Here is a 144,179-nt window from a genome sequence, read left to right as displayed (position 1 = left end):
CTATGCTCCACTCATCTGCACATTTCTCTCTTCGCTTTCTCCTTTTAGTAGATTTGAATTACTTCTGAAATTTCCAGAACTAGACATGGCCTGTTAAGGTGTGCCTTTAAATACTTATTCTGCAAAATGCTTTACCTAGCCTTCTAAATACTATGAATCTTCTTTAGATCATAGTCCATGCACTACCCCATAGTCATCTGCATGCTATCCCAGAAATGTACTTTAAAATACCATCTTAAGAGAATGTATGAACTAGAAATTTATGCACCCAGACCTCATTCTCTTTATTTCATAAAATGTTTTTATATAGTTTCTGATTCTGTATTGAAAAAATCAGACAAAATGTCCTTTCTAAAAACAGGATGCTTTTTTTTACTTTAATGATAACATTCCACATACGTTGACATATTTATATGTTTCCTGGCCCTGATAATTCTAGAGAAAAATCACGAATTTTAGACTTATTCATATCCTCTTATTTGAAATCCAGAAATTGTTATTTTTTTCATATTTTCCCAATTATTTGGACCACTTTTATTCTCTAAAGATAAAAATAGAATCTTGGAAATTTTTAGAATAACAAGATAAACTATATAAGTTATTTACTTGATATGTTAATTTACTTCTCTAAAACTAGAAAAAACATGAGCTTAGATTTCAGGAATTAGACCTAGTGAGTCTAAGAAATCACAAAACTTCCTCTCTGGATCATCTTTAATTGAAGGGAACTCTTGACCTTGTTAAACCCGTGGACTATAGAAATTCTATTTTTATTCAGAAACTATTTTTTTATCATTGTAGCAAAACCTTTGAGAGTATTATGAAAATGTAAGTTGTCATAAATTAGCTAATGTAATACTGCAATGAGAGCTTCAAAGGCATTTTGTCCTCGTTATCTTTAACCAGCATCTAGGTTAGCTAAAGTCAAAAACCAAAACTTTCTTGCCCTCGTTATTGTCCTCAAAACCTAGCATCACACACACATACTCCAAGAAGATAAAAAAAAAATAGTTATTCTTATTTTTTAAGCTTCAAAGAAAATGTTACTTAAAAAATACAACAGGACATGAGTCCGGGACAGACATTCTATTAATTGTTCACTCTCAGAGTCTGTGTGTTCCCTCACTGAGACTATGTTATGAGGCCTCTCATCTCACCAGAACTGCAATATTAATCAAAAGAAATAGACATGTGCAATTAAATCAATTACAAATATTTCTTGGTGTTTTTGATTTACTTTAATAATTTGGAAGCCTCTAAAAGATAGTAGTCTGTGGACCAACCTAACCTACTAATTATAGTATGAATCATATTACTGAAGGAAAATTTTTATTGTCATATTCCTCTTTTCTGATGCCATAGAGTAGCTTCCAAATACCAGTTGAATTCAATTTAAATCCCTAATAAATCTTCATGGGCCCTCCAGAATTGAACTCCACAAAACTTATTTTCTCTGTATTCTAGCCCATATTTTGCACTCCAAGCTCAGGCAAGTTTGCTTCTCAATCATTCAGGTTGTTCCCCCCACTGAGATTACCCCCTCAACCATCCTTATCTAATCATGTCTCCAGCCATTTCGGAATGTTATTTTTGAATCTTCTTCTCTGTGGGGCACCCAAGATTAATATGCCTGCACAGCTGAAATGAAGCTATGGAGTTAGTTTTATAATCAGTGAGAAAAAAGACTAGAGGTAATTAAGCAAGAGAGTAACATAGTATGCTTATAAATTTTCAGTCTTTACTGTAAAGGGGTGGCTTAAGTAAAAGGAGACATTTTTGAGAAAAGTGATTTAAACTCTAAGCTAAAGTAAATAAATAAGAAATTGATCTAGGCAATGATTCAGACCATAAGAAAAGATTATTTAGGGAGTTCCCACTGTGGCTCAATGATAATGAACCCAACTAGTATCCATGAGTATGTGGGTTCGATTCTTGGTCCCACTCAGTGGATTAAGGATCTGGCATTGCTGTGAGCTGTGGTGTAGGTCACAGCTTTAGTTTAGATCTGGCATTGCTGTGGCTGTGGCATAGACCTGCAGCTGCAGCTCCAATTCAAGCCCTAGCCTGGGAACTTCCATATGCCACAGTTGCAGCTCTAAAAAGACAGAAAAACAAACAAACAAAAAATATTGTTTAAGCAATCTTATTGGGACTGTAAAGCAAACTTTGTATTCAAGTATATTATCAATTTTCTTATTATGATATATTATTTCTTAATGTAGTATATACTAACATTCTAGCTGCACTTAAGGTAAAGTGAAGTTTCAACTGAATCACAATGAAGTTATTGAAAGAGGAATCACCGGTATAGTATTGGAATGAGAATGTAATTTTGCTAAGTTTCCCTAGAAGAGTAATATATATCATAGGTTAGGTATGGGTTTCTGGTAGGTTTATACTCTTATAAAAAACTTTCTCTTTACCTTTTCTTGTTCCTGCTTTACTTGGGAGGTGTCGTGCTAGTCCTGATCCAGCCTCCTTTGAGGAAGTATTGGTCAGTGGAAAAGACATGACTCCAATTGTTATGGTCAGTATGTGCCTCCTTCTGATCAGTCTGGGAAGCAGGACTCAAATGTTATTTTTATCTCCTAAAGAAATAGTGATGAAAGAAAATGATGAGAGAGGGAGTAAAGGAGAAATTTTGGTCTGATGACAAAATTTGAGAGTAAGACAATAATTTTGGGTGCAGTATGCACTGAGATGTTTCCCTAAATGTCTTCTAGACAAGTGTCCCAGGGAACTTGTACCAGGTTGTTAGGTGTAACAATAAAATACCCTAAGAGACCTGCACTTTAGAGGCAATCATAGTTGTAATCTTTCACCTGAGCTCCAGACTCACCTATCTGTTTTCTCCTTGACATCTATACTTGGGTATTTTAAAGGTCATCTCCAAATTTATTGTGTCCAAAACCAAACCCTTAATTTCCACTCTCCTCAATCCCCACCAAACTGGCTCTCCTCAATTTCCTTACCTTAATAAATTTCAAATTTTATTCTTTGAGTTGCTCAAGCTAAAAAACCATGTGTTGGGATTCCCTGTGGGCATAGTGAGTTAAGGATCTGGTGCTGTCACTACTATGGCACAGGTTTAATCCCTGGCCCAGGAATTTCTGCCTGTCATGGGTGTAGCCAAAAAGAAAAATATATATGTAGATTAAAAAAAATGTCTTCCTTGATTCCATTTTTCCTCTCACATCACACAAGCAATTCATAGCAAATCTTATTATTGATTTCTAGTTTCAGACAATTGTGATCAGAAAAAAATACTTGGTATGCAATTACTCTGCTTAAATTTGCTAAGACTCGTTTTGTAATTGATCATATGATTATCCTGGCAAATGTTTCTTGTGTGCTTGATAAGAATGCGCATTCCACTGTTGTTGGATGAAATGTTCTATATATGTCTATCAGGATCATTTGGTCTCACATACGGTTCAATTTCAACATTTCTTCATTGGCTTTTCTGACTGGATCATCTATCCATTGTTTATTGTAGGGTATTGAAGGCCCTTATTATTAGTGTATTGTTGTCTATTTCTCCCTTAAAATCTGTTAGTATTTGCTTAACATATTCAAGTGTTCCTATGTTAGCTCCGTATCTGTTTATGATTGTGTATCTTCTTGATAAATTGACTCCATTATCATTATATAATGATCTTTATTTTTGGCTTAAAGTCTGACAAAATTATAGATTCCCTGCTTTCTCTTGGTTTTACTCCCATGGAATGTCTTTTTTCATCCTTTCACTTTGAACCTATGTTTGTCCTTAAAATTGACGTGAGTCTCTTGTAGGTAGCATATAGCTGGGTCTAGGTTTTTTTATCATCCAGCCACTCTTTGCCTTTTGATTGGAGAATTCAATACACTACACATTTAGAGTAATTATTTATTGATAAGGACTTCTTATGCCATCTTATTAATTATTCATTGGCTGTTCTATAGTATCCTTATTTCTTTTTTCATCTCTTGCTCCCTTCCTTTGTGAATTGATGATTTCTCATAGTGGTATGCTTTGATTCTCTTTATCTTTTGTGAATCTACTGTGATTTTTGCTCTGTGGTTACCATGAAACTTACATAAAATATCTTATAGATATAACAGTTTATCTTACACTGATAACTTAACCTCAGCCACATACAAAACTCGACCTTTTTATGCCTCCTTTTCTGTTTTTGATGTCATAGTTAACCACATTTTATATTGTGTATTCATTAACAAATCTTATGTTATTTTTAATCCTCTTGTATTCAAGCTGACCCTAAAGTTAATACACTATATTTCAATTAGAGTATTCTGAATTTGACTATATACTTACCTTTATCAGTGTGTTTTATATTTTCATATGTTTTATGAAAGCATCTTTTCATTTTAGCTTTGAAAACTCAGCACTTTTTTTTACTTCTTCCTTCTGGGTTACTGTAAGCTTTCTTCTCTTTATTTTTAAAATTTAAAAAATTTAAACATAATTGATTCACAATATATTATTTTCAGATGCACAGCATAGTGATTCAATACTTTTATAGATTTTGAGGCTTTCTCAGACCTACTGCAGTTACACTTGGTCCCTCTTGTGGCAGAATTCTTAGCTTGTATGCTTTCTCTCAATCCTACAATGTACCAGGCTGAGTGTTGACTGTGTCTTTTGTTTTTCCAAAGCTGGTTCTATGGCTTAAGTTTGTGATCTCTTCTTGGCTCAGAGATTCAGGCCTGCTTTCTGTTCATGCTCACTAGCCCTCTTTTAAAACTTGCTTTGCCCATCACCTTTGGGAGCATGCACAGGGTGTTGGCCACAGAGAGGGAAATGTATGTGGGTGAAGCACAGGAGGTACTGGGATTGCCTGTGGGCCAAATGATGGTATCCTCAAGTGGGGTTTTCTCAATATTTTGTGGGCAGGCTTCTTGTTGGAGTTCATAAGCAATTAATAGGACATATTTCAGTTTAATGCCCTCCAAACATCTTATGTTCAACTTTCCCAGACTCTTTCTGCCCCCAGTCATGGAGTTCTTCATTTAGTCTTCCTGAAAGGGTGAAAGACAAATAATCCTCCTTAGAAGAATCCACACAGCTGGAGAATATGGGTGCTCATTCGCATGCTCTCCGTTTTCCTCATGGAAGAAATCATGGGCCAAAGAAGTGTTCTCTTGACCCTAAACTGTGCTGTCTTGGGAGAGAAGTGACTTGAATAAATCAAACTGTTCCTGTTACCCACACTAATACATCCAAACTCAAAACTCACATTTTTTTTTCTTCAGTAGTGTGCCGGATCTTCTCCCTTAGAAACCTGGATTTCAGCAAAGTCTCTCTCATCCATGGGTGATAATCTAAGTCAGTGATCTCCAGGGGCTCCCAGAGTATGGTCAAGAGGAGCTAAAACTAGGTCCATAGCCAGGACCAAGGTCCCTCTGCCTGTATTACCTGATGCATGAATGTGTGAGAGTCCTCCTGGGTCCCTTGGTCCAGAGCTTTGACCCTACAGTTTCCACAAAGGCACTTTTATTCAAGTATGGACACTGAATATTTGTTTTTGAGGGGGCTGGGGGCAATAGTACATTGCACTCACAACCAATAGTTTTATAACCCATTCCTAAATTAAGCTTATATAACACATATATTTTTTCCATAAACACAGCACAGCTTTCTTGCACTTAGGAACACTTTTCTTCTCCCAAGAGCTGAAGAAATTTCTTCCCCTCACCCCATATTTCAACAGCATTATGGTGAGGGGAGAGACTCTCAGGATGTTTCCCTGTTCTCATTAAATCCTACAACCCCTGGGGTCAAACATGACTCAGGCAGATCTTGACTCAGAAACTGTCACCAGCTTTGAAGTCTAAGATAATAATAACTTCAAAGCTTTTACCAATTCAATTCTCCAATCCAACACTCTTCTCATATGAAGAAACTGGAGGGTGAAATACCAGGAGACCTCATTAAGAGAGGTGGATAAATAAGAAAATGATTTAAAATCGTACCACATTTTTTTTTAGTTGAAATAATATCACTGCCTTCAAATTGGAACAAATTAAATAACCCAAACCAGTGGCCAGAGTACAAGTCAAAGTGAAATGATGCTGCTGCTTTTTGTTGTGGGGGATAGAAATAGCTACATGGTTTATGCCTTAATTCTGGCCTGGCTTCAAAATTATTTTAACATCTGATAAAGAAAGTTAGATCTCTCTCAATTACTATTTATCTTTAGAATTTTTCTAGTTATTCTCTCTTACCTGTGGCAGATTGGGATATGGATAGGGTAAGGTTAAAAGATAAAGCATTGGGTTATAGCATAGCTATGACATGAAAATTATGGAAACAGTGATAACTATAAGGATTGTGGAGTGGCTGCAGGCTTTCGTTAACTCTTTTAAAAGTCTTGAATATTTTGGAGATTAATCCTTCTTCAGTTGCTTCATTTGCAAAGATTTTCTCCCATTCTGTGGGTTGTATTTTTGTTCTGTTTAAAGTTTCCTTTGTGTGCAAAAACTTTGGGTCCCATTTGTTTGCTTTTATTGTCATTACTCTAGGTGCTGGATCTGAGAAGATATTGCTACAGTTTATGTCAGAGAGTGTTTGGCCTATGTTTTCTTCTAAGAGTTTTATAGCAAAACTGGTCTTACATTTAGGTATTTAATCCATTTTGAGTTTATTTTTGTGTATGGTGTTAGAGAATGTTCTAATTTCATTCTTTTGCATGTGGCTATCCAAATTTACCAGAACCACTCTTTCCTCCATTGTATATTGTTCCCTCCTTTATCATAGATTAATTGACCATAGGTGCTTGGGTTTATTTCTGGCCTTTCTATCCTGTTCCATTAATCTATAGTTCTGTTCTTGTGCCAGTACCATATTGTTTTGATGACTGTATCTTTGTAGTATAGTCTGAAGTCAGGAAGCCTGATTCCTCCAGCTCCACTTTTCTTTCTTGAGATTGCTTTGGCTATTCAGGGTGGTCTGCATTTCCATACAAATTTTTAAAAATTTTGATCTATTTCTGTGAAATATGCCATTGGTAATTTGATAAGGATTGCATTGAATCTGTGGATTGTCTTGGGTAGAATACTCATTTTGATAATATTGATTATTTCAATCCATGAACATGGTATATCTTTCCATCTGTATCAACTTTGATTTCTTTCATCAGCATCTTATAGTTTCCAGAGTACAGGTCTTTTGTATCTTTAGGTAAGTTTATTCCTAGGTATTTTCTTCTTTTTGATGTGATGGAAAATGCAATTGTTTCCCTAAAAACACCTCCTGCAGCTCAATATCCAAAAAAAAATCATAAAAAAAATGGGCAGAAGATCTAAATAGAAATTTCTCCAAAGAAGGCATACAGATGGCCAAAAAACACATGAAAAGATGCTCAACATCACTAATTATTAAATGCAAATCAAAACAACTACGAGGTACCCCTTTACACTAGCCAGAATGGCCATCATCAAAAAATCTACAAATAATAAATACTGGAGAGGGTGTGGAGAAAAGGGAACTCTTTTACACTGTTGATGGGAATGTACATTGGTGCAAACACTATGGAAAACATTATGGAAGCTCCTAAAAAAAAACAACTAAAAATAGAACTACTATATGATCCAGCAATCCCATTCCTGGGCATCTATCCAGAGAAAACCATAATTCGAAAAGATACAAGCATTCCTGTACAGGCTCACTGCAACACTATTTACAATAGCCAAGACATGGAAACAACTTAAATGTCCATCAACAGAGGAATGGATAAAAAAAGATGTGGTACATATATACAAAGGAATATTACTCAGCCATAAAAAGAATGAAGTAATGCCATTTCCAGCAAAATGGATGGACCTAGAAACTATCATACTAAGTGAAATTAGCCAGGTAGTGAAAGAGAAGTATCATATGATATCACATATATGAGGAATCTTTAAAAAAGGATACAAATGAACTAATTTGCAGAACAGAAACAGACAAAGAGACTTTGAAAACTTATGGTTACCAAAGGGGACAGTTGAGGGGGTGGGAGGGATAGACTTGGGGTTGGGGCTTGGCATATGCACACTGAGGAATATGGAATGATTGGCCAATGAGGCCTGCTGTATAGCACAGAGAACTCTACCCAGTATACTGTGATAATCTATGAGGAAAAGAATCTGAGAGAGAACAGATATGTGTATATGTATGACTAGGTCATTTTGTTGTATAGCGGAAATTATCACAACCTTGTAAACTACACTTCAATAAAACTTTAAAAAAAGAAAATAACATTAAAAATAAAAATAAATAAAAGCCTTGAAGAAATAGACAAGCTTAGGTCATCCAATTCTTAATCCACACATTTTGTGATTTAATAGTAGTGTTTAAAGTAATCCTTATTTTCTGCAAGCTACATAAAAATTTGACTCAAGGTCTGTTTGTACACATGTCGTGTCATGATAAAAATCCCGGGTCTCCAATGTCAAAGACAGGAACCCTATAGGAAATGGATGGAATCTTAAGACCCATAGGCAAGCCTGAGACTAATCCCACCAGAATACTCTGAACAGCAAAACAGACCCCTGCCCCTTATTAGGAGGAAGTAGTCCTCCCTTAGTTAAAAATTTTGCATGAACCCCACTTGAATTTGTGCATGAAAGACCACGCTTGTTATCTTCATGATCTACCTTCTCCACTCCTCACTGTCTTGAACAGGGAGATGTAGATCCTGCTATAGGAGGAAATACAGTCAATCCTGACTATTCATGGATTGTGTATTTGTGAATTTGCCTACTTACTAAAAATCAATTGTAACCCCAAAATCAATATTCACAGCACTTTTGTGGTCATTTTTGGTCATACACAGAGATCAAAATCTGAGCCACTTGTTGCATGCACAGTCACCTGAAGTCAAGCAAATCCATGCCCAACTCTCACATGAAAAACGAGTGTTCTTTTTCTAGTCTATTTAGTTCCATATTTTTTCATGTTTTTGTAGGGGTGAGGTTGGGCTATTTTGTTATTTAAAATGGTCCCCAAGATTAGTTCCTAAATGCTGTCTAGCATTCCTAAGCTCAAGAAAGCTGTGATGTGCCTTATGGAAAAAATATCTGTCAGATAAACATCACTCAGGCATGAGTTATAGTCCTGTTGACTGTGAGTTCAGTGTTAATTGATAAACAATATATACTAAATTAGGTGTCTTTAAACAGAGACACACATAAAACAAGGTTGTGTATTAATTAGTTGAGGAAAGTGTTGTAATCCAAGACTAGCAGAAATCTAACACTGTATTTACCTGAGGAGCAATGGTTCATTGTTTTTATAGAACAGAAAATAACAAGAGTTACCTGTACCTTATAAAGGAATTTCAGAACCTGGCTAAGAAATACTTGCAGGAACCTGGAGTACACCTGTGGGAGTAGACTGATGGTAATAAAGGTGGGGAAACATAAGACTGGATAAGGGAAATTTTATTGGCATGGAGAGCATCCTCCCATGCCCTGTGATTCAATGTTCTGGCAAGGACTACTGGAGCCAGACTTAATATGGTTTGAGGTAGCATTTTGAAGCTTGGACATGATGATACCTATATAAACCAGGTGAGGCTATTAAAAATTCTTGAGAATAGTATTAAAGAAATTCTCAGAAGTTTTCAGATGTGAGAATTTTGAATAGATATTTAATGTGAGACTAGAGAACCTTTCCTGCAAGAGCTCAAAGGATACTTTCTTCATTAAGGCAAAGAGGAATCCACCAATGAGGGAGCTCAACAGCTAAGCAATGACAGTAGGAGATACTGCCATGGAACTTATTTTACTACTTCTTAGTAGAAAACCTCTGTTCTTGCAAACTTGTAACAGTACAACATTTGACCATATAACTGTTCATAAAATTCCTCTAAACAAATTCAACTAGTGAAATAATACAGAGAATATACTCTGACAACAATGCAATAATATAGAAGTTAATAAAATCTAAATGGAAAAATCTTTCATAGTTTTAGGTTTTGCACTTATGAAGTGATACATTTTGAGTTATTTTCTGTATAGAGTGTGACACGTATCAAAATTCTTTTTGTTATGGGTATCTAATTATTGAGGAACTCATTTATTTAAAGATTAATTTTTCCACTGAATATGAAACTTAACTTTTTTGCCTTTGTTAATCAGCTGAAAAAATATATATAGGTATTTTTCTGGATTCTCTATTCTGTTCCATTGACCTACTTGTCTATCTTTATACCAATAGAATATTCTGTTGATTACTCTATATAACAGTTAATTTTCTGCTTCAACTTTACTGAGCTAAGGGATGCCCAAATGGCTGATGAATTGGTGCATCTGTGAGAGTGTTTCCAAAAGAGAGCAGCATCTGAATCAGTACACTGAGTGAAGAACATCCACCCTCACCCATGTGGGTGGGCAACACCCAATCTGTTAAGGGCCCAAATAGAACAGAAAGGTGGAGGAAGGGTAAATTCTCTTTGGATATCCATTCTCTTCAGGTCTCAGATGACAGAGCTCCTGATTCTCAGGCCTTTGGACTCTGGACTTACACAAGCTGCTCTCCCTGACTGACCAGGCCTTCGGACTGAGACTTACACCATGGACTCACCTGGTTCTCATACCTTCAGACCGAGGTATACCACCTTTTCTTCTCCTGCTTGCAGACACCTATTGCAGGACTTCTTGCCTTCAGCCTGTGTAAACCAATTCCTATAATATATAATATATTACATATGTATTTATATATGTATATCTATTATATAATATATTACATATGTATTTATATACGTATATCTATTATATATATATATAATTACGTATATCTATTATATATGTAATTATATATATATCTATAATATATAGATATTATAATATATAATATATTATAATATATTATATATTATATATTACATATGTATTTATATACATATATATGTATACATATATATATACATATATATTACATATGTATTTATATACATATATCTATTATATATATAATTATATATATATTATATATATGTTAATTATATATAATTATATATATAATTACGTATATCTATTATATATTATAATATCTTATAATATATTATAATATAATATATTATATATAATATAATATAATAATAATATATATTATATATTATATATATATTATATATATAGATATAATTACATATATCTATTATATATATATATATATAATTAGTTCTATTTCTCTGGAGAACTTTAATGCACTAGACTTTTAAAGTAAATCATTAGGTCGAGTAGTGTAGTCTCCCAACTTGGTTCTTCAGAATTGTTTTAGGTAATCCGAATCCATGCGAATTTTAGAATCAACTTGTCTGTTTTATAAAAGACTTACTGTAATTTTTCTTGGGAGTCTATTGAATCTATAGATGAATTTTGGGGAGAACTGACATCTTAACAAAACTGAGTCTTCCTATCCATGTACATAGTAGAGATCTTTATTTATTTATTTATTTAACTTCTTGCAGCAAGTACTATAGGCCTCAGTTTATAGATCTTGCACATTTTTGTCATATATTTTTAAGTATTTCATATATTCGATGCTGCTGTAAATTATGTTTTTAAAATTTCATTTTCTAATTTTTATTACTAAAATCTAAAAATACAATTGATTTAAAAATAATGACCTGGTAGCATGCAAACTTGCTAAACTCATTTATTAGTTCTAAAAGTTTTTTTAAAATAAATTTCATTGTATTTTCCACACAATATTCTGCAAATAAAATATTACTTCTTTCTTTCCAATGGCTTTTACTTATTTTTCTTGTTTAATTGTGATGGCTAAAACCTCCAGTAAAGTGTTGAATAGAAGGGGTGAAAGCACCCATCTTTGCCAAATTTCTGACCTTTGGGAAAAAGCATTCGATTTTTCACTATTGAATGTGGTGTTAGCTGTAGGGTTTTTATAGATGTCATTTTATCTGATTGAAGAATTCCCTTGTTCTACTTTGCTTAGAAGGTTTTTGTTTCTGTTTTTTGTTTTTTCTTAATCAGAAATGGAAGTTGGATTTTGTCAAATTATTTTCTACATCTATTGAGATGATTGTATATTTTTTAAAAAAATTATTCTGCTAATATGGTGAATTACATTGACTGATTTTCAAATAGTAAGACAACCTTGCATTTCTGGGCTAAGTCCCACTCGGCCGTGATGTATATTATCCTTTTATCACTTTGGGTTTCTTTTTTTTAATTTCACTTAAAACTTTTACATATACATTTACTATTGAGATTGGTCTTCAAGTCTTTTGTCTTCTGTTTTTATTTGCTTTTGCCATGTCTCTGTCTGGTTTTGATATCAGAGTAATTAATGCTGGTCCATAGAGTGAGTTGAGAAAGTATTTCCTACTCTTTAATTTTCTGAAAGATTTTGTGTAGAATTGGCATTATTCTTTCTTTCTTAAATGCTTTGTAGAATTCAGGAAAAACTGGAAACTATTTAAATGTTGATCAGTAGATGTAAATATAGCCATATTTTAGAATACTGTTAAACAATAAAATCAACTATTGGTACATGAAACAACATAGATTACTCTAAAAATTATTTTGCTCAGTGAAAAAAGCCAGACAAATATAGTACATACTCTATGAGACCATTGCATAAAATTCTATGAAATGCAAACTAATCTATAGTGATAGAAAGAGCATAAGGCAATGCCTGAAAACGGGCAAGGATGGACAGAAGAAAAAGATTATAAAGGGGCATTTAAAACTTTTGAAGGTGATGTCTATGTTCATTACCATGATTGTGGTGATTGCCTCTTGAGTGTATGTTTATATGTATATTATATTTTTAAAAATAATTGTACATTAAATATGTACAGTTTATTATATATTAGTTATTCTTCAATAAAGGTAAATTAAATATATAAAAATACTGTAATGATAGTAAAAAGTAAAACTATAAACGGAGAGAAGATAATTGACACATATATAGATTACAAAGGATTAGGATTCAGTAAATATGCAGAGTCCCTAAAAACAATAAGAAAAAGTGTAACAGTTTAATATAAAAGTGGGTTAAAGCAATGAATGGAGGAATATCCTATGTACTGCAGCTAAGGATCCAGCATTGCTGCTACCATGGGACAGATCACAACTGCATCATGGCCTGGATTCCTGGCCTGGGAATTTCCATATGCCATGGGGTGCAGCCCCAAAAAAAGTAATGAATGGTAATTTCACATTGAAGGCTGCATAATGGCTCTCACACATGTGAAGTTATTTGATTTCTTCAGTATGAAAATTAAAAGCACTTTCCAGATTGGTAAAAATTCAAAAGTCAGAGGAAATAAGTATATATATGAGGATATAGAAAAATAGGAATTGGGTATAAACTTGTACAACCACTTTTGAAAATTTTTCCAGAAAATTACCTGGGCAAATTGAACATGCTTAAATTCTACAAGCTCCAAAATTTACAAACATGTAAAATGAATGAACTATAATACATTCATCAACATGATTATACCTCTTAAAAATGTTGAATGAAAGAAGCAAGTTACATGGGGAGTTCCCGTCGTGGCGCAGTGGTTAACGAATCCGACTAGGAACCTTGAGGTTGCGGGTTCAGTCCCTGGCCTTGCTCAGTGGGTTGACGATCCGGCGTTGCCATGAGCTGTGGTATAGGTTGCAGACGCGGCTCGGATCCCGCGTTGCTGTGGCTCTGGCGTAGGCTGGCGGCTGCGACTCCGATTCGACCCCTAGCCTGGGAACCTCCATATGCCGCGGGAGCGGCCCAGGAAATAGCAAAAAAAGACAAACAAAAAATAAAAAAAGAAGCAAGTTACAGAATTCCTATAAATTTTTATAAATTTTAAAAACAAGCAAAACTGAAAACTGATTTTAAGAGTTATATACTTAGGTAGGAAAATAAAAACAAAAACAGAAATCCCACAAAATTATAAAGGAAAGTAAGAGAATGATTAATTCAGGGTACTGCTTATCTTTGGATGGGGACAATGAATGAGGGGGTCTCAGGGTGCATTTGAAGTATGGTTACATTCTGTTTCTGGTGTGGATAAGGGTACTCAGATTTTGGTTTATTATTATTGTTAAATTTGCGCATTCATATTTTACCACATTTTTGTTAGATATGCCCTATTTAACAATTTGAGGATATTTAGTAGAAGACATAGGAGAAAATTAGGAGATGGGGGTAAAAGATTAGTTTCAAGACTAATGCAGTTATTCACACACAAAAAAATCTGAAGACCTTGGAGTTCTGTTTTATCTGGAAGTTGGGGTGGTAGATGGCTTGGATAATTATTTGGCCTTAAATGAGTTTACATAAGTGCATTGTATAGTATATAGCCCAAAGTAAGACCCAATAATTGTTAGTTTTCTGCCTTCATCCCTTTTCTCAGATTCCCCACATTGTATATGTGTGTAAATAGATAGCAAAGAATGAGTATGGTAGATACATTTTCAGTACCAATTCCAGAAGTCCAGTACCATCCTAAGGTACTCTCAAGGGTTGCCTGGACAAGTTTGTGGGGATGAAGGCATTTAAGACTGTGAATGCAACACAATGGGGTAGTGGTTTTCAAACCTAAGTGTGCATAAGGATCACAAATACATTAAGGTTACACACACATACACAGGGATCACACTGTTAAGGAGTGAGAATCAGAGCCCACACAAAATATTCATGTTTAATCAGGTTTGAATGGGTCCAGGAATCTTCAATTTTAAAACAAGCACTCCCTAATCATATTAACACAGATGGTCTAGACTAGGCTTTTAGAGATACTTATTCTACTGATCAAAGTTCTGGAATGAGAGTGATCTGGGTTCAAACGAAATACATCTAGTTTTTCATTTCCTAAGTGCAATTTCTTAGGCCAGTTACTTTACCTCTTTATGCTATGCCTCATATTCATCTTGTGAAATGGGAATATAATTGTTCCTACTTTATAGGATTTCTATATATGACTTACATGGTGGATTTGGTGAGGAGCCTGGTACATAGAGAAACTTCTATATATTTTCATTATGGTTACAATTTTTGTTTTTGTTTTAACTTTCTATAATATGTTGTTTCAAATCCCTGTTAAATGGATTTCAGTAACCAAAGCACTTTTTTATGATTTTATGCAAATTTCCTGTGGGCCTATATTGTCATGAACGCTTCTGGTTTTGATTTCCTGTCTGTGAGATATTTTTGTTCTTTGCCCTATAATAGCTTATGGCTGTTCACTTTTTGCCAGAATTTTCAGTCAGTGGTAAAACTGTCCTATATACTTTATCATTTCCTTCAGAGTGACCACAACTACAAAGCTGTTTCAGGTAGCAGAAATTTAGTTAAAGAATTGAGGACTACCTTAAGTGCTGTATAGGAAACAATTTAGAATGAATTTAGACCTTGTTGGCTGCCATTGTCTACACCACTCCATATAAAAACCCCAGTCTCTGGACATCTTGCTAATTTTTCCTATCCTATTTCTCTTCTTAACACCTTCCCTTCTGAATTACTCTGGAATTTTGAATTCTCCCTGAACTATTCACTTCTCCCCAGCAACTTGCACAGTTTTAAAATATATGTATATATACATTATACATATATAACTTTTTATTTAGCAAGATTCATTATTTCTTAAAAAATAATTGCAGTTGTAAGTAGTACCTAGTATAAACCAAAATGTTTGGAAATGCTATTGAGAAAAATAGTTGCCAGATTTAAAGGAAGGAAGGAAGGAAGGAAGGAAAGAGAGAGAGAGAAGGAAAGAAAGAAAGAAAGAGAGAGAGAGAGAGAAGAAAGAAAGAAAGAAAGAAAAAAGAAAGAAAGAAATAAAGAAGAAAAAGAAGAGAAAAAAGAGAGAAGAGATGAAGATGAGGAAAGAAAGAAAGAAAAGCAAACCCTCAGAACTATAAAGAACTCCCTCCCTCCATCCTTCTATTGCTTTGATTGCTTTTCTTTCTTTCCTTTCTTCCTTCCTCGACTGTCCGCACAGAAAATTGGAGGAAAGGAAGAAAGAATCACCTTAATTTTCAACCATGGTTCTGCCATATTCCATAGATGTTACTTGAATAATCTCCTAAACTTTCAGATCAGAAAAACTTAGAAGTTTTATTCAACTTCATTCTCTTTAATTAGACACTCAATAGTTAACAGAATAATTTAGAAGGAAATTAAACCTACATTTCCTTCTTTATCCTGTTTCCAAGATATCAGTGTTTCTGAATGATGAGTTTCAGTGGTAAGAATTTCTAATATCCCTGTGTGAAGTGCAATGGACCCTGGCTCAATCATCTAATCTAACTTTCTGTCTACTCTATTTTTAAAATGGTGTGGGGTGTATTCATTTTCTATCACTGCTGTAACAAATTACCATAAACTCAGTGCCTTAAAACAACACAAAATTGTTGTCTTACAGTTCAATAGCTCAGAACTCTGAGGCAGGTCTTACTGGGCTAATCTTGATGTTGGCAGGGCTGGATTCCTTACTGGAGACCCTAGGAGAAAATCTGTTCCCCTCTTCTTTCCATCTTCTATCGGCAGCCCATGTTCCTTGATATCTGGCCCCCTTTCCTCCATCTTCAAAATCAACAATGGTGTTGAGTCCTCGTGACATCATTCTGACATCTTCTGCTTCCCTCTTCCATTTTTTACCTTTGCGACAGCATTGGGCTCACAGGGATAGTCCAGGATAATGGGTTTTCGTGGTAAGAATTTTTTTGGAGCTAATTAGCAACCTTAATTCTGTCTGCAGCTTGAATTTCCCTTTGTCATTTGAGGTTACTTATTCAGATTCTGGGAACTAGGACATGGACATCTTTAGGGAGGGAATCATTTTGCTTATCATATTAGGTAATAGAATATTTCTGGTATATTTATATTTTTTTAGAAAATTATGATTTTATGATAAAGACCAGAACATTTTTTCATAGAGGAGAATGGGTAGTCCATTACAGCTCCTCTGAAGAGAAAATACCTGTCTTCACTAACACTGTTAAATGAATCCTACAGTGGACATTGTTGTTTTATTGAGTGCCTAACTTCTATTCCATCTTGCTTTGGTACTGGGAAATTTCTGCTTCCCCACTGATGAGTCCTATGAGACTGCTAACCAGTTACCTTGTTCTGGGGAAGAAGCGGAATCTTAATCCAAGGTAGGCCAACTGAATTCTCTTCTTAGAAACTGGGAAGAATGGGAAAAGGAAAAGAAAAACAGCTGTTTCTGTTGTTGTTCAAATAGCTATTTCAGGGGAAAGGGTCAAACAGCAACTACAATTTTGACTCCATGGAACTGTCTGGTTCTTGAGTATGTCAAGCTTGGTTCTTCAGTTTTCTTTTCCTTCCTACAAGCAGCTGTATATGCTTTCAATAAGTTTTACTTACATTATAAGTCGATTTCTAGTATGCAGTCAATCAAATCGATAGCCCACTTTCTTTCTTGACCTTTTTTTTTTTTTTTTTTTAGAGCCACACAGGCTAGGGGGTCAAATCCAAACTACAGCTACTGACCTATGCCACAGTCACAGCAATATAGGATCTAAGCCATGTCTGCGACCTACACCACAGCTCACAGCAAAGCCAGATCCTCCATCCACTGAGCGAGGCCAGGAATCGCTCCCATCCTCATGGGTACAAGTTGGATTCATTTCTCCTGTGCCACAAGGGGAACTCCCATCTTTCTCATCTTTCTTGACTTTGACAGCATTTCCTGGTTCTCTTTCAGCTTGTCTGACTACTCCAGGCACCTACCACACCAGGATGCTTTTAGCATTCCTCTTTCTTCTCTATTCTATAACTGCCTATTCCTTTCCTTTATGTTTTCTCTCTACGAGATTTCATTCAGAGCTGTGGCTTTGACTCTCATCTTTGCACTGAATTCACGACTCCCATTTGGTCTATCTCTATATCTGCCTGCTAATCATCATCCCATGGATGTTACACTACCAACTCAAGCTCAGTATGACCCAAATCATACATGTCTCATGAATTTAAAAGCTCATTTTCTCTTTCATTCCTGACATCTGTTATCCAGTCACCAGGATGGAAAATTGATTGAGAGCTTTCAGTTTTTCTTATTTTCCCTGTATTGAGCATCTCTTTTTTTCATCTACCCTATAGGACAATTTCGTCTAGAAAATTTCCCTTCTCTCATTCCATGACAATCATGGTACACTGACTCCTCTCTTCACAGGAATGATCATATGATCCATACAGAACAAGTATGTACAATATATTTATAATATGTGGATAGCGGGAAAAGGGAGGCATTGTTCCCTAAGCTGATAAACTGGAAAAATCTAAATCTGTCAGGTGGAGAGCCTATTTAGCAGAATACACTCAATATGTAAACAGAATTAGGGTGAACAGATGGAGATACATAGCCTTGAACCTAAGCCTAAAGTCCAATCTAGACTTTCAGTTCTTGACCCAATAAATTTTGCTTATTTTTTCTTAAGCTAGTTTGGATTGGGCTTCTATCATCTGTATTATGCTAAAGAACCCTAATATTTCTCAATCCTGTTGCTCTTAGGTTCAAATGTCTCATGTGCATCCTTTTTTCCCCTCTCCCATTGCTTCTACACAATCTGAAGATTTCACATCATTCCTCTATTACAACAGCTACCTTACAGGTCTGCCTGCTGTCAATATATTGTTAATTCATACTGACATTAAGTTAGCTTACTAATAAAATGTGGATTATATTACTCCTTTTAAAAATATCTTCAACATTTCTCTATTGCATAGTGAACAAAGCCCACATTTCTTAGAAAGCAGGTAAGTTTTCCCCGGATGAGCATAATCTAGTCTGAAACTATTCAACAAATATTTACTGAGCACCAACTTTTTTTTTCCAGACTTCACTCTGAATATGGTAGATACAGTGATGACAACATAGTTTACAATCCAGTGGGAAGGCTGCAACTCTTAACCACCCTTCCACGGCATCTGATCTGGTATGATCTAAGATTAGTCATACAAGCCTCTGCTATTAATTTGCTGCTCTTAGTTTTCAGTGATCTTCCCCACCTGTTTAAGAGCAAAATCCAATGCTAAATTCTCTATGTAGTTCATCATAACAGCACTTTTCTTTATGTTTCCTCAGTGATTTATTAATATTATAGTACATATTTAGTCTTATTTTACATAATTATTTACTTCCATGTCCTTCTTCCCTTGCACAAAAACTTCTGGAACACAGGCAATAGATTTTATTCATCTTAGTACCCCCAATATGATCTGCATATAGTAAGAACACATTGACTTTGTTGTCATCATATTTTTTGAATGATTGTTGTTGAAACATAAATGCAAAACATAGACTGTTAATAGGTTTTGTATATATATTTATATAACAAGTTATCTGAGGTGCTTTTCATAGATTATTTGTTTGTTTGTTTGTTTGTTTATTGCTTTTTAGGGCCACTTTCTTGGCATATGGAAATTCCCAGGCTAACCACAGCCACAGCAATGCAGGAGCCGAGCCACGTCTGTGACCTACACCATAGCTCATGACAACGCCAGGTCCTTAACCCACTAAGCAAGGCCAGGGATTGAACCCAAAACCTCAAGGTTCCTAGTCAGATTCGTTTCCACTGCACCATGACAGGAACTCCTGTCATAGATTATTTAATTTAACCCATTTAACTTTCAGTTTGGGAAACCAAGCAAAGAGAAATAATTTATGTGAAGGTCTCAGACAGTGGCCATAACCAGAACATGTACTAAGATTTCTCTGACTACAAAGCTCAAACCCTTTCCATTTAATTGCACACCACTTTGGTTTGTCCCTATCAATAATATGAATATAATCTGAATTTCATGGGCATGGTTCACCTTGTTCACAGATGGGCTTCAACAGTAAAAGCTGAGATTTCATGAAAGTTCATGCCTCATCCGTTTGGTGATTTCATAAAGAGGCTAATGTTTTGTAAATTTAAATGTTACTTTTGATCTCATTACTGTAAAAAATGCATAGTGCAAAACTTAAATAGCAGAAATTTAGTCATAGGTTTGGTAACACACACTGGTAAAATCAGAATAAACATATACTTTGAGTGTATTACATACTAAGAACGGAAAAAAGTTGTTGATTTTGTTCCCTTATTTTTTCCTATTGTTTTTGGTTTGTAGTCTAGGCCCCATCCAAGTACCATTTCACTCTGGTACTAGTTCATTTTTTGTTGATTTTGAGCAGGTTACTTAACCACAGTCAACTATTTTAGTCTCCTCATTTGTAAGGGAATACCCTAAATGTTGAATATCAAACTTAAGATAATAAATTTGTTCTTGAACAGAGGGATTAGAATTATGTTCAATTTGGAGTTCCCATTGTGGCTCAGCAGTGATGAAACTGACTAGTATCCATGAGGGTGCGAATTTGATCCCTGGCCCCTGCCCAGTGGGTTAAAGATCTGTCATTGCCATGAGCTGCTGTGTAGGTTGCAGATACGGCTTGGATACAGTGCTGCTGTGGCTATGGCATAGGCCAGGCTTTGCAGCTCTGATTCAGCCCCTAACCTGGGGTATGCCATGGGTGTGGCCCTAAAAAGAAAAAAAAAAAAAAAGAATTATGCTGAACTAGAAAATTTTGCACTTTATTAGAATGATTTGAACAATTATCATATTAGTAATTTATTAACTATAAAATTACTTCCTCATTTTGGAAGTATTATTCTGCCCTTTGCCTGACATTTAATGTGGTATCATTTGGATCAAAATGTATACTACTGTACAATAATGAAATATTAGACTATGTAGATTACTTGTCATTCAAAGTAATCATAATTTTATGATGGTTAAATAAATTCTCTTTACACTTAACTTGATATAAAATATAATACAAAACAAAATTACCTGGTCATATTTTCCAACAACTATCAATTTCAGTTTATCTGCCTGGCAATTGTAAAGGAAAAACAAGTATTTCTGACATACATAGCTCTTGAGGGTGCTTTACTTTAAAAGGACTTGGAAATCTATTTGATAATGTAATTGAAAACTACAAAATAAATAGGAATAACAACTTACTAATTTTCCCCCACTTGCTCATTCCTTTCTGAAAAAGTGACTCTAGGAAGAACAGGGCCAAAGCTCTTTGTTCCCAAACCTTAGTTTTCTTATCTACAAAACGTAGATAATAAAGCTAATCTTTTAAAAAATTTTTATTTTATTAGAGTACAGCTGATTTACAATGTTGTGTTGGTTCCATATATATAGCAAAGTGAATCAGTTATGCATATATCTATTCTTTTTCAGATCCTTTCCCCGGATAATAAAACCTAATCTTGGAGTTTCCTGGTGGTTCAATGGGTTAAAAATCTGGTATTGTCATTGCTGTGGCTTGGGTCACTGCTGTAGTATGGGTTCAGTCCCTGGCCTGAGAACTTTTGCATACTGTAGGTGCAGCCAAAACAAACAAAACTAAACCCTAATCTTAATGAGATTGAGATTGCATTTGTTTCACACAGTAATGGTATATAATCTAACACTTTAACATCCATGAGTGATGTTAGCCTAATTACTTCACTTTTTTGAACTTTTTCCCTCATATGTAAAGTGTGGTTAATATAATCTGTCTTGCTTATATAGTTTTGTTGTGGAACTCCGATAAAAAATGGCATGTGAGGTGGGTTAAGAAACTGACATAATGTTCATGAGGATGCGGGTTCCATCCTTGGCCTTGCTCAGTGGGTTAAGGATCTGATGTTGCTGTGAGCTGCGGTGTAGGTTGCAGACATGGCTAGGATCCTGTGTTACTGTGGCTGTGGTGTAGGCAGGCAGGTGTAGCTCCCATTTGACCCCTAGCCCGGGAACCTCCATATGCTGTCGGTGTGCCCCTAAAAAACAAACAAAAAACCCATAGTCTTTTGGATGCTATTTATATATAATTACAACTAGATCATTGTATTAACTGAAAACTATTCATTGAACTATACTCTTAAAGTATAATCTTCCCTGAATCAGAACAGCAGTGTAAGTTAACATAAAAAAAAATAGTATATGGAAAAAAGAACAATAACAAGAAATTTGCAATTTTTGGTAATTTTTTATTTATTAACAATTAATTTAATTTTTTAACAAATGGATGATAAAAGTTAGTTTTAAAAGAAAGGAATAAATGTGTAAAGTTGAATTGTTTCTTTATTAATTTTCCAGGATGTAGCTGTATCCTAACTGTATAATCACTCTCAACTGTCTCTTCTGCAAAGTAATGATTTACTAAACAGAAGCCTAGAATTCAAAATTATTGTAAGGACAGGGACAGTAGTTGTTATACATATAACTACCCTTTTATCATTAAAGTTGGTCTCTAAATAGGCATACATTTTAAAACTCACCCCAGTGAGGGTAGTATGAGTATTCAGGATTCTAGAAAGTCTCTCCAGAATAAAGTATATCAGAAAGTTGTCTTTAACTTGGTATATGGCTTAATGCTATTTATTGAACTTTCTATATACAGAGAAGCAGGGCAAAATACCACATCTACAACAGAAAACTAGATCTGACTGGAATGATGTGCCATTGCTGCAACATTGTTGCACAGGGACACAAACACCTCTAGCCCAAATCCTTCCTTCTCTGTAATTTTTATACTACTTGGATTAATGGAAACCCAGAAAATAATATAATGAATTTCCCTTGGAAATAAGCTCACTATGCATGCATCTTTTTAAGTCAATGGATTTTAAATGGAGAGAAAGCAACATCTACATAACATTATGGACAAAAAGTCAGATTTTGGTACCCTAAATCGTGCTTCCACCAGATGATAGATGTGTAATTCAGGGTAAATTGCTTAACTTCTCTGTGTCTCAGTTTGTTCATAAGTGAAATAATGATAATAAAACTACATATCTCATAGGGTTCTTAAAGAACACATGACTTGCTATTTGCATGGTCCTATTTGGAATACAGTATATATGATATACACCTCTGTTAAATTAATTTAACGGAATTGGTAATAAGAAATAGCAGGAAGAACTTACTGGGTAACTTCAGTTTCCACTCCGTTTTTTTTTTTTTTTTTTTCAGTAATAGAACATACTTAAAAAATTCTGAGAGATTTGCTCTGCTTACTTTCAAGTCAACAAGTATCCATTAAAGAAATACTGGGCCTGGTGACTTGGGGACACAAAATAAATTTATGTTGTCTATGCCCTTTGGGGAATTACAATCTTTCTACACTAAATTTGGAATAAATGCTCAGAGCAAAGTTCAAAGGATCATGCAACAACAACAACAAAAATACTAGAGTGCCACATAAAGTAAAGGTATTCACAAATTCAAGCGCTCCAAGACGAATGCTAATAAAAATGCAACTAGCAAATGGGGAATGTATTTATTTTGACACATACACAGAGCTGCTAAATACAATGACACACATCAATAAACATTCTGCAGAAACAGTGATACTTTCCTTTCTCTCCGCCTGGGATATCTGACAAAACCTGGGGCGATCACGCAAAACCACAGGGAATGAAAATTGGACTGGAAACATTGAAGGGTTTGTGACTGGTGCCCAAGAGGCAGGAAAACGTGGTGGGCTCGGCGAATACCTGGATCTGCTACGCAAAGAAGCTCGGAACCACGGTCGGGACAACGGACGAGGTTATTCCTGTGGCTGATACTGACCAGTCCACGAGGCCCAGTGGCGAGAACGGCCCGGGTCCCCCGGAACGACCTCCTACCCGACAGCGCAGTCCTCTCCCGCCTGCAGGTTGGTGGCTACAAAGCATCCTCTGATGGAGGAGGCACTGCGAAGCCTGCCACAAAGAATGCAACCAGAACCCCGGCACTGCTTCCAGCAGCCCAGCTCCAGGGCATGGGGGACGCCAATGCAGAGAGACGACTGGTTCCTCCAAGCTAACGGTCTCGTGTTGCCTCCCTTATCCTGGGGATCAGCTTCCTAAAGAAAGGGCGGACCTGCACTTCCCAGTTGGGTGGGCCGTGGAGGTACTGGCAGGGGTTACCCCAACCCTCCGCTCGCGCCCGGGGCGCACGTCACTTCCGGCGCGCGCGCCCGCCCGCCGAGGGGGACAGGGTCTAGAGCCCGGGGGCGCGCGGCTGCCCGGGGGCGCGCTGGGAGGGCGGGGAGGGGGAAGGGGGAGTGTCTGCCGGTCGCCGCCGCCGCTGCTGCCAGCTCCGGGGCAGAGGAGTACCCTGCAGCCCTGGCCTCAGAACCGGCCCAGTCTTCCCGCCCGCACTCCGGGCGCCAGAAGCACTGACCGGTCTAACTGGTGCCGAAGCGGGAGTTGGCTCAGCCTGCGAAGCGGCGGGGACGGCTTCAGTCCCCCCTCCCCTCCCCGACCCCTTCCTTCCATCGCCCTGGTCATGGGGAACGCGGCTACTGCCAAGAAAGGCGGCGAGGTGGAGAGCGGTGAGTCAAGAGCCGGGTCTAGGGGCCGGCTAGGCGGGCGGGCGGACGCGGGGTACCGAGCGTCCCCCAGGGTGGGAACCCGCAGGCCGCGGGCACGGTCCAGGCCTCGCAGCAGCCGCGGGCAGCCGTTCGAGGGGGCCCTGGGGACCAGCCGCCTTCCTCCTCCGCCTCCTCCCCCAGCTCCGGCTGGAGGGCTGAGCGCCGAGGGCCGGATGGAGAGGGCGAGGGAGGAGAGCGGTCCCCGCGATTGCCTTTTTTACTGGGGCGAGGGGGACTCACTTTCTTAGACACTTCCCCAAATTTGGTCCGGCTAAAGAAGTCTCTTGGACCACCCCAACCCTCTCTTCCTCGCCCCCCGACCCTCTCTCGGGAGCCACAGGTAGTGTTGTGAACAGAGTTGTCTCTTTTCCCTCCATCACTCGAGTCCACCCCAACCTTATCACCAGGTGAAGGGCTGCTAAATCTGGCCCTCCGCAGGTGAGGTTAATCCTGAGCGGGTAACTATGTTTTAGAGATCCTCCATCTTTTCGGATTAAGAGTGGAAAATATCGTAAGAGTAAACAGCAACTTTATCCGTTAGAGAAGAAAAGCAAGGCAGGTTTGCCTTTTCTTGAGACATTCAGGAATCTGCTACAGTGTCTGTAAAACTTAAAGGTCACTGCTTTGAAGTACTTCCAGTAGATTTCTTCTGAGAGCTGAAAGTGCAGGCGCTCTACTCTTTACACCAAACAGTAAAAAATCATGAATTTCTGTATGGCAATATGGTTTTATTTGTCTTTTAGTCAATCAGCATGGTTTTTTGCCTTTGCCAAGTTCAGCTCAGATTTTATAATTCAGAATGACCAGAAAACAAATAGTATTTGTTATATCCCCAGGAGTAAATGACATCTTAGCACTTGAGAGAATAATGTCTGATGACTTATTCCAGTTTGTGTAAATACTGTCTTTTAATGTTTCTATGTTTGTAACATGTTCTAGGTTAATTGCGAATTTTTTTCAGTATCAATAAAGCAGAATCGATTTCGAAAGATTTAGTCATTCATTTTGTTTAATGTGAATAGATAGATCGGATTATATGGTTTTGTTTCACCAATAAGGATTTGGTGTTAATTTTCAGGACCTCCAAAAAAGTTTGATGTCTTTAATATGTGATATGGAGCTTTTCAAAAGCCAATGAAGAGGTAGAACTTAGTAGTCTTTATTTTTTAATTGCACAAATGTAGTAACTAACTGTACTAGAAAGTATTAAAAAGGTAGAAAGTGTAAAAAATTATTTTTGCCTTTTATAATTTTCCCTTTTAACTTAAAGCTTTATTAACTTAGAGATAAAACGTGTGCCAATTATATTAGAGTATGTTGATTATTGAATTATATCAATGGTTTTCATTTACAAGTGTTTGCCTGTGTAGTGCTTATTTTTCAACAATGATAGGAGACTCTTCTGTGATCTATATATTTCCATTATTAGGTTACCAAACTAATTCTTCCCTAGACAGTTTTAATTTGAAGCTCATAGCTATGGGGTAATCTTGGAATATTTACAGAAAACACAATGGAAACTTTAAAATATTTATCTAAATGTATTGAAATTATTCCTGTGAATAAATTCTTTCCTAAACTTTCCTAGTTCTTAAGTATGTTAGCCAGCTGTTTATGTTAGTTTATTTATGGAAACTGAAGGTCATTATAGTAGTTGAATAAATGTTAGGGAGAGATTAAAAAATAGCAAGTGATGTCTCATTGGGGCAATCATTAAAATGTCACATGTTGATCAGTTTGTAGTTTCATTTGGAGCAATGTTATCAGGTGAGTGTTGCTGCTCTTCTGTGGAGAACAAAGAAATTTTATTGATGTATTTAAAAGCTTAATGAAAGGACGACTTTTACCATTATATGCCTAACTGTCCTGTATATTTTTTAAAAATTGCTCTTGAAAATATATTCAAAATTTGAATGTAGTTATTTAAACTTCAGCTGATAAATAAGAGCATAAACTTTTAGAAATGTAAGTGAACTTAGCGATCAGCCCGTGTAATCATTCTGTGTCAAAGCCAAAGAATCTGACCTCTGAAGAAGCTGGAGTTGAGAGCAGATAGTTGGTGATATCAGAGTAAGGTGCCCTGACTCCATTCTGCATCACTAAATAATCAATTAATACATATATTTTCAAAGTGTCTATAAATTGTGGATACACCAGGTGGTATAGAGAGAAAAAATCTGGGATTGTTCCCTCCAGATTTAAAAAATCTGGGATTGTTCCCTCCAGATTTAAAAAATCTGGGATTGTTCACTCCAGATTTAAAACACTAGAACTTATGGGCTATTCCTCAAAATTTATAAAAACTGGTTATAGAGCAAATAAAAGGAAGTACAGTAAAGCCTTCATAAACTCGGCTTAGAGAAGTTAATATATTTGATTATTTATGTTTAAATGTAAAAATATCTGTGCTTGTAACTTCAGCTAGTATTTTAGCAACTTAAAAATTGCTAGAGGGAGTTCCGTCATGGCTCTGTGGTTAATGAACCCGACTAGTATCCATGAGGACGCAGGTTCGATCCCTAGCCTCGCTCAGTGGGTTAAGGATCCAGCGTTGCTGTGAGCTGTGGGGTAGGTTGCAGATGTGGCTTGGATCTCGCATGGCTGTGGCGCAGGCGGGAAGCTACAGCTCCGATTACACCCCTAGCCTGGGAACCTCCATATGCCATGGATGCAGCCCTCAAAAGACAAAAAAAAAATTTTTTTTTACTCTTTTTATAGATTTTTTTTTAACCTTTCAGACCCTTATAGTTTCAAAAAGAGTTATCGGTATTAACAAATAGGCCTTATTCTTGCTAATATTGTGGCTCATTGCCATAGTGCAAATAATTGTTTCCCCTGATAGGGAGGTATAGCTTAAATTGCTTAAATAGATATAGAGGTATAGCTTAAATTTTTATATTTTAATATGTTATAATTCATCCATTCATTTATTTTTTATTTCTAAGGGATGGGAGATGAAGAGTTGCCTTCATGTAGCTCATAGTCAAAGAGGTAGATAAGTAAAAGCACAGTCACAAGAATTTTGTAGAAAGTATACGGTAGAATGTTTCATATAGCATCAATTTGGTTTTTCACTTTGGTCGGTTATAATGTAAATCAGACTCAGTAATGTTCTGTATCTGTGTGGTAATTTTCTGAATCAAATTTTTGACCCTTTTAAAGAGAGAAATGAACTAATTGACAGTTCACAATAATGGATGATGTACTAGCACATTTGACCTTAGGGCTGCCTTACGGAGTCCAGTGGAAATGCCGTATCTTTAGCTGACTTACTTTTACAAGGTATAAAGTCCCAGCTTTTTGGCCATGGTTTAAGGTTGTATTCCCTGTTGCCTATGATTCATGTAATGTTAACTTTTCAGTAACTTCTGAAACTTTTGTTTTCTAGTAAAATTGTTGTATCTAAAACTTTAAGTCCTTGTCAATTCTGTATTCTCTATCTGGACTTTGACTTAAAAAATTAAAGACACTGAAGTAAGTCAGAAAGAGAAAGACAAATACCAAATAATATCACTTATATCTGGAATCTAATATATGGCACAAATGAACCTTTCCACAGAAAAGAAAATCATGGACTTAGAGATTAGATTTGTGGTTGCCAAGGGGGAGGGGGAAGGAGGGGGATGGATTGGGAGCTTGGGGTTGATAGATGCAGACTATTGCCTTTGGAGTGGATAAGCAATGACGTTCTGCTGTGTAGCACTGGGAACTATGTCTAGTCCCTTATGATGGAGCATGATAATGTGAGAAAATAGAATGTATACTTGTATTGTGGCTGGGTCAGCATGCTGTGCAGTAGAAAACTGACAGAACACTAAATTAGATGTAATGAAAAAAATAATCATTATATAAAAAGTTAAAAAAAATTAAAGATACTGTCTTGAGATCTCATTATTTTAAGGTCCTACTTAATAAAATGAGTATTCAGTTTCTATACCATTTATTCAAGTAGAAGACCATATATCATCAGCAGACCATTGTGGTTTGTGAGCCACAAATTTGAGAGAATGTATTTATACAGATATTACTTAGCTTCTTTTGTAAGAGCCAGTTCTGCTGCTAATGTAGCTCCTCCAATCCTAGCTCAGCTCCCTAGAGAAGCCATGAAAGGTTAAATTAGGAAAGAATATGAATCCCTCTGTAGGCTGTAGTTTGTTTTTTCTTTTTACCGCCTCACCTGTGGCATATGGAAGTTCCCGGGCTAGGGGTCAAATCTGAGCTGCAGCTGCCAGCCTACACTACAGCCACGGCTGCACCGAATCTGAGCCGCATCTGTGACCTTTGCCACTGCTTGTGGCAACACTGGATCCTTAACCCACTGAGCAAGGCCAGGGATTGAATCTGCATCCTCATGGATACTGTGTTGTGTTCTTAATACAGCCACAGTGGGAACTCCTCGACTGTAGTTTGGAGGTTACTAAATAAACTGTAGTTCAACTGTAGAATGATAGAGACAGAAAAGTCATTTGTCATTCAATCCTTTAGTTATTCTCAGTCAATACTAAATAAGTGCCTGCCTTGTACCAAGTATTGTGGTAGTCCATAAAGGCAAATATGAGAATAAAAGTAAGATTTAGTTCCTGTTCTTAAGCTGGGAGAAAAATATATACAGATATTTATGATAAAATGTGCAGTGATATATAGGTGCCTGAGATGATACTAGGATGAAAACACAACATAGGACTTTATATAGGAATAAGTATGGAATTTCTGAGATCATCTTGGGAAATAGACTGTAACTGACTGAAATAGACACTGATTTTTGAGTCTGTTTTGGGGATATTTACATCTGTAACTGTAGCACCTACACTAACATTGATTTCTCAGCTGTTTCTCCTGCTACACGTTGTGACCTATAAGGGCAGAGGCAGTATCTACCATGTACAGTGTTTCAATCCCTAAAATTTGGCACAGTTCCTAGCTCATAGTGGAAGCTAAAATTGTGGATAATTAAATGGATAAAAAATTTAAAGACTCTTTTGGAAGTGTTTTTATCCCCTTTCCTCCCTCCCCAGTTATTGGGTACTTTCTCTGTAATACATTGGCTATTTGGGCCTAGTAGTTAATTTACTTTACAAGAGGATACTTCTTCCCCTTTCTTCTTAGCACATAGTACTTTATTCGACATTTTATGTCAAAATCACATCACTTTTAATTGGTAGGAGAAATTGGTCTCAGACTTCAGTTAGGAAGACATTAGATTAGGAAAAACTGTTATGTTCCCAACCTCTTGGAAAAAAATCCTGCTTATTCAAGGCCAGAATGTTTGGGTCTCCCCCAAATTCACGTGTTGAAATCCTAACTCCCAAGTTGATAATACTAGAAGGTGGGCTCTTTGGGAGGTGATTAGGTCATGAAGGCAGAGCCTCATGAATGGGATTAAAAAAAAGGTTGAGCGAGTTCCCTTGCCCCTTCCCCTATATGAAGTTAATAGTGAAAAGATGGCTATCATTGAGGAAGTTGGCTGTTACCAGATACCAAATCTGCTGGCACCAGTCCTTGAATTTCCACACTTCAGAGTTGTGAAAAATATATTTCTTTTGTTCATACCCACCCAATCTATGGTATATTGCTATAGCAGCCCAGACCAAGACAAGGCCTACACCATTTAGCTGTACCACCATCCTTGTTGCTGTCATTTACCAATCTCTTGCTCAGTTACCTTCAGTCATCAAAACCTTTGGTACCTGGCTCTATACTCTAGCCCTGTATTCATCCTGGGTAACTTTAAATTCTCTGTGGATGACCCCCGCACCTCCCATTACCATTGCATTTCAATTCCTTGATCATGTTTTTTCTTATCCCCTTCACTTCATTTCAGATAGCTGGCCTCACCAAGAAGCTTGCTATTGTCATTAATGCTCAAGAATCCCTGATGTAGGCATGTCATTCTCCAATTCAATGTCCTTTCCTTGTTGTTTTTAAAATTTTCCCGTCATGATCATTCTTTATCAGAACCTTTTATCCATTCATCCATTAGCACTCACTTCATTTTCATTCTTAACCAATCTTTTGCATGTTTGTCTTCACATCTTTCTGACAAAAATCTGACAGACTCAACTGTCTGCTTTCTCAGTGCTTTCAGCCAAGAGCTAAGCACTTCTGGAGAAAGCCACATGGAAGGCGCACTTAAATTCAACCTCAAATGGGCTGTCAATATAACTTAACAGTTGTACTGTTTTTCTCTGGTTAACTGTTTCCCAGTCACCACGATTTCTATTTCATTCTCTTCTCTACACTTCTGAAATCTCCTTGATCTTCTCATTCTCAACAGTGATATTTCTTTGTATTTCACAAAGAAAATAAGATACGACAAGAACCCCTTTAACTTCTTTATATCATCCAAATCTCCTGTATTTTAACTGAATCTGTTTTGTTAGTCTGTTATAATGGAGGCGTTATCTATTCCATTTATCTATTGTTATCTGAAATCTCTCTCCTACATTTAGTGGCTTAAAACAATGGACATTTTATATCTGCTCTTTTTCACAGCATCTAGCTCAGCTCAAAGGCTGGGGCCTAGAATCCCCTGAAGACTTGCTCATTCACTCTCCACCCTCACCAAAAAAAGACTTGCTCATTCTCAGGTCTCCTTGTTGTTCGGGCTATTGGAGGTTAGAACCTTAGCTGGGATTTTTTTAGCTGAATTACCTACATGTGGCCTTTACATGTAGCTTGGGCTTTCTCATAACATGGTGGTTGAGTTCCGAGGGAGCAGGAAAGAGCCAGGTGGAAGCTGTTTCCCCTTTTATGATCCAATTTCAGAGGTCAAGTAGTGTTACTTCTGCATTATGTTCATTAGAAGTGAGTCATTTAGATGAGTCCATAATTGAAGAGGTGTATTAGATTCCACTTTTGATGGAAGGAGTTCAAAGAATTTTTGTTTGTTTGTTTGTCTTTTTTTGCCTTTTCTAGGGCCGCTCCTGTGGCATATGGAGGTTCCCAGGCTAGGGGTCTAATCGGAGTTGCAGCCGCCGGCCTACGCCAGAGCCACAGCAACGCGGGATCCGAGCCATGTCTGCTACCTACACCACAGCTCACGGCAGTGCTGGATCCTTAACCCACTGAGCAAGGCCAGGGATCGAACCTGCAACCTCATGGTTCCTAGTTGGATTCGTTAACCACTGAGCCACGAAGGGAACTCCCAGAGAATTTTTGACATATTTTTAAAAACTACCATGTTGCACATCTTTCTCTTCCAGGCCAATCTCTCTATCATTACTTTGGATCCATCCCTTCTTGCTTTTCTAGGAAATTTATGCTGTTGTATATAATTCTCTTTTATATTCAACTTGTCTTCTCATTTGTTTTTAAAATGTGTGCCCATTTTTCTTAATCTTTCTATTTTGCTTTTTGATTGCATTCCCTTCCCTTTTTCATCTCTCACCTAATAGAGTAAATTGGCCGGTGATTTATAGTACCTGTGGTCATTTCAGTTGCTTTTCATGGCCAGAAGGTAATTAAAATGTGTGTTGGGTAAAACCTGAGGCCAGGATTTTTTTTTTTTTTTAAAGGAGAAGTGTTCTTTTTTTTCTCTTCTTGTTGTATTATAGCAATAATGATGCAGCCACTGTAGCCTACACTTAATATGTTTCAGCTGTTAGAACCCAACGTGTTTGAAAGTTTGGTCTGCCCAAGTACTTCAGTATGTAACAACATAAAAACATGAATCTTAAAATGAGAGAGAAAGAGATAAGTGGCTAAAAGTGTGCAAGGAGGTGATCGTAATGTTGGCCTTTATGATTCAGTGATCCATAAATTTTTATGGATTTATGCTTTTTAAGGAGGAAAAAGGATATTAGGGTATCAAGCATAATGAGAAGGATTGGAGACTTTAGTAAGCTCTGAAGATTGTTGGAATTGAGATATCAGAGTGAGCTAAAAAGATAGATAAATGGTTATCAGAGGATAGAATGAAATGAGTCTAAGTTATCTTTCAAGGGAGTGTCTAAGGTAGGGTTGGGAGGGAGTATATTTAAATGAACTGCATACTAAATAAATTTGCATAGTTAAATGGGAATGTATTCTTATTCTCTGGAAATACAGCTTTTATTAGCAACTAGTTTAAATATATCTAATTGAGAAGGGAATTATTTCCCCTCCTCCTTTTTAAAAACAACTGAAAATTCTTTGAAAACTTAGAGCTAGCTACTTAGGTGACCAGAGGTTATTTACCTGGGCACATAATACTGTTGTAAATGATGTGTTTCTTTTTGCACATAGAGGATGATCAATCAGTAGTTACAGTTTTTATGGGAAATCCTTAACCACTGTATGTATAGATTGGGAACATTTTAAACAAGTTGTCTGAATAGCAAGTTAATGGACAACTAGAAACAGAAAATTTATCTGCTGAAGTAATGTTATGTTAGATTACAAGGAGCTGACTTATATTCATAACCTCAGAATTGTCAAGAATAAAAAGAAAAATTCAATGGGAGATTTTAGTATCAAACTTTAAAAGTTACATAAAGCAGTTTATATCATTTATTTATTTCTCACCATAACCTGATATAGTAGACACTACTATTACCACCATTTCTTCTGGTAAGAAAATTAAGGCTTTAATTTTAAAGTTTAAATAAAGTCACACATTTAAAGGGCAAACTATGTGCAGTGCAAACTTAGTCTGTTCTGGGCCTTCTACTTCTAATCACTAGTTATTCTCCTTCCCTAACATGGTAATGATAATTTTCTTTTAAAAGATGTACATTTGAAACTGTCCTAGACTCCATAGGGCCCTTAGAAGATCTATCTCTACCATGTGACTTTCTAATACTATTACTTAGCTTTTCCTGTGTGTCAGTGCTACATGTATAATAACCCACTCAATCTTCACAACCCTTTGAAGCAGGAACCATGATCACTCTTATTTTATACAAGAAGAAATTTAGGCATAGGTAGGTTAGTAATTTCTCCAAGGCCATATGATTGGTACCAAGTGGTCAAGCTGGAATTTGAACCCTAGCAGTGTGACTCTAGAGTCTGTTCTTAACCACCATTCTACTTTCCTAAAAAATTACTAATGTCTGGAGTTCCCGTCGTGGCGCAGAGGTTAACGAGTCTGACTAGGAACCATGAGGTTGCGGGTTCGGTCCCTGCCCTTGCTCAGTGGGTTAAGGATCCGGCATTGCCATGAGCTGTGGTGTAGGTTGCAGACGTGGCTCGGATCCTGCATTGCTGTGGCTCTGGTGTAGGCCAGGGGCTACAGTTCCGATTCGACGCCTAGCCTGGGAACCTCCGTATGCCGCGGGAGCGGCCCAAGAAATAGCAAAAAGACAAAAAAAAAAAAAACTAATGTTTTACTTTATTTACTTACCTCTTTCATAATAAATGCCAGTGATAGAAAACTCATTACTTGGCACTGTATCAACCAGGGTTACACCAGAGAATCAGAATCAAGAGGATATATGTTGAGATATATTGCATAGAATTGACTATTGATTATGGGGGCTGGCTAGGCTAGTCCACAATCCAAAGGGCAGGCTGTCCAAAAGAGCAGAGCCTTTCAATTGATTGAAGCAGACCCATCTAGATTATCTAGGATAATCTTCTTTACTTGAAGTGACCTGATTATGGACTTTAATCACATCTGCAAAATACCTACACAGTAACACCTAGATTAGTGTTTGAATAACTGGAAACTATACCCAAGTTAAACTGATCATCATAGACATCTTTTTTTCTTTTTTAACACTGGGGTGAGGAGAGGAGCTTTTCATTTCCTAACTAAGAATGAAACTTTCTATTTTCTTTTCAACCGTCATTTATTTATCCATCATTCCTGCCACCTCCTATCCACCTCATTACCACAACCAAAAAAGATTTCAAATGTTTTGTAATAGAAGCCATATACAAAGACCATATTTTCTTTAAGCAAAATTTTAAAAATAAACAAGGGCCTCAAAAAAAAAGGTAGAGAAATGATTAAACCATAAAGCCTATGCTAAGAGTAGTTACTGTATTTGAGCATAAAATTTAGCACTTTTTACATGGCAAGGGAGTTATGCAGTACAGCACCTCTTTTGGAATTCACTGAAATTCTAACAGAATTTTTTTCTTTCTGTATAAATACTAGATGCATTAGCCTACAAAATTTTCAAAGTAACTATTGTTTAATAAAAGAGAGAATTTTTCTCTCTAGATTCCTAAGTGTAAGAAGGAGGGTTTCAGAAAACTGTAGTTATTATTATTATTTTTGGTAATTCATATTTATATCCTGACTTTTTATCCTCTTTTGATAAGTACAATTTAAAATGCTCTAAGATCCTTTAGTAGAATGTAGAAAATTTAGAGTGATCCCTCATAGACCTTCAACTAGACTGAAAAGGCTTATGAGAATCTTAAGTATGTGTCTCACACACCCTCTCAATTAGACTGTTGATTTTCTGAAAACGAGGACATTGAGGACATTGGACATCGTCCTATAGCAGCCTTACATGAGGCCCAAGGTAGAAAGGGCTCTTGGAAAGAAATGTGAACATAACTTTTGTCTATTGGAGTTGATTATAATTTGATAATAAGAAATCCATGGTTTGCATCACTTAGATTGAAAGAGGCAAAGAGAATTCATAATGGAAAGAAGCCTCTGGGTTCTCAACCTCCTGTGGAAAGAAGCTACTCAGGTCTAAACATAGGCCATTTCTTACGGAAAATAAAGGGTGACTCAGAGGGTGCAACCAAAAAGCTAGAGAGTAGAGCTAAGAGATGTGGAGAGTCACTCCTGGGAGTAGTAAGGAACTGGAGACGTGTGCCCAATTGGGTTTCAGACTGATTAATGCTGAATGACCATTATGTGACTTTTGTTTTCTCCTTTGTTGAATGGGAGTGCCCATTGCAATTTTCCTGTTCCTCGCTTTACCATTGTATGTTGGATCTGTACTGGGCAGATAACCTACATCTTTAGTTCACAGGTCTTCAGATTAGAGGATCGTATCTGAGGAGCTGCAGCCAAGAAACTGGATCTCCATCTATACTTGACTTAGGCTAGATCCTGGACTTTGAGCTGATGTAATGGAAAGAGACTTTGGGAGGATGTTTTGAAAATGGAGAAGTGTGAATAATATGTGGCCAGGGGATACTGTGACGGACTGCTTACTGATGGCTGCAAATTTATAACCACTCTTTCCATCTAGAGGCATATATGATTTCTTCACCCCTTTGGAACTGGGCTAGACTTGTGATTGTTTGACCAATAAAATATGGTAGATGTAATGCTAAGTCAGTTCCAGGCTTATGCCTTAGAGAGGACTGACAGCCTCTGCTATTGTATGAGCCAGCTGCCATGTAAGAGTTCTGACTATTTTGAGACCAGTATGCTGTTAAAAGCCTAAGAGAGGAGAGTGAGAGTAAGGAATAGAGAGAGAGACAGAGGAAGATAGAAATAGGCTATATGGAGTAGCAGCTAGACACTAGACAAGTGAGGGAAGCTTTCTTAGACCTGTCAGTCTGCCCAGCCTTCATCTGAAGGCCGATGAATGAGTGACTCAGCCAGCAGTGAGAAGTGAGGTGCCAGGTGGATGACCTCAGTTGGGCTGTTGCAGCCCTCTTCCAGCTCTTTGAGTCAGTTAGCTCAGACCCCAGACCTTGTGGAATAAAGATGAGCAGTTCCTACTGTACCTTGTCCAAAAACTTGAACCAAAGAATTGTGAGCAAAATACGGCTAGTGTCTTAACACTGAGTTTTGGTGTCTGTTGCATAGCCATAGACAAATGAAACACAAACGAAGGAACTGACATACAGAAAAACTCTGTTGCCTGCCTGTTCATCTTAAATTACATTTTAAACTGCATATGTCCTCGTTCTTTTCACAGAACTCTCTGGAACCCCTTTTCCATTATTACCAAACCTCTGCACCTACAAATTTTACACATGATGCAGTTTTTTTCCCCTTGCATCTAATAGTTGGAAAGTTATGGTTAGAATACTACTTTGGCTTAATTCTAGAGTAACAGTATAATCTGAGATAGAGCTGGTTTAAAAAAATCTCAAGTGAGATCTTCTCTGAATGTTTGGTAATCTCAAGTGGGATCTTCTCCTCTGAATGTTTGATAAAAGAAATCCCTCATACATTTACAAATGTGTAAATGTGTACTTTGTACATGCAAATTAAAACTGACTGAAAATTTCTTAAAGGGAATTCAGGATAATTTATATAATATACCAAGAAGGAAACAATTTGTCCTCATGAGACATTAAAGTTTTTCTCAAATGTCCTTCTGCTTGTACTTGTGATTAGATGTCTTCTTTCTTGACATTTTGCTAGAACAGAATTTTGCCCTGGTCACTTCTCCCTTCTGGATTTTCTTCTGAAACATCCAGTTCCTTTCCACCTCCTTAGTATGCAGAGAAACTTCTCTGTCACAGAAAACCAAGTCTAACATTGAGGAACTGACACCTGCTTTGTTTTTTTTAAACCTAGTATGAGTTTATCAAACCATTTCTCTCAACAAATGAATTTTCATAATAATGATTAGGGTGAAAATTTCTTCTCATCATTACTTTATATATAAGAAAAAGAGAAGAAAAATCTCAGCCAGAATCCCACCATTCAAAAATAACTAGTTAGCATTTTTTCTTCAATATATCCTTTTCAAAATATATGGGTGACTTTTAACCAAAAATGGAATTATAATAATAGTATAGTGCTAATTATGGGCCAGGGCACTATTATAAGTGCTTTAATCCAGTTTATTTTATTTGATCCACTTCACAGCTAGTGAGGTTTGTACTTTTATTAGCCCCATTTGCAGGTGAAGAAACTGAAGCAGTTAAGTAATTTGCCCAAGAGCGCATAATTGGAATTCAATGCTAGGTAATCTTGATTTTAGAGCCTACACTTTAACCATTATCCTAATCTGCCATCCACATTAAATATACTTTGTTTTGTTTTGTTTTCATGTTGATGTCATGAATTTTTCCATGCAGTCAGATGTTATTCTATAGGGATTCTTTTTTTACATTCAGTGTGTTAAATTTTTCAAAATAATAACTTATATAGAACTAATTTTTTAACTCTCCACTTCGATAGTAACCATTATCTCTAATTCCAATAGCATTGATTAATTTTGCTTATTTTATAATTATAATCACATAGTAGGTACTCTTGTGTCTGATTCATCCCTGTTGTTGAGTATAGTTGAAAATTGTCCATTCTCTTTGCTGTATAGTTTTCTATTGTTTGAGTAGATTTTAATTTACCTCTGTTGTTGATATGTGTTAAGTTTCAGTTTGGGAGGTATTATAAATGGTGCTACAATACATAAACATTCTGGTACATGTATTCTGGTGAACATATGTATGCATTTTTATTGAATATATACCCAGTCGTAGGCATTCAGCTTTAATAGATGTGGTCAGTAGTTTTCTCAAGTGATTATATGAGTTTGCACTACTATCTGTGTTGTTTGAAAGTCCTCATTGTTCCACGTTCTCAACAACTTTTGGTTTTTCCTTTCTCGTTTTGCTTTAGCCATTCTGATAGGGTATTACAGTAACATTTTTGTGAATACTAGTGTTCCATTGTATGGATAACTATCTTTTTTAAAAGGCAGCTCCTATTGTTGGGCACTAAAGTTGTTTTTATTCTTTTTTTTTTTTAAAGTGTTGAGACTAATCTTGTAGATTTATTTTTAAGACTTTGATACATATTTCCCATGCACATAATTGTACAAATAATGTGTTTGTTTCACTGAAACAGTGTAAGAATAAGTTATTGTAACTTCTACAGTAACTAGTTACTCGCCATGAAATAGCACCTCATTTTAAATTTAATTTTATTTATAGCAAAAGTTGAACATTATGTTTATTGGTAATTTCTTATATTTTTAATAAATAACCTGTTCTCTTCAGGTGCTAATATTTCAGTTGAAATATTTGTGAATGTCTTTATTATCATTATTAACCCTTTTCTGGCTATATGTTACGAACTTTTCCTTTTTATCTTTAAATTTTATAAAAATTTAAGTTTTTATGAAATCAAATGTATATTTTACAGTTTTTGTCTTTTGTATCAGGCTTTAAAATGCCTACTCATGTTTTCAGCTATTCCATTCCACTCTCCCCCCTTGTGTGTATATGTCTATATGTGTACATATGTACATACATGTGTACTGTATTCATACACATGTATATTCAAGTTTTTACCATTTGGAAAATAATATGAAAACGTAAACTTTCTCCCTCTATGCTACATCATCCTCTTTTTCTCAAATCTTCTTCAAAACCAAACTTACTAATTAATAGGCTGATTTCACAGCTTCTACTTTTTTTCTGTTTATACTTCAAATCCTAAAGTTGATCTCTGTTTCTTCCTGCTTTGGCAAGTGTTACCAATAATCCTGTTTATGACCTTTTTTCTTTAGTTTCTCTAGTCTATAGTGTTTCCCAAAGTGAGTCATCCACTCAATTTCTTCAAGCTCTGCCCCTTCCTGTTACTTCTTATCTTGTGACCGACACATACTCTTTTCAGTTCTTCAGGCATATTTAGTTTTTACCAGATGTGTTTCCTGAAAAGTCAAGTTGAGGAAATTATCTTTTCCCTAAATTTATATCCCCTATTTTGGTGAAAATGGGATCTTTTCTAGTCATATGAGCCAGAAACCTGGAAGTCATTCTAGATTCTTTCATTTTCCTTACCTCCTACCTCTCACTGGTGACTGGGTCTTATCAGTGATTTCTCTCATTTCCACTTTCACTGCTTCTGTCTTAATTCAGCTTTTATCATCCCTTTCCAGGATATCTAAAGTATTTGCTTAGGAGTTCCCATTGTAGCTTAGAAGATTAAGACCCCACATTGTCTTTGTGAGGTTGGAGGTTTGATCCTTCGCCTTGTTTCGTGGGCTGTGGATCCCGCGTTGCCTCAAAGCTGTAGCATAGGCCACAGGTGCTGCTTGGACCTGGTGTTGCTGTGGTTGTGGGGTAGGTCTCAACTGCAGCTCCACTTCCACCGTTGGCGCAGGAACTCATATGTGCACAGGTGTGGCCATAAAAAGAAAAAAATCATAATAAAATATTTGCTTAATCAATCTCCCTACCTTTGGCTTTCTTAGCTGTCTCCCAAATCTGATCCGTTTACTCCCTGCTTAAAATCGTTTTTACTGTGCTCCATTGCATACAGAATAGAGTCTATTCTTAGCATGGCCTGTTATGCTTTGATCCCAGAATTTTGATTGCCTTCCCATCAGTCCTTGTAGTGCGTTTTAAGATACAGTAAAACATTGTTCTTACTATGATTGCTCTGGCATTGTTACTGTCTTTAACACCCAAAGTTGAGGAATTCAGAAGCATGCCCCAGACACAACACAGTTCTTTCTGTACTGCTAGGTTATGTTTATTACGATATTATAAATCAATTCTTAATTAGTTTTAGCAAAACTAATCAATCCACTATAGGAAAAATGTATTGGGGGCTTAAGTCAAAATGCAATCAAAATTATTTTGTCTGCTGTTTCCTATTTGAGATTGTCTGTATTAATATCTCCCATTAGTATGGATTATGGAAGATTTACTGTACCTTGATCTCTTTTTCCATTATTTGATTTTATATAAACTTTGAAGAAAAGGAATTAATTAAGGATGTAAACAGTATGCATACATAATTACTGATTTATTGATAATTTAAAAAATTGTTAAGTATGCCTTTTTTTAAGCTTTCATTTACAAAATTCACCTGGATGCTGTTCTTTCATAGGGGCATTATCCTTATTCTTTCTTCTCTGGAAGACTATTTATCTCTTTCCCTTTCACCTAATTAACCCTTTATCACATTCTTCATATTTCATTTCAATTATCAGTCTTTCAGGAAGGTGTTTTATGATCATCTCACACTAGATTAAGGTCTCCTGTTACATATTTTCATAGAATCATGACACTTTTTTTCATAGTTCATTCTTTCCCCCTGAATTATAATGTCTGTTTTTGTTCAGTATTGGTATCTAGCACATAGTACTATACTTGACACATAGTAGAGACTCAGGAAATGCTTGATGAATAAATGAATACAGTTTCTTGATAGACAAAAGAGGATAAATCTGAAATAGTTTTGAGAAATGCTTGTTTTAACTATAGCCATAACTTTGATATATCTAAAATTTACTGTAAAAAAAAAATCTTACTCTATAGAATGATATGGCAACTAGTGCTTGTAAATTGTATTTTGTACTTATTTCTAATATAAGATTGAAAAGGTAGCCATCAGAATATTTCTGCTTGGTAGTAGAGAGGATTAATTATGTTCTTGGATATAATTACAACTGTGTACTTCAACTTAAAAGCCAGGGTTTACTTGCTATATAGAAAGCAGTGTCTTAACGAGAAACTAATATTGCACAAGTGAATCTTGTGAACTTGACTCAAAGACAGAAGATCAAATGGAGATTGTCTTGCAGAATTGAGAATATCCATTGGTGGCATTGCCGTCAGCATTGGAAGTGTGTCCATTTCACAGCAGACAATGTCTTAAGTGCATTCCTTCTCAGTTGTGGTTACCTCCTTTGGTTCCTGCTTTACCTGGTTTTCTAGTCTTCCTAACCATTCTATAATATACCCACATGAGGAATTAATTTTCTGCTTAAAATAACTAACATCCATTTTTTTGTTGTTGTTTTTGTTTTTTTAACAACTAACAACCTGACTAGTACATTCCTAAAGGGGAATCTAATTCACTGGTCCTCCCAGGAAGGGCTACTAGAGGTTTTATTTGTATGCATATTTCATAGGGCTGCCAGGAAAACAATGAAAATATGCTTAGGAAGGATAGTTAAGCTCTTAGGTCTAGGAATGAAGGAGCCTAAGACTCTCATTGATAGTTCAGAGAAGGGTTTTTGCATAGAGGAACTCTGAAAGACTGTACTCCAAATCATTAAGAGATCAATAGCAATTATTGTTAATGTATATTATCCAGAATAAAAAACATTTTGTAAGTCAACAAAAAGGTGAAAACTCAGAATGGAAAGAAAAACAGTAAAATATATGAATAGGTAAATTACTGAAGATGAAATTCAGATGATCAGTTAACATATGAAAAGATACTTGACCTCACTAGTAATCAGTAAAATGTGATTTTAAAATGAGATGTCTTTTTTCATTCACCAGATTAGCAGAGATGAACAAATCACACAGTATCATGTATGACAAGCATGTTGGATATAAATTGGGATAGCCACTCCTAAGATGATTTGATTATATCTATTAAAACTGGAAATGGATATAAACAGTGGCCCAGAAATTCCCCTTTTAGGTTTCTTCTGAATAGAAACACTTATACATATGCAAAAATAAGTATGTATTTAAAAAGAAATATTGGTGCGGGAAAGAAGAAATTGGACCCTCATACATTGCTGGTGGAAATGTAAAATGGTACAGCCACTTTGGAACTAATTTGTCAGTTTCTCAAAAATGTTAAGCATCAAATTACCATACCCAGCAGTTTTTACTGCTGGAAATCTATCGAAGAGAATTAAAAACATATGTCCACACAGCAACTTGTACATGAATGTTTCTAGAAACATTATTCTTTTTTTTTTTTTTCTTTTTAGGGCTGCACCTGTGGCATATGGAAGTTCCCAGGCTAGGGGTTGAATTGGAGCTGCAGCTGCCAGCCATAGCCACAGCCACAGCAAATCCAAGCCATGTCCACGACCTGTACTGCAGCTCGCGGCAAAGCAAGGTCATTAACCCACTGAGCAGGCTAGGGATTGAACATGAATCCTTATGGATACTTCAGGTTCTTAACCCGTGGAGCTACAGTGGGACCTCCCTAGCAGCATTATTCTAGCCATAAAGTAGAAACAGCTCAACTGGTGAAACAGAATGTGGTGTATCCATGCAGTGGAATACCAGCAATAAAAAGTAGCAAAGTATTGATACTTACTACAGCATAAATGAACCTCAAAAACTTTATGCCCATAAATGGAAGAAGTGAGATTTAAAAGACCACATATTATATGGAAGAAGTGAGACACAAAAGACCACATATTATATGATTTAATTTATATGAAAATGACAGAATCTGTAGAAACAAAGTAGAATAGTGATTGCCCAGGGCTAGTGGTGGGAATGGAAAGTGACTGCAGATGGTCATGAGGTTCCTTTTGGAGTGAAGGATATTCTGAAATTAGAGATAATTGTACAATTCTTTCAATTTAAAAGCCCCCTGAATTGTACACTTAAAACTGGTTAATTTATGATATATAAATTAAAATAAAATTATTAAAATGATTAATGGGGGACTTTATAAACATTGTAACCTAAGATGGTAGGCCAACACTTACATGAAGGATAGCTGGAAAAAATTACCAGTGGAGGCCTAGCATGCTTTTTATTAGGAGGAATAAAATGGGAAACAGAGAGAGAGGGAAGAGAGAAGGGGGGAGAGAGAGGATTATTATTTCTTTGTAATAATGGAAACTGTAGTAACCTAAAGGCGCATCAGAGAAACAGCTAAGTAAAAATGGTACAATTGAAATAAAAGCAACTTGCAAAAAGGTATGTAGAGCGTGATACCATTCAGGTATATTTTAAAAATTACTTTATATATATATATAAGTGTGTGTGTGTGTAAAAGAAAATTTAAGGCCACAAGCAAATTTAGAATAAAGGTTACTTCTAGGGAGTAGAGCAGGGGAATTAGGATGAGGGTAGAAATCAGGAGGGCCTTTAATATTGTAAATAATCTGATTTCTAAATAGACACTACATTCACAGTTATATAATTTTTAAGAATATAAACAGAAAAATGAACTTGAAACAAATATTCTGAAATATAAGTAGTGACATTTCTAGGTGGTGGAAATAAGAGAAAATGAACCAAATTTAAACAAGATAAAAGAGCATATTTCTCTTTGATTACCTAATATAAAGCTGTAAAAAAATTGTTTTAATGTAAAAAAAAGTCTGAAAAGTAGCAGCGATAATCCTGTGAACCCAAAGAAGACCCGAGGAGCAGGAAGAACAGAACAGTTTACCACCCAGGTTGCTAACTTACATATTGTAGTGTGTATATGTTAATCCCATCCTCCTAATTTATCCCTCTTACTGCCCACCTTTCCCCTTACCTATTTTTTAACCATAAGTTTGCTTTCTATATCTGTGAGTCTCTTTCTGATTTGGAAAAAAGTTCGTGTGTGTGTGTGTACACATATATGTATATATTAGATTGAACATATAAGCGATATCCTATGACATTTGTCTTTCTCTGTCTAGCTTACTTGGTATGATATTCTCTAGGTCCATCCATGTTGCCGCTGATGGCATTATTCTTTTTTATGGTTGAGTAATATTGCAGCTATACACATCTTTATCCATCCGACTGTTGAGGGACATTTAGGTTGCTTCTGTGTCCTGGGTATAGTAAATAGTGCTGCATGAATATTGGGGTTCGTGTATCTTTTCAGATTATGGTTTTCTCTGGATATGTACCCAAGAGTGGGATTGCAGTATCGTATGGTTACTGTATTTTTAGTTTTTTAAAGAACCTCCATACTGTTCTCCATAGTGGTTGTACTAATTTTCCATCAACAGTATAGGAGGGTTCCTTTTTCTACACACCCTGTCCAGCATTTATTATTTGTAGATTTTTTTCATGATGGTCATTCTGAACTGTGTGAGGTGATACCCCATTGTAGTTTTGACTTGCATTTTTCTAATAAATAACAGTGCTTAACATCTTTTTATGTGCCTCTTGGCCATCTGTATGTCTTCTTTGGTGAAATGTCTCTTTAGATCTGCCCATTTTTTGATTGGGTTGTTAGTTTTTTGTTGTTGTTTTTTCCATTTTTATGGCTGCACCTGCAGCATATGGAAGTTCACACTCTAGGAGTTGAATTGGAACTGTGGCTGACAGCCTATGCCACAGCCACAGCAACTCAGGAACCAAGCCTCATGTGCAACCTACACCATGGCTCACAGCAATGCCAGATCCTTGACCCACTGAGCAAGGCCAGGGGTCAAACCCACATCCTCATGGATACTAGCTGGATTCATTTTCACTGTGCCACAACAGGAACTCCATGAATATTCTAATTTCACTCTTGTGTTTGTGGCTGTACTTTTTTCCCTGCACCACTTATTGAAGAGACCGTCTTTTCTCTTTTATATATTCTTGCCTTCCTCGGTTGCAGATTAATTGACCATAGGTGCGTGTGTTTATTTCTGGGCTTTCTATCCTGTTTCATTGATTTATATTTCTGTCTTTGTGTAAATACAATACTGTTTTAATCAAAACAAAAAATTGTAATCAAAACAAATTGTAATCAAATTGTAATCAAAACAAAAAATTGTAAGCTTTGTAGTACAGTCTAAAATCAGGGAGCCTGATTCTTCCATTTTACTTTCTCAAGATTGCTTTAGCTATTTGGAGTCTGTTGTGTTTGATACAAATTAAAAAAATTTTTGTTCTAGTTCTGTGAAAAATGCCATTGGCAACTTGATAGGGGTTGCATTCAATCTCTAGATTGCCTTAGGTAGTATGTCATTTTGACAATATCGATTCTTCCAATCCAAGAACATGGTATAACTTTCCATATGTTTCTGTCATCTTTGATTTCTTTTCATCGTTGTCTTAAAGTTTTCAGAGTACAGGTCTTTTGTCTCTTTAGGTAAGTTTACTCCCAAGTATTTTATTCTTTTTGATGCAATGGTAAATGGAATTGTTTCCTTAATTTCTCTTTCTGATCTTTCCTTATTAGTATTTAGAGATGCAACAGGTTCCTCTGTATTAATTTTGTATCCTGCTGAGTTCATTGATGAACTCTAGTAATTTTCCAGTAGCCTCTTTAGGATTTTCTACGTATAGTATAATGTCATCTACAAACACAGTTTTACTTCTTCTTTTCCAGTTTAGATCCCTGTTATTTCTTTTTTTATCTTATTACATGGCTATGACTTGTAAAACTGTGCTAAATAAAAGTGGCAGGAGTGGCTATCCTTGTCTTATTCCTGATCGCCTTTTCACCATTGAGTATGATGTTAGTGGCAATGGTTTGCTGTATAGGTTGAGGTAGGTTCCCTGTATGCCCACTTTCTGAGTTTTTTTTTTTTAAATCATAAATGGATGTTGAATTTTATCAAAAGATTTTTCTGCATATATTGAGATGATCGTATGGTTTTTATTCTTCAATTTGTTAATGTGGTGTATCATACTGATTGATTTGTGAATATTGAAAAATTCTTGCATCCCTGGGTTAAATCCTATTTAATCATAGTAATATAATCCTTTTAAAGTGTTGTTAGATTTTGTTGAGGATTTTTGTGTCTATGTTCATAAATGATATTGGCCTATAGTTTTCCCTTTTTTGTGATATCTTTGTCTGATTTTGGTCAGGGTAATGATGACCTTGTAGAATGAGTTCTGAAGCTTTCTTTGCAGTATTTTGGAAGTTTCAAAAGAAGGTATATTCACTCTTCTCTAAATGTTTCATAGAGTTTGTTTGTGAAGCCATCTGGTTCTAGACTTTTGTTTGTTGAGAGCTTTTTAATCCCTTCAGTGCTTGTAATTGGTCTGTTCGTATTTTCACTTTCTTCCTGGCTCAGTTTTGGGAGATTGTACTTTTTTAAGAATTTGTTCATTCCTTATAGGTTGTCCATTTTATTAGCATAGTTGGCTGTAATAGTTTCTTATGGTCCTTTGTATTTCTGTGGTGCCATTTCTAACTTCTCATTTTTTCATTTATAATTTTATTGATTTGGGCTCTCTCTAATTTTTTTTAATAAGCCCGGCTAAAGGTTTATCAGTTTTGTTGATCTTTTCAAAGAACTAGCTTTTAGTTTTGTTAATCTTTTCTATTGTTTGGTTAGTCTCTATTTCACTTATTATATATATATATATATATAATTTCTTTCCTTCTACTGACTTTGGGTTTTGCTTGTTCTCTCTCTAGTTGCTTTAGGTGTAAAGTTACATTGTTTATTTGAGATTTTTCTCATTTCCTGAGATAAGATTGTATTGCTATAAACTTCCCTCTTAGAACTGCTTTTGCTGTGTCCCATAGGTTTTGGATCCTTATACTCTTGTTTTCATTTGTCTCTAGGTATTTTTTGATTTCCTCTTTGATTTCTTCAGTGATCCATTGCTTGTTTAGTAGCATATTGTTTAGCCTCCTCATGTTTGTGTTTTTTACATTTTTTTTCTTTTAGTTGATTTCTAATCTCAGCATTATGGTTGGAAAAGTTACTTGATATGAGTTTCAATTTTCTTAAATTTACTAAGGCTTGCTTTGTGGTCCAGAATGTGATCTGCCCTGGAAAATGTTCCATGTGTATGCCCACTTGTATTCTGCTGCTTCCAGATGGGATCCTCTGTTAAGTATCAATTAAGTCCATCTGGTCTAATATGTCACTGAAGGTCTGTGATTTCTCATTAATTTTCTGTTCAGATGATCTGTCTATTGATGTAAGTGGGGTGTTTAAGTCCCCTACTATTACTATGTTACTGTCAGTTTCGCCTTCTCTGTCTGTTTACTTTTGCTTTATAAACTGAGGTGCTCCTGTATTCAGTGTGCATATATTTACAATTGTTGTATCTTCTTGTGTTGATCCTTTGATCATCATGTAGTATCCTTTATTTGCTTGGAATAACTTTTCCCATACCCTCACTTTTAGTCTATATGTGTCTCTAGATCTGAAGTGGGTCTCTTGTAGACAACATATATACAGGTCTTGTTTTTGTATCCATTCAACCAGTATTTGTCTTTTTGTTGGAGCATTAATCTGTTTATATTTAAGGGAATTATTTGTATGTATGTTCTCATTGCCATTTTGTTAATTATTTTGGATTTGTTTTTGTAGGTCTTTTTTTCTTCCTTTCCTCTTTTGTTCTCTTCTCATGTATTTGAAGACTATCTTTAGTGTTGTGTTTGGAATCTTTTTTCTTTTTTGTATATATGTCTATTATAGATTTTTTATTTATAAGAACCATGAGCTTTTGACATGGCAGCATATATGATTGCTTTAAGTTGCTGGTCTCTTAATTTCAAATGCATTTGAAATATCCTGAATTTGCACTTTTCACCTCTCACAGTTACTAGTTTTGATATTAATTGTATGGATGATTTCCCACCTTACTGAATGTTTGTCTTCGCTCTTAAGTTTTCTCATTTTATAATTTTCTTGTTTCTAGTTGTGGCATTTTCTTTTCCACCTAGTTCTTTTAGCATTTGTTGTGAAGCTGGCTTGGTGGTGCTGTGTTCCCTTAGCTTTTGCTTGTCTCTAAGACTTCTGATTCCTCCATCAATTCTGAACAAGAGCCTCACTGAGTAGAGTATTCTTGGTTGTAGTTTTTTCCTTTCAAATATATTGTGCCAGTCCCTTCTGGTCTGAAGTGTTTCTGCTGAAAAAAATCAGCTGATAGACTTATGGGGCTTTCCTTGTTTGTTATTTGCTACTTTTCCCCTGTTGCTTTTAATATTTTCTCTTTAATTTTTGTCAGTTTGATTAATATGTATCTTGATGTGTTCCTCCTTGGGTTTATCCTGTGCTTCCTGGACTTGGGTGGCTGCTTCCTTTCTCATATTAGGGATGTTTTTGGTTACTATCTCTTCAAATATTTTCTTAGGTCCTCTCTCTCCCTCCTCTCCTTTTGGGACCACTGTAATTTGAGTGTTGGTGCCTTTGACATTGTTCCAAAGGTCTCTTCACCTGTCCTCATTTATTTTCATTCTTTTTTCTTTTTTCTGTTTTATGGCAGTGATATCCACCAATGTGTCTTCCAGCTCACTGATTCATTCTTCTGCCTCATTTATTCTGCTATTGATTCCTTCTAGTCATTGTATTATTTCTTTTTGTTTGTTCTTTAAAGTCTTTTAGCTCTTTGTTAAATATTTCTTTTATCTTGTCAGTTCATGCTTCCATTTTGTTTTCCTGAGATCTTGGATCATCTTTTCTGTCATTACTCTGAATTCTTTCACAGGTAGATTGCCTTTCTCCACTTCATGTAGTTGTTCACCTGGGGTTTTATCTTATTCTTTCCTCTGGAACTTACTTCTCTACCATTATCATTTTGTCTAACTTTCTGTGTTTGGGGCCTCTGTTCTATAGGGTACAGGAATGTAGTTCCTCTTGCTTCTGGTGTCTTCTTCCTTATGAATGTTTGGTCCGAGGGCTAGAACAGTCTTACTGGTAGAAGGGACTGGCACCAGCCCACTGGTGTGTGGAGCTGGGTCTTGTTCCTGTGGTCAGCTGGGCTTTGTCAAGAGCCGTGTTTGGAGGTGGCTCTGAGCTCAGAGCAACTTTAGGCAGACTATCTACTGATGGGTAGGGCTGTGTTCCTACTATGTTGTTGTTTGGCCTGGGGTGTCCCAGAACAGTAGCCTGTAGGTTGTTGGGTAGGGCAGATCTCTGCAAATTAGCAGTCTTGAGGAGACGTATTGATTACTCCCTGGCACATATGTGACCAATGTCCTTGCCCTCACAGTGAGCCACATCCATCCCATGCCTTCTTGGGATACCCTCTTATACATGCAAGTAGATCTGGCCCTGGCTTCTATGGCGTCACTGCTTTGCCCTGGTCCTCACAGGACCCTCCAAGCGTGGAGTCTCTGTTTCTTCAAGTCCTGTGGAGCTCCTTCACAGTCAGGTGCTCTGGGGGCTCCTTCTACCAATTTCAGATACCCAGCCAGGGGACCCTGATATGGGGCTCAGACCTCACATTCTTGTGGGAGGACCTCTGTAATATAATTATTTTCTAGTTTGTGAATTGCCTAACCTTTTGGTATGGGATTTGATTATATCACAAAAGAGACCCTCCTACCATCATGTTTTGGCTTCTTCTTTGTCTTAGGATTTAAAATATCTTTTTGGAAGGCTCTAGTCTTTTTCTTTGATGGTTATCCTGCAGTTAGTCATGATTTGGTTATTTTCATGAGAGAAGGTAAGCTCAAATCCGCTGCTGTCTTGTCCTGATTCCCTGTACATTTTTTTATTGTGAAAAGGAGAGTAAATTGGGAGAACGAGAATGTCGTGTTTATTCTTACATATAAACTTTATTCTTGTAGTTTTATCTTCTTTTTCTTTTTCTACTTTTTAGGGCTACGCCTGTGGCATATGGAAGTTCCCAGGCTGGGGGTCTAATCAGAGCTACAGCTGACAGCCTATGCCACAGACACAGCAATGTAGATCCAAGCCATGTCTGTGACCTAAGTGTTTTTTGAAATATATATATATATATATATATATATACACACACACACATATATATATATATATACACACACACACATATATATGTATGTATGTATGTATATGTATATGTTTTGTTTTTTAGGGCTGCACATGCATATGGAAGTTTCCAGGCAAGGGGTCTAATTTGAGCTGCAGCTGCTGGCCTATGCCACAGACACAGCAGTGTAGATCTGAGCCATGTCTGTTACCTACACCACAGCTCACAGCAACACCAGATATTTAATCCACTGAGGGAGGCCAGGGATCAAACCTGCAACCTCATGGATACTAGTTGGGTTCATTACCACTGAGCCACAACAGGACCTCCTGGAATTAGTTTTAAAACAATTCCCTAGATAGGAAATTAGTCAATACAGATAATTCTATGTGTTATTAAAATAACTGTTCAAAAGTCAGAGTCCAAAAGGGAACAGAACTAAATTTGCTGTATGCAGCTATCAAATATTAGAAAAAAAACACAAAATTTTCATTTATACCATGGTCAGACACAGTAAACTAGTTCAGTAATATACTAGGAATAATTAAACATTTATAGCAAACAATTACTTGTTCTTGAAGAATTTTTAACAAAATAACCCTACTGATACCCTAACCCCAAACACATTTGTGAAATACTTCTCACATACCAACAAACTCCAGCCACCTGACCATTATGGAAGGCACCACAGCAAATACAAAAGTAAAGTGTGCCTATTTTAGAACTCTAACATCCTCGACTACTAGTATGCTCAGCTTAAGGGACTTTAGAAGACTAAGAAAACACCAAAAGACTATAAAGAATAGAAAGGGGAATTCAGTGTGTACTAGGTATTGAGGAAAGTGGAATGGAATATGTGAAATCTGATAATAGGAAGAACTGTGATAGATGAGAAAAAGTAAAAAGGGTAACTCAAGAAGATAAAACTGTGGAGTTCCCATAGTAGTGCAACAGATATTAATCCGACTAGTATCCATGAGGATGTGGGTTCAATCCCTGGCCTTGCTCAGTGGGTTGGTGATCTGGCATTGCCATGAGCTGTGGTGTATGTAGAAAAATTTCCTATTTTCTCAAAGTTATATTAAGAACAAATGTATGTTCGATGGGAATTTTTTATATAAAGAACGCTGATTTGGAGATTTTTTTTTTTTTCCCCACTGTACAGCAAGGGGATCAAGTTATCCTTACATGTATACATTACAATTACATTTTTTTCCCCACCCTTTGTTCTTTGCAACATGAATGTCTGGACATAGTTCTCAATGCTATTCAGCAGGATCTCCTTGTAAATCTATTCTAAGTTGTGTCTGATAAGCCCAAGTTCCCGATCCCTCCCACTCCCTCCCCCTCCCATCATGCAGCCACAAGTCTCTTCTCCAAGTCCATGATTTTCTTTTCTGAGGAGATGTTCATTTGTGCTGGATATTAGATTCCAGTTATAAGTGATATCATATGGTATTTGTCTTTGTCTTTCTGGTTCATTTCGCTCAGTATGAGATTCTCTAGTTCCATCCATGTTGCTGCAAATGGCATTATGTCATTCTTTTTTATGGCTGAGTAGTATTCCATTGTGTATATATACAACATCTTCCGAATCCAATCATCTGTTGATGGACATTTGGGTTGTTTCCATGTCCTGGCTATTGTGAATAGTGCTGCGATGAACATGCGGGTGCATGTGTCTCTTTTAAGTAGCGTTTTGTCTGGATAGATGCCCAAGAGTGGGATTGCGGGGTCATGTGGAAGTTCTATGTATAGATTTCTAAGGTATCTCCAAACTGTTCTCCATAGTGGCTGTACCAGTTTACATTCCCACCAGCAGTGCAGGAGGGTTCCCTTTTTGGAGGTTTTTTTTCATTATGCAAATAAATAAGGCTTTGCCTAGGACTGTTCACAATCAAATCTAGTTTTCATTAAAATTATTCTCATAGGTACCTTACTTTCTAAAAAGCACAATTTTGAAAAGGATGGTTTGGTATATACAATATATGTTAGACAGTGTAGGACATGGAGAACTGATAGCTTTCATATTTTAACAGCAGTTATTGCCTCAATGTCACTGGAATTGTCCAGTCAGATCTATAGCATTCTGTCCAAACTATATAAATTGACAAACCCATCACTTTCTCATAGACACACTTCATTGTTAAAACACAATAGTTAAAAAAAATCTTACTTGAACAGTTTGACTATGTAAATACTCCCAGTATTTGAGTATTAAAAAAATAAAGGTTAAGTATGCATTGACCTTCCTTAATATGACTTAAATAAATAATAGCCATATAGTTTTTAATCAAATGTGTTAATATATCAGTTTGCATTTTTATAACACTTAATAATTTACAAAGCAGTTTCACTTATATCTTAAGTGAGTGACACATAAAAGTAGTGATAGTCAGGAAAGTTATTCATGATCTTGTTTTGAATAAGAGGAAACCAAGGATTATAGAGATAACTGATTAATTAAAGGGTATCTTAAACCCATCTACTAGCAAGCATAACAAATCTTAGATTCTTTAAAATACTCAGTTTGTAAGGAGACAGTTAATTCATATAACTAACCTGACTCCCAGTCTCCATAGTTCTTCCCATCTATATTTTCTCTTCAGATCTTCTATTCAGAACTGTTTTAAGAACTATCAGCACTTTTGTTTAATATTATCACTATACCTATCATTATTTACCGTTTAAGTGGATAACACAACCAAAATAACACAACCTTCAACATCTTTTCTCTTGTTATCTCTTGATCCTGGGTATTTATCAAACAAGTTTCTGTCATGTTCATTTTTTTGTTAATACAGATAGTCCCTGATTTGTGATCGTTTGGCTTACGATGTCTCAACTTTATGATGGTGCCAAAGTGACTTGCATTCAGTAGAAGTTGTACTTCAAATTTATAATTTTGGTTTTTTCCCCAGCCTAGTGATATGTGAGTGTAATACTCTGTTGTGATGCTAGCCAGCAGCAGTGAGCTGTACCTTCCAGTCAGCCACACCATCATGACTAAAAACAGCTGATACACTAACAACCATTCTGTACCCATACAACCATTCTGTTTTTCACTTTCTGTACAGTATTCAGAAAATTGCATGATATATTCAACACTTTATTATACATTAGATTTTGTGTTAGATGATTTTGTCCAGCTTTTAAGTGGACAGCTGTTAAGTGTTCTAGGCATGTTTAAGTTAGGCTAAAGTAAGGTATACTGTTCTATATATTAAGTGTATTAAATGCATTTTCAATTTATAGTGGTTTATTGGACATAATCCCATAAAATTAAGTTAATGACTTAATTTTAAAGTTATTTTATCTCTTCAGTAATCCCTGAGTCAAATATATGGCTTGATGAAATTACAGGTTTGAATAAATAATAACATACAGTAACTCCTAAACTGGGAACTGGGAAATTTAAAATAAGTTCATTTTTTTTGAAACCACAATAATTTGAAATTCTTTTCACTGTAAGCATCAACTAAAAAGGGCTAACACAGTTCTGTTCTATAGATGTTTCAAGAACTACGAATCTATAAAATTTTAGATGTTTGTTTTGCCCATTCTGTCCAATAGAAGTTTCTGTGATGATGGCAGAGTTCTGTATCTACACTGTCTAAAAGCCACAGCTATGTGTAGCTGTTGAGCACTTTATGTCTAGCCAGTGTGATTGAGAAATGGAATTCAATATTTTTGAAATTTAAATAACCATGGGTCACTATAACTACCATATTGGACAGTGAATTCCAGACAACCCTCAAAATACAGCAATTTAAAATCTTGAAAGAGCAAATTCCTGTGTGGCACAGTGAGTTAAGGATCTGGTGTTGCCGCAGCTGTGGCACAGGTTGTAACCATGGTGTGGGTTCAGTCCCTGGCCTGGGAACTTGTACGTGCTGTGGGTATGGCCAAAAATAAATAAAATCTTGAAAAATTACAGAATATTTTTCTTGCGATTGTGGAACATAGGTTATGAGTAATTATTCTTATGCTTATATTTTAAGATTCAGATAAACTTCAATTTCTCTTTTAATATGGAATAGTAATATACCATCTTTACATCTTGTACTAATTTATTTTATTTAATATTTAGCAAGATTATAAGCTTCTTTAGATTATTATACATTGAGAGTTATCTATTATCATAGGCATTATAGATAGCCTAAGAATGAAAAAGCATGTATAATTATTTGGTACAATATTATTTTGTTATAATAAAAAGTATTTTTGTGAATTTTTGTTTATATATTTGAAAATATTTCACTTTACCAAGTGAAGTCAATTCCATGTTAATGATGGCACAATCCTTGTTGTTAGTAGTAATTATTAAATTTTATATAAAAATTCGTGGCGCAGTGGTTAATGAATCTGACTAGGAACCATGAGGTTGCGGGTTCGGTCCCTGCCCTTGCTCAGTGGGTTAATGATCCGGCATTGCCGTGAGCTGTGGTGTAGGTTGCAGACGCTGCTGGGATCCTGCTTTGCTGTGGCTCTGGCGTAGACCGGAAACCACAGCTCCGATTCGACCCCTAGCCTGGGAACCTCCGTATGCCGTGGGAGCGGCCCAAGAAATAGCAAAAAGACCAAAAAAAAAAAAAATCTATTTTTCAAAGAAATGTGTGCATTTAGTTTTTTGTCACATAAAGTACAGTAACAGACGTATTACAGCATTTCTGTGAGTTTATTTATAGGGCATACTTATTAATTTTACACTGAGATCAAGGTGGAGCATAAAGTCAAGTTGTATTTAAAACTTTATTTATAAATTGCTTAAATTGTTAAAATGAAAAGTGCTGCAGTTGGCTTCTAGTTCTAGTAAAGATGAAATAAGCACACATCACCCTATCTCTCCTACTGATTACACTCAAAATCCTTGGACAGAACACATAATGTAATTATGTGAGGACTTTGAAAAGTAAATAATAGGAAGCAGATTGAATTTTCTATTTCCTCCCACATCTTCCAGCTTAGACTCAAGGCAGTCCGAATGCCAGAAATGAGGCTTCTTCAGGGAGGAAAAAAGTGAGCAAGATTCTGTTTGGGTATGTGCGTTTCCTGTTCTTACCTCTGGGTAAGAGACAGTTCTAAAACTGCACTCCTATGTGGCAGTGGTGGGAGCAAGTGATTGTACCTGTGCCTAAAACTTTGAGAGAATAAGGTGACAGAGAAAAGATTGAATTAGTATAGGAGATCAGAAGAAAATTTCTAATGTAAACAACAGAAAAATAATCAAAAAATAACAGCTCTAGGAAGCTGTGGGACAATATAAAAACCTTTAATATACATGTCTTTGAAATTATTGTAGGAAGGAGATTAATGCAGCAAAAATTAGGCATATTGCAGAAAACTCCCCCAATTTGGCAAAATACATAAATTTACAAATTCAAGAACTCAGCACAAAGAAAACCATACCCAAATACATCATAATTAAATTACTAAAACCAAAGATAATTTTTCACCAGCTGTCCTGTTCTAAAAGAACTCCTAAAAGAAGTTAGTTATGCAGGCAGAAGAGAAATGATACCAGAGAGAAATTTAGAACTTCATGAAAGGAAGATGAGCAACAGAAATGGTAAATATCTAGATAAATGTGACAGTCTGTTTTTCTCTTGGGTTGATTAAATTATGTATGATGGTTGAAATAAAAAATTATAACATTGTCTTATGGCGTTTCTGGTGTATGTAGATGTACACGACAACTTTAGTATAAACGGGGAAGAGTTTAAAGGGAACCAAATGTTTATAAGGTTTATAAATTTCACTTGAAGTGGTAAAATTTTAATTCTTAAATAGACTGTGAAAGGTAAATTATGTATATTGTAATTAAGTAAATTATGTAATCTCTTGAGCAACACCAAAAATGGAAAGAAAAAAAAAAAAACAGCTATACAAATACGCAGATATTCAGGTAATCCAAAAGAACATAGGAATTAAGAAACAGAAGTGAAAAAAAGAAGGAAAGAGACTTCTGGTTTCAGCTCTGACGTATGACAAACATAGAAATCATCACTCCTGTTCTTACAAGAGCAACCACCAACCTAAAATCTGGAGAAAGGCAAATCCAGAGAGTTGCAGCAGAGACCTGCTTACCAATAGAGCAGAAGACATTGGAGTCATAAATTGTTAGGAATCTTTAAATGATACTTTTGACAAGTTGCGATAGGTTGAGTATGGACTTGCATGAGAGTGTGAAACTCCTGGGAGCAGCAGTCTTAGGGAGGCCCTCATACTCTCATGAGTTTTACTTACAGGAACCCCATCAGGTTCTCAAGATGAAGATTTACAGCAGGAGAGAAGAGTAGTCATCGTGAAATATGCCCAGAGCATTCTCCACAAAAGGTCTACTCTCTGGTCTAAAAGATATTACTAGAGCCATATTCTAGTTTAAGGAGAGTATTCTTCCTGCTCCAGCTCCCTCTAGCTTTTCTATCTCAATTTAAGTGGAGGAAAAGCTGTACCACTGGAGAAACACCTATGGAGGTCACATCCCAGAGAAGTAGATTAAGTAAAACTTTGAGATTTAATCCTAAAATTATAGAATGCTTTTCCTCCCCTACACCTTATTCTCATACCAACACCAAAAACAACAACAACAAAAACCCTCGGCTATTTGTTCAAATATGCAGATATATAACAGGATTCCAGAATAAGAACAGTGGATTACAGCTGAATAGGTGCAAGGCATGGACTCTCTCTGAAGAATACTGAGGGAAGCCTTGAGTCAAAACAAGGACACTAGAGGAACTTGAAGCTTCTGACACCTATAGCAAACATTAAATGCAGTCCATCTCCTGGCCAGATTAATAAATCAGCACAGTAAATGCCTGTTTATCTCTGTGCTTATTACTCAGTGCTACATGGTAAACTTTCAATAGAAAAGTAGAAGGCATGCCTAAAGCAAGAAAAAGGTCTGAAGAGATAAATCAGGTATCAGAACCAGACTCAGATATTGCATATTTTGCAGTTAGCAGATAGGGAATTTAAAATGACTATGGTTAATATGTTAGGACTGTAATAGGAAAAGCAGGCAATATACAAGAACACATGAGTAGTGTGAGCAGAGAGAAACTCTTATGATCAAATCAAAAGGAAATGCTACAAGTACCAAACACTGTAACAGAAATAAAGTTTTTTGGTGTGGTCATCAGTAGAATGGACACAACTGAGAAAAGTTATGTGCAGTGGGTCCCAGGGCAAGGCAGAGATTCCATGGAAATCTGGGTCAGACCTGCCTGTAGTTCTTGGAGGAGTTCCTGGGAAAACAGAGGGTGACTGTGGCTCATTGTGGGGGAAGGACATTGGATTCAGAGGTCACAGGAATAATCAGTGAGAACTCCTCAAGAGGTGGCCACTTTGGAAAAATCTGGCCCTACCCACCAGGGCTGAGAAGCCCCAGGCCAAACAATAAACCAGATGGGAACACAGCCCCACCCATGAACAAAAAGTCTGCAAAAAGAACCCCCAGGCACACTGCTGCCTCTAGTCTCACCCAGAGATAATGCCCCACCAACCATTGGGATAAAGAATCAGCTCTACCTGCCAGTGGCCGGGCACCAGTGTCTCCATTAGGAAGCCTACAGCAAGCCCCTATACCAGCTTCAGCCACAAGGGTGGTGGATATCAGAAGCAAGATGGCTATAACCCTATTGTCTGCAAAAAGGAGACTACAGTAAAAAATCTATACAAAATGAAAAGGCAGAGAATTATGATTCAGATAAAGGATCAAAAAAAAAAAAAGCAAATAGCTAAGTGATCTGGAGATTACCAACCTCCATGAAAAAAACTAGACTAATGACAGTAAAGATGATTCAAGATCTTGGAAATAAACTGGAGGTGAAGATTGATAAATTACAAGAAACATTGAACAAAGAAATAAAAGATGTAAAAATTAAGCAAACAGAGATGTAAAATACAATAACTGAAATAAAAAATTCACTAGAGGGAACCAACAGCAGAATACAGGATGCAGAAGAATGAATAAGCAAGGTGGAAGACAGCCTGGTGGAAGTCACTGATGTGGAACAGTGAAGAGAAAAAAGATTGAAAAGAAATGAAGACGGTCTGAGAGAACTCCTGAAATGTTAAATGCATCAACATTTGTATATAGGGGTGCCAGAGGGAAAAGAGAGAGAAAGGGCCAGAGAAAATATTTGAAGAGACAGTAGCTGGAAACATGCCTAACATGGGGAAGGAATCACTCACTCAAACCTAGGAAGCACAACAAATACCATATAAAATAAACCCAAGGAAGAACACCACAAGACACATACTAATCAAACTGACCAAAATTAAAGGCAAAGTATTGAAAGCAGCTAGGAAAAAGAAACATACAGGGGAACCCCAGTAAGATTACTGGCTGATTTTTAGCAGAAACTCTGCAGGCCAGAAGAGAGTGGCATGATATGCTTAAACATTAAAGTGATGAAAGGATAAAACCTCCAGCCAAGATTCCTCTACCCAGCAAGATTCTCATTCAGTTTTGAAGGAGAAATCAAAAGCTTTACAGACAAATAAAAGCTAAGAGAATTCAGCACCACTAAACCAACTTCACAGCAAATACTAAAATAACTTATCTAGGTGGAAAAGAAAAGGCCACAACTACAAACAAAAATATTACAAATGACAAGGCTCACCAGTAAAGGCATACATACAGTAAAGTAGGAAACCATCCTCACACAAATATGCTACCAAACCAAAAAATCATGAGAAGAGAAGAGTACAAATGCAGGATTCTGGAGATGCATTTGCAGTTAAGAAACCAATAGCTTATAACAATCTTGTATATGTATAGACGCCTATATCAAAACTTCATGGTAACTCTAAACCAGAAGTCTACAATAGATACACATACAAATAAGAAAAAGCAATCTAAATACAACACTAAAGATAGTCATCAAACCACAAGAGAAGAGACCAAGAGAAGAAGGAAAGAAAAAAGACCAACAACAAATTCAAAACAATTAATAAAATGGCAATAAGAACACACATATCAATTATTAAATTGAATGTAAGTAGGCTAAATGCCCCAACCAGAAGATGTAGACTGGCTGAATGGATACAAAAAAAGACCCATATGTATACTGTCTTCAAGAGACTCACTTCAGTTCTAGGGACACATACAAATTGAAAGTGAGAGGATGAAAAAAAATATTCCATGCAAATGGAAATAAAAAAAAGCTGGAGTAACAATTTTCATTACCAGACAAAATAGGCCTTAAAACGAAGAATGATGTAAGTGACAAAGAAGGACATTACGTAATGATCAAAGAATCAATCCAAGAAGATATAACAATTGTTAAATATACATGCACCCAACCGGGATCACTTTAATATATAAGGCAACTGCTGGAGTTCCTGTCGTGGTGCAGTGGTTAACGAATCCAACTAGGAACATGAGGTTGCAGGTTCGATCCCTGCCCTTGCTCAGTGGGTTAAGGATCTGGCATTGCCATGAGCTGTGGTGCAGGTTGCAGATGCGGCTTGGATCCCACGTTACTATGGCTCTGGTATAGGCCAGTGGCTACATCTCTGATTAGACCCCTAGCTTGGGAACCTCCATATGCCACGGGAAGCAGCCCTAGAAAAGGCAAAAAGAAAAAAAAAGCAACTGCTAACAATCTTAAAAGGAGAAATTGACCATAACATAATAATAGCGGGGGACTTCAGCACCCCTCTTAACATCAATGGACAGATCATCCATACAGAAAATCAACAAGGAAGCACAGGCCTTAAATGATGCATTAGACCAGATGGACTTAATAGATATTTATAGAATATTCCATCCAAAAGCAGCAGAATACACATTCTTCTAATTGCACACAGAACTTTCTCTAGGATAGATCACAGTCTGGATTTCAAGCCTCAGCAAATTTAAGAAAACTGAAATCATATCAAGCATCTTTTCTGATCACAGAACTATAAGAGTAGAAATCAACAAGAAGAAAAAACAGCAAAAAAAAAAAAAACACCTGGAGTCTAAACAACATGCTCCCTAACAACCAGTGGATCGCTGAAAAAAATCAAAGAGTAAATTAAAAAAATACCCAGAAGCAAATGAAAACAAGGACACAACAATCCAAAACCCAAGGGGGTGCAGCAAAAGCAGTTCTAAGCAATGTTTATAGCAATAGCAGCCTAATTCAGGAAATAACACAAACTCAAAAATGTAACCTTACCCCTAAATCAACTAGAGAAAGAGCAAACAAAATTCAGAGTGAGTAGAAGGAAAGAAATCATAAAGATCAGAGCAGAAATAAATGCAATAGAAACAAAGAAAACAACAGAAAAAATCAATAAAATTTATAAACCCTTAGCCAGACTCACCAAGAAGAGAGAGGAGTTGAGTCAATAAAATTAGAAATGAAAAAGGAGAAGTTACAATATACATCAACAGAAATACAAAGGGTCATAAGAGACTACTACAAGCAACTGTATGCCAGTAAAATGGACAACCTAGAAAAAATGGACAAATCCTTACAAAAGTACAGTGTTCCAAGACTAAACCAAGATGACATAGAAAAGATGAGCAGACCAATCAATAGTACTGAAATGGAAACTGATAAAAAAACTTCCAACAAACAAAAGTCCAGAACCAGATGGCTTCATAGGTGAATTCTATCAAAAATTTAGAGAAGAGTTGTAACACCTGTCCTTCTGAAACTATTCCAAAGAATTGCAGAGGAAGGAACAATCCCAAACTCATTCTATGTGGTATCAGATACCAAAATCAGACAAAGATACCACAAAAAAAAGAAAATTAGAGGCCAATATCACTGATGAACATAGATGCAAAAATCCTCAACAGTACTAGCAAACCCAACCCAGCAGTAAGTTAAAAGGATTGTATAGCATGATCAGGCGGGATTTATCCCAGGGATGCAAGGATTCTTCAGTATCCAGAGATCATTCAGTGTGATACACCACATTAACAAACTGAAGAATAAAACCGTATGATTCTCTGAGTAGATGAAGAAAAAGCTTTTGAAAAAATCCAACATTCCTTTCTGATAAAAACCCTCCAGAAAGTGAGCATAGAGGGAATCTACCTCAACATAATAAAGTCCATATGTGAAAAATTCACAGCTAATAACATCATTCTCAATGGCGAAAAGAAAGAATTCTCACTAAGATCAGGAAAAAGACAGGGATATGCACTCTCACCACTGCTATTCAACAGTTTTGGAAGTGCTAGCCACAGCAATCAGAGAAGAAAAAGAAAGAAAAGGAATCCAAATTGGAGAGGAAGATATAAAACTATCACTGTTTGAGGATGACATGATGCTATACCTAGAAAATCCTAAGGATGCTCCAGAAAACTGTTAGAGATCACCAATGAATTTGGTAAAGTTGCAGGATACCAAATTAATACACAGAAATCAACTGCATTTCTATATATTAACAATAAAGATCAGGAGTTCCCATCCTGGCACAGTGGAAATGAATCCGACCAGGAAACATGAGGTTGCAGATTCGATCCCTGGCCTCGCTTAGTGAGTTAAGGATCTGGCATTGCTGTGAGCTGGTGTAGATCACAGGCATGGCTCAGATCTGGTGTTGCTGTGGCTCTGGCGTAGGCTGGTGGCTACAGCTCCAATCAGACCCCTAGCCTGGGAACCTCCATATGCCGTGGGTGCGGCCCTAAAAAGACAAAAGACAAAAAATTAAAAAAAACAATAAAGATCAGAAAGAGAAATTAGGGAAACAATTCCATTTATCATCACATCAAAAAGAATAAAATACCTAGGAATAAACCTAGCTAAAGAGATGAAAGATCTATGCTTTGAAAACTATAAGATGCTGATGAAAAAAATCAAAGATAACACAAACAGGTGGAAACATACTCTTGCATGGGAAGAATCAGTATGGTCAAAATAACTATACTACCCAAGGCAGTCTACAGATTCAGTGCAATTCCTATCAAATTCCCAATGGCATTTATCACAGAACTAGAACAAAATATTTTAAGGTTTTTTTTTTGGAAGCACAAAAGACCCAGAATAGCCAAAGCAATCCTGAGAAAGAAAAATGGAACTGGATGCATCAGGTCCCCTAACTTCAGAGAATACTACAAAGCTACAGTCATCAACACGTACGATACTGGCACAAAAACAGAAATATACATCAGTGGAACAAGTTGGAAAGCCCAGAATTAAACCTATGCACCTAAGTTCAACTAATCTGTGACAAAGGAGGCAAGAAAATACAGTGAATCAAAGACAGTCCCTTCAGTAAGTGGTTCTGGGAAAACTGGACAGCTACACATAAAAGAATGAAATTAGAACACTTCCTAACACCATACATGAAAATAAACTCAAAATGGATTAAAGACCTGAATATAAGGCCTGATAGTATAAAACTCTTAGAGGAAATCACAATCTGAATACTCTCTGGCATAAAACACAGCAATATCTTCTCAAATCCACCTCCTAGAGTAATGACAATTAAAAACAAAAATAAACAAGTGGGACCTGATTAAACTTAAAAGTTTTTGTGCAGCAAAGGAGACCCTAAGCAAAAGGAAAAGAAAATTCTCAGAATAGGAAAAAATATTTGCAAATGAAGCTACTGACAATATATAAAGACCTCCCCTGGCTCAATAACAAAAACAACTCCATCAAAAAATGGGCAGGAGATCTAAAAAGACAGTTCTCCCAAGAAGACATACAGATGGCCAAAAAAAAAAAAAAAAAAAAAAAAAAAAACCATAAGAAGATGTTCAGCATCACTAATTATTAGAGAAATCCAAATTAAAACTACCCTGAGGTACCACCTTACACCAGCCAGAATGGCCATCATCAAGAAATCTACAAACAATAAATGCTGGAGAGAGTGTAGAGAAAAGGGAACCTTCTTACACTGTTGGTGGGAAGGTAAATTGGTGCAACCACTAGTGAAAACAGTATGGAGATTCCTCAAAAAACTAAAAATAGAATTACCATATGATCTGGCAATCCTATTCCCGGGCATCTATCCAGAGAAAACCAAGACTCAAAAAGATATGTGTACCCCAGTGTTTATTACAGTACTATGTGCAATAGCCAAGACATGGAATTAACCTAAATGTCCATTGACAAAGGAGGGGATAAAGAAAATGTGGTACATATACACAATGGAATATTACTCAGCCAAAGGAATGAAATAATGGCATTTGCAGCAACGTGGATGGACCTAGAAATTACCAAGCTAAGTGAAGTTAGACAGTGAGACACAAACATGATATGCTGTCACTTATATGTGGGATCTAAAAAAATGATACAATGAACTTCTTGGCAGAACAGAAACTGACTCACAGACTTTGAAAAACTTATGGTTACCAAAGGAAACAGGTTGGAGGGGGTGATGGGCTGCGATTTGGAAATATAAAATTACATTGTGATGATGGTTGTACAACTATAAATGTAATGAAATTCATTGAATTAAAAATAAATAAATAATCAGTCCAGGGTCAAAGATAAAGTCTTAAAGGAAATTAGAAAATATTTTTGGACTGCATGAAAATATAAATACAATGTGTAAAAATTTGACAGATGTACCTAAATCATTACTCAGAGAGAAATACATAGATGTGAGCTTATATATTTAAAAAAAATTAAAATTCTTTTTTTTTTTTGGCTTTTCGCCTTTTCTAGGCCTGCTCCCACGGCATATGGAGGTTCCCAGGCTAGGGGTCTAATTGGAGCTGTAGCCACAGGCCTGCACCAGAGCCACAGCAATGCGGGATCCGAGCCGCATCTACAACCTACACCACAGCTCAGGGCAATGCCAGATCATTAACCTACTGAGCAAGGCCAGGGATCAAACCTGCAACCTCATGGTACCTAGTCAGATTTGTTAACCACTGCGCCACGACGGGAACTCGGAAAAAATGATATAATCTAAACTTCCATGTTATGAAACTAGAAAAAGAGCCGGAGTAACCCAAAGAAAGTAGTGGGAATGGGAAAAGATAAGAGCAGGAATTAATGAAGTTGAAAACAGAAAAAAATGATAGAGAAAATTAATTACAAAAAAAAGATGGTCCTTTGAAAAATTAAATGAAACTTAGAATCCTCTAGCTGGACTGACCAAGATAAAGAGAAAATGCAAATTACCAGCATAAGGAATGAGAGAGGAACTCTTAACTACATATGCCACAGGCACTAAAAGTGTAGTAAGAGGATATCTGTAACAGTTCTTTTCTCATGACTTTGACACCTAGTTGTTTGAAATAGACCATTTTTGGAAAGACTGATGCTACCAATATGCACTGAAAATGAATTAGGTAACTGAGTAGTACTATATCTATTGCAGAAATTGAATTAGTATTTGTGGCCTTCCGAAAAAGAACTACTGGCCCAAATAATTTTCCTGACAAATTCTACCAAACATTTCAGGAATCACACCAGTTACCTGCAGTCTCTTCCAGAAACTAAAAGACGGAATACTTCCCAACTTATTTTATAAGGCCATCCTTAACCTGATACCAAAATCATACCAGGATAGTCCATAAAAATAAAATTTCAAGACAGTTTATCTTGTAAACATATACAGATTTTCAATAAAATGTTAGTAAATTGAATCCAGCAATATATAAAAAGAAAAGTACACAGAGACCAAGAGGTGTTTATCCTGGGAATTCAAGGCTGTTTTTAATATTTGAAAATTAATAACTATAATCTGCCATATTAGCAGACTAAAGAAGTAAAACCATATGATCATATCAACAGATGCTGAAAAGGTATTAGATAAAATTCAGCATCTCTTAAGATAAAAACATTCCACTAACTGGGAATACATGGAAACTTCATTTTGGTAGGGGGCATCTACAAAAACATTTCTACAGCTAACACCATAATTAGTGATGAATAATTGCACACTTTCTTCCCAAGATTGGGAATAAGACAGGGGTATCCCCTCTCACCACTGCTTTAACATATTACTGGAAGCCTGACCACCACAATATGGCAGGAAAAGTAAAAGACATAGGGATTAAAAAAGGAAAAACAAAAACTGTATCTCTTCAAAGACATGATTGCCTACATAGAAAAGCCCAAGAAATCTACAAAAAGAAAAAGACTCCTACAGTTAATAAATGAATGTAGGAAGGTTGCAGTATACAAGTTTAGTATATAAAAATAAGTCATATTTCTATATACTAAACTACTAAAATGAACAATTGTAAACATCTTTCAGGTACCATTTACAGTAGCACCAATTTAACAAAATAATACTTAAGTATAAGGTGTAAGTCTAACAAAATGTTTAAGATCTGTATGCTGAAAACTATAAGACGGTAATAAAAGAAATCAAAGACCAGAATGAGTAAAAGATACGTCATTGTGGATTGAAAGACTCAATATGGTTATTTCTCTCAATAAACCCATTCTCAGTAAAGTGCTAGCAAGATTATTTTTGTATAAACTTTTAACAATTGTGTGGAAAAGTTAAAGTATAATAACCAAAACAAGAAGAAAGTGTTGGAAGATTTACATAATCAGATTTTAATACTTACTGAAAAGCTATAGAAACCAACACAATATGGTATTGATGAAAGACTTGACACATAGATCAGTAAGACAAAATAGAATTTCCAGAATAGACCCACACAAATAATGGTTAATTGATTTTTGTGAAAGGTGCAAAGGCAGTTGTAAATGGATTTATAAATTATGGTAAATCCACACTTATAGTTGAATACTATTCAATAAAAATTAGTAAACTGTTGAAACATAGCATGAATAAACCTCAGTTTTTATGCTGTGCTAAATGAAAGAGCCAAGCCTTAAATGAATCCATTTATAACATTTTGGGAAAGGCAAAACTATTTTTTGTTTAATTTTTAAATTTAATTTTTATTTTATATCGGAGTATAGTTGATTTACAATGCTATGTTAGTTTCAGATATACAGCAAAGTGATTCAGTTATACATATACAGGTATCCATTCTTTTTCAGATTTTTTTCCCATGTTGGTCACTACAGAATATTTAGAGTTCCCTGTGCTATAAAATAGGTATTTGTTGACTGTTTTATGTACAGTAGTGTGTTAATCCCAAATCTAAAGCCTTTATTTGAATAGCAGGGGTCATGGTCATATCATTTGCCCTCCACATGGAGCAAATACATTATTTACATATCAAATGCTTCCATTTTTTTTTCTTTAACCTTCAAACTCTAAAATACTTAGTTCTACTTGGCCCCAACATAATTGTAAACATAAATGTTGACAGTGAAATTACGTAGATATAAGGTGACTATCTAAGTGAAAACATCCTCCGAACGAATTCTCAGACCCTGGACAGTATATCCAAGAACTAGTCCCACCACCTACTGTCCTTTTACCCATACTTCCCCAACCTTGTTTGAAAAATATTGGATTTGAAAACATCTTTACTGGCAGTAATTATTGTTCAGTTCAAAGGAGCCTTGATGTAGGAGGTATAAGATGTAGGTGAATTTGGGCAAGTCACTTAATATTTATAAGTTTGTTTTCACATCTTAAAATAGGGATAGTAATACCTGTCCTGCTTTTCATTTGTAAAGATCTGATGAGCCAATGGAAACCATATTGTAAATTGCTTGTTAATGTAAGGTATCATTACAATTATTAAACATAAAAAAGAAACCAATATTTTGTAATACTTATTGCAGTCAAAGGAAGTTCAACTCTGAAAATTGTTATAATTTCTACATTCAATGCTGAGTGAATAGTAAGGACTCTATAACTTCAAAATTACTCTAGTTTTATTATCATTCATTATGTAAACTATCAGAATATAAGATGTTTACGGCAAATATTGGGTACAAGGCTAAACATCTTAGTACAGATTAAATTTCTGAAAATATCATCAGGAAGATTAACAAGCTATGTGCTTCTTAAGATTAACTTGAATTAAGAAGGAATTCTGTAATAGTTAAAGATGTAGTGTTTCTTTCTAGCAGTAGATGCCAGTAGAGTTCTTTTTAATGAAAATCAAACTGCCTAAGTACTTTCATAGCAATAGCTTCTGGTCACATCATATATAGAAATATTGCTATAAAGACTGAAGATTCTACTTTCTATAAGGATTTTGTAACAAATAAAAACCTGTTTTATTGAAGAAAATACACAAATTTCAAGTGTAGTGTTTTCTAGATTCTCATCTAGTGAAGCTTAATTTATCCTCCTCCCCTCCATCTCCTTTTTTTTTGCTCTAGTAATTTTTATAAGGCTTATTATACATTGATTTAAATAAGTTAATCTTAGTGTTCTAATTAGAAATCTGGAATATCTGTACTAAGTCAAGTAACACTGAATATAAGTCTAGACGTGTTAAAAATGAATAATGGGCCTGAAATATGAGATTAGTTTTGTGCTTTTGGCAAAGGAATATATGAGTGTGATATTTGGGGGAGGTTAATATGTCAGAGACGACTGAAAGGATTAGCTAGAAGTAGAGAAGACAAGTTATTTTAGAAATCCACATTTGCACTAATAAAAATGAAACTCAAAGACTGAGTAAAATTTAGTAGCTGACTGAATATGGAGAAAAAAGTTAAATGGCATCACTTTTATTTCTGTTAACTCTGTATATGAACAACTAGGTGATTGTTGGGTAATTTACAAATATAGTCCTCTCATAAAATTAAAACATTTTCAAATGTTTGATTCTACTTAGACCTTTGATTTATTAAAAATGAATGAATACTTCAATGTATATTGAGTATGTAATACATTCATTGTATTTATGAATTCAAGTAACTCACAATTTGAGACATTTGTAAGCAGCAGATTTTAACATAAAATTATAAGATCATTGGAAACAGGAGAGAGAGCAGTTTATTTTTCTAGGAAGTATGTGGGAAACGTCATTGAAGAGATGAGCCTTAAGGATGAATAGAATTTCTTCCAAGAGAGCAAGTCAAAGAATTCAGGAATTTTATCTACTTATGCTCATACAGAGTCAGTTCATACTCTGCAGATGTTTACTAAAGATTGTAGACACCTATTCAATGTCTGGTGCAAAGTCAGATGTTAATAAATTATTATTATATAACACATTTATCAGAAAGCCACAAATTTAAGAAGTTTGGTCTTACAGGTACAGTTGCCTCTTTGTTTAGATTGATGCTAATTTTATTACACAAAAAAAATGTACACAAATGAGCTGTTATTTGACAAAATTCATTAGTCAGTGTTTCCTAGGTGCATGTGTGTTGTGTGTCCTATTTGATTACATTATTATTCCTATTTATTGTATTTATTGTTAATGCTTATATTTATTTTTTAAGCAGTAGGCAGGAAATCTAGACCAAGATCTTTCTAGATAGATTTTTTTAAATCCCTCTCTCCCTCCGTACCTTCCTTCCTTCTTTCCATCCATCCATCCATCCATCCATCCATCCATCCATCCTTCTTTCCCTTATTTAAAGCTTCCAAAGAGAAATTTCTCATCCTTTAATTACTATGAGAAGGCAGGTACTCCAAATCATTGTTAAATGTCACATGTTACTTTTTTCCTATAAATGGACAATTTGCTTTAACCAGAACAGCTTTTTCCAAGTAAAACTCTCTAAATCAGGGGATAGGTGAGCAGTAGTCCTTAGTGTTAAACTTAAAAATTAACATGTCTCAGACAATTAGAAGGATTTTTTTTCCTCTTAATTGAAATTTCTTACTGTGGCTGATTTTATATAATTTTAATCTTTTTTAAAAAAATTTTGGAATGTTTTAAAGTGTACTGCTGATAGGCACCTGTCAGATTATGTTTGATGAATAATAATGACATACTAAGTTTCTGTAGTTCCTGTATATATTAGATTTAAGTCAGTGGATTAGCAGCATTGAGTTCTTTTTTTAAGTGCTAGTTCAGATTTTTTAACTTGAAAGTTATGTTATAAATTTGTTTTGCAAGTGTTTTATAATATCCATTCCATACCAGTTTTCAGTGGAAAGTTAACTACTTATAAGGATTCATAAAATCTATAGCGGATTTCTTGGAAAGAAAAAAAAAACATTTGTAACATATATTTGGAGAGTGATTTGGCCTTCAGATGTTTACAGAGTTGTAATACATATTTAACTAGTGTTCTTTTTAAAAAAAAATATTTAGTTTACTATCTATAACAAAACTTTATATTTAATAGTCTCAGTAACTGTGTATTAATATAAAACACTCTTAAACGTAGAGCCTTTTAGGATGATATTTCAGGTCTTTAAAATCTTCAGCTCAGTTGAGATGAAGAGTTTTGCTGAGAGGCTCGGTAATGTGCTGTTTTATATTAACAGGAAACAGAACAGCAGTAGTGGTTTGAATACCCTGCAAACAGGAAGTTGGACACATGCATAGCTCTTAGCTTCTGTGTAAGAAGTTGTTGAGCTCCTCCTGAGAATATTTTCAGTTACTTTAAGTTAAGTGTAAATGCACATGAATGGCAGCTTATAGAGAACTACCCTGTAACCAGTGTACAGGTACAACTGCACTTCAAAAATTGGAAGGTTTTGCCAGCCGATTATTTCATAGACACTCCAAAGGTACTGCACATGATCAGAAAACAACTCTGGAAAATGACAGCCTTCATTTCTCTGAACATACTGTCTTATGGGACAGATCAAGTAAGTTTTGTTTTGTTTTGTTTTCATGGTACATTGTAAGTAGAAGCTAAAATACTAATTGGAGTTTTAGAATCAAATGGAGAACTTTGGGTTTTGGGTTTTTTTTTTTTTTTGCCTTTTTGTGATTTATACAAGGATATTTTGCAAGATGAAGTTGAAAAAATCCACAAAAACTTGATTCTAGGTTGAGCTGAATCACATAGTGCATTGTTTCCTTTTAAATATGACTATTTAAGTTGAATATCAGTGGGAAATTTTTCTACAAAATTCTTACATCATATCTAGTGTATGTTGCTGTTTGGGATTTTTTTGTTTTTGTTCTTATGTACAAGTGAAATACCTACATTTAAGAAAAAATTTTCAGTTTATTTTTTTAAAATATCTTGGATTTATGTCTTAAAATTCAAAAAGGAAAAAATTCTTGAAATAATAATTAAAAATTTATCGTGAGTGCCATTTTTTATTTTTAAATGCATGTGGAAAAGTAACTTCAGTTTTATAAACATTATTTCTAATATGAAAGCATGGGTAGCATGATTTTTTGGTACTTATAATGTTATAAATATCTTTTATAAATATCAAAAGCTTTCATATGGGGGAAGTTGTTTATTCATGCATCACATTCTTTCCAGGCATGTTAAAATGTTTGAACTTACTGCTTTGCTGAAATAGTGATATGTAATAATTTTTTGTGACATGTACTTTAAAGGATAAATTTCACATGTAAACAATATCAGTGCCACCATTCCACATTTCACCTTGAACCCTCCCCAAGGTATTTTTGTTACTCTGATTAAAGAAAATATTTCTTGCCCTTTTTAGTGTATTCGATCACCAGATAGAACTAGGTTTTGCTTCTTTCTGTTTATATATATAGTCCACTGCAATTAAGGAAGAAAACTCAGTTTAAAAAAAGCAGTCAAAAAACCAAGAATGGCTTACAAAATTGACTCCTTGGTTTATATAGTACCTTCATAGTTCCACTGAAACTTATTTGAATTTTTTTTTTTACTGCATCAGAATTTTTTTATCTTTTTCAAGCTATTTTAGGGAGAAAGTAATGAACATATATTTGTACAATTTTTTTTTTTACTCTAGAGGTTTTGATTATAATTATCCTTACTCTACTGCAAGGTGTTGGATAAGGAACCTCAAATATCTTCAAAATAATGAACTGTTGAATATTGAAACAGTAGTACATTATTAAAGTTTACCATGCAACAAAAATTTGCTATTCATTCTGCTTGCCTGTTTTGTTAAATTGCCTCCTAAGGCCTGTTGGAAAACATTTTTATGCATTTCAAGGACCTTTTAATTGAACATTCAATGAGGAATGAGGACAGTACTAAATTAGTTTCTGTTTCGCTAATGTCTGTTCTTACAAATATTGGGTGTTTAATAAATGTATCTCAAATGAACATCATGAACTTATTGATTAAAAATTATGTTTGAACTATACTCTCACCATTTTTAAAATGTGTTGGGGCTTATCACATTCTCTGAGACACGTTTTAAAATCCAGCAATTAAAAATATGAGCTAGAATTTCTTTTGACCAAAAAACAGACTGATAAAAGCTGTTAACATTTTTCTTTATTGTGATGTCTCAAAATAAAATAAATAGGATCATTGTACACAGTGAAATTAGGTTCAAACCTGATAGCCATTCAAATAATAGTCATGATATAGGGAATACTTAGAGTAACTGAATGCTTATTAATCAAGCATTCTTCCACATTCTCTTTCATATCCTAAAATATCAAAACAGACACAATAACTTTATATATCTAGTGATAAGTATGGTAAGCATGAAGTTTTAGTTTCCTTCTATGGAATGTGTTGATACAAAGGAAAAAACAGATACAACAGAAACAGAGGAATCCTTTTGTTTCAAAATTCCAAGGTTAGTTTTTGTGGTGAAAACACAAGTTTTTATTCATTCGTAGTGTGAATTATGGAAGAAGTTATGACTATATGAAGTTTTCGTACAAGCCACATTCTTGAAAGCTACTTAAAGCAGTTTGCTTTCATTGACTTGTTTGACAAGAAAAAGGAATGTATTATCTCCTGATAATAAGCTCTCTGATTATGCTAATTCAAAAAGTACTATTTAAGAAATCAACTAAATACAGAAACTACATGCAATTTTATAAAAAATTAGGTTTGTGAACTATTGAGTAAAGATTAATTACCAATTTAGGAATGTGTGAAATTTAATAATTTTAATCCAAGTTTCTTCTGTGGTGACATGAAATAGAGGAAGAAATACAGAAAAAAGGCCACATAGTGGCTTCCAGGTGCCTTACATGCATTTTATCTTTTACTATTAAATTAAGTAACAAATTCCTATTTGAGAACATAAATATTTAACAGCTGATTCCGTCCACACATAAATACATGAAATTCAAAACAAAAACACGAAGGAATTCTGCTTTTTATTCTCATCGTGGAGATGGGAATATTGACATTCGAGGTTTTTTTCTAGCAAATTTATTATGGTTGGCTTTTAAATATTCCTTTGATCATAAATGGTGTGTTGAATTACACAATGCTGAAATTGATGGAAGTTTTGCACATTTTAAATCTTGGACATTAGACATTTAGTAAATGTTTAATTACAATATTTGAAGGACTGAATAGATGAATACCATCAAACACTTTACCTATTCTCCTTTCTCGTGAATTGACAGGCTATTTCTCCAACAGATACAAATCCGTATTAGTGAAGCTTAGAGTTAAATACTATATTGAACAAATAAGTAATTTTGTATATGGATTTCTTCAGGTAAAATCAAAGCTAAACAGGTTATAATAGACTACTTTATCTAGTCAGTTTTACCTTTCCAAATACACTGTCTTTAAGATAATTCACTTCCATGCTTATTTCTTTTTTTTTAATGATTTTTATTTCTTACGTCATGGCTGGTTTACAGTGTTCCATCAGTTTTCTACTGTACAGCAAAATGACCCAGTCACTCTCTCTCTCTCTCACACACACACACACATTCTTTTTCTCAAATTATCCTCCACTAAATCTGTATCATTATGACTTCAAAGCTAAAAGACCTGTCACATTATCTTTTTATCTACTTTTTTCATCTTTAACTATTCCATAGGCATCTTGGTAGTAATCAGTTTTTACTCAGCAAACATTTTTGAGGATTTACAATATTGTAGCCTATCAAGAAGGCTCTGGAAAGACATAAGATCTGAAAAACAGTAGGAAGAGTAAACATACAGATAACATAATATTCAAGGAATAGTGAAATGGTTGCTTAAAAATATTTAAGTAGCTTACTGTGGGAGCTTAGTATAAGAAGAAATTAGCACTAAAGAGAAGATGGGGCCTTCAAGTATATTGAAGAAAGAATTGAAGTTTTGAGACTCAGAGGAGGAGAAACAGGTTATTTTATTATAAGAGTATAACACACACATATATATGAAAATATGGATATTTAGAATTTACTTAAAAGATATAATGAGATACTATCTGAAAGATATAATGAGATACTATAGAATGTGGATTTGATCTCTGAAAGCTTTGTTACATATTCAGAATTTTGGACTACATTCTAATAATTAATGGGGAATCAGTGCAGTTTTTTAAAATGAGAAATAATGTATAATGTGGTCTTTGTTAAAAGAGCCTAAAGAATTTTAACTAGCACAATGCAGGAAAGGTTAATGTGCTTATTCTACTACACAGAAAGGTAGTAGCTGCTGTACATTTTCTATTGGAGCTGGGCACTTAATTAGAACTAATACTTTTTTCAGTAGCTTTTTTTTTTTTAATTGAAGTATAGTTGAAATACAGTGTTGTTTTAATTTCAGGTGTATAGCATAATGATTCAGTATTTTTGCAGATTCTGTTCCATTATAGGTTATTACAAGATAATGGGTATAATTCTCTGTGCTATATAGTAAATCCTTGTTGCTTATCATATATAGTAGTTGGTATATGTTAATCCCATATTCCTAATTTGTCCCCCACCCCTTTTTTTGTCCCTCTAGTAACCACAAGTTTGTTTTCTGCGTCTTAGTCTGTTTCTGTTTTGTATATACAGAATATACAAAATATATTTGTATTATTTTTTAGGTTCCACATATAAGTGATGTCACCTAGTATTTTTCTTGCTCTATTTCACTAAGCCTAGTATTCTCTAGGTCCATCCATGTTGCTGCACATGTTGCTTGGCTTTTATGGCCAAGTATTATTTCATTGCGCGCGCGCATGCGTACTGCATATTCTTAATCCAGTTGTCTGTTGATGGGCATTTGGGTTGCTTCCATGTCTTGGCTATTATAAATAGTGCTAGTATGAACATTGGAGTGCATATGTCTTTTAGAATTAGTATTTTTGTTTTTTCTAAATACATACCCAGGAGTGAACTTGCTGGATCATACGGTGGTTCTATTTTTGGTTTTTAGAGGAACTTCTATACTGCTTTCCATAGTGGCTGCACCAATTTACATTCCCACCAACAGATTACCACAGTGCCCTTTTCCCCACATCCCTCCAACATTTGTTATTTGTCTATTTTTTTGGTGATGGCCATTCTGACAGGTGTGAAGTGACCTACTGAGTCAGAATCTACATTTTAACAAGATTACCCACCTGATTCGTATGCACATTAAAGCTTGAGAAATACTTTTTTCCTAATAACATTTTAATCTGATTACCAAATAGTATGTGGGGATGTCTTCATTGGAGAAAATTTGCAAACCATTCAAAAGAACAAAGAAAAAAGTAAAAATCATACATAATTCCCACCAAAAGATAATCACCATTAACTTTATCTACATAATTTATTTTGTGCATACGTACACATTTCCACCTGCTCTTAAACTTGGATCTCTCAGTATAGTGTTTCATAACATTTTTCCTTATCATAAAAATTGTTCTATAGTATCTTTAAGATGGCTGTTTTGTATTCAGTCCTAAGGATGCATCACAATTTATTTAAACAATCACTAGCCATCTAGATTGTTTTTAATTTCTTACTATTATTTAAAAATGCTGTGATAAACATCCTTGTGGTTAAGTCTTTGTGCATATCATTATTTTTATATTTTTAAGACAAATTTAAAGAAATGTTAAAACCATTTTAGGGCTTTACTTTTATTTATTATTGATGTTTATCAGATTTCTTCCACTTTTCAAAATTGTCAGCTATTAGTGGCAAATGGCCTGAGAGACATTTTTAGTTGCTGAATAGAGCATTCATCATCTTTGGTTGTCACACAGTATAATCTACTCAGGTTGGAGATTCAGTCATATTATAAAGTACATCTTCTAATTCTGATTGTGCAGTATAGCAATGACTCATACCACTTCACTCCCACATTTCCTGGGTGGAATATTGTCATAAAAATTATCACATGAAACTTTTATTTACTATCTGTCAGGCATTGTTCTAAGCACATTGCATATATTAGTTTATATAATCCTTTTAAAAAACAGTAAAATAGGTACTGTTATTATTCACATATTCTTACAGATGAAGCAACTGGAACACATTGAGTTAAAGTAATTTCTCCATGGTAACAAAAACAATAGATAAAATTTGAACCCAGGCAGTCTAGCTCCAAAGCCCATGCTTTTAATCACCACTCTTGAAATTGTTCTATATGTGTGTAAGAAAAACAGGTCTCTGGGTCCTATAGCAAAGATTTGTGTCTGAGGCTTTGTGTTAGTTGCAGATACATAGTGCATATTCGAGTACCCAGAAGATCAATAGTCTGGTCAAAGAACTTTGAAAATAGGATGTCATCCAAAAAGAGGTAATAAGTCAAAAATGGAAGAATGACGCGTTTTCCGAAGAAGTGAATATTACTCGCATGTCCTAAAAACAATGGCTGCTTTTTAGCTCTGGGGTCTGATTATGGTTGGGTAACAAGTATAGTCCACTTGGGATACAAATTAAGTCTCATCTTTGATATTAATCACTTACTTGTACCCATCTACTTAAATTAGCAGGACTTCTAAGTAGCTCTTTTCTTAGTATCTTCTTCCAGCTCCTTTCAAGTATTGCTAAACTTTTGGGAGTTTACTCATTCCAGAGAGGCTAATCTTTCCAAAGGTTGGATGAAGAAAGAGATGGGTATTTTGATTAGTATATAAGCTGGTAATCTCATTTTCGGCTCCTATTGACTTTGCCACTGCTACATAGTTTCATGGTTTAAACTGGTCCCAAAGAATTTGACATATCCTTGCTCTTGATGCCACTGATACTTATGGAGGCCTGATTCTTAATGGGAGGGTGTCTCCTTGTGGAGACACTGATTCTTAATGGGAAGATGATCCACCCTTTTCAAGTGTTAATACTCATTCAAGGTTTATATCGAGTTAGTTTCCTTAATTTATACTTATATGATTAGTTATCCTACCTTCATGCCAGGTTGAATGTGGGCTTTCAACCCATCCCTACACTGTGCCAAAATCAGCCTTCCTTTCTTGAACATCTTTCTAGGGATAGCAACTGGTTGTCTGTGACCCAGTGTAGTTCGCAGATATGATTTGTTTAGTCCTCATGATATTTTTAAATAATTGAATCTGATACCATTATTTATATATAAATATACAATGGGTTTAAAACAAGATATTTCATATTAATATCTGGATTTCCATATTCTTGAACCATTTGAAAACAGTGGCCTCTTATTCCCACATGAGAACAAATAGGCAGCACTGAATAACTATTCTCCTTAGGATTTATACTGTCTGACTTGCTCTAGCTTTCACTACTTTACTACTTCTGTTGTTTTACCTACCTGTCTTCTGTATGCACTTGAATTTGGCCTGCAGAGCCTCCAGCATGAGCCTGCATCACCACATTCTCCTTTCTTCTTTGATAAAGCTTATTTAGTGTGCCTTCCTACTCATGGGCCACCTATACTATCACTAAAATTGAGGAAAGAAATTCAGGTAATTCTGAACCTTGGAAAGACTAGGGTCTAAGTTTTGATCCCTCCCTTTAAATTCCTGCTTTATTTTTTAAATTTTTTATTATAGTTGATTTACAATGTTTGTCAATTTCTGCTATATAGAAAAATGATATATATTATCAAGTATACATATATATTCTTTGACTCATATTGTCTTCCATCATGTTCCATCACACATTTGAATATAGTTCCCTGTGCTGTGAGCAGGACCTCACACAGATCTACTTCCTTCCTTCCCTTTCATTAGTTCTCTTTACCATAGGTTATTAAGAAGGAACAACCTTTACCAAGTTCCAAAGTGTTTCATGGAGTTCCTGTTGTGGCTCAGCAGAAACGAATCTAACTAGTATCCATGAGAATGCATGTTGGATCCCTGGCCCCGCTCAGTGGATTAAGGATCCAGCATTGCCCTGAGCTGTGGTGTAGGTCCCAGACAAGGCTCAGATCTGGCGTTGCTGTGGCTGTGTCGTAGGCTGGCAGCTACAGCTCCTCTTAGACCCCTAGCCTGGGAACCTCCATATGCTGTGGGTGCAGCCCTAAAAAGACAAAAAGAGTTTCTTTAGATCATTCCCCCAAGATAATGGATGTCTCCTAGCCTTAAATTTACACAATTAAGTTATCCACTGAAGTGATTCTTCCCACAGCAAATAAGATCTGCTGCACATTATCTCTACATAAAGAAGTACTTGACAACTTTTTAAAAAATAAAAATATAATGTACATGCCATAAGGCTAGCTCATTATAAGTGTACAACTCAGTGTTTATTAATAAACCTAATAAAAGAAAAATAATAAAAATTAAAAAATTAAAAAATAAATCTAAAGAGTTGTGCAGTCATCACAACGCAGTTTTAGAACATTTTCATTACTCCCACCATTTTTTTTGGACTCTTTTGCATTCAGTCCCCATTTTCAGCTCAACCTCAGGCAAACACTAATCTGTTTTCTATCCCTACAGATTTCCTTCTCTGGATGTTTTATGTAAATGGAATTATACAATATGTAATGTTTATGGCTTCTTGAACTAAGAATAATGTGTTTGAGGTTTATCCCTGTTATAGAACATATCAATAGCTGGTTCTTTTTATTACTGAATTATACTATGTTGTATAGATATAGCACATTTTGTTTATCCATTCAGCAATTGATGAATATTAAGGATTGTTGCCGGTTTTTGTTTTATTTGGATAATATTGCTATAATTATTTGCATGTAAGACTAGATAGACATGCTTTCATTTCTCTTGAGTTGATATCAAGGGGTAGAATTGCTGGGTCATATGGTTAAGTTTACGTTTATCTGATTTTCCAAATTGTCAATTTGGAAAATAAATTTCCAAATTGTTTTCCTAAGTGGCTTTACTATTTTACATTCCCATTAGCAGTGTGGAAGGGTTATACTTTCTTCACATTCTCGTTAATACTTGGTATCATCAGTCTTTTTGATTTTAGCCATTCTGGTGCATGTGCATTGTTTTTTGTTTTTTTCAATTTTTTTTTCCCAGTTTTTTTGTCTTTTTAGGGCAACACCTGTGGCAAATGGAAGTTCCCAGGCCAAGGATCCAACTGGAGCTGTAGCTGCTGGCCTACACCACAGCCACAGCAATACCAGATCTGAGCCACATCTGCAACCTACACCACAGCTCACTGCATGCCGGATCTCCAACCCACTGAGAGAGGCCAGAGACAGATCCCAGGTCCTCATGGATACTAGTTGGGTTCATTACCGCTGAGCCACAATGGGACCTCTTATTTATCAGTTTGTCTTTCCCTGTGATTGATGACATTGAGTATATTTTCATGTTCTTATAAAACCATTTATGTATCTACTTCAGAGAAATATGTGTTCAAATCTGTTGCCCACATTAAAAACTGAGAGTTTTTTCTTATTAGGCCTTAATATTAGACCACTATATATTGTTCATATATAATGTTACACATAGTTCTCTACATACTCTGAATACAAGTTCTTTAACAAATAATTAATTTGCAAATATTTTCTCCTTATCTGTTGTTTATCTTCTTGAATGATGTCCTTGAAGAGCAGAAGTTTGTAATTTTAATACAACCACATGCCCTTTATCAGCTTAAGGAAGTTCCCTTCAATCCTAGTTTGTTGAAAGGTTTTATCACAGGTGTTAGATTTTGTGGAATGAATGCTCCTGGTACAAATATTGAGATGTTTATATGGTTTTGTCTTTTATTCTATTAATATGGTGTATTTCAGTCATTGTTGTTCAGTGTTGAACAAAATCTCGCCTTCCTGGGATAAAGCCTATCTGGTCCTGGTATATAATCTTTTTAATATACTACTGCATTTGGTTTGCTAATATTTTGAGAAAGATTTTTGCATTGTAATGGATATTAATGTGTAATTTTCTTTTAATATTTGACTAGTTTGGGCATCAGGTCTCACAGAATATGCTGGGAAGTTTTATATCCTCCTCTGTATTCTAAAAATGTTTGTGTAGGGTGAGTATTATATTTTGAATGTTTCATACAATTCCCCAATGAAGCCATCTAGTCCTGATGAGCTTTTCTTGGGAAGAGTTTTAATTACTAATGTAGTATTTTCATTGTTTATAGGCCTCTTCGGATTGATGAGTTACTTTTGGTAATTTGTGTCTTTCTATGAATTTGCCCATTTCATCTAGGTTATATATTTTGCATAAAGTTGTTTATAATATTCTCTTATAATCCCTCTGCATTAGTGGTGATGTCATCTTTTTATTCTTGATTTTGGTAATTATTACCTACTCTGTTTTATTTTGTCTTGTTTTGTCTTAACTTTGGTCATCAGCTAAAAGGTTGGGTTGATCAGTAAGACTTCTGGCCTCATTCATTTTCTCTTTTGCTTTTATTTTCCATTGCATTGAATTTTGCTATGGTCTTTTGATTTTGGTTTAATTTGTTCTTCATTCTGAATTCCCTAAAATGGAAGCTTAAATTATTGGTTTGAGACCTTTCTTTTTTTCTAATATGGATGTTTATGGCCATGAATTTCCCTCTAAGCTATGCATTATCTATATCCCATAAATGTCAGTTTCTTATAAGTTTTTTCCATTCAGTTCAAAATATTTTCTAATTTCTCTTGGCACTTCTTTGTAACCCAAATCCAGATACTGGGATTTCCAAACTTTCTCTTCTGTTGTTGATTCCTAATTTAATTCTGCTGTGATCAGAGATTATATTTTGAATGAATTTTCAATCCTTTCAAATTAATTTGAGATTTGTTACATTGCTTAGTGTATGGTTAATATGAAGAATTCCCGTATGTGCTTGAAAAGAATGTGTTCTGCTGATATTAGATGCTGTTTTATAAATGTAATTTTAATGGTATTACTCAAGTATTCTGTATCCTACTGATTTCTGGTCTAGTTTTTCTTTGAATTATTGAAAGAAGAATATTGAAATTCTCAACTATAGTTATTAAATTATTTATTAACTCCTTCCATTATTTTTGTTTTAGAGACACTTCTCTTCAGTGCATATGCATTTCTAATTGTTAAATCTCCCTTTTTGGCCTTTTTTATCATTATGAAATGTCCTTTTTTACTTTAGTAATATTTCTTAAGTCTATTTTGTCTGATATTGATATGAGTGCCCCACTTGTCTTATGGTTACTGTTTATATATGCTATATCTTTTTCTCTCCTTTTATGTGTAACCTATTTTTATCTTAAAATCTAAAGTGTGGCCCTTGTAGACAGCATATAGTTGGACCTTGCTTTTATATCCTGTTTGATGATTTCTGCCTTTTGGTCTGTTTATTATATTCACATACAGTGTAATTATTGATACGATTGGATTTACATCTTCCATTGTGTTGTTTATTATTTTCTATGTCTTGGAGTTTTTATATTGTTGTTCCTCTCTTCTTTTGTGTTAAACAGATATTTGTAGGATGTCATTTTCATTTCTCTTTGATTTTTACACTACATTTTAAAGACATTTTCTTAATAGTTACTTAGAGATTAAAATATGCATTTTATCTTATCACAATCTACCCCAGTGTAGGTTGATTTAATTTTAGTAAAATATAGTTATTTTGATCCAATATAGCTCCATTTCTTCTCCAGCTTTGTGTTATTATCTTCATGTTACATTTATATTTTCATAAATCCAGAATTTCAGTGTTACGGTGATTGCTTCAGACAATTTTAAGTTCTTTAGAAATTAAGAAAACTGATAAATATTTGTTTGTATAGTCTTTTTCTTATATATTTACCATTTCTAATACTCTTTATCAATTTCAATATTGTCCAGTCATTTCCTTTCATCTGGAATACCTTCTTTAAGTATTTCTGCTTGTAACACATATCCTTATTTGTTGTCTATCCAGGGATTTCTTTATTTCACCTTTGTTATTGGAGGATAGTGTTACCAGATAGAAAATTGTGAAAAATTTTTTTCTTTTAGCACTTTGAATATATTATTCCACTGCCTTCTGGCCTCTCCTATTTTTATTAAGAAGTCATCATTAATCATATTGCTTTCCCCCTGTACATGATTAGCCATTTTCTCTTACTGCTTTCAAAATTTTTTCTTTGTCTTTTAACAACTTGAACATGAGTCTCTTTATGCTTATCATACTTGACATTGGTTGAACTTTTTGAAATGCAAGTTAATGCTTTTCATCAAATGGGGCAATTTCAGTCATTATTTCTTCAAACCTTTTTTTTTTTTTTTTTTTGCCCTTTGTCTCTCTTCTCTCTGTCTACAGTTCCCATCACGCATAGGTTGATACCCTTGATATCCTGGAGGTTTCTGAGGCTCTGTTTGTTTTTCTCCTATCTTTTGTTCTGTGTATTCTTCAGACTGGATGATTTCTAATGATCTATTTTCAAGTACACTGATTGAATCTTCTGCCCTCTTCCAATCTACTGTTGGGCCTATGTAACGAGTTTTAGAGTTTGGGTTATTGTACTTGTCAAGTCTCTAATTTTTGTATCGTGAATTATTTCTATATTGAAATTCTCTTTGTTGTAGCACTGCCATCATATTTTTGTTTAATTCTTTAAATACAATCTCTTTTTATTCTCTTGATATAATAGCTGTTTTGAAGTCTTTTATTTGCTAAATCCTATATCCGGGCCTATTCAGAGATATATTCTGTCTTTTTCCTCACTATAGATTACAAAATGTTTTTGTCCTTTTTTTTTTTTTTTTTTTTTGCTTTTTAGGGCCATATGGAAGTTCCCAGGCTAGGGGTCAAATTGAACCTGCAACTGCAGGCCTAGGCCACAGCCATAGCAATGCCAGATCCAAGCTACATCTACAACCTACACCATGACAACGCCCCATCCTTAACCCACTGAGCGAGGCCAGGGGTTGAACCCACATCCTCATGAATACTAGTCGGGTTTGTAGGTGTCTGAGCCACAACAGGAACTCCTATATAATATTTTGTAGTAATTCTACATTCTGATTATTTTTTCTTCCCTGAAGATTATTTTTATTTACATTTTATTTTGTTTCAAAAACTTTCTTGGCTTTAATCTATGGACTGTATCCCCTGTGTTATCTGTCTGCTTACTTGTTATTCAGTAATTAATCAAAGGTTGTGCTCAGACCCTTTGAGCTGGTCTGTGCTATTAGAGCTGTTTGTGGGTTGGGGAGCGTATTAAATGTTCAGGCAACTTTCAACCATGTACCAGCTTTAAATTTCCATTCAGCCCTCTTGGAAATATCTTCCTTATCAACCCAGAATAGGCGGAGAGCTTATCTAGGCCCTATCTGACTCTCTCATTTCCATTTTCTGTATTAATTTTTTGTGAGACCATTAGTCTACTACTCACCTCTACTAAGGCTGCAACTTTAGACTAGCAGTGCTGGCTGCTTTTCCTACCCATTTCCTACAGTTTTCTTGTATAATGGACAGTATCATTTGTGTGGGGTGTTTTGGCCTCTCTGGCAATAAAGCTCCTGGTTGTCATGGCCATCCCCACTCTGATGTACTGTATTGACTGAGCTGTAGGGGAACAGGAACAGCACCAAACAAGAACACCATGGACACCACTGTTTCTCATGCAGAGTTCAGCAGATTTTCATGAACAAGTTCCTCTCACTTTGTTGTTTATAATTACTAGATTTTCAGAACTGTGAAGTCATTGTTTCTGATAATTTTGTCCAGCTTTATGGTTGTTTCTTGGAGAGAAGATTTACGGACTTACTCATTTTCCCATCACCGGAAGTCCTATCTTACCTGGCAGCTTTAAAAATGGCGTATTCATTTGATTTAAGTTCCACTTAATAAGGAACAATTCTATAAATTCTTTGTACCATTTTGGCATGAATTTGGGGTCTGTGGGAACCAGAACAGTTGTTCACCATACCATCCAGTCTGCCCACCTTGCTATACAATCTGTCATCTTCACCCTATTTAATGGAAGGAATTTTATACTTCAGCAATAATTGTAACTTTTTTGTGTACTCCCCTCTTTTGAATACCACGTAAGTGGCATCTGATGCTGTAATACTGAATTTAATGAAAGTTTATAAATAAGTTGTTTTACAATTCTCCTTTATAAATGAAGATATATATACACACACACACATATATATAGTATATTTTGTCTCTTCCATAATACAGAATGTTTAAATGGTTAACATTTGTGCTGCAGTATAGCTTTCTGGCTCATGAAAAATGAAAGCTATCAGCGATCTGGGCAATAAGATTCATCGCCAATAGTCACTAGCAACAGCACACAGCATTTTAATATCAGTGAGGTCCACAGCTAGCAGTAAGAGCTGGTGTAATTGAAAGACGTTTAGGCGCAATCATTCTGCTGTTTGTTCCTTGCCAGGTTCAACATGGGATTGTGTGAGTATTTGAAGAAAACAGCATTTTCTTTTATATCTTTGAAAGATGTAAGAAGGTTAGATAAGTGCTTATATTTAAGGGATGTGGTGATCTTAAAATCATGTGGCTCTAAAATAAAAAGCCAGTTTTTTTGTCTTGGTTGATTAAAGCTTTAGAAAAGCTACTCCTTGGTTACAAGTGAACGGATAATTCTGGTCTAATGTTGCCGTGGTAACAACTCATGCTGATATAATTGAGAACATCTTATACATCCTGGTTCGAAATTTTCTCCCTGCCATTTTGAGTTGTTCTAGTGGTATATGAAGGAGGCTAGGATAACTTGCTTGAAAGAAATTAAATCTGGTTATATATGTCTTTGGCGTTAATCTGATGTTTACTAGTGATATCTCACACTGTGTAGTTATGCTTTGCTTCTAGGGGCTTTTCTTTTTAAAACAAAGAAAGCTCTTCATTTTTTGTGTGCTGCATGCTCCAGTGTATGTGTTTACACCATCGGTTCTTCTACCTCTAGAGATTAGCATAACTCCCTTTGCTGTTGGATTGTTGTTTTGAGCAATATGTTTTGGAAAGGTTGATTTTCATCATGAGTGGTGAGTACGCTCTCTGAGACTCTGAGCTTTATATTTTTTAAAAATATTTAACTATAACAGGAAAAAATGTTTTTAAAGCAGCAGTTGTAAAGGCAGAGCTACAATGAATTACATTTTCTGTTGATGCTTTTGTATTTAAGGATTTTAGTAATTTGCTTTTTAAATCCATTAAGAACTGTGAACAATTAATACCATTATTAACAGTCAATACCAATAATGTTTCTAATCTATTTTATGGTTTGATGTATTTTATTCATTAGACACATTGTTATTAATTGTGTTATAAATTACTGAGCAAAAGACCCATTGTGGTAAAAGAGGAATTTTTGTGATTCTGATCCTGAAGATAATTAACCTTTCCTTTTATTGGCTTTGTCATTCAAATACTAACGTTTGTTAGATTCTTTTTGGTTATGTAAAAAAAATGCTCAATCTTGAATAAGAGGTTGCCAAAATTTTATTGATTTATTGGCTTCTTTTAACTACAATTCATTGAGAAATAGAGGTTTAATGATGAAATAAACATATACATTTTGGTTTTGGAGGCTTTGCTAAAATTTTTCAGAAATTTTTTTTGGGAAATAATTTGTTAGAATAAGTACTTTTGTAATTATTAGTTTCCTTTTTGTTTTTGTAATGTGATTTATTTTTCTAAAATTTCTAAAAAATTTTTTGAGAAAATATACTACAGTATATACTGCAGTTTATCATAGGATAAAAGCTGTTCACTTTTAAGCCAAACCTGCAGCTAAAAATAGATATCCTGTTGTTAGAGCGAGAAATATTTGCTTAGAGCATAATTCATTTGCATCTTTTTGCTTAACTGAAAAAGAAGATGTTTACAAGTTAACCTTTGAATCAGGTACATATTTAAGAGAAGTGTTATATAGTTTTTCTCTTATAACAGTCTATCATGTATACTTAAAAGATTTGGAATTGGAATTCAGAACCTGAGAGTTGGATTTTTGCTGTATAGTGATAGGATTCAAAACAGATGAACCTTTTCTCCCGTAATTGAATATCATCTCATTATTGCCAATAAACATTTTTTATCCTGCCACTGTATAACATAAGCCTCTTCAACACTGTTAAGTGTTTGCTTATGGAACAATATTAGATGTTAAAAGAACATTTTTACATGCAATACATTAAGAATTGTTATTGTTATTATTCTATTACTTTTCTATTAGATCTTTCCGGTCTAGTGTTTAAATTTGGGCTAATATTACAAAATCAACATGTTAGTATTTCTTAGGATTTCTTGAATTTCAAAACTGAATATACTTCATTATTACACTTAAAATATTGGATTGTCTGAATCCAGACAGTTTTTTTTTTTTCTCTTCGAAAGTGTTCTAGAGGTTTTACAATTGGATGTGCTGGATTTAGCAGAAGAAAATTGTTACTGCTTCTCTATTACCTTTTTTTTCCTTTCAAGAAAGCCATGGATTATTCACATATTATTTGATGTACTTGATCATATTGGTCTGCCCTTGCTTTTTCTACCACAGGAATTAATTATAGAGTCAGCGTAAACATTCTGACTTTTTCAAGATTGTCTAATTTCAACTAATTTTACTCATAAGTGGTTAAATGCCATAGCCATTTCAAAATGTGGAAAATTTCAAATGAAGTGTGGTTTCATTTGTAAAAATTTAAGCAAACACTAGACCTTTTAATCTAAGTTTATAGCTATACATGTGAGATTTATGTGTATGTGGTACTTTTCTAGTTAAAAAGCTATTTAGTGTTTATTTTCTCCTTCCTTGCCTGTTAAATATTAGCTTTTTCTGGAATAGTTTTCTCAGAGAATCTATCTTTGGTCCTTTTTTAATACTGCATTATCTCTGAATGATCTCATCCATGCCTCCATCTTCAGTTGTCACCTGAATGTTCAGTGCTAAAGTAAATTTTCTCTTTCCCTATCAAATATGTTCCTCTTTCCTTCATTCTGATTACTGTTAATGATCCCACTCTCAATGCAGGAACTTATAACAGAAACCTTGTAGTCATTCCTAACTTATTACTCCCCAGACATTCACTCAGGCATTAATTAGAATTCTATTGATTTTATATTAAACATCTCAAAAAATCACTTAATTTTCTCCGTTCTCACTGGCGCTTGAGAATGCTTTTAGATCAGTCATTCTATATTATTTTTTCAATCCTACTGCAGCAACGGCTTCACTGGTCTCAGCTTTCAGTTTTGTATCAGTGCAGACTGTTTTCCATGCTGCCATTTTAAAACTGCAACTCAATATGAAAACTTTCAGTTACTTCTTATTGTCTCTAAGATAAAGGTTAAACTCCTTAGTGGAACATACAGGATCAGTGACCTGCTTTTCTGGTTTTATCTGCATCACTTTCATAAAATTCTGATCTAGACATATTGAACTATGTATTATTCCTTGCTACCTTTCCATATTTATATCTTTTATCATAAAACTCTGAAAACCAGCTATACTTTTCAGTGCCTTCATCATTGACTCTGTAGAATTAGATGATTCCTCTGTACTCCCAAAACAAACTTAGGAATTAGACAATTATTTGTATTATACTGAAATTATGTGTTTGCATGTCAGTTTCCAGTCTCCAACCTTTGAACTCCTTAAGTCAAAGATAGTACCTTGTTCATCTGTATATTTCTAGCAGTTTCCCTGGTGCCCCATCGTAATGAGCTCATAAGTTCTTATGGAATAGATGAATGATTAAAACATATCCATTTTTTACATATTTGAACATTTTTCTTTCATTTGTTGTGTATTTTGATTTTTTTTCTTTCCTTTTCTTTCATATGCTTATCGGTACGTAATGAGCATCATATCAAAATCCCAAACAAAACCTCTGATTGATCTAGCTGTAGTTAGGGCAGATCTCTGGAGATTTGCCATGCTTTGAGTTACAGGAAAGTTACAGACTTGAGCAAAAGTATTTGATTAATTCCCCTTCCTAGATCTGTATTTTCTAGATTGAAAATTTAAGAACTCAAAATTGGGGAAACAATATATCAGTTCTGGAATTAAGGAAGGGTACCTGCCTAGAAATATACAGTATCAGTTTGAAGATCAGATGCCAAAATTTAACTGTTTTATTTTGAGTAGTTTGGCTTCATGGAAAAGAAATAAAAATAGTTTTACCCCTACTAACTTTGATAGTTGAGGTTTTAAGAAAGACCATGGGAGAGATGAGTGGAAGATCCAACACTGATGATTACTCTTATTCTAAAACAGTTAATAGTGGGAAAACCAGGAACTTGTTAGTCTAATCAGGCTGAGAAAGTGGCTTTTCTTCTTCTAGATATACAAGGCCCTTTCCTCTTGTGGTGGGCTTACTACCAGTAAGGAGCCCTGTAGTCCTGGCTCCATTCTCATTTTTGATTCTGACATACCCAAATAGGAGGTGGGAGGATCTACTTTATTTGGCAGGGGTGTAGCATTTGTAAAGTTTTGAAAGGCTTCTCATTGTTCATGAGTGAATAAACAAGAAAAGCAACAATGTGGAGCCTGTAAAAGAGATTATGATGAAGAATAAGCTCACAGCCTTCAAGAGGAAGATAATCACCTTATATTTAGAAAATATTTGTAGGGGAGGGTTTATAATAAGAAATTATGGATAGCATCTCTGTAGAATTCTCTAAAAACTTTGAGTGAATATGAACTATCCAAAATAAGATGTGAAACATAGGAAGATAGAACAAGAGACTAGCATGAAAAGAAAGCTAATCACTGCAGTAATGTAAGTTAATGATATAAAGAAGTAGCTTGATAAAACCTACTGGGATATAGAGAAAATGGACAAGGGTAAAAAGAGGTAAAAGCTATGTTAGATAAAAGTAGGAAACTCTACAAATTGAATGAATAGCATTCTCTCAGAGTAGACAGTGACTAATAGAACAGAAGCAATAATAAAAAATATGATTCAGGGAAACTTAGTTGAAGAAAAACTTAAATGTGTACATTGAAAGAGCTAATTGTGTTTTGACAAAGATTAACAAAAACACTGGTACCTAAATATATCCTGATGGAAGTTTTGAATTACTAGGATGAAAAAAAATGAATTCCAAAGACATTCAGGTCTCTTTGCATCTTACAGCTTGACATAGAGTTTGTCTTATAAAGAAAAAAAAAAAATCCCAAACTTGAAGACTGGGTAATTTGAAAATCCTTCTAGACCAAAAGTTAACAAAGACAAAATAGCACATAGAAATACTGAATAAAATATAGCAAGCATCCCTTTAAACGAGTAACTGAACTTATAAGAATATAAAAAGACAAAAAAAAAAGAATAGAAATCCCCAGTGTGCAAAAAGTCAAGTGGTAAGTGAAAACTAGAGCTTTTAGGAGGAGCACACTTTGACTACCCTGAGGAAATTTTCATACCTTGGTGACCAAAGGGCTTTCATTTTGATCTATTCAACTTGATATTTCTTAGACCCCTATATAAAGTCAGGATCTTCAGAGGATCATAACCTCAGTGAAAACATAGATTAAAATATAAAACATCTCCACTGACACAGAAAGAATAAAGAAGCTTGTATTTCTTGGCTTGGATTCCTGGGGAAGGGGGAGGAGTTTATGTGCATATGTGCGGGATGCTTCTCCTGAGAGTTTGTAATCTATTGCTTTTCCTTCAATAGATTTCACATTTTAATATGTATTAATTGTGTGGTCTAAGAATCACCAATAAAATAAAATACCTTATAGTAACAGTTTCAGGCTAGCAATATCTACCAGATGCCAGGCAGAAGCTAATACAAAACATATCCTCAAATCAAATCCTACAGATTTCTCACAGGTAAAGCCCCACTGAACTTTGAGTTCACAATCCAAAATCAAAATAGATACCCAACACACACATACATGCACACACCCCTGCAACAAATGGTGTTCAGCAGATACAACAGGATTAGACCCCACCAAGAATGTCAGAGAGTAGAATTTTCACATACAAACTACCATTTAAAATTAATAATCATATAAAAAAGAAATATAAGAAAAATAATTGTATGCATCTCTCACAGAGCCTCAAAGTATATAAAACAAAATGAACCTGTTCAAAAGGAAAAATTATAACTGTATAAGATTTATAGGTGGATGTAAAGAATTCTCACCCAGTAATTGGAGAATATACAGGGTATATAGAACACTTACAAAGTTGATTATGTGAACCCATATTCAAAATATTTTAAAAGAATTGATATAAGGGCTGTGATCTCCAACCACAAAGCAGTTAAGTTTACTTTCAGTAATAAAAGACTAATTAAACAAATAAACCCAAATGTCATATTTGAGGATTTAAAAAAAATTTAGGTAACACAAATAACTCATTTAAAATTCAATTATGTGTCCAAACTTGTGGGGTATAGCTAACAGTAGATTTAGAAACAAATTTTCATTTTTATTTATTTGCATTTTAGGGGCACACCCAGGACGTATGGAAGTTCCCATGCTAGGGATCGAATCTGAGCTACAGCTGGCTGCCTGTGCCACAGCAACACCAGATCCAAGCTGTGTCTGGGACCTACACCATCTCCAACCTACCCTGCAACTCACAGCAAAGCCAGATCCTTACCCAACTGAGCAGAACAAAGGAACCTACCCTGCAACTCACAGCAAAGCCAGATCCTTACCCAACTGAGCAGAACAAAGGATACTAGTCAGGTTTGTTGCCTCTGAGCCACAATGGGAACTCCTAGAGACAAATTTTTAAATGCTTTTATTAGGAAAAGTAGAAGACATTTTATGATGTAAGTATTCAAGTAAAAAAGTTAGAGAAAGTACCACATAGTTGATCAAAAGAAGAAGAAGAAAATGATTAGAAACATAAGCAAAAATCAGTGAAACAGAAAATGAAAAACCCTCAGAGCCAAAGGTTAGTCATGGAGAAGACTTTTCAAAGAACTGATTAGAATTATACCTATTTAAAATTTAAGTGTAATTAAAACCTTTATTCAGAACATAACAAAATTAGGACTAGACAGTTTTGCAATCAAGTTCAGAAAGAACAAAAATTTTAATCTTGTACAAAATCAAAGAATTTAAGAGGTGTTCTTAATTTCCTTAATTTATTCTAGTCTAGCTTTACAAATAAAGTATGGGAAGGAATAGTTAAACATGTTCCATGAAGTTAGGAACAGGAATAGGATACTCATTTTCTGTGTCTGTATAGCATTGTGCTATTGGTCATAACCTGCAACATAAGACAGGAAAAAGTTGGAAGGAACAAAATTGTTATTATTCACAGATATGTGATTGTCTACATAGAAAATTCAAGAGAATCTACCAATGTTATTTTAGAATTAATAAGAGAGTCTGCCATGTAAGATCAGTATGTAAATATCAAATATGTGCTATCAGCAACAAATGGTCATTTTTTTTTTAAATCTCCCTTTTACAATAGCAAGCAAAGCTCTAAAGAACCTAGGAATAAATATAATAAAAGAGTAATTAGACCTGTAAAAGAAAAAATTATAGAATTCTACTGAGAAATATTTGTTTAATCTTTAACAGGAAGATATAATTTATACTTATTAGATTACCAAAAATTAGAAAGTAAAAATTAAACAGTAATATTTTACTGAGTATATGGGTCATGAAGGATATGGCGATAGTGTAAACTGGCTCAACCATTTATTGAGCCACTTACTATCTAGTTAAGTTGAAAACGTGCATACCCTGTTATCTATGGATCCACTTCTAGCTCTATACTGTCTGGCAACAAGACAATATTTGAATTCAGAACTGATTGAAAATTTTTAGCATATGATTGTGGTAATATTCCTCTGAGTAAAACCCTTAGCAATTTAGGAAGTAAAGTGCATTTCAAAGAGTGTTTAAAAAATCACCTGGTTCATTAGTTTTATGACTATAAATTTAGTTTAAGTTTTATTACAAAACTCTATAGGGAACATCTTTAATCAAACATGGCTCGGATGGCCTAAAAGTCCGTAGCATCCTGAGAGAGCCAGTGGAAGAGAAAGCATGTATGTATGATTAGTTGTGAATGAGTTACACTATGTGGATTCACGGTGTATCCATCTGTCCATGTAGATACTTGTCAAATAAATTAATATTTCTTTCTATAATTTGACCATTTACATATATATGTCTCACCAAAAGTTTTAAATTTTTTTACAGTGTAGTGAAAGTCAATTATACTGTTCACTTGTAACCAAGATATATAATACAGAATTAATAAATCATGAGAGGAAAGAAAAGTAGTCTTGCAGTAATAGGAAGTGTAGCCTTTATTGCCTGTTAAATTCCCAACCACTCATTCATGTGTGACTTTGTGCAAGCCTAATTAATATCTTGGAAAACAAAAGTAGGCATGGTCCCATCCACTGAACTGCACAAATACAGTTGTAGTAATTGAAGTTTTTTTTTTTTTAACCCACTATCGTTTTAAAGGTTACAGTGAATTTGCTTTGACTGAACATGTCTGAATATGGTGAAACAAATGAAGTGTCTCTTCAGCAAAGTGAACACTGTTGCTTGTCAAATTAAAGGGATAGAATTTATGTCATTAGCACATTTCCAGAGTAGGATTTTGTCTAATTTAAAAAATATGTATACAAAGAGTTAATTATAATCATTATATAAAACACTTTTGAATGTGTTTTTCATTATATTCCTATGTGTGACTATTTAATGAAGATATATAGATCAATAACTTGATGTGTGTATGTTACTTTATGTGTTATTTAATCTGTTTCATTTATTTTTGATCAAGCACGCAAATCATCAGAAGCATCTGGTAGGAAACCACTTTTTAAGAATAATTTTGTTGCTTTGTTGCTATAAGTTGGGTTTTTATGAGGTATTTTGAGGCAACTAGAATATTTCGTACTGGTTTACTGAAAATATTCGTATGAAAAACATGTATGGGGGGTATTATACCACATACATTTCTAACCCGAGAGTTAGAAATAACAAATACAGAGCTGTAAAGAGGTGGATGTTTGAAGTAGAGGTGGCAGAAGACAGACATTTACAATCTACTAGGTTTGTACTTCCTAAAGCTTTTGGAAGGGATTGTACGGTTATTTGTTGATAGAACTTGGTATTTTCATAGTAGTTTACTTTCATGCTCATCCTGTTTTGGACTTTCTAATACACACTAAATAACTTAAATAGAATAATGCTTTCATTTAGGTGAAGAATGAAAATGAAATTAGTTACAAAGAGATTTGGGAGCCCATGAATTATAATCTGCTCAGTTAAAAAAAATTTTTTTAGAAACTCCTGCTATGGCACAATGGGATTGGTGGTGTCTCTGGAGTGCTGGGACACAGGTTCGATTCCCAGCCTGGTACAATGGGTTAAGGATCTGGCATTGCCGCCAATTTGGCAACTTTGGCATAGGTCACAGCCGTGGCTCAGATCTGAGCCTTGGCCCAGGAACTTCATAAGCCTCAGGGAGGACAAAAAAGAAAAATTTTTTGAGCTTTTTACAGAAAAGATATTATTAAGAAACAATTGCTTATAGTGCTTTATACTTGCTCTTTCCCTAATAGAAAATTTTAAAGGAACAGCCTCCTCTCTTATTTCCTAAGTGAATAGCCATCAAGATTTAAAATATTCAGACCTCTAACCCCCACTGCTATCCCTCCTTACTCTATCTGGCTCCCCTCTTTCTTTAGCAAGTAATTTTGCCATTTACTTCCCAGAAGAAATAGAGTATAGCAATTGTGAATGACTCAATCTACTCCCATTCCTTTCCACACATTGAAAAGCATTGCCATGGCAAACAGTTACATCCCTGATGGTGCATTTGCTTGCCTATATCCTTCACCTCCTACTGCTGCTGCACACCTAATACCCTATGCTGCAGCTATTTCAGGTCTGTTGCCATTTCTTGAGTAAACCATGCTCTTTCCTCCATTCCCTGTATTCAAGATCATCCCAGCCTATCTTCATTCTCAACCTTATCTGCCAGAGGAACTCTGTCCTTCAGGGCCCAGCACAAATGCTGCGTCATTTTTTATGCCTTACCTTACTACCCAATAATTTCCTCTTTTGAGCTGCAACAGTACTTTATAGTTACCTGGTTGTAGTCCTTGTCACATTCCATTATAATGGTTCATCTATCTCCTCTTTAGCTTCTCATCTCCTTAATAGTGCAGACATGTTTATTCATTGTTGTGTTCCTGGAGTCTAGCTCAGTTTCTGGTTCTGTTGAACAGTGCTCCGTAAATGTTGAGAAGTAAAACAGCACCAAAGAAGTAAAAATACTGAAAGTTGTCTCTCAGAAGAGTGTTAATGAAGTATTACACTAAAGTATTATAATTCAGAATGTCTTTCCTCAGTAGAGTTTTGAATAAAGAACAGAAGTCCAGAAATGGCATCGCAATAGTTATAGGATGTATATTTATATATATGTATATATATGAATATATATATATAAAATTAGTGCTATCACTATGAGGAGTTAAAGTTTTTGTTTTAAGGAAAATTAGAATGGTATTTATTTTGACACTAAATAGTAATTATTGATTTTATTTCCTTATCATGTAATTTTAAAATACTGTATCTTAATATGCTCAGTTAAATAATTTTTCTACATTAATGTTTTATTCTGTACATAATTTTCTTAGAAAATGTATATAGGTGGTTTCATGCTTAATATATTGTTTCTGTGAGTGTCATTTAATTATTGTTTATTTTTTGAATACAAGCTTGCTCCTCTTCAGAAGTTTCTGGTAGGCAACTACTTTTAATAAAACAAATATTACCTTTAAAACTTGTTATTTAGTTGTTTATAAGTTGTTATGATCATCATAAATTTATTTTTATAAATTATTTTGTTAGTAAAATATTTTAGTTGATGGAGGAAATGATTAATGTTGAGTTTTATCTATAGAAATGATTTATATTGCATTTCTTGTTTGATATTTTAGAAACAACAAATATAGTGCTGTGAAGTAGTAGGAATTGTACAGGGTAGCAGAAAATATTAGTACACACCATTTAAATTTGATAACCCAGGTTAACAAAAGGTTTTTGAAAGAAAAATATACTGTTGTAAATTTTGTATAAAACAGCTAATATTTTAGTTGCATATTTACCCTAGGGAGTTTATATTCTATTTTGTTCTATTTTCTGTTTGTTTCTGTCCTGTTTTCTGATATCCATTCAATAAAAGTTAAATAAAATTGTGCTTTTATTGTAAAAGAGGTGTGAAAGAGGGAGGTGACATTTACCTCATTACAGAGAAAACTGGAGAATTCAACATCTGGAATAGTTTTAATCTGTATAGTAATAGATTTCTAAACTCTTCTTATAAAACATGAATGATAAAGTCCTTCAAGCATTGTATAATGGCATACCGTAATTAACAACATGCTTTTTTCATAAAAATGCAGCAATCTAGTTTAACATAGAACTGAAAAATGCCCAATAAATAAATTTACTATCTGTAATTAGTGACGCATTTTAGAGTTATCTGAATAACATATTCTATTCTTGAATTTTTAATAAAATTTCCTAATGTTTAAAATGAACTCTGTAATCTAATTTTTAGCTATATCTTGTGTATAAATATATTCAAAAATATTTTGAGGGTGGTAAGAATTAAGTTTTTTTTAATGTACTTGTGGAGATGCATAAAAATTATCCCTTTATTCTTCTTTCTTTATCTCATGAATCTGGATAGGTATTCATTCATACAAACCAACCCTGAGTAAACATATAGATTCCTTTGGTATCCTCATTTCTTAAACTGAAGAGAAAATTTATTTGGAAAATAAATATAATTGAAGTTATAATTCTGGGAAGAAATTAAGTTAATTTTTGGTGTGTCCTTCTCATTTCTTTTGGTACCTGGTTTGCTCCATTATTGACCAGCACAGAACAAAATATAGTTGCAGAAAAATCTTTTGTTGAGATATATTTTCCTTCTACTAATCAGTTAGATTCTTGTTACTCATCACTGTTAGATTTTTTTAGATAGCTACTGATGATTACTAAGAAGTATTAGAACCAGTATTATAATTCACATGTGCCAAGCTCCAAAGTCTGTGGCTGTTGCAGCATATCACAGTGGTTTAACTTGTTTAAATATAGATATTTAAGCAATGGCTTATATACTAGACGCAACAAGAAAAAAAAAATGAGAACTTCAAGTATATGCTTTATAGGGAACTCTGGATTAAATGTGCTGCAATGTTTGAATTCAGCTCTCTGCCACCACTCATTTCATTAATTATTTGCCATCACCTTTCATCAGTGGATATAAATTTTTAAAATAGCCAGAGAAAAGCATTTAGAAAGTTAAATTCACCACTGTGTAAAAATAGTAAAATTAAAAGCAAATTACATATGGTTCTGGATTGCCTATTGTTTTAGAGTTATTCATAATCCAGAATGTTGTGGAATATTTTATTTTTGGTGTTTACATTAATAAGGTATATACTTTGGTTAATTAATATTTTTACAAAGGGTTATGTTCATCTTTGCATCTAAATAGTGCATATATAAACTGGAGATGTCATGTGTGTGTGTGTGTATATATATATATACTTCAGTGATAAAAAGTGTTTCAGGAACAGAGTTTTCTTCATGGAACTGTTTAATGACCTTGTAATTAATGCTTATCCTTACTCAAAAAGGGAATCTCTTTATTTGTTGAAATAATTTACAAAATTTAACATCTTTAACCATTTCAGAGAATTTTCATGTAAAACCTTTATGAGAACTGTTATTTACTTACTTAACAGTAAACTCAGAATATTTATTTGTACAAAGAGTATTTCAAATATTTTCCTGAATATCCTACTAGTGCATGAAATTAAGTCGTACCTCAAATATTCCCTTTAGCTCATTCGCCAAGCAGGAAAAAGGAAATTTTCTTTCAACTTATCATCTCAGGCAGATATGCCAGTCCTTCCTTTGACTAGTTACTTTTTTTCTTCACTCAAGATCCAACTAGAAGGAAGTGACAAGAGAAGCTGAAATAGGATGTTAGGGATTTTTTTTCTTTTCATGATTCACTTTCATGTCTCCAAAGTATCAATACTCATGCAGGCATCTGGAGAATTTATACTGCAACTTGATGTGCAAGTTCTATAAATAGAAGATAACTAAAAATATTTTTTCAAAAGAAATCAGAGGTATATTTTGGGAATCACAAGTTGTTTCTTAAAAGCCGCATTTGTATTTAGTAATATATTATGTTTTTAATTATTTTATAGCTGTCATTTCCAGTCAGCACCATGTGCAGATATGTCTGCTCTATGCAAAAAGAAAAGGCAAAGGCAAATCTTACTTATAAAACCACTCTTCTTTAGTTGTAACTAGTACATTAACTTTTAGAAAATTAGGATGACTTGAACCATTCTAAACTCAAAGAAAATGTAATAATTTTCCACCCCCAAACCACCTCCAGGAGGAATTAGATCATATTTGCATAATTAGGTGCAATTATTTGATTCATTGTTTTGGTGAATGAGACTGTCATACAATGGTAAGATTCTAATTTTAAAAATTATTTTTCTCAAATTTTCTAAAATAGATATTTTGAGAGTATTTTACAGCAAAATACAAGTGACAGTTTATATAAAGTAATAAAATAGTATCTTCAGAAATGCACACTCCTGTTACATAAAAACTAATGTTTGCTATTGGTGCTTGTCATGACCATTTTGAAATATCAAGGCATTTAAAATCCCAACAGCTTTCTCATTTAAGAGTGTTTTGCTAAAGGTACATCAGTAGGGATAAAGAAGGAAATTAAAATGTATATTTTAAACCACCTCAGTTTAGTACTACTGTATCATTAGATGATCTTATCTGTGAACCCCTCACTTCCACTTTTAATATTGTCTTTTTATCAATATGATCATTCTTATTATTTCTGAAGTAAATGCCATTGTGCCATTTGTTTAGCCTTTTACTATTTCAACACTACTTAAATCTTTTTTCTGCTATTTTCTTCTTTATTTATAGATTCAGATATCAGAGAAATGTTGGAAACTTTCCCAACAAAAAGAAAGACCAAAATAATTACTTCTTGTATAGTTAGGTTTTGCTCTCATACCTAATTATAGTAACAAGCATTTTGCTAATGCCATTTTATCTCCCTGGAATTTTTTTTCCTATTAGTTTTTAAAATCCTAAAGCTGTTTTGTAAATAGAAGTCATTGTTAATAACTTTGTGGGAAGACAATAAAAAGGAGGAATCCTTTTAAATGGTTCTATATTTAGCAAAACTAAAACTTCAAACGACAGCTCTATAAAATTATGTGGCTATTATTGATCACTATATAAATATTTGGTTTTGAATTACTTTAGTTTACTTTTTAAATTAGGCATTCAGGCATTTAGTTTTGCTCCAGATTTAGAATGAGATTTTTAAGCTGCTTGGGTTTTTTGGTTGTGGCTTGTTCTGTTTTGTTTTTAAGTCTTTGTGGCTACTCTTTGTGTTAGTGTGTGGTTTTTCCCTTCTCTGTTTTTAGTAGAAAGGACACAAATCTAATAATATAAATCCTTATACCTGAAAACAGTCTTTTATCAAAATCAATTATATTTGAACTCCACAAATCAACAAATTCACATTATCCAGATGTTTTCAGTTCTTTTGTTTAAAGGCTCTGATAATATCACCGCTAGCTTATTTATTTACAGTCAGTATTTTGACCTAGATTGATTTGCTTCTTCTTCACTTTCAGGTGTGTTTTCAGGAACAGTATTTTTATTACTAGATTTGAAATTATCAAAATGATCTCCATATAGAACAGTATTAGATATTCTTAGAAACTTGAGAAAATGTTTGCTGATTCTTTAGAGAAACTAAATAGCTCTGTAGTCTATCACAGTTGTGAATACACATTTCATGGCAACCTTAATTAAGTCTGTGTTATATGTTTATATACATAATACAAATATTCTTACAAGTCGAAATTCATTCTTGTTTTTTAATATATTTTCAGTGAAAGAGTTTCTAGCCAAAGCCAAAGAAGACTTTTTAAAAAAATGGGAGAATCCTGCTCCGGTAAGGAACATTAAAATTGTCTATAATTTAAAAGTCTGGCTTTAAATAAAACTATGATTCTTGCCTAAGTAATTTTCTACTTCAGAAAGTTTGGTTTTCAAAGAGCATGAATGAATATAAGCTTAACACGAGAATTTGAGTCCTACTTCAGATCTTAAAACAAGACCTAGAAACTGCTGTATATAAAAAGAACCATCTAGTTGCCAAAAAAAACCACAACTCTTTTTGAACCTATTTTTATAAATAATTAATAAACTTTAATAGATTAAATTTTGAAAATCTTTTTTCCTAGTACAGAAATCCTATTCCAGATATTTTTTCACTAAAAAAATTTATTCCTAAATAAAATGTTTTTTTATGAAGAGTCCATCACTACCAAGATTCAGAGCATGACCTGTAATTGAAAACATAGTTACTCCAGTGAATACAAAAAGTTAGATATTATCTAACATGAAACATTATGGGAGGTGGAAAAAGGTGGCATATTTATATGAAAAGCAATGGCTAACAGAAAGATATTCTCTTGTCTACTAATGAAGTTTATTTACATTATTTAGTTGGGAACTATATTAAACACTTCATTAATGTTGATAAAAACAAAAATTAACTATTAACCCCTTAATCAGAATTATAAGGAGTTTTTCTTTCTGTATTGGTCTAGAATCGCATGGCGATATAAAATTATTAGATAAAGGAATTAAAGTATAATGAAAAGTTTTATAAGTAAAAACTTAGAGTTATTCGCTTTCTCTGTGATTCAATAAGAAGCTATAGGAGTTCCCATTGTGGCACAACAGAAACGAATCTGACTAGGAGCCATGAGATTGCAGGTTCGATCCCTGGCCTCGCTCAGTGGGTTAAGGATCTGGCATTGCCATGAGCTGTGGGGTGGGTTGCAGGCCGGCTCAGATCCTACATTGCTGTGGCTGTGGGGTAGGCTCCAATTTGACCTCTAGCCTGGGAACTTCCATATGCCGTGGATGTGGCCCTAAAAAAAAAAAAAAAGAAAGAAAGAAGGAAAGAAAGAAAAAAATGAGAAGCTATGATGTGTCTCCAAAGGCAAAGTTTGATATGCAAGAGATTAAGTCCAACTATGGTGAATTCCAGTAACTATCCAAATTCCTCACTTATAAAAGAATCATATTGCATCACATTTTTCCCAAGCTTAACACTGTACAGACTGCCCTTTGGAAATATTTTTTCTGAGATTTCCATGGAGACCTTTTTAATGAAAACCTATTAAACAAATGGGTCAACAATACTTGGTGCTATTTAGCACATAATTTGTTCCTAGTAATTTTCATTTTGTTGTGGCAGCAACAAATTCAATAGATTGATGCCTCCAGTTCTTTGCTTCTGTGTTGTAGTTGAGGCCAAACAAAGATGTTTGCTTATAACAAAGCATCTATTCAAGGAGAGAAAGAGACTGATTATTGTTCTGGAACTCTGATTTTTGGTTATCTTTGTGGGAGTGAGGAACTCTTTTTACCTTATTGTAACTTTTTTAGGTAATACTGGGTTATTATCAAATCAGAGAGAGAAAGCCATTAGGATCTCTCATGCTGTTATTATGTAGTTCTATAAGCTTATATAAGGATAGAAATGAAGTAAGACAGTGCTTTCTTCAGCAGTAACTCTAGTAAAAGGACTCTAATCCTCAGCTTACCTATTTATTACAATTCTTTGCAAGCACACTAAGACTATGTGGCTTCCATGATTGTATACTTCTGGTCAATTGTAGTTACTAAAACACGGAACTAATTTACTAGAAGTCCAATATTACGCAAACATGAAACAAGCTGATTATATAATTATAATAAGCTGAGGTTCTTATTTCCTCACGTAACTGTTGTACTTTGTTGTGCCATGTAAGTCTCTTCTCAAATATTAGATCCTTTCTTATTCAAAAGGAAAAATAGAACCAATAACATAGAATTTCATAGTCTCTTTGTATTGTTTTTATTTTTCTTTGTATTGTTTTTAAATAGTTATAAATTATTCTGATAATATACCACTAAATATATTATAGTTATCATAGTATTCTTATGAAAATTTCTAATTTTAAAGTTTATTTTTTCATGTATATGTAGAATAATGCCGGGCTGGAGGATTTTGAGAGGAAAAAAACCCTTGGAACAGGTTCATTTGGAAGAGTCATGTTGGTGAAACATAAAGCCACTGAACAGTATTATGCAATGAAGATCTTAGATAAGCAGAAGGTTAGTGTATTCATTGTTATTTACCTGAATGGTAAATTTCCGTTTTGTCAGCTAGACTGTTAACATGCAATAGAATGACTTAACCATTAACACCTTCAGGTAATGTTATTGTCGCATTTAATTTGCATTCCTAACTATTGTAACTATATACATAGTTAATAATTTTAGTGTATGGATTATATTATCATTTCAGTAAGTATTTATACATAATAGTATGTGTATATGTATGTTTGCTAACAAAATATTGAATTCTATATGTAAAGATCAGGCATCTCTACTACATTCTGCTTTGTGGAAAAATGCGGGGATCAATTACTTGATCCTTAGATCGAAGTAACAGAAATTGAGTGATTTTATTGTATGACTTATTTTGATAGTCAAAGCCCTATTGTTGAAGGCGATTGAGTTTAATTTAGAATGTAAGTTAAAGCAGAAAGAAATTGAAAACCTTCACACTATAATAAATATCAAATCATTACATTGTAAAACCTAAAACTAATAATGTTATGTGTCAGTTATATCTAAAGGAAATTAATTTAAAAATAAATGTTAAACATTTTTTTGTGTATTGGTGTTACCTGGGTTATTCATGCTTTAAATATTAAGGTTCTATTTGTGTAGTAATCACAATTGAGGGAAAAATTTTTAAAAAAGTGGCAAATCTTGATTTGTTATCTTATAGATATTATGTTCCTAAGAATGATATTTTGGTTTGCTGAAATATAGATAGGAAAATATGGACGGAAAGTACTGAACTAGTAGTCAGAGTTACAGATAGTGGGTAAACTAATGCTAACCAATAGACGTATAATGAGTCATATATGTCATTTAAAATTTGTTGGTACCTATATTTAAAAAGTAGAAAGTAGTTGAAATTAATCATAATAGATTTATTTATCCCAATGTATCTAAAATATTGTAATATATGACTAATATAAAAATTGCTGAGATGTTTCATATTCTTTAATACCAAGTTTTTGAAATCTGATGTATGTTTTATACTTAAAATATATCTCCATTCAAATTAGCCACGTTCCGATAACCACATGTTGCTAATGGCTGCTATATTGGACAGCACAGGATTGGACTGGTCTCAGGTTTCTGTCCAACCCCTACTTTAAAACAAAGAATGAAACTAACCTCTAAGGAGTTGCCATCGTGGCTCAGCATATTAAGGACCTGACATATTTCTGCGTGATAATGCAGGTCCACTCAGTGGGTTAAGAATCTGAAGTCTCCATAAGCCATGGTGTAGGTCACAGATATGGCTCAGATGGAGTATTGCTATGGCTGTGTCGTAGGCCCCAGCTTTGATTCAACCCCTGTCCTGGGAACTTCCATATGCCACAGGTGCAGCCAGGTACAGCCGTAAAAAGGAAAAAAACAAAAAAGACTAACCTCTTATGTGAGATGGAATGATGGCTTAAGTCTCTCTAAAATTAAATACACCCATACAAACATTTGTGCATCTTTGACAACTTCCCTCTTTCACATCTTTTCTAACCTCTTCTTGAAAAACTCATTTAATTACTAACTCCCTTTGAATTCTTCCTTTGAATTCTTTTAATTCTTCTTTTGAATTCTAACTTCCTTTTAATTCTTCAACCCACAACAATTCAGCTGTCTCCTTATTAACTTCTACCTCTTGCTACTCTACTGAAATGGTACTTCCATGCATCAGCAATCCAGTGACCTACCACCAAATCTAGTGAACTCTTTGCGCATCGTATGTGACTTTTTTAGAGCCTATGACTGTACTGACTGCTGCCTTGAAAATGTCTTGTTCCTGGACTTTTGGAACCCCATGCTCTTCTGATTATAATCTTTCCTTTCTGGACTCTTCTTGTTCATGTGCCTTTTCCTGTTCTATTTTTTCCTTCTGTCTTCTCTTTAAAGATTGCTAATCTCAATCTCCGTAGTATCCACCATTCCTGTTTTCTTTTTCTATACCTTCTCCCTGTGTACTCTTATCCAAGCTTCAACTCATCCTTGAACTCTGCACTCCTAATTTGTACAATCTGAGCATGGAGCTCTTAGAGATCAACTAGTTCTTACCCTGATTGTCTTGATGAGGTAATTGGATCTCAGAGAGGGTAAGTGACTAGTATACTTGTATTGCTAGTATAACAACAAAATATTCAAATTTATTTATTTGTTTGTTTCTTTGTTTGAAACACAGTTGACCTATAAAACTAGTTACAGGTGCCCAAGTAGTGATTTGATAATTCTGTATGGTACAAAATGATCACCATGCTAAGTCGTAACCATCTGTCACTACACAAAGTTATCATATTGTTGATCATAATCCCTATGCAGTGCATTTTATACCTGTGACTCATTTATTTTATAACTTTTTTTCTTAAACTCCTAAAGTCTGTATCCTTTAATTCTCCCTTATCTATATCATTCATCCCCCAGCATCCCCTCCGAGTTCTCTGTATCTATGAATCTGCTTCTGCTTTGTTTGTGCTTTTGTTTTTTTAATTCTACATATAAGTGAAATCAAATGGTATTTCTCTTTGTTTCTCTTGACTTATTTTACTTAGCATGTTACCCTCATGCCCTCTAGGTCCATCCTATGTTGTCTCAACTGGCAAGATTTCCTTCATTTTTATGGTTGAGTATACCCCATTTTATATTCCATTTATAGTCCATGTTCTTTATCCGTCCATCTATTAATAGACACTTAGGTTGTTTCCATATTTTGGCTATTATAAATAGTGCTGCAGTGAATATAGGGGTGTATATATCTTTTTTAATTAGTGTTTTTGTGTTCTTTGGAAAAATACTCAGAAGTAGAACTGCTGGATTGAATGGGAATTCTACTTTTAATTTTTTGAGGAACCTTCATGCTGTTTTCCATAGTGACTGTACCAACTTACTCACACCAATAGTGCATGAGGATTCCTTTTTCTTCACATGCTTACCAACACTAGTTGTGACTTTTTGATAATAGCATTCTGACAGACTTGAGGTGATATCTCATTGTAGTTTTGATTTGTATTTCCCTGATGATTAGTGATGTTGAGCATTTTTTCACATGCCCGTTGACCATCTGTCTGTTTTCTTTGAAAAAATGTCTACTCAGGTCTTCTGCCCATTTTCAGTCATGCTCTTTCTTTGATGTTGAGTTATATGAGTTTTTGGTATATTTTGGATATTAACTCTTCTCAGATATCTGATGGCAGATATCTTCTCCCATTCAGTGCTGCCTTTTTGTTTTTTCATAGATCCCTTCACTTTGAGAAGCTTTTTAATTTGATGCAGTCCCATTTGTTTAGTTTTGGTTTTGTTTCCCTTGTCTGAAGAGACATATCCCAAAAAACATTGCTAAGACCGATGTCAAAGAGCATACTACCTATGGTTCCTTCTAGGAGTTTTATAGTTTCAGAACTTACCTTTAAGTCCTTAATCGACTTTGAATTTATTCTTGTATATGGTGTGAGAAAAATAAATCCAGCTTGTTTCTTTTGCATATACTGTTTAATTTTCCCAATACCATTTATTGAAGAGACTGTCTTTTTCCCATTGTGTATTTATTTTTTGCCTTCTTTCTTGTAGATTAATTGAACATATAAGGGTGAGGTTTTGTTCCTGGTTTTCTATGTGTCTATTTTTATACCAGTACCATACCTGTTTTGATTACTGTAGCTTTGTAGTATACTTTGAAATCAGGAAATATAATGCCTCCAGCTTTGTTTTTCTTTCTTAAGATTGTTTTGGCTATCAGGTTCATGTTTTCCATGTAAATTTTAGAATTATTTGGTCTGGTTCTGTGAAAAATGCCATTGATATTTTGATAGGGATTGTGCTGAATCTGTAGATTGACATGGGTAATTTGGCGATTTTTAACAATATTAAGTTTTCCAAATCATGAGCACAGTGTATCTTTCCATTTATTTGTGTCTTTTATTTATCTTTAATTGATGTCATTGGTGTCTTTTAGTTGTCCAAGGATAGGTTTTTACCTCCTCGGTTAGATTTATGTCTAGGTGTTTTACTCTTTTTTGATGCAGTTGTGAATGGGGATGTTTTAATTTCTCTGATACTTTGTTGTTAGCATATCTAAATGCAAATGATTTCTGTATATTAATTTTGTGTCCTGAAACATCACTGAAATAATTTGTAAGTTCTAATAGTTTTCCTGGCATCTAAAAATATTAAATGTTTAGCAGGGGGAAGTAAAAGTGCAGGGTTGTTAAAATGGGTTGTTAAAATGCATTCAAACTTAAGAGATCATCAACTTAAAATAACCATGTATATGTTTAGGTTCTTATATATAACACAAATTTCCTGGTAGCCACAAACCAAGAATCTATACTAAACACACGCCAAAAAAAGAGGAAAGAATCCAAATATAACAATAAAGGTAGTCATCAAATCACAAGGGAAGAGAGCAAAAGAAGAAAAGAACAAAAAACTATTTAAAAAAAAAAAAGTTAACCTAATAGCAAATAAGTACATACCTATCAATAATTCTTTTAAACATAAATGGACCAAATAGTCCAATCAATATAGAGTGGCGAATGGAAAAAAAAAAAAAAAAGACCCATATATATGCTGCCTACAAGAGACTCACTTCAGATCTAAAGACAAACACACACTGACAGTGAGGGGATGGAAAAAGATATTCCATGCAAATGGAAATAAAAAGAAAGTTTAGATAGCAATATTTATATCAGACAAAATAGACTTTAAAACAAAGACTGTAACAGGAAACAAAAAAGGACATTACATGATGACAAAGGAGTCAATCCCCAAGAAGTAATAAAAATTGTAAATATGTATGCACCCACCATAGGAGCAGCTAAGTGTGTATGGCAAATATTAACAAAGGAAGAAATCAAAGGTAACATATTAACAGTAGGGGACTTTAATTTCCCACTTAAATCAGTGGACAGATTGAGATAGAAAATCAATAAAGAAACACTGCCCTTAGCTGACACATTAGATCAGATTGACTTGATAGATGTATATAGAAAATTCCATCCCAAAGCATAGAATACACATTCTTTTCAAGTGCACATGGAAATTCTCCAGGATAGATCAATGCCATGCTACAAACCAAGTCTTAATAAATTTAAGAAGATTAAAATTATATCAAGCATCTTTTTTTATTACAATTATGTGAAACTAGAACTCAACTACAAAAAAAAAAAAAAACCCTACAAAACCACAAATCCGTGGAAGCTAAACCGTGTGCTACTAAGTAGTCATTGGATTACTAAAAAAAAGTGGAAATCAGAAAATGTCTGGAGACAAACGAAAATGAAACACAGTGATCCAAAATCCGTGGAAAGGACTCAGCAAAAGCATTTCTAAGAGGGAAGATTATAGTGATACTAGTCTACCTCAGGTAACAAGAAAATTGTCAAATAACCTAATCTTACATGTAAAGGAACTAGAAAAGGAAGAATAAACAAAACCCAAAGTTAGTAGAAGGAAAGAAATCATAAAGATCAGAGCAGAAATAAATGAAATAGAGACTCAAAAAATATATACATATATATATTTATATATATATAAAAGAGCAATGAAACTAAAACCTGATTCTTAGGAGAGCCTCCTTGCCTGCCTGCTTGCATCTTTCACAAGCATCCTATCATAATAAATCTGATTCTTACCTATAAAAAATAAAATAAAACCTGATTCTTACACAAAATTAATTTTTTTTTTGTCTTTCTGCCTTTTCTAGGGCCACCCCTATGGCTTATGGAGGTTCCCAGGCTAGGGGTCTAATTGGAGCTATAGCCACTGGCCTATGCCAGAGCCACATCAATGCCAGATCCGAGCCACATCTGCAACCTACACCACAGCTCACGGCAACACCAGATCCTTAACCCACTGAGCAAGGCCAGGGATTGAACCTGCAATCTCATGGTTCCCAGTCGGATTCGTTAACCACTGAGACATGATGGGAACTCCCCAAATTAATTTTTAAAAAAAGCTTTAGCCAGACTCAGCCCAAGTAAATAAAATCAGAAACATAAAAGAAGTTACAAGTGACATCACAGAAATACAAAGGATCATGAGAGTTTGCTATGAACAGTTGTATGCCAATAAAATGTACAACCTAGAAGAAATTAATAAATTCCAAGAAACATAAACTCTCTCAAGAATGAATCAGGAAGAAATACAAAATATGAACAGACAGATTACCAGTAATGAAATTGAATTGGTAATTAAAAAAAAAAAAAACTCCCAACAAGCAAAAGTTCAGACCAGATTAATTCTACCAAACATTTAAAAAAGAGTTTACATCTGTCTTTCTCAAACTGTTCCAAAAAGTTTCAAGAGGTAGGAATGCTTCCGTAATCATTCACTGAGGCCAGCATCACCCTGTTACCAAAACCAGAAAAAGATACCATAAAGAAAAGAAAATTATAGGCCAGTATCACTGATGAACACAGATGCAAAAATCCTCAACAGAATATTAGCAAACCAAATTCGGTATATTAAAAGGATATGTTAAAACGATCATACACCATGATCAAGTTGGATTTATCCCAGGAATGCAAGGATGGTTCAGTATCCTCAAAATCAATGTGACATACCACATTAACAAATTGAAGAATAAAAATCATAAGATCATCTCAGATGCAGAAAAAAATTTTGACAAAAGTCAGCATTCATATATGACAAAAATCCTCAACAAAGTGTGTATAGAGAGAACCTTAACAAAGTACAAGCAAAAAATGACAAGCCTGCAGTCAACATTCATCCTTTGCTGGTGAACTGAAAGCATTTCCTCTAAGAGTTCAAGACAAGGATGCCCACTCTCTCCACTTTATTCAATATAGTGTTGGAAGTGCCAGTCACAGCAAACAGACAAAAAAAAGAAACAAAGGGAATCCAAATTAGAAAGGAAAAAGTACAACTGCCACTATTGGCAAATGACATGATACTATATGCAATTTAATATATTTTTATTAAAGCTATTATTAAAATGTTATTACCTGTATATTCCCTAATATTTTATATTTGTTTCTTAAGGAGTTAATAGAATATTGTAGTGATAAACATTAAAAGAATTATAAAATATACCATTTTTATGCTTTGTAGTATTTAGAGGAGTTTTAAATACTTTTTGGTAAAGATAACTTGTTAAGTAAGGTACTGAGAAGGCTACCTCATTGGCTGAATCTTGGTGAAACAGCATTTCCCAAGAGACTAGCTGGCATTTTAAGTCATTTCTACTATAGTGATGTTCTGGATCTATTCATAATTAGGTAGAATCTTTATGTTCTGAATTTCTTTCAAGTTTGTTTATTATAATTTGATAAGTAATAAAATAATATTCCATAATAACTTTTCTGTTAATAAAACCACAAATCTTTAACTCTTTGGTCTTCTGTCTTACAGTGAATGTATGGAGCAAAAGGGAGAAAACCAATGTAGAAGTCAAATCACACTTTTTTATTCTATACTGTATGTCTAGCATAGATAGGCACTTTATTCTATCAGTGAATCTTATCAGCAGTTTTATATGACATTAAATTCCCCTTTAAGCCCATAACCTATTTAAGTAATTTTGCCAAAGTCAAACAGCTAATAAGATGAACTAGAAATTTGAACAAGGTTTGTCTAATTTCTATAACTCTATTCCTTTTTAATTTTTCCTTTGAAGCATATTCGTTATATATATTCTAAGATTCTACCACCATGTAGTTTGGTCCCTCACTATAATGTTAACTAGACTTCCAAAATAGCATCTTAATTTATTTCCACAACCCCAGACTTTTCCCCTTGTACTAATTCACCTTCCTCATTGCCAATGAAATTTTCTTACCATGTCATATCATTTCGCTTACTGAAAAAGCTTCCTGGTGTTTATTAAATGAAGTCAGAATTCCGCAGCCTACTCTGAAACACTTTATAATTTTCTTCCAAACTCTTCTACAGTCTTACTTCACACTATTTCCCTCCATGTCCTCTATTCTCTACTTCTCTGACTGAAACTTGACTCACGGGAGTATTTGGTGCTATACTGGGTGATGCAGGGTAGTATGTGATGATATATTAACTGTCATCCATATTAATAACTTCTCGGGTGTTTGGCTAAAAAAAGGTCAGTTATTTATAAATGCTTTTAACTATAAATTAACGATAAATATTCAGAAGTAAATATAAATTTTATTTGAACTTTGAAAATAAAATGTGGACTATATTCCCTAGGGTACTTGTTAATTTTTCTCTGCTATTTTGGTATACTTAATTACCAAATTTTGAGAAGCATTGGCCTAAGTTATAACCAAATGGACTTAGTGGTCAGACTTACCTTTTTTTCCTTCAGATTTATTAATATATAATTGATTTATAGCATTGTATAAGTAATGATTTGATTTATATAACATCATGAAATGATTACCATAATAATTTTAGAAGTAATGTCCATTACTTCATAGATACAAAATACCAAATTTTTTTCTTTACTCAGAATTATTTTTATACTGTAATTTTATATCCTAATAATGGATGTTATCTTTAATTACCTTATTCATGTTTAACTTCTTGAGTTCTGTGACTGCCTCACACTGACAATAAGCCTCTATCCAGAAAAAAATGCCATCTCCTAATGATTTACACATATACAAGACAATCTATGTTTCCTTAAGGTCAACTTTTTTCCTTAAATCCGGAATAGAATCACATGTGGGATAGAACCATTGTCTTCATGAAGTCAAGATAACTTACTTTCCCTGCTTTGTACCTGATTGATTAGACAATCGATTGGAAGCTTGGTTAATCCTATGTGACTTAAATGTATTATTGTCGAAATTTTGTAGCTATGCAAACTGAATTTTTAGGGTTTGTTCCTGCATTTACTTAGGTATTATGCACTTAGGTATCACGCACTCCACAGAAACAGATGATGTGAGCTTCCTCCTTCCCATATGTATTGAATTCAGAGAAGGAGCACCAGACCTGAGGCGTCTGGGCTCCAACAAGCCACCCTTGCCTTTTGCCCACCTAGGCCTCACCTTGACCTAGGGCAAGTGAGGCCCTATTCTCACCAAAGATCTCTGGGCTCTGGTGTTTTGCAGGGAAATTCCCTAGCTTGAACCACACTCCCAACGTGTTCTACCCAGTGGAGAAACCGGATTTGGCAGGCAAATGGCTTCTCTTCACAAAGGCACTAAAGCCTTTGGTTCCTTTTTTATCCACTGTGTTTTCCTTATTGACTTTTCATCAATCTTTAGTTTCCTTGCTTATCTTTTTAAGATTTAAAATCAATACATGCTTATTACAGTAATTTCTGACAACTCTTAGTGGACTATAAAGCATTAGGAGCTAAATATTTTTACATACTTTTTAAGTCATTTATTATGAGTCTCTTTTTTCTTAGCTCTTGTTTCTTTTTCTCTCTCTCATCTCTCTCTCTCTTTTTTTAGGGGGGCTCCACCTGTGTCTTATAGAAGTTCCCAGGCAAGGGGTCAAATTCAAGCTGTAGCTGCTGGCCACAGCCACAGCAACACAGGATCTGAGCCATTCTGGGACCTACACCTCAGCTCAAGTAACACTGGAACCTTAACCCACTGAGCAAGGCCAGGGATCAAATCCACATCCTCATGGATACTAGTTGTGTTCATTACTGCAGAGCCACAACGGGAATTCCCTTAGCTCTTGTTTCTTAGCTGAAAATTATACTTGACCTTCTTAAGACCAAGTTTTAAACTTCTGTTAGATTTTTCATTTGAACCTAAGCCACTTTTTTCATTTTAAAATTACAGTAACTTTTAAATTTTATTCAAACACATTAAATATTTTTTTCTCTCAATTACAGGTTGTTAAGCTGAAGCAAATAGAGCATACTTTGAATGAGAAAAGAATATTACAGGCAGTGAATTTTCCTTTTCTTGTTCGACTGGAGTATTCTTTTAAGGTAAATTTTATTTATATCCAAATAAAATATCTTCAACCTCATTTTTTTAAAGTATGAAGCAATAATAGGATTCTAATCTAGATGATAACCCTGCAGATGAACAAACAAAAAAGTAACAGATTTTATGTAATTAAATCTTGTGCTTAAAAACTTAGATGGCATTTGAAAAGGTTTTGGTTCTCTTTGAGGAAATTGTTAAAGGTAATGCATAATTTTTCATGAGATAGTGTTATAAAATCAAGTGTTTCAGTTTATCAAAATTCATAGTAATATCTTTTTATGCAGCTCTTACACCGATGCAAGTGAGTACACCACATACTTTCTTCTCTTGAAACTTTTATGCTACAACCTTATCATCTTCTTATTCTAGCCTTTTCATTTATTTGAAGCAGAGTAGTCTTTGGTCCTCTGCTTAAATGACTCATAAAGTTGCACAAGATTTATTCTTGCTCTCACAGCAGAAATTGACACAACACTATAAATCAACCATACTCTAATAAAAAAAAGAAACAATGTATAGAAGAACATATTAATTCAAATTGAATAGAAAACAACAGGAAATTTTTTTAATAAAAAAGAGGGACTTCATTATTAAAAAAAGATTTATTCTTGAGGTTGGCAGCTTTTCAGCTTTTTTAAATGGTACTTGGCGTCTCCACCAATTGATTAATGTGAAACATTTTAACCTTTTTTCTTTTTCCTCCTTATTCTGTAAATCAAATGAAACCAGTGTATTTAGGGTGATGGTAAAAAGCATTAATCTGACTTAATTTAGAACATAAAATGTAAATATTCTTACTAACTTTTTCAAATTGTTAGCTTTTGTTTACACTATAGCATTAAGTCATTGACACAGTGTTTAGTTGTTCAAGAGTTAAGTGTTCCCTGTAAGAGTAGGAATAGCAAAAATCCCAGGCTGATCTGTGGCAAGAGTACCAGGGGAAAAAAAAAAATAAGTGTCCTAGTGAGAAAAGTTAGAGCATTTTCCATTTATTATCTATTTCCCAATGTTAGTGACCTATTAGATAATTATTAACTTTGTATTTTTCTATTGAACATGGAATTATCTTAAAATATATTCTTGAGAAATAATCTAGGTTTCATAATTTTGATTTATTTATCCTTTTTATTTTTTCATAGGATAATTCTAATTTATACATGGTTATGGAATATGTCCCTGGCGGTGAAATGTTTTCACATCTAAGAAGAATTGGAAGGTTCAGGTAACTAATGCTTTATATTTCTCAAATTTTTATATTACTGTGTATTTGTTTTAAACCAAAATTTTAAGTTTTTGCTGTGCCTAAAATTTATTTAACTTAGTAATATTTTAGCTATATGAGGAATTACCTGGAAACGTTAATAAGAGGCCACACCATACTGAGTTTTAAGAATTAAATAAAAGCACGATGATTGCAGTTTAAATATTCTACCATTGGTAGTTATTATGAGACTCCATTATTTGAAGAATTTCCAGATACTGCAAAAATTAATTGAATTTAAATCAGTATTTATTGAACAAATAATAATGTATCTTTGAGGAAGAGATTTTTGTAAGGATAAAGATAAAAAGAATATATAGAAAAGATAATCAGGGTATCATAATGATAGAATTATGAAAGTTATGTACAAATTTAATTCTTCTTATTGTTGTGGCCAAGTTGAGTTTTAAACGTATGTATATAATTTAAAAGAGTTTGTAATGGAGAAGCTGGAAGTCAGGGACCCCCTGGACTTACTAGCTCCTCTCTAGGCAAACCCACTGAACAGAGCATTTCTGGAGACCTTGGTGCTCCCGGCCCCTCAGATCCGCAAGTCACTGAGCAAGGCCAGGGATCGAACCTGCAACCTCATGGTTCCTAGTTGGATTCGTTTCCACCATGCCACAACGGGAACTCCCATACTGATATTTTAAATTATGCCAATATATAATGTATTGAATGAAGGTAGACCTGCTCTTGGTTTCAGCTTCATTTTAATAGTGATTATTAATGAATAATAGTAGCTTATAAACTGTTCCACATATGTAAAGCTAATACAATCTTTAAACTATTTTAATAATGGTGTGACCTTATTAGTAATAACCTAATGATCAGGTACAAAGTCTTTTTATTATTATTATTATTATTTTTATAGGCAAGAAGTAGATTTATTAGGATAGGATGCTTGTGAGAGATGCAAGCAGGCAGGCACAGAAGCACTGCCCCAAGGATCCAGTTGGCTACAGTTTTATCCTCCAAGGGGAGTGGGGGTTGGAAAAGCCCACCTCTTCCTTTCTGGGAGTACTAGCTCCTCCTAGGTATCCAGTAAGGTGTGTATTAAAATCAGCAGAAGGGCAGTCCTCAAACTCTTGCCTGCAGTTCTTGCACTTCCACTAGTCAAGCAAGCCTGCCTTGTTCTGATGGCTTTTTTGAGCAATTTATTAACTTACAGTGATTCCCCAATGTTCCCTAAGTTTCTCTCGTTATTTGTGGTCCTTTACTGGGATTTCTAAAACTACCTGTGCCTACTCCATCCCTATCATTCCTCCCTCCAGGTGTTTTACCCCTTTATGCTTAAAGGGGATAATGGGGGATGGCCCTTCAGTAACTACTTCCTGCTGAGAGAGGGCGTAGACCTGCCTAGGGAAGGAGCAAAACACCTGGCAAACTGTCCCTTTTCAATGTTGCTCTGGTTAATATTATTTTCCCAGCCACCTTAGAGATTAAACAGCGTATGGTGAAATCAGTAACATCAGGAGGACCAGCTCTTCTATGAGCACCTTTGGGTCCAGAAGCACCAATAGTACCAATGGGGCCAGGAGGACCAGCATCATCTTAAGCACCAAGTGTGGCCCTAAAAAGACAAAAAAAGTAAATAAAATAAAAAAATAAAATATCAGTATGAATTCAAACAAGTTGAAGATGACAACTCAATTCATAAAAGGATGGTAGACTCTGATTTCCATGAGATCGATTCAGTAATGGGCCAACATGAGAGTTATTTTAGTTACCTAAGACCTAAGCTGAAATTCATTTATTGACCTAATTAATATGTATCAGGCACTGTGTTAATGCAGAGTCACTTCTGTTTATCTTAAATGAATTTTTTTCACCTCCTTTTATGCTCTCTTTCACCCCTTATCCAAGCAGGTCCAGAATCCTCATATTGCCCTATGATAATTTAAAGTTTTATACCAGAGTACCATACCCAAATCTGTCCTCAAAAAATATTTTATCCATTTTCTGTAATTACTAATTTCTTTCCTTTACAATTCCCCACACCCTTAATTATTTAATATTTGACACTAAGAGAAAAGCGAGTTGATTGACATAATTCACACAGAGACACTGTCTTTTCTAACATTTTACACATACTGTGTATACACTTGAAAGATTGCTAACTTCCATCTTTCAGACTCTGGGGCAGTGAGAAGACTGAGTTATTGTTGTATATGTCTCTAATCAGAATCTTCAGAGTCATTATGAATCTCTACTTAAATAATAACTGTCTAGACTTAAAACTGCTACAGCATTAAATGTTCCTATAGAGTATTTGCTTTCAACTACAACAGTTTGACTATGCATCTATGTAATGTTTGTGTACTTCCAGTCAAACACCAGTATGGAGATAAATATAAAATGCTGAGTGAATCTTAATATTTGTGATGATAAGCATATGATAATAAGCGCAACTTTTTGCTGCACCTGTGGCATATGGAGCTTCCCAGGCTAGGGGTTTAATCTGCGCTGCAGCTGCTGGCCTACACCACAGCCATAGCAACACCAGATCCCAGCTGCATCTGTGACCTACACCACAGCTCATGGCAACGCTGGATCCTTAACCCACTGAGTGAGGCCACAGATCAAACCTGAATCCTCATGGATACTAGTCAGATTGATTTCGTCTGCGCCACAACGGGAACTCCAAGTGCATCTTTCATTAACAGATGTATGGAGAAAATAGGAGGGGACCTCCCAGGTCAAATGTTTCCAGAATTAGGGATAAATGTTTCAGTGACCAGGGTGATTCTTCCAATCTCCCTTTATAGTGTTCTCATTCCTTGTCATAGGCATAGCTTGTTAATGTTGGGATGGGGCAGGAACTGAAAGGGTATTATAAAATATTGCCACAAAAGAAGTATGTTTCTTCACATTATTCATTCAGCAGATATTTGCTAAGCACTTGGTATATTTCAGGCTGTGACCTTGGAAATACAGTGAATGACAAGCAAAAGGAACAGCATATACAATCTTTTTTTAGAATTCCTATTTCTGCTGCTACCAGATCACACTCATGCCAACCATCTTGAGGGAAATTCTATTCATAGTTGAAGTTGTTCACTGAGGACACAAATCTGAAAGTCATTGCATTTGATCAGGGAGATTAACAGAATTCAGTGTATACAATAGAAGATGAACTAGAAACACACTAGAAAATCAGTACATCCTTTTGGAGTAATACTCAGAATATGGCATCAAAATTACACTAATCCATCAGTTAGTTGAATCTATGCATCAAGAACTGTGTGTATTTACACAAACAGATTATTCCTGTGTTTTAGCAAACATGCATAGTAAAAGATTTGGAAATTCAGATACCAAGATTGAATCTGTGGTTTCTGAATGAGATTATTGGTATCCTTATTCTTCATTAATATTTTTTTATTTTTTTCCTATAATGAGCATGTATCACTTTTGTAATGGGAACAGCCTGGGTAAAAATGGCATAAATCTGCAGATTAATGCAGTTAGAGATTTCTGTGAAATGAAATTCTTTAAGTATTTGAAATGTATGAGAAAGGTAGGTAGATGGAACCTATCAACAGCAGCAATGGCCTGACAGTCTAACTGGTACTTTTCAATCATTCTCAAGGTCAGATATAATTATAAAGACACCAGTAACTTCTAATATGGTCAGCAATAATTGAAAATACAGTGAAAATCTGAGAGTTACGTTTTTCAACACTTGCTGTCTACTAAGCAGATCAAAGTATTATTTAAAGATGATTTATAGATTTAATAAATATTTGGAAACTAACAAGATTCTTGACATGTTTAAAAGAAAAAAAAAAAAAAAGTTTTGCTCCCAAAACACTATTACCTCTTGTTATTTTTTGTATAATCTACTAACTGCTATATGTTAAACCATTTTACCAAAAGTCAATGTTTTTTTTTCTTTATAGTGAACCCCATGCACGGTTCTATGCAGCTCAGATAGTGCTAACATTCGAGTACCTCCATTCACTAGACCTCATCTACAGAGATCTAAAACCTGAAAATCTCTTAATTGACCACCAAGGTTATATCCAGGTATGACGTGAACACATTATGTGTAATGTATTTGAGAAAATACTAGGTAATAAGTTGTCTGTATTTAACCACACCTACCAATACTGGGTTTTTTGTTTTTTTTTTTCCTTTGGGGTAAACAGTTCTTCCTAATAGCTTAAATCGAGCTCATAGTTCTGTCACTATTACAGAAAACTAAGAGTTCCATCGAAGATAAAATCTGTTTTTATCCCCCAGATTCTATAGCTGTGAGCTGAGCTCAGGCTCCTGCCTAAAGAAGTAATAGCTAAATTTGTGAGTACTCATTTAGTGCCAGGCATTATTTTAAGTGTCTTACTTACATCATCTCTTTTAATTCTGATAAGACAGTGAAGTATAACTACTACTATTATCCTCATTTTAAGGTTAATGAAATTAGGGCACAGCAAGGTCACACAGGTAGAGTTAGAATTTGAACCCAGACAGTGTGTCTCAAGAATCCGTGCTTTGTAAAGCTATGGTACAGCTGCCAAAGGAACCCCAGCTACCAATATTGAACTGGTAGCAGTGTTTTCTTTCCATTTCTGCTGTTAATAGAATGGCACTCCTTTTTAGACAGTTATCAATAGATTCTCCCAATGATGCTTTTGCACTTCTGATGCTGTATTTAACGGCAGAGGACATGCTAGACTTAAGGAACACTCCTATCATTGCTTCATTTTTATTAAAACCTTTTTTTTTTTTTTTGGTTAATTTGTTTCTTTCTTTGAATCAAGAAGGTTAAAGTATAGGTTGCTTTAACACTTCATTCACTAAATAGTGGCCTTCTTGGACTAGTCTCAGTTGCTCTGACTTAATTTTTTTTCATAGTATTAAGTTTAACACTGATTTTTAACTTTCAACTTAGGTACAGTAAATAATAAATGTTCACAAGTATTTGGGTTTTTTTTCTTTTATAGGTCACAGACTTTGGGTTTGCCAAAAGAGTTAAAGGCAGAACCTGGACATTATGTGGCACTCCAGAATATTTGGCTCCAGAAATAATTCTCAGCAAGGTATATTTATAATGTTGTTATGTAAGAAGTAGAAATATAAGGCATATGCTATCCAGTATTCTATGATGGTCTATGTGGGGAAAAAATCTGGAAAAGGATGGGTGTGTGTATATGTATAACTGAACCACTTTGTTGTACAGCAGAAATTACCATAATATTGTAAATCAACTATACTTAAGAAAACAAAAAAAGAAAAAATAAATATAAGGCATGCATCACTGTGGATTTTTATTTTAAAAAAAAGTTTACTGATCAAATTTTATGTTTATTTAATCTAAATTACAAATTTTATCTGTGCATAATTACTAAAAAGTAATTATTTAGAGTCTACCACTAATCCTAGAAGCTGTCAGTTTTAACTCTGGATCTGAGAGAATTAGTAGGACTAAATCTGACCTCTAGATCCATGTTTTGAAGCCAAAAGCATAGCCTTTTCATAATTACTCCTAATAAGAAGAGGGCAGGGAAGCCTTGCTCTGCATTATATACACCAAGAGGCAAACTAAAGATAACGTGTACTAGTTGTCACTTCTTCCTTTGTTTCAACTTTACCACTTAAATGAAAGAACTATATGTGAATTATTTTTTTAAACTTTAGTTTAAAAATAGTATTATAGCAAATGAATATAATCTTAAGACAGTTCTGCTTTTCTAAACAGAGAAAATGTGATGAGAAATTTTTAATCATATCTGAAATGATGTTTTAACCTCTGTTTTCCTTTCTTCTGCCATCCTTTGGTGGAGAAAGCCAGAAAAGAGAAACTGATAATTGGGCATAGACAGGAACCAGGAAAGAGAAAGATAACCTGCCTCAATACTTAGACACTCAATAACTACCTTCTGAATAATTCAAATTTGGCTAACCTATAGAAGTGTTAGAATAAAATAAAAGAATTATTTCAGCTTTATTCTCATTATCTTTCATGATTTAAATCATCTATAACTATACTCTGGTTTCTCTCCAGATCATATAAATCTTTCACCTTTTTAAATCGTCTATAACTTTGTCTTTTATAATCTAAATTTCATTGCTAATAACATATTTCTTCTTCTTTAAGTGCATTTAACAAATAAGGTGTTTGTCATAGCACCAAAACTTTAAAAAATGTGTTTATATGTATGAAGAAATAGATGTTCATTGTATGAAATCAGGAAAATACAGAAAAATAAAAATAATCAAGAAAGCTATAGTCTCACCACCCAGAGGTAGCCTTTTTAAAAACATTTTAATATATTTTCTTATGCATGTTATATTGAATGTACAATTTTGTATTCATCTTTTTTCACTTGAATGATAACAAGCATGAAAATATAATTCTAATGGCTTATTTGAAAATGTACCATATTGTATTTTGCCATTCTTGTTGAATATTCAGGTTATTTTGTTTTTTTCTATTATAAATAACTATGAGAAACATCTTTGTGCATAAAGCCTTTTCTGTGTTTTAAATTATTTTTTAAGGTTAGATTCCTAGAAGTGGAATTACTAAGTCAGAGGGTATGAACATTTTTAAGGGTTTCAATACATACCGCCAAAGGGCTTTCCAAAAAGCTTGTAACATTTTACACTCCTCAGCAGTGTTTGAGAGTGCCTATATCAAACTTTCTGCAGCATTGGGTATTCTTTATTTTAAAAAGCATTACTAATTTGATAGGCAGTAAACAACATCTGATTATTTTAAGTCTCATGTCTTTTATTATTAGTTTTTTTAATGCTTTATAGCCATTTGGTATTTATGAATGTGTATGAATTATTAGTTCATGTCCTTAGCCCATTTATCTATTATAATTGTTTTTCTTATTGATTTGTTTTAATTTTTTATACCTAGGGTATTAAAAGCATCTAACATACTTACTATAAACAGTAGCACACAATCTGAAACATAGAAACCAAAATTTAGTAAAAGGATCTGTTTGAACATTACATGTTTTCATTATAGCAAAAAATGTTGTAATTACATTACTAGGGAGTTGAGTTTAAAGAATTAAAGCATGGTTGATGCCCATTTCTATAAGCTAAACAAAGTGCTCTTCCAATTATACTAGTCTCTTTTCAAAAACATACAGAAACAGGAAAGAAAAAAGAAAATCTCCATATCACAGTATTATATTTTAGCCAGTAGTTTGAAAATTAAATAGCTTAAAAAGCTAAAATTTTGACAAAAGGTTGGAATATGGGGAGTGGTAAAGGTAATTAAAGAATATATCTGAGGGCAGATCAAAAGATCTGGCAAGAACTCAGCTCATTTCCTTCCATGATCAAGCTGGGTTTTTTCCATAATCTTTTGTGCCAGTTGACATTGATTGTAGTTGATAACAAACTTTATATAAATATGTTAATACCTTATTCTTATTTATTTTCTTATAAATACTTCTAGATCTTAATGTTAGTAAGCTTAATATGAAAGAAACAAATCCAGTTAAGAATAGCCTTAGAATTATACACCCTTGATTTGCAGCACTCTCTTTGTACATATTATTTCCTTTATTTGATAAAGTCCTGACAGAACCCCCTGAATTAATCATCTTTCCTATATACTTTTTAGAGATGAGAAACAAAACAATAAAGTATACTTAAATATTTACATGTGTTCGCTTCCACATTAAATGTTTAGCTTCCATAAGGTCCTGTAAAGGGGATGGAATTCATTTCACAGGATGTTCACCCTCCTAATTACAAATATGTAGAGTATTTTGAAGTTAATTCCACTATTTATTATGAAGTACATCCACTCTTTCATTTCAGAACATTTGACCTTTCTAAGTATTTTCTAGAAAACCTGATTCATAAGATTATGGAACTAGAATGGGCTATAAGAGGTAATTTGGTCCCACTCCCTTCCTATTGTTGAACAATACTGCTATCCCAGTTAAAAGGGCATATTTTATTGTCTATAATATTCTTAATTATTTTTAGGAAAAAATTTAATAATATTTTCCTACTATCTAATCTCAGTATCTGGAAGTTCTCCCCTTTGTTTAATTCAAATCTGACCTGATACATTGTGTTTTTTATTTCATCCTGCATAACTACTCAGAACCTATTTTTAAAATTTCATGTGTTTGAAGATTATTTTGAAATAATTTATGATATTCATTCTCTTCTGAGTGAGTTTAGTAATAACTGACGTTTGTGTTGGTTTACCTTAGGGCTACAATAAGGCAGTGGATTGGTGGGCATTAGGAGTATTAATCTATGAGATGGCAGCTGGCTACCCCCCATTCTTTGCAGACCAACCCATTCAGATCTATGAAAAGATTGTTTCTGGAAAAGTAAGTAATACAATTTATTATTTCTTGATTATTCATTATTTCTATACATTTTAAGCTTTGTACATTGAATCCATTTGATATCATCAGAATATTATCCTAAATTGGGAATAATACAGAAATACCCATAATTGCTGCCCTTTTTTCTAATACTTATGGAAGATAACAGCATAAATACCGAATCATTGAAGTCTCTTATGTAAAAAAGGGCAGTTTTACAAACATATTAGCAAAATAATAGAGCAATTTCCACTTTTAGCATTTTTATCCTTATAAAACACAAAATCGTAGCCCTAACTCTTCCATATTTCTTCAAACAAATAAAAATTGTTAGTTATTTCATGTGGAAATCTACGTAGAGAGGTTTTAGGGGCTGTTTTTATATGTCCTGGCTTTTTTAGACTTATTGTTTAAATTATGTCAAACAGCATGAAATTGGAAGTAAATATAGAATAGATAAACCTTTTTAAGATGGGAATTCATAGAAATGATGTAAACAGTTGTTCATTTAATGTGATTATAATTGCAATCGATCTTTAGTAAATATGGAAATAACATTAATTTTCTTAAATTTGAGTAGATTTACTATGTCAGAGTACTTTACATTTTGTAATTACTCCACGAAGCTTCCTTCTTTTGCATTTATAATCTCTAATTTTGTTTCCAAGAATATGTTGTTTAAAATTAACCATTTAGGAGTTCCCGTCGTGGCGCAGTGGTTAACGAATCTGACTAGGAACCATGAGGTTGCGGGTTCGGTCCCTGCCCTTGCTCAGTGGGTTAACGATCCGGCGTTGCCGTGAGCTGTGGTGTAGGCTGCAGACGCGGCTCGGATCCCGCCGCGTTGCTGTGGCTCTGGCGTAGGCCAGTGGCTACAGCTCCGATTCGACCCCTAGCCTGGGAACCTCCATATGCCGCGGGAGCGGCCCAAGAAATAGCAAAGCCAAAAAAAAAAAATTTAACCATTTAGAGTTCCATTGTGGCTCAGTGGTAACAAACCCAACTAGTATCCTTAAGGACACGGGTTCAATCCCTGGCTAGGTTAAGAATCCAGCGTTGCTGTGAGCTGTGTGGTGTAGGTCACAGACATGGCTCGGATCTGGCATTTCTGTGTCTGTGGCATAGGCTGGCAGCTGCAACTCTGATTCCACCCCTAGCCTGGGAACTTCCATATGCTGTGGGTGCAGCCCTAAAAAGCAAAAATAAATAAATAGCAAAAAAACTAAAAAGTAAAAATTTTAAAAATAAAGTTGACCATTCACTCTTGCCTTAACTCATGCCTCAGATGCATTTTTAAAATGCTACAGTTTTAATAGAGATGAGCCTGATTCTGCTTACCACATAGGAGAGAAACAGTAGACTTTCAAAAGTGTGTGGAAGGCCTTCTATACATTTATGACAAAGTTCATGGGAAGGGATATTTTCCTTATTTTTTCTTTGTCCCATTCCTGCGTGTAGTACCCTCTATTAGTTTGTCTTTTTTTGGGGGGAGGGTCTTTTGGGGGGGGGAATCACATAACATCAATATTGACATGACATTACCCTAAGATGTGATGTAGTTGACATTTATGTATTTTGTAGCCTTCTAAGATGTAAGCCTACTCAACCTAAAGAAAGGAGATAGGGGGAAAAATCTATTTCTTTGTATCTCAACCAGATTTATGCTCTGCATTTAGTGTGAAAGCTAAGCCTTAGCATTTGAACTTGAAATTTATAGTTTCAGCTCTTTGCAAGGTAGCCTGAATATCCGTAATGTAGTAAATTATCTTTTTTACCAAGACCTAAATTTAAATTATGGATGCTGCATGGCTGGGCTATAGGAGCAAGATACCAATAGAATAAGTCTGTCCAGCTACCTAGAATCTACATCTCAGCATGTTATTTTTCCATATCTCATAGTGCTTATGCAGTCTACAGGGATCACTGTTTTCAGTTATATTTTACTGCATTTTATGGTATTCACAACTAGGGGACTAAACTAAAGAACATATACTTCAACCATGTCAAAGGCAAAAAATAAATACCTCTTACAGACACCTAAGCTAGGTTTTTAAAGATTTTCACTAAGATAATACAGAAAGACAGAATGAAGTATTTAGCAGTATTTAGGTAATTAAGTATTACTGCCCTTGCAGTTTTCTTATCTTTGTAATTGTTTTCACCCAGCAGAATATTAAGGTCACAGTTAAAGAACTTTTGAGATGAACAAAACAAAAAATCAAGAAAAATTAATAGAGAAGGAAGTGATTTATTTTTTAGGAATTCGAGAAGTAATTACGTAAAATCCTGAAAAAATAAGAACCAGAGGTCATATGAAGAATGATGAGAAAACTGAAATACTTTTAAATCACTTAATGGGAGAAGCACATTTTACTAATACAAAGACTAAAAATGTATAAATTATAGTAATAGTTCTGAATAATTTAATTACAGGCAATTACAAAGTTCCTGAATCATTACTCTATTACTTTTATTTATACTTAACTTCTTAGGAGGAATCAAATTTTCTGACAAGGATGCTATCATAATTAAATTTTATTTACTTTGAAAAATTGCTGTAGTTAAAATTAATATATTATCATCTGTATGAACCGGCCTCTGTTTGCCAGTCGTTTTATATTGTATAAAAGTTTTTTTAGCTGTTTATGAATAAGTTTTCATTTCATATCAAACTTTAACATTTAGGATCCATTTAGGATGCTTAAAATTTAAACCTACATCTATTCTAATATTATAACTGTTTAAATCCTAGCCACCTTAGAAGAGTAGCAACAAAATTTTATCATATCACAGTATCTGATATTTTTTAATTTATTTAGAAATCATTTTGAACTAAACAATTGTTTTTCACTAAAGATGTTTTTAACTATAGATGAAAAATCTCTGTCTCTGTATTAGAAGTAAAGTTATTTTCATTCCTTGTTCTCTTTATTGCTTTACAGTAGAACTCTTGAAAGCAAAATATTATCATTGTGACTTCTAGGATCCGTATTATGTGAATACAAAATTATATTCGCAGTTCCCACTGTGGCTCAGTGGAAACGAATCTAACTAGGAACCATGAGATTGCAGGTTCAATCCCTGTCCTCACTTCAGTGGGTTAAGGATCCGCTGTTGCCGTGAGCTGTGGTATAGGTCGCAGACGCGGTTTAGATCTGACATTGCTGTGGCTGTACTGTGGCATAGGCTGGCAGCTATACCTTGGGTTCGACATCTAGCCTGGGAACCTCCATGTGCTGTGGGTGCGGTCCTAAAAATCATAAAATCATATTCATCATTTCCCAATAAAGCCATCTGTTTCAGCACTCAAGTCCAAACTAGAAGGTTATCTCCGTCCATGTTACAAAGTTTCATTGTCTCTCTGGTTAGGAGCTAAAAGTCAAATTGAAGACTATTTTGATTTTAAATTTTTTAATTATTCAAGTCATTGAAAATCTAGTTTTGGGCTAATGGAGCCTATATCTATATTTAAAATTTTAATGGTTTTAATGATACCAAATAAGATTTAAAAATATACTTTTCATTCAGAATTGTTTTTCTGATTTTTTAAAAAGCATGCTATTTTATGAAACACTATTTTATGTTGATTATATTTTCTGAAACCATGTTTTAAAGATTAACTTATCAAAGTTAAAATTAAATGTATTATGAAGTGATTAATTCACTTAAACATGTATATTTGAACACTAGATGGTTACATTCTTTCTCGATTTACAATATTTTAACTGTAGTATTTTTTAAATGCACAGAAAGATGATCAGTCAGCTTGTTAGAGTCTCTCCTACACATATTTGCCGTTAAAAAACAGAGGAGGTGGTGTTTAAATGTCAAATTATTCATGCAGTATTAAGGTTCAGGTTTAGAAATGCATAGTTGACAGAAAAGTCTTATAATTCCTGCATTAACTATGCCTCATCCTAGCAATGCATTTGCCGAGTTTCTGTATATAGTCTTTAAATTTCATACTTTAGGACCATATACTCTATGCTAAGAATCAGTTATGGTTTTCAGCAACTCTGTCTGGCTGCATTACTCTTGGAGATACAAAGTTAACCTTGTGTTCAAAAATAATATTTGCAGATAAGGTGACAGGCAAGTAACAGCTGTGTTGAAACCTTAGAATTTTTGATTTGTATAATTTTAAAAATTCTTGGCTGCATTATATATGAAGTAAATATCATTCCTATTTCTAAGGAGCACCAAAAATGTACAAGGAGACACTATATAAAATAAGAAGTTGTAAATGTATGTGTATAGACTGATCAAAGAGTTGGTTAATTTCTTCCTGAAGGGCAGTCCACGTTCACATGAAGGGTAGTTGATTAGCAGCTATTACATTCTATGTCCAGAGTCCCCAGAACCATTCCCAGATTAGGTGATTCACTGGGAAGACTCAAAAAATTCAACATATAATGATACTCAAGAAACAAATGCCTTACGTTGTGACAGGTACCTTCATTGTAATGTACCTTACAAGAAAAGAATAGAGCAAAATCAGCAAGGGAAAGGAACGTGGGGGCAATGTCCTGAGGAAACTGGGACAAGCTCTCAAGAATACCTCAAATCAAAACTACAATACAGTATCACATCATACCAGTCATTAATGGCCATCATTAAAAAGTTTAAAAATAATAAATGCTGGAGAGGGTGTGGAGAAAAAGGAACCCTCCCACGCTGTTGGTGGGAATATAAATTGACACAGACACTGTGGAGAGCAGTATGGAGATACCTTAAAAAACTGAAAACAGAGTTACCATATGATCCTGCAATCCCACTCCTGTACATATATCTGGAGAAAACTGTAACTTGAAAAGATACATGCACCGCAGTGTTCATGGCAGCACTGTTTAAAGCAGCAAAGACATGAATGCAGTCTAAATGTCCATCAGTAGGTGAATGGATAAAGAAGATGCAGTATGTGTGTACACACATGCACGTGTGCGGAGTGGAATATTACTTAGCCATAAAAAGGAATGAAATAATGCCATTTGCAGCAACATCGGTGGACCTAGAGATTATTATATGAAGTCAGAGAAAGATAACATATAGTATCAATTATATGTGGAATCTAAAAAAAAAGATACAAATGAACTTACTTACAAAACAGAAATTGACTCACAGACATAGAGAACGAATTTATGGTTACCAAAGGGGATAGCAGGGGAAAGGAAAGATAAGTTAGGAGTTTGAGATTAACGTATACAGACTATTACATATAAAATAAATAACAAGAACCTACTGTATACCACAGAGAACTATAGTTAATATCTTGTAATAACTTATAATGGAAACAAATCTGAAAAAGGATAGATATATACAAGTACATGTGACTAAATCACTCTGCATTATACACCCTAAACTAACACAACATTGTAAATTAACTATAGTTCAATTTTTAAAATGGTTTAAAAAAAAAAAGAAAAGAAAACGTACTCTCCCAAAGGAATCACAAGGGACACACTTTATTCCTCCAGCAAAAAAAAAATTTAACATGGATGAAATGTTGTCTTCCAGGGAAACATGGTAAAGACTCAGTGCCCAAGGATTTTATTCAGATCACATATGCACCCTCTACCTAGCACATGCCAAAATCCAAGACTCCCAGAACAAAAGCAGATGTTCAGCATAAAACCATGTTGTTTATATCAACAGGGTAGCTTCAGTGAGCAACTCATGTCATTTAGAGAAGTTTCTTTTCAATGTCTAGAATTGTTACCATTCAAGTTTCCAGATACCTGCCAAGAGCCAAATGTGCAGGCAGGCCTTCCTTAAGGGTAGTAGTCACAGGCCTGCTATATTATCTCTCTTCTGTATATTCCTAAATAACACACACATATGCAGATACACCAGTACACTTTTTTAAGATACCATTATTAATACTTTTTGAGAAATTGAAATGCCATTTTCTATTTGGCTATGGCTGTGGTTAGAGAGAATTATTCAATTGTTATTTTCATAAAATAGAAAAGCAGTTACACCATTTGAGTAATATTCAGGGCCACTTTTTAATGCCTTGCTATGGACATTTAAAATTCTTCTTAATACCTGCATTGTAACAGTCCTTACTCTAGGGGTCCTATGGGCAAATAGTTGCAACTTGTTTTGCAAGGCATGGAATGAGGATGGGGTGGGTAATGCCTTCTGCAAACCTCTTGATCATTATCATCTACTCACTGTTTCTGCATAGGTAAGAGAACAGATCACAGAGCCCACAATCACAGTACTAATATTTATGCTTTTAATGATGCAGATGTTTCTTTCAATATGTAGGATCCATGTTGATTAGTTTCCCCAGGTCCTAAGAGATAGTGTGGAGCTTAGTACCATATCTATTAGAAAACCAAATGTAGAGTTCCCATCGTGGCGCAGTGGAAACGAATCCGACTAGTATCCCTGAGGATGCGGCTTCAATCCCTGGCCTCGCTCAGTGGGTCAGCGATCTGGCATTGCCGTGAGCTGTGGTGTAGGTCATAGATGCAGCTCAGATCTGGCATTGCTGTGGATGTGGTGTAGGCCAGCAGCTATAGCTCCCCAGTTTGACCCCTAGCCTAGGAACTTCTATATGCCATGGGTGTGACCCTAAAAAGCAAAAAAAAAAAAAAAAAAAAACCAAATGTATGAAAAGTTGTTTGTTGGGTCTTCTTTTTTTTTTTTCTTTTTTTGGCTTTTTTTGGGCCACACCCTTGGCATATGGGAGTTTCCAGGCTAGGGGTCAAATTGGAGCTATAGTCGCTGGCCTACGCCACAGCAAAGCAAGATCCAAGCCATGTCTGGACCTACACCACAGCTCACAGCAATGCCGGATCCTTAACCCACTGAGCGAGGCCAGGGATCGAGCCTGCATCATCATGGATGCTAGTCAGATTCGTTTGTGCTAAGCCACAACAGGACCTCCTAGTTCATGAATTTAAATCACCTGGTATGGATAGTATAACAACATGCACTAGTGTGCTTTTGGGATATAAGTTCTTAAGTTTTTAGAAAGTAGCGGTTACTCCTAATACCAGAATGTACAAGATATTATAATTAGTGCTGAAGACAGAACAAATATTCTATTGAGTTTGCTCAGTTCAGAGTGAATTTCAGAGTTGTTTTAACATATTACATAATGTAATTTGATAAAATTATTTAAGGTATCAACCATATTTATATTCTGTCCTTATAAAACAGGGTTATAGTTGTCCAATTTTCTCCTTACTCTATCAAATTTAAGTACCTTAAGAAAAAGAAAGTGTGTGTTTTACAAATTTAACAGGTGCAACATGAGACAAGAAGAGAAGAAGAAATTCTTATGCTCTCCAGTGACTTTTCCAACACACAGTATCCTTGGGTAGTCTGGAAACATAATGATAGATAATGCTGACATCCTAATTCCTACTTTGATTCAAAAATTCAACTTCAGATCATTAAAATGCTATTCTAATGAAAAGATTGAAAAAATGAAATGTATTGAATTAGTACGTACAAGATACTAGCAAATATGCAAGGCAGTTTCATAAAAGCTACCTAATTTCTTTTCATACCTGCCCAGTGAAGTGTATTCTTATCATTTTACAGATGAGGCAAGTGAAACTCAGAAAAGTGAAAGAGTTTGCCCTAAAGCATAGAGCATCTATGTAAGTGGAGTTGGGATTGGAACCCAGGTACTTTTTTTACTAAAGAAATAGCTTAGAATTTTCGAGATGACAGGAATGTTCATTTTTAGTTTAACTTCCTTATCCTTATGCCCAAAGACAAAAGTGAGTTTGTGGCAAAATAAGAAATAGAATCTAGTTCTGTGGTTCATTCATTTCTCCTCCACTTGGCTTCAGTGATTATCTTATTTTTATTCTTGAATTACCGATCTTTCCTTTTAAATCTCTTTGGCTTGGTCCTGTTTCCTTTCTTTGCACTTCCTCCATTGGTGGTCTTATTCAGTCTTGGGAATTTTAATGCTAGCTGACAATTCTCAAATTAGTTTTTTCTGTCCATACATGACTCATGAATTGCAGGCCTTTGTATCCAACTTCCTCCCTGATGTCTCCACTCAGATGTCTAATAAATATCTCAGATTCAATGTAAAACTGACAGCTTTTTGTTTTCCTTAGCACATCTGTTCCTCCTACTATCTTTCTCATTTCAGTTGATGGCAACCTCATCTTTTTGGTTACTCAAGCCAAAACACCCTGGAGGCCTCACTCCATAGTTGATGCACAAGTTTTTGGCTCTATCTTTAGAACATATGTGGAATTTAGCCACTTCTTACCACCTCACTGATACTCTCTTCTGAGTCACTAGAGTAGAGCTTTAAAAAACATTATCAGATCCTGTTATTCCTCTCAGAACCTTACAGTGATTCCCCATTTTCTAAAGAGTGAAAAATTAAAGTCTTTACAATGCAAAGTTTTGTGAGGAATGCGATGACAGCATTTTAAAAGGGTCACTTTTGTTGCTAAATTATTGTTTATTCTTTCTTAATAGGATATAAACACCGGAGTCAGGAATCTTCATCTCATTTTGGTTTACTATTATATCCTAAGCATATCAGTGTCTAGAACACAGATGGTATTTAACCGGTGTTTGTTAAATTTAAATTCATGCATTCATTAAGTATTTATTAAGCTCATAGTATATGACAGACCAGCACTGGATATAGCAAATCATTTGTAGTCTCTGCCTTCATGAAGAGATAAAGCAAATCAGATGTGGGCTCTGCTTTCATGAAATAGACGCCCACTCTCAGAGCTACTGATTCAGTTGGTCTTCTGTGTATTCCAAACATCTGTATTTTTTAAATTATTACAGATGATTGTAATACACATGTGTTGAAAGCTAGTTGTGTGTGTCTGTAACTCAATGTAGAAATAGATTTATTCTCAAGAATACATCATTAGGAAACTCGGAGTAACTAGGTCTCTAAAGGTGAAAAAGAATCCTAAACAGGAAATATTAGGGGGAAAAAAGAACCAATAAACACTCTAGGGAGTATGTATTGCCCAAACACCTCTTTCATGGTAAATAATGCCTGTTTCCAATAACCTTATCACTCAGATCTACTGATTTAATGGAGTTAGATGGTTTCTTTTTCTCTTTTCCACATCTAGCTTTTTACAGCTTCTTTCACTTTTTTTTTTTTTCTCCGCCCTATTATGGACTGCAGAAAAATGTAGGAGTTTGGATAATTGAGTTGTTTTCCCAACTATGAAGCCGACTGAGGTGGTTGTCTCACTGGAGCTTAGGTTCCATACACACACACACACACACATACATACATACATACATACATACATATACATATATACATATATGTATATTTAAGACATATGTATATATTTTTTAAAAAGGTTCTTATATTTAAAATGAAGGTTTAGACTAAATTAAGTTCCCTCTAGAGCTTAGTGTTTTAGCTGCAGTATGCTAGAATTCTGATTTTACTTTTTACATCTACAGAAGCAATAATTGATAATAGTGATAGGAACAATACAGTATCAAAACTTGATAGAGTTTTGAAGGAAAAGTTAATTTTTCACATTATGTAAGTCTTTGGTATTTTCAGGTTAGCATACTATAAAGGTCTTGCACTTAAAATGTAATTTTGTTTAAGTTATTTTCTGGTTTTTGCTCAGTTAATAAATCATCACAGCTCTTTGGAAAGTTCAGTCAGTAAAGAAACTGCAGTTCTGATTATATTTCAGAACAGTCATAGAAAAAAATACTTTCTTTTTTTGTGGTGGAAAAATTAGTTTATTTATTAGGAAATATAAATCACTATTCATTACATTTTATATATAACCTTCTTTGTCCTGAGAAAATAAATGCTAAATGGTTTTGTAGCTTTAACTATTGCTTTTGATGGCTGCTCCTAGTTAGAGCACAGCAACTGTTTCTAAGTGCTTGCTTACATGTGATTTTTGTTTTTTTTTTTTTTTGGTTGTTTGTTTGTTTGCTTTTATTTTCCCACTGTACAGCAAGGGGATCAAGTTATCCTTACATGTATACATTACAATTACATTTTTTTTCCCCACCCTTTGTTCTGTTGCAACATGAGTATCTAGACATAGTTCTCAATGCTACTCAGCAGGAAAAAAATACTTTCACAGTGATTCTCATTATTTCTTCTTTAAGAATATGACAGATTTCCATCATTAACATGGCTTACTATGAGGTTGTGGGTGACCTATGATGATCTCAGGGGAAGATGTGGAGGTGAGGAGAACATGTCTAGAATTTGAAAACATTCCCAGATGATTCTGATAGCTACCATTACAATCATCTACCACCACTCACCATTTGAGAATCATAGTTCTGAGGATTAAACAGATCAACACACTCATTAACTAATTCAAGTCCATCACTTTCTCTGCATTCCAAAATAAAGAACTACTTTATGCACATATAATCTTTATCCATGCACTGCCATGGATAATTTATATGTACCACCTTACTACCAATCTGAACATCGTGAAGGGGAGAATAACTGACACATTATATTGAGCAGTTAATGCAGACTCTATTCTAAATGAAGATAAGTCTGCTTCAAATAAGTTATTTCTTTGAATTCTAAACAATGAGTATAACCATTGTATAAAAAATCATGGTATTTTTCAAGTAGATAGTGTGCCTTAGAATACCCTATGTTCTCTAGTGTTTATTCCAAGGAGGGTAAATGAGGAAATGTGTAGCAAATATTTTTAAGGTGAAAATTTCAGTCTTTTTAAAGGTTCCTGAAGTTAAGAGTATACACCCTAGAGTCAGAATATCTGGTTTGGAATGATAGCTCTACCACTTATTAGCTCTGTAATCTTGGGCAGATTACTTAATCTCTGTAGGTCTTAATTCCATAGCCTTTAAGATGGGGATAATGATCATACTTAGGTTGGTGTTGTTTTGGATTTTATGAACCAGTGCATGTAAACTGTTTAGCACAGTGCCTAATTTCTCATAAGCCATTGTGTCAAAAGCAAAAACTAGAGAGGGTGGTAGTTCACTTTTTTTTTTTCCTAAGAACATAAAACCTCATAATCTATAATAATGCAGGCTTGGCAAAATGAGGTTTTTAGTTACTAATTTATATGAGTTAACCCCCAAACTTGGTCATTCATTAGCTTCAACCTTCAAATGGTCTTTGGTTGCTTAACACAAGTGTTTGTTTTACTCTGGCATGATGGTGATTTTCATTTATTACTTACACTAAAATTGTTTTTTGGCGTGTCCCTAGCAGAAAAAATAAAACTTCTGCATAAAGTAGTACACAGAGTTGCAAATTGTGCTTCTCAAGCTTTCATGTTGAGATGAATCACTTGCAGATAGAAGCTCAGATTTTCAGGCCCAATGCCATTATTATCTGAATTCAGCCCCAGGAATCTGCATCTTTATCCTCTGCTTCCCTGTTGATTTCAATGAAAGCAGTCCTTAGGCTGACCCTTTGAGAAATATTTATTTACAGAATAGCATGAGAGTGGCAGTCAGAAGACTATGATTATGAACCTGGCATTACTATAGATTTCCAGCTTTGCATGCTAATGGTTTTTTGTTTTTTGTTGTTGTTGGTTTTGGGGGGGGGTTGTTTATTTGTTTGTTTGCTTTTTATGGCCACACCCATGGGGCATATGGAAGTTCCTAGGCTAGGGGTCAAATCAGAGCTGCAGCTCCCAGCCTATGCCACAGAAACGTGGGATTCAAGCCACTTCTGTGACCTACACCACAGTTCATGGCAACACTGGATCCTTTACCCACTGAGTGAGGCCAGGGATCAAACCCACATCCTCATGGATACTAGTTAGGCTCATTACCACTGAGCCACAATGGGAACTCCTGCATGTTAATGATTTAACTTTTACTTTGGGACCCGTGAGAATGTATGTCAAGTATGTGAACTTTTTCTAAGTCAGAATATAAATTAAGAAGTTCTGTATGTTTGGAAACAGTATAATGAGCAAAATTCATGAGGCTAGGAATTATAAAACTAGATTTCTAGCCTCAGCTCTGCCACTTTATAATATGACTCAATAAGGTATGTAATGTTTCTGAATCTTTCTCCAGCTTTAGAACAGAGTTAATACCATATTCAGCAACTATGTCATATCCCACTAGGATGTAAGTACCAAAATATCAGAAACTGTCTATTTTTATTCACTGATATATATATAGCACCTGTAATAGTGCCCAGTACATAGTAGGTGCTCTGTAAATAACTGTCAGATGGATGGATGAACCACATTATTTGAAGTGATCTAATAAATCCTGGGAATAAAAACCCCAAAATGGCAGTGCCTTCCCTCCAGAAGCTCACAGGTTAAGCAAGAAAGACATGCACAAATAGTTAAATGGATAATGTGTTGTAAAGATCACCTGAGATAATGTAGTATGCACAGTGCAAGTTATAAGGTGATGGTGGCACTTGTACAGAACCAAAGAAAGAATGCAACAAGTTCAGAAACGGATGTGTTAACCCTTTAAAGCATTTCTTCAGAGACCTGTGGTCAGTTTGAAGTTACTCTAGAGAATAGTGTTTGTCTTTAGGGAAGGTAGGAACCCGAAATGGGGCCTAGTTGTCCACGATAGGAAAATGGGATTAAATGAAAGTGCATGTGCTCACACACATATAGATAAATGAATATCTTCAGTTATTTGGGGTTTTGTTTTTAAGACTGGGGCCAGTCAACTGTTTGTAAGGTCTTCACAATTTAAAAGGTTGGCAATGCTTTTAAATCAATCTAAGTCATTTTTGTGCTACTGCAAATAGAATTATGCTTAAAAGTCACTCACGAATAAACGTGGTTTCCTATGCTAGGAAATTCAGTGTGGGTTTTTAGTCATCATTTTTAGACTTCCTTTTTGATCATTTTTCAAAACTGCATACTGATCTCTTTTATATGCTGCTATTTCTATTTGAATTACAAGTTTAAATTTGTATGTCTCTAAGACAAAGTTTTATAATGTGGGGTCCAAGGGGGGGGGGTCTCTCTTGAAGATGTGTAAACCTTCTGCTATTGCTAGAAAAGTTCTGTACTTATGCACATTTTTCTGGAGACAAGTCCATGTTCTTAAAGAGGGTTCATGACCAAAATAAGGTTCCAAGAAGACGGTTTCAGTTCATTCACTCAAATAATTATCTTTTTTAAAGACGTCTATGGAGACTGAAGTATGTCGTTAAAAGTATTTGAAGGTCATCACTACATATTTTTGTTTATATGCCCTCTCCATTAAAAATAAATAAATAAAACCTTTCTGAAGTCAAAACAAAATATCTTGAGTCTAAGAATGTGTGTTTACCATATGATCTGTTCTGCAGGTCCGATTCCCATCGCATTTCAGCTCGGATCTCAAGGACCTTCTAAGGAACCTACTGCAGGTGGATTTGACGAAGCGGTTTGGGAATCTAAAGAATGGTGTGAGTGATATAAAAACTCACAAGTGGTTTGCCACAACAGATTGGATTGCTATTTACCAGAGGAAGGTGAGCCTTTCCTTTCCTTAATTAAAAGCTTTCAAAATTTGCTGCTTAAATTATATAGTAGTGGTATGTTCAACCTAATATGGTTTTAATTTTTTTTTTAATGGCTGCATCCACAGCATATGGTAAGTTACTGGGCCAAGGATTGAGTCTGAGCCACATTTGTGACCTGCACTACGGCTGCAGCAACACTGGATCCTTTAACCCATTGCCATGGATCAAATCTGCACCTGTGCTGCAGTTGAATTCTTAACCCATTGTGCCAGAGTAGGAACTCCAGTTTTAGTTTTATACCTTTTGAATTAATCTTATACAGGATTTAAAGAACCTTTATAGCCTACAACTTAAAAATGAGTTTTCTCGTTGATAGAAGGGAAAGTATATATTGTGTTTTGACCATCAATTGGAAAAGTTTTCATTGTTGAATTTTTCCTACCCATGCCTCTTACTCTTCATAATACCGTGGTAATTACATATTAGACAATATCCTAAGGGTTTGCACTTCAAAACTGATGTGAAGTCACATTAGTAGGATCATATGTAAACAAATATATTCTCCTACCTAGAATTGGCACAGATTTAATGACTTTTAGTTGCTGGATTCATTAGATATTTTTGGTCAGTATTACTTCACCTTTGTAATAAATTGAGACATTTAAGAAAAGATTTTGCTATGCTGAAATACTTTTATCTCTCCTTTTGCATCTTAAATGCCCAATTAAAAGTAATTTGTATGAATAAAGTGTTTTCATCTTGAGTATATTTCTTTCTTTTTTTCATAAACCAAAACTTAATGTTTTGGAAATTTGCCACATTTAATAATGCCGTGCAGCCACATGAGTGAATTTCCTTAGGGGAAAAAAATGTAAATGCTCTAATTATTAACAGCACATTTTTTCTAATTTATATTTTTATAAAGATTTTTTTAAAAACATTAAAATGATTTTTAAATCCAGCAAATAGAAAATAGAGCAAGACCAAAACAATGTGAGTGCAGTATAGGCTTTTGCATCTCAAAGAGTGTCTCAAAACTCTCTAACCATTAAATTCATGAAACATGGCTGTTAGCATCGTTATCTCAACTGGATGGATATGTTAGATAGTCAAGAACAAGAACCAAAGCAATTTAAAGTAGATGTTAGATCTAGTAAATAAATAATTTCATATTTTCATATTTTTTCTAAATTTCCCAGCACCAGTGTAGTACTTTGTAATTAATAAAAGCCATTCTATAACCTCTCATTTTAATCTTTGAAGTAATCCTGTGAGATAGATGGTATCATTTTCCCCATTTTACTGATAAGAAATTTGGCTCAGAAAGGTTAACTACTTTAAACAATCATACAGCTGCTAAATAATGCCTGTATTTGATTCTGGCTTTTTCAGCTTCCCAATTCCAGGATCATATTACCGCTTTAAAAATCTTTTAACATGGTTATTAAAAATGAAGCTCTCAAACACTGAACATTACATTGTTTCATAAGATATTCATAGATTCCTATTATCTGCCTAACTTTTATGCTTTGAGCATTTTGGGAGTAGGAAGACTCTGCCTCAGAAGGCAGCAAAGAAAGAGCATGAACTCTTGGTCTGAATCCCAGATCAGCCAAGCATTAGCAGTTGAAATTGCAGGCAAATTATTTAACCACCAGATTTCTCATCTTTAAAATATGGGTTAAGGTGGAGAATGCAAAATGAAGAAGAGTTTGAAGAGAAATATTAAATAGATTGGTCTAGGCTCTGGTTTTCTTTCTGGTGGAGATGTGTTTCAAATACTTAGAATCAGGTAATTTGTTAAGTAAATAGATTTGAAATCATCATAATCCCATCATCCCAACAGCACCTCTGTTGACATTTGACATATTTACTTTTTTTCTGTGCTCTTCACACTACAGTCCATTCCCATGACTTCAGTGACCACCTAAGATCTATTTCCTCCAACCCTGCACTGCCCCCTCAGCTTCAGACCATTACATCACAATTACCACCTACTACAAAATTCTATTGGGTGACTTATCTAATCTACATTTTCTCTTAGTGCTTTTTGATCTAACTTGTTTTTGTTGTTCTTGTTTAATAATTATCAAATTATCCTCTCAGTGTATTTTGAACACTTATCTGGCCCTTTATTTGAAACTCCACCCTTCCCAATACTGAATTATCATATACTTCAATCTTGTTTCTGAACTTCATTTTTATGAGCTCTTTTTGCCTGTTCTTGTGCTGTGTGCCACACCATTTTATATAGCTTTATAATGTGTTTTTTATTTCATTTTAAAACATATATTTAATGTGTGGAATCCTTATAAATATTTATGAAAAATACATAATTCAGTTTTCTCCAGTTTTATTGTAGTAAAGTACACATAATGTAAAATCTAATAGCTTAACCAAATGTAAATGCACAGTTGGTGGTGGTAAATACATTCATACTATTGCACAACCATCACTACCATCCATCTCTAGAATTTTTTTCATCTTGCAAAACTGAAACTCTACCTGTTGTACAATAACTCCTGTTTTGTCTTTCCAAATATTTACGTTGTATTTGAGGATCTTAATCGGGATTACAGTATACAGTATACTACAGAAGAGAACCAAAATTTTGAGAATTCTCCGCAATGAACATGTTATATTTCTGCAATTATTCAGATATTTTCTGTCATTCAGTAAAGTTTAAGAGATCCCCACTCTCATACATGCCCAATTTCTTTCTCAAAGTTATTCCTTAAATTCATGTTTTGATTGCTATTGTGAATATGTTTCTTTCCCATCATAAGAGTAATTAAAAAAATGTCTGTGTTTATAATTGGCCATTTTGCTAAGTAAATTCTGTTATTGATTTCCATGGGTTTTTCAGTGATTCCCTTGGATTATATTGACAGATAATCATAGTGGGCAGAGGTGTCATTTACCTCTTCTTCAGTATTTGTATCTTTTATTTCCATTTTGTTTTACTATATATGCTAAATGTCTAGAATAATATTTTAAAACAGTGGGCCTGTTGAGCTGTCTTGTCCTGTTCCTCTTTTGAGTGTGAATGCCTTTCCTGCTTTACTACCTAATATGAAATTAGCTATTTACTTGGATAAGTATCCTTTATCAGATTAAGGAAATATACTTGATTACTAGTATACTGTATTTTTTTCTTCTTTGACATATTAGTATAAGGAGTTATATTGGTGAGATATCCAACATTCCTGAAGTGAACATTATTTAATCATAGGGTATTATTATTTTAATACCTGCCTTAAGTCAGTTTGCTAAAATTTTATTTAGAATTTTTACATGCATAGTCATAAGTTTTGTTGCCCTGTAGTTTTTTTTTTTTTTTTGGAGTTGATTATGTGGATTCATAAAATAAGTTTGGAAATTTTCCATGTTTCTTATTCTTAGGTAAATTTAAGGAACATAGGAATTATCTTCTATTTATACCTTGGAAATTTTAACTAATGCTTCTGTGGTTCTTGGTCTCATCAAATTTTTGCCTCTTGAGTCAATTTTAGACACATTTTCCTATAAAATTGTTTATCTCCCTTTGTAATTATCACCATTTGTATTATCTTTATCATATTATTGTTATTATATTTAGATGGATCGATTAGATTTTCTTGAGGTGTGTTCTTTTTATTAGTATTTTAAAGATTTATGATGTATTTTGAATATTTTTAGATTTATAGTCAGAAGTAAAAATTTCTACTGTTACTTAGCTAACATTTGCTAATATATCCATATCATTATTCTCAAAATGGGTAGAACTGAACTGCTACTGCTTACTTAGCATTCATGTGCTTTCCAACGGGCTTGATTTATCTCAGGTAGTAAACAGCTTATCTGCCAAAAAGAAGCACACTATAACAAGCAAGTTATATGTGTTGGGCAAATTGACCAATAGCAGATCTTGATGATCAATAGAAAGGACTTGGAGATCCCTGGATAATTTATAAATAGAAATAATTTAGTACTTTAATGTAGCCATTTGTTTTAATATCATCTCAATTATAGAATGTGCAGAAGTACAAAAATGATAGTAAATTTGAATAGTTTTCATAGTCTTTTTTTTTTTAATTCTCTGACCAACTGCTCATGAACAGCAAAATAGCCAGAGGCATCTGGCAGCAAGACAAGAAATGGGAGAAAATGGCCTGGACAATTCAAACTGTGCAGTCATTCTCTAGAAATGATTGTCTGAATAGGTATAATCCTAAATTTCTGCCTGGTTAGACATGAGGAAACTGCGTAGCTCTTTCTGCTGCATGGTACAGAACTGCTGGCCCCGAAGCAGGGTGCATAAGACAGCCAGCTGGCAAACAATAAGATACTAGACTTTCTTTTCCTACTTTTTTTTTTACTTCATTCTTTTTAGATGTCTTGTCTGTGTCTATCTTTTAATAGTTTAATTAGGTGTGTAAATAAGTTATAAATAACTATATGGTGATATATATTCAAATGTGTTTTACTAAAAGTCATACAAATGAAAAAACTTTGGTATGACATTAGGAACAGCTCTGGACTGGACTTGGAGAATTATGAATTTGAAACCTGTTTTATTTAGCCACTTAGTCACACAAATTTCATCAACTTTCTGTTTTATGATCTGTAAAATGCAAATAAGACCACCTGCCCTCTCTCTTTCACAGTGTTCTGTTGAGGAAGAAATAAAACAGTGTGCATATAGTTGTTTATAAACATTATAGATGCTGTGTAAATTGTATTTTTTTTTCAGCTTTTAAAATCTTTTCCTCAAGTATATTCAGTACACCACATTATAAAGACCATATTTTATGCTTTTTTTTTCTTTTTTTTGTCTTTTTAGGGACTCACATGTGGCATATAGAAGTTCCCAGGCTAGGGGTCGAATGGGAGCTGTAGTTGCCAGCCTACACAGCACAGCCACAGCAACACAGGATCCAAGCCGTGTCTGCGACCTACACCACAGCTCACAGCAACACCAGATCTGTTAACCTACTGAGCAAGGCCACGACCTCATGGATACTAGTCGGGTTTATTACTGCTGAGCCACAACAGGAACTCCAAGATCACAGTTTAAATAATGGAAAGACATTTTGTTTTTAGGATCAAAGGAGAAAAATATTCAGAATTTATCAATTTTGTAATTCTAAAAGTTTTTTCTCTAATTCCCCAGAAATGTTGGATAGCCAGATATTTTAAACAAAATAAACTGGGGAATTCAAAAGGAAAGAAGATTAAAAATAAGTCTGAGTTATCTGTAACCTCAGGAAGAAGGAATTAAGGGAAAAGGGATAGAGAAATAGACTTTAGAAATAAGGAGCTGATAAAAGAAAAACTGGAGTTCTGTAATCTTAAGTGCCTGCATTTTGATGCCAGCAGTTAAATATTATGTTGGTCTGTACCATTCATTGAATGAAAATATTGAGATCAATGACAAACCTACAGTTTGCTTCTTCTTTTAATGCTGTTATCATTTAGGGACATAAAGGCATTTAAAAATTGCCACTGTGTAATAATAGTCAATTTATTTTCCTTAGTGTTTAGAAATTCTCAGGTATTTGTTTTTCCACTTTTTTCATACCACCAAGCAGTTAACTCACTTCTGACACTGTCTGTTTGGAGATACCAATTGCAAGTCCACTTTGTGCTTCTGATTAACCTCAAGAGTCCCACAAATCCCTGAGAGTTAATATGCTGCAGTAGCTTACACAACTGAGAAACATTACTTGCTAGTTACCAGTTAATTATAAAGGGGTATAACTCAGGAATCGCCAGTTGGAAGAGATGGAAAGGGCAAGGTATGTGGGAAGGCACTCAGAGCTTTCTTCTTTCTCCAGGCATGCCACTCTCCCCACAACTGTTGACCAAGGTCTCTCTCTGACACCAGAACCTTTTCCTTTTTGAGTTTTATGGAGGCTTCTCTGCATAAGCATGAGTGATTTAATCATCGTCTGTCGGTAACTGAACTCAAAGTCCAGCCCCTCTCCCTTCCCAGAAGGTCAGGGGATGGGAGGAAAAGTCCAACCCTCTAATCACAGGGCTGTTTGGGACTTTGCTAAAGACACCTCATTAAACATAACAAAAGATACCTTTACCACTCTCAGTTCTTACGAATCCCAAGGGTTTTTAGGAGCTTTGTGCCAAAAACAGGCACAAAGACCAAATATATATTTCTTACTATAAATCACAATATTACACTTATGTTTCTCTCTGTCTCCATTACAGGTCGAAGCTCCGTTCATACCAAAGTTCAGAGGCTCTGGAGATACCAGCAACTTTGATGACTATGAAGAAGAAGATATCCGTGTCTCTATAACAGAAAAATGTGGAAAAGAGTTTTGCGAATTTTAGAGATGAGCAAGAAGATGACATCAGAGCTCGCACTCAGTCTTTGCACTCTGCTAAGAGATAAGGTAGAGCTGAGACCGTCCTTGTCGAAGCAGTTACCTAGTTCCTTCATTCCAGCGACTGAGTGAGGTCTTTATTGCCGTCATCCGTGTGTGCACTCTGCATCCACCTATGTAACAAGGCACTGCTAAGCAAGCATTGTCTGTGCCGTTAACACAGACCTAGACACTCTCCTGCTTCTCTTTGATTTGTCTTTCTCCTCTCCTCCTATGTCCATTTCTTCCTTTTTCATTTTCACTAGTTTTTCTGCAAATAGTGCTTCATTTTATTTTGTAGGTCTTGCAGACGGGCAGTGTTATGCCTCTGTGATATTGGAAGGGAAGGATAAGTGTTCCTTTGGTAGTTCTTACCAGTATTTTTGCTGGTCAGTTGCTTGAGGATATACTTTCTAATAATTATTTTTACTTGAGTAGCTCATACTCAGTTTTGCCAAAACTCTTGACAGTTTTTAAAGATAGAATGTCTTTTCACCAAGGATATTTATACAAATAAAACAAACTTTCTTAGAACTCACTAATACAGACTAGCTGGACCCAGCAATTTGGATTCCTGCAGATCAGAGACTTTGTTTCCCTTTATCGCCTTTTCTGTCATCCTCCCTGGAGTAACTCGGTGACCAGCCTGTGCAGGGTGACAGATGGGTCTCATTTGCAGGAAAGGCTACTGATATGGATCATCGTCACCCAGATTCTCTCATTTGGTACCAGCATTTATGTAGGTTATCAGAGAAGAATTCTAAGGATTTCTAAACCTTAACTTTCCATAAGGGTTTTAGCCAGTATTTTATTAGAATATGACTAATGAAAGTGACAGATTTGTAAGTTTCTCAAACAGTCCTCATAGTAACTTTTTACAAGAAGAGGAATGAACTAAAAAAAAAAGAAGGTGGACACTTTGCTAAGTCAAACAAATGGCTTGATTATTGTAAACAACATAGAGGCACTTTTGTTTAAATAGAGAGGTTTTTTGTGTGTTTTGCTTTGCTTTGTCTTGTCAGAGTCAAGAACAAAAGTTGTTGCCAGGTGATTATGCTGGTGTACTATACTTGTCAGCCTGAAATAGAGGCACTGTTGCAACTTCGGCTTTCATCCTATGCCTCATCAGTGAGGAAAGGGAGCAAAGTTTATAAAGCTGCCACAATTGTATTTTAATTTTGAGGTGTGGTAATTTTGGATATGTCAGAATTTCTATCTTCTTTCAGTAAACAGAATTGTGATCATGCAGATACAATTTTAGTGTTGGGTTTAGTTTTTTATATATACTTTTTTGCCAACTGGCTTAACAATATTGCTGTCATGTGGAAATTTCAAGCACTTTTGCACATTTTGTTCACCGTTTGTTGAGAAAACATGGCTTAACTCGGTTTTTTAAATATTTTTTCTCCGCCTTTACATCTCCTGTCTAGTTTTATCTCTGTGCGTCAGTGACCTATCTTAAAACAACACACCAAAATAGCTGAAAATAAACTGTGTTCATTTTTTTATGATCAACTAACATGCATATGAGTTGTGTTTAATCAAATGGATTTTAATGTATATAAGCACTCTATATGCTTCATTACCGGTGCAGGTAGGTCACTGACTACTCCTTTTCATCCATACTGCACCCTTGTAAAGCCTTTGAAGACACTGAAAAAACCTGTCTGAGCTGTTCCCTGCATCAGTCTGTACATCTTTTGGTTGTCAAGTGTTTATGCACGGTCATGTCACTTAGAAGCTGATACTGATTTGTCAGTCCACCTATATTTAAAATGTGCAAGAAAAATATGAAATACTTTGCTGTAGCAAGTTTTTATGTAACAAAAATATATCATGTTAATAAATCTAAAACATCATTTGTGTAAAATATTTTAATTAGTTCTTTTGTATTTCATTTAGACCCAAGAACATGCTGATCATGTATTCTGTATGTATGCTATAGATGCTATGGTACCTTTGTTGTATATTATTGTAAAATTATCACATAAAAATTTTAATAAATCATGGGGGTGACAATTTGATGATTACATTTTTAGTTTTCAGCAAAACTAAAAGGATTTCTATGAATTCTAAAAAAAAAAAGATTTATGAAATTACAACCGCCCAGCACAATTTGCTGTAGAATCTACCTAGGTAGATGACCCCTGGGCATACATTGGTTTTGATGGCTATTTACCCATTGCGTTTAACTCTCCACACAAAGGGCATCAGCAAGCCTTCAAATACATCAGGGGAGTCTATTTCTGACCACTGATGTACACTGAATTAGAATATCTTCGAATTATATAAAAGTCCCAGTTTCAGCCACAGTTTAGCTAAAAATAAGGTAAAAACTTGAAAAAGAAATAAGTGGAATGAATCAGTATTTAATCTCAGATTACATTTTTTGAAACAAAAGAAATCACATTTTCACTTAGTAAATAATAAGGAGACAGCATGTAGAGGAAGGAGCTCTAGGCTGAAAGTCAAGGCAGCTGAATGTCAGGCCTCTGTCACTATCAGCATGACCTTGGCCTCAGTACTCTTACCTGTTAAATAGAAAGTTCCATTAGGCAGTTTCTAAGGTCCCTTCTAACTTTGACAGGTTGTGATGAGATCTTTTTATTTGACGTTCTGAAGGGATAACATGCTTTGAAGTAAGTCTCAGTAAGGGGATACTTTAGAATGTCTTTCTTCTCCTTACTCTTACAGTGTTCTTACAGTTCTCTGAACATCATGAGAACCTTGTGTTTGTTCTGATTCCTTCCTCTTTCACTGATGCGAAATATCCAATTGATATCAAACTGTCAACCTACCAAAAAAGATATTGTGGCTTGTGGGCATTGCTGTCTTGTTTTGATATGTTCTTGTAGTGACTGCCCATTGGCCTGAAAATACTCATTGTAAGCCTAAAAAAAAAATCATTTTTCTCTTTCCTACTGTTTCTTCTGCTTGTTGAAGAATCAAATGAAATACTGTATGTGAAAGCACCTTGTAAATTGTAGCCTATCAATGTAAAGTGTTAAGGTGTTGTTATTTCATTAATTACTCCTTTGTTTAGAATGGAATTTCCTATGCACCTCTGTAGCTAGGAAATGCTGAAAACAACTGTGTTTTTTAATTAATCAGTAACTGCAAAATTAAAGTATCTTCAAAGGATAAAAGAATTTATTGAGTCTTAGATCAATTTAGTACCCTTGTTTCCTGATTTATTTTCTGTGCATACTATGGATGCTTACGGATTCCTAGTTTTTAGTGTGTTTGGGTAAGAACAGAGCAATAGGAGGTTAAATGTCCACCAGTCTAGTCTGCCTGGGTATTTACTGAGAAACCTCTAGATTTATTCCATAGTTTTTAAAGTGTTCCTACCTTTTCCTCATGCTTCTAGTCTAAATTACTATTAAAATACTGAAAATATTTATATTTAAAGGATTGACAATGCAAGAGCCCTCGTACTTATATTGTGATAATGAACATGAATTTATACTTTTTTCTTCAGAAGTGCTTTTGAGCTATAACCTTTTACGGTTTTAGCCAAGTTGATTATTGTGTGTTTCTATACTTATCCTTTACCTCAAGAAATACATTTTTAGGTAATTGTTTTTTTTTTATTTTTTATTTCTGTGATCATCACTGCACACATTTGTAAATATTGATGCATTTTATAACAATTTTAATGTTTTTATAAGTAATGATAAGATTGCTTCATCTTACCACTGTTAAGATAATATAAATTATAGTTTCCTCCTTTCTTTAGGTAACAAATTATCAAAATCTGGGCATATCATTACTATAGAACTATCATTTTAAATTAATTTAACTTTTCTCTGACACACATATATTGGATGTGAAGTAAATACTTTGATTTTCGCTTTCCTGAACACTTTCTATATGCCTTATTTAATAACCTTTGTACCCTCTAATAAGGGCTGTTGCGTCCCACTAAAATTCCTGTGTTGAAGGTCTAACCCCACTACCTCAGCATTTGACTGTATTTGAAGGTAGGGCCTTTAAAGAAATAATTAAGGTAAAATTAGGTCATATAGATGGGCCTTAATCCAATAAGACCTGTGTCTTGATTAGAGGAGATTAGGACACAGAAAACTCACCAAATAAGGGGTGACCATGTGAGAACATAAGAGGAACACAGCCATCTGCCAGCCAAGGAAAAAGGCCTCAAAAGAAACCAGCCCTACTGATACCTTGACCTTGGACTTCTAGCCTCCAAAACTCTGAGAAAACAAAACCTCTGTTGTTTTAGCCACCCAGCTTGTGGTACTTTGTAATGGCAGCCCTAACAAACAGTACACCCACCAAGTGTACTCCCATGGTGAAAGTCTGGCATTCATCTTCAAGTGCTACATACTTGGCTAATACTGAAGTAATTTACCATAAGCCACCCCCACCTCCAAAAAAAAGTATGGTCATAGACATCTGCTGCCTGTTTCCTTTCCTGGAGCACTAGCAGGAAACAGCTAACAAGAGGAGGGAAAGCACAGGAACTGAAAACACTCCTAACTCCTGGTCAGACTTGCCCTTGGCATCAGGCCATCCTCTTTATAATACAGCATAAAAGTGAACATGCTGTGTGTGTGTGTGTGTATAACTGAGTTACTTTGCTGTGCACCTGAAACTAATACAACATTGTCAGTCAACTATACTCCAATAAAATTAAAACAAAACCAAAAAAAAACACAAACAAAAAAACTGAACACACCAGACTCAGTCTCTGCCCGTCTCCTGATGGTGATGTTAACAAAGTGGCCTAAAGGAAGGCATGAATGGGGATAAGGGACTGGTAAGGGAACCCCTGCTGGTCCGTTGTCTGATTGTTGAGGGGATAGTGATGCTCACAGCAAATGTTTACCTTAATGTGTTGGTTTTCTATGGCCACTGTGACAAAGTACCACAAAATTAGTGGTTTAAATGATGCAACCTTATTATCTTACAGCTCTGAAATTCTGACTCCTGAAATGAGTCTCACTGGTTAAAGTCAAAGCATCAGCGGGCCTACTCTCCTTTCTAGAGGCTGTAGGGGAGAATTTGTTTCCTTGCCTTTTCCACCTTCTAGAGGATGCTCAATTTCCTGACTTGTGACTTCATTCCTCCATCTTCAAAGTCAGCAAAACTGGGCCGAATCTTTACACTACATCCCTCTGACATCCTTTTCTGCCTCTCTCTTGCATTTTCAAAGACCCTTGTGATTGAGCCCACCTAGCTAATCCAGGATACAGTCCTCATTTTAAGATCAGCTGATGATCAACCTTAATTCTTTGCCATATAGCCTGACACATTCACAGGTT

General features: G+C 34.6%; 1 protein-coding gene across 2 annotated transcripts; it reads left to right on the top strand.

Moving 5' to 3' along the window:
- The first annotated feature begins 24,037 nt into the window (after positions 1–24,037).
- Positions 24,038–140,913, top strand: PRKACB (protein kinase cAMP-activated catalytic subunit beta). Of its 2 annotated transcripts, none has more exons than XM_047794245.1 (10): positions 24,038–24,323; positions 97,366–97,427; positions 99,518–99,646; positions 109,431–109,529; positions 110,670–110,752; positions 114,694–114,820; positions 115,738–115,833; positions 118,984–119,106; positions 132,377–132,541; positions 138,737–140,913. In XM_047794245.1, exons 1-10 carry the CDS (start codon positions 24,278–24,280, stop codon positions 138,860–138,862), a joined length of 1,056 nt encoding a protein of 351 aa, XP_047650201.1. In that variant the 5' UTR covers positions 24,038–24,277; the 3' UTR covers positions 138,863–140,913. The 2 variants fall into 2 exon arrangements, with proteins under 2 accessions (XP_047650201.1, XP_047650200.1); XM_047794244.1 differs by lacking the exon at positions 24,038–24,323 and adding an exon at positions 68,800–69,083.
- The last annotated feature ends 3,266 nt before the right edge of the window (positions 140,914–144,179 follow it).

This window comes from Phacochoerus africanus, chromosome 8 (assembly GCF_016906955.1).
Source record: "Phacochoerus africanus isolate WHEZ1 chromosome 8, ROS_Pafr_v1, whole genome shotgun sequence".
Lineage (NCBI taxonomy): Eukaryota > Metazoa > Chordata > Mammalia > Artiodactyla > Suidae > Phacochoerus > Phacochoerus africanus.
This window is presented reverse-complemented; position numbering and strand designations above follow the sequence as displayed.

What these genes read in the sequence shown, in the direction of transcription:
- PRKACB (XM_047794244.1), top strand. Translation starts at nt 68,900, where the DNA reads ATGGCAGCTTATAGAGAACTACCCTGTAACCAGTGTACAGGTACAACT. An exon ending in TGTCTTATGGGACAGATCAA is followed by an intron (nt 69,084 to 97,365) that starts GTAAGTTTTGTT and finishes ATATATTTTCAG; the next exon opens with TGAAAGAGTTTCTAGCCAAA. An exon ending in TTGCTATTTACCAGAGGAAG is followed by an intron (nt 132,542 to 138,736) that starts GTGAGCCTTTCC and finishes TCTCCATTACAG; the next exon opens with GTCGAAGCTCCGTTCATACC.